Below are 144,179 nucleotides of genomic sequence, written 5' to 3'. Positions count from 1 at the left end.
GACTGTTCCTCGCCCCCGGCCCCGCGGCCGGCCTCCAGAGACTCTGTCTCCTCGCCCCCGGCCCCGCGGCCGGTCACCAAGGACTCTGTTTCATCTCCGGCCCCGCGGCCGGCCTCGAGAGCGCCTGCCACGCCTCCGGCCCCGCGGCCGGCCTCGAGAGTGCCTGCCACGCCTCCGGCCCCGCGGCCGGCCTCAAGAGCGCCTGCCACGCCTCCGGCCCCGCGGCCGGCCTCCAGAGACCCTTCCTCGCCTCCGGCCCCGCGGCCGGCCTCCAGAGACCCTTCCTCGCCTCCGGCCCCGCGGCCGGCCTCCAGAGACCCTTCCTCGCCTCCGGCCCCGCGGCCGGCCTCCAGAGACTCTTTGTTGCCCTCGCCCACCCTGGGGGGTTGTTCTTTTTTTTGGACTCTGTTTTGCTTTCATGCCCTCCTTCCTGGTTCCCCCTCCGCCCACCCTGGGTGGGTTGTTTTTGTTTCTGGACATTTTAGGGCGTCTGGGATCCGCCCTTAAGTGGGGGGTACTGTCACAGTCTTGGTTTTACTATGTTTATTTAGAGTATTCAGTCTTACTTTGCTCCTTGTTTTAGTGTCTAATTATTATTTTGTTTTTCTTGTTAGTTCCTGTCCTCCAGGTTTTCCATTTGTTGTCCTCTGCTGCCCTCTTGTGTCCTCTTTCCCTAGCTCTGTTTCCTGCTCTGTTCTCCCTTGCTGTTTTCTCTGTCCTACCAGCACCTGTTGCCAATTTCCTCGTCAGCTCTCTCTTTGTCTCTGTCCCCTTTAAAAACCCTCCCTCTTCAGTTCTTGTTTGCTGGATCCTCGTCTTACTTCTCATCAAACCTCTGGTCAGTTCTTTGTCGTTCCTTCCTTGTCTCTTCCTGGTTCTTAGTTTTGCTTTTTCCCTGATGACTCTTAGATTCTGGTTCTGTGGATATTTTGTTGGATTTTTTGACTCCTGTCTTGTGAGATATTTTTGTTGGATTTTTTTGACTCCTGCCTCAGAGCCTGTTTACCAATAAATCACTTTATTCATCTCAACCTACTCATCTCTGCATTTGGGTCCTCTAACCAACACCTCCAAATCTTGACACTCCTTAGGTAATTTGTAACAATTAACACTGACTGCGATTCATTTTCCTGCCCGGTGGGGTTAATTCCTCTGGAAATGAGTATAGCAATTAGAAAAGGCAAGTCACAAAATATCCATATTAGGAACTTTTAGAGGAGGTGGTTCAAAACAAACTACAGGGATTTGTTTATGCTTTGCATTTGAAGTTTCAACCTAAATCCAACAAAGCTACTACTTAGTATCCTGCATGCTTGAGGAAATGTCCTATAGGTAGTCAGTTTGTGTTGAACTGTGGGACGTAGCAAGAGAAACAAATAAAAATGGCCACACTTCTTTTTCATAGATCAATCAGCCCCATGCAACTTGCAAAACATCTTCTTATGTTCATTCAATGTATTAATCACATACTTTTGCAATAAACATTTTTGAGAAACAAACTATACAGTACAGTACAACACAGTACAGTAAGTTTTCCCTATTTACAAGTCGTTTTAGCTGATGGGTTTTCTAACCAATGCCTCTCCATTGCAGATAAGCTGGTGCTCCAACATAATGCACCATAAAATACGGTTAATGTCATCACAGAGCCAAAATAGAAAGGATGGATGATCAGCAGCTGGTGCAATATAAGGACGGAGCCTCCACCTGCTCGGGTTCAGATTGTTGTCTAACCCCAGTGGTAACTCTTTCAGGCCATTTATGTCTGCTCACCTCTAGTTTGACCCAGCCAAGTTTGACCCGCTTCTAACCTGCCTTGTCTGCCCCTTTGACCAGTTCATCTGCTTTCCTGAACCTCATCCGTCGTCTGCTACAGTGGACTCCCCGTTTACGACCGCCTCACACCTGATTACGAGGATGTACCCCCGCCTGCCTGACCGAGAACCTTCCAATAAACTCCATCTAACCTTGCCAACCGCTCCCTCTCTGAGTCTATTTGTGCCTGTAATGTGACAGGATAAGTCCACTAGTCAGGAGGAGCACATTATTGCTCTGTCCAAGGTGTGCCGAACAGAGATATTAAAGCAATCCAGTGTTTATTACCTTCAAAATTATTACATTAAATGAAACATTAATAGGTATCTGCTGAACATTTTATATAAAGTTAGTTTTGTTTTTATAAAAAAGAAATGAAAAAAATGCAACTAGAATATGTTATCTTCTAAGGTTTTATGTGAGTGCTTATGAACAGAGCTCTGTGCTCAGTGCTATGTATGCTAACGTCACCAGGTAAGAAGACGATGCCCTTTAACAGCTGCTTCACAAAGTAGACGTAGATCAGATGTTAGTACTGGAATTTCTACGCTAAGAGCTAAGCACACCTGGGTGGAAGATGGCAGACAACTACCAGCATCATGTTTTTATTAAGTGTAACAGCATTCTCTCAGATGAAAAAAAGAAGAAAATAGAATAATATTTACAAGTTTGGCGCACATCTAGAGGAGGAGAATATGGACCACTGACAGCTGTGGCTGATAACACCTACTGTGTATCTTTTAAAGATCAAAAAGGTACCTGTTCTAAATTCCTCCTTTAAATGGCTGGAATTGGCCTGCTTCCTGTTTGGACCTTTTCACTTCCTGTTTGGATTAACGGAGTGTGGAGCTGTTGCAGCTGTTCAGATGATCTCCATCTGAAGTTAAGTTATTTTCTCTGTGATATCTCTGTATCTAAGTAACTCTAACTGACTACTTTAAAACATAGCACCTTCTGCGGCACTTTTCTACTGAGCACTTGTCAGTTTCACACGGTTTTATTTCTGATAGCAAGGAGTAGCTAGCCTAGGCTAGCGCTAGCTTAGCATTGCTATGGCTTCTCTCTCTCCCTCCCTTGACTCTTTTCCAACTCTTCCTTCTTCCTCTCCTCTCTCCTGCTCTCTGTGTCAGATGTTCAGTTATTCCTCTGCCTCCTTTAGTGATAATGGGATGTGTAATAAGTGTAGTATTTTTGTAGCTTTGGAGGCGAGGGTGTCAGAGTTAGAATCCAGGCTTCAGGCTGTTGAACATCCAGGAGTTAAAGTAGGCCCCCCACGTAGCTGTCCTCCAAAAGTGCCTGAGCAGCCAGGCGATTGGGTAACTGTACGCAGAAAGCGTAGTCGTGGATCTCTGCCCACTGGTCACCACCAACCCGTTCACGTTTCTAACCGGTTTTCCCCACTCAGTGACACACCCACTGAGAAGCCCACTCTGGTGATTGGCAGCTCCATAGTCAGAAACGTGGCATTAGAGACACCAGGGACCATAGTCAAATGTTTGCCGGGGGCCAGAACGGGCGACATCAAATCCTACCTGAAACTACTGGCTAAGGATAAGGTTAAATACAGTAAGATTGTTATTCACGCTGGTGGTAATGACACCCGGTTACGCCGATCGGAGGTCACTAAAATTAGTGTTGCTTCGGTGTGTAAGTTTGCCAAAAAAATGTCGGACTCCGTAATTTTCTCTGGTCCCCTCCCTGATCTGACCAGTGATGACATGTTTAGCCGCATGTCGTCATTCAACCGCTGGTTGTCTAGGTGGTGTCCTGAAAACAACGTGGGCTACATTAATAATTGGCAATCCTTTTGGGGAAAGCCTGGTCTGATTCGGAGAGACGGCATCCATCCCACTTTGGATGGTGCAGCTCTTCTTTCTAGGAATCTGGCCACATTTATTAGTCCTCCAAAACCCTGACCACCCAGGGTGCAGACCAGGAAGCAGAGTTGTAGTTTAACACACATCTCTGCAGCTTCTCTACTGTTACCCACTCTTTACTCCATCCAGACAGTGTCTTGCCCACGACCAAAATCTAATAAATTAGCAAAGATTCCCAAAGGAGTAAATCATGATAATCTAATTAAAATCAAAATAACTTCAATTGGGGAAAAAGTTAAAACAATTAAATGCGGTCTGTTTAACATAAGATCGCTTTCCTCTAAAAGTCTGCTAGTTAATGACTTGATTTGTGATAATCACATTGACTTGTTTTGCCTTACAGAAACCTGGCTGCAGCAAGAGGATTATGTGAGCATAAATGAGGCAACTCCTTCAAGCTATTTAAATTTTCACATACCCAGAAGTTCTGGGCGAGGAGGAGGAGTAGCAACAATCTTCCAGTCTGACTTACTGATTACTCCCAAAACAGTTAATACCTACAACTCTTTTGAACATTTAACCCTTAATTTCCCTGATCCAAATTTCAAGGCAAGAAAACCTCTTCTTTTTGTAACTTTGTATCGTCCACCAGGTCCCTACTCTGAATTTTTAGATGAGTTTTCAGAGTTCCTTTCTGATTTGGTATTAAATACTGACAGGGTCATCATAGTGGGAGATTTTAACATCCATGCTGACATTGAAGGCGATAGCTTAAGAGCAGCCTTTAATGCTATCTTAGACACTATTGGCTTTGTTCAAAATGTGAATAGTCCCACACATTCTCATCTTCATACTTTGGATCTTGTGCTGACATACGGCATAGAATGTGAAGAAATAACAGTATTTCCTCACAACCCTGTCCTCTCTGACCACTTTCTAATAACCTTCAGGATTACTTTAACAGAGTTCTCCTCCCCCAAAAGAAGGTTCAATTTTAGTAGATCTTTATCAGATAGTGCAGTTATAAATTTTAAAGAATCTGCTTCACTTTCTCTCTCCTCTGTGTCACTGAGCAGTGCTGCAGAGTGCAAAAGCATAGCTTATTCCCCTTCACAGGTTGATGATTTTGTTGATGGGGTTGCTAGTTCTCTGCGTACTGCCTTAGACAACGCAGCTCCTTTGAAAATGAAAACCGTTAAAAATAGAAAGCTTGCTCCTTGGTTTAATGCAGAGCTGCGTACTTTGAAGCAAAATGCTAGGAAACTGGAGAGAAAATATCGCTCCACAGGCCTGCGGGAGTCCTTCCAAGTCTGGAAAAATGGTTTACTGCTGTATAAGAGGACCCTTTGTAAAGCAAGAGCAGCATACTTCTCCTCATTAATAGAGGAGAATAAGAATAATCCTAGATTTCTTTTTAATACAGTTGCCAAACTCACCCAGAGCCATAGCTCTGTTGAACCGTCCATTCCACCTGCTCTTAGCAGCAATGATTTTATGGGATTCTTTATAAATAAGATTGATCTTATTAAAAATAAGATCATAAGCACTCCTCTATCCGCGATTGTACCTGAGGTAGTCATGGAATCTGAACCGGGTTTAGACTGCTTTGATCCAGTTGAACTTTCTGAATTAGCAAAATTATTGTCTTCATCTAAGCCTTCAACTTGTATGTTAGATCCAGTTCCAACCAGGTTATTTAAGGAGGTATTCCCTTTGATCTCCTCCTCCATTTTAGATGTGATTAATCTATCTCTGTTACAGGGATATGTACCTAAAGCTTTTAAGGTTGCTGTAATTAAACCTCTGCTTAAGAAACCGTCTCTTGACCCAGATGACTTGGTTAATTATAGACCTATATCCAATCTTCCTTTCTTATCCAAAATTCTTGAGAAAGTAGTTGCCAAACAAGTTTGCGATCACTTACACCATAATGAACTTTTTGAAGAGTTTCAGTCTGGCTTTAGAGCTCATCATAGCACTGAAACAGCTCTGGTGAAAGTCACTAATGATATTCTCATGGCCTCAGATAATGGACTTGTATCTGTGCTCGTCCTGTTAGATCTTAGTGCTGCATTTGATACAGTTGACCATAATATTCTTTTAGAAAGACTTGAATATTTTGTTGGAATTAAAGGAACAGCACTAGACTGGTTTAAATCTTATCTATCTGATCGAATTCAGTTTGTTCATGTTAATGACAAATCTTCCACATGCTCACAGGTTACCTGTGGAGTACCACAGGGATCAGTGCTAGGACCAATTCTCTTTACTTTATACATGCTCCCAATTGGTAGAGTTATTAGACAGCATGGGATTAATTTCCACTGTTATGCTGATGATACCCAGCTATATCTGTCTATAAATCCAGATGAAGCTAACCCATTACATAGATTACAGGCATGTCTTGAAGACATAAAAACCTGGATGACTCTTAACTTTCTGCTTCTGAATGCAGACAAAACAGAAGTTATAGTCTTTGGACCAGAGTCTCTGAAAAAGAAGCTGATTAGCCAGTCACTTCATTTGGATGGGATTAAACTGATTTCAGATAATAAAGTAAAAAATCTTGGTGTTATTTTTGATCAGGACCTGTCATTTAAATCCCATATCAAAGAGGTTTCTAGAATATCCTTCTTTCATCTGAGGAACATTGCAAAAATTAGAAATATCCTGTCCAGGGGTGATGCTGAGAAACTAGTCCATGCATTTGTTACTTCAAGGCTGGACTATTGTAATTCTTTACTATCAGGAAGTCCACAAACTGTAGTTAAAAGCCTTCAGCTGATCCAAAATGCTGCAGCCAGAGTTCTAATGAAAATTAAAAAGAGAGATCATATCTCGCCTATCCTGGCTTCTCTTCATTGGCTTCCTGTTAAATCAAGAATAGAATTTAAAATCCTCCTTCTCACATATAAAGCCTTAAATGGCCAAGCTCCATCTTATATCAGAGATCTGATTGTTCCTTATGTTCCTAACAGAGCACTTCGCTCTCAATCTGCAGGTTTACTAGTGGTTCCTAGAATTTCTAAAAGTAGAATGGGAGGCAGATCTTTTAGTTATCAGGCTCCTCTCCTGTGGAACCAACTACCAGTTTTAGTCCGTGAGGCAGACACCCTGTCTACTTTTAAGGCTAGGCTTAAAACTTTCCTTTTTGATAAAGCTTATAGTTAGGGTGGCTCAGGTTATCCTGAGCTATCTCTATAGTTATGCTGCTATAGGCTTAGACTTTTGGAGGATATAGGGACCCCCATTTCATCATTCTGCTTCATTCTCTCTCTGTTCTCCTATTCTGCAGAATCTGTTAGTTCAATCTCTAACCTTCTGCTCTCTCTGCTTTTCCTCAGAGTAGCTTTGCCTCGTCTGTTCCTGTTTGGCTGTGACGTCATCCTGGAAAGAAACATCAGCTGTGCTGCTTCCATCAACACCCTTGTTTATAGATGTTGGAGATCGGCCTGTTTTCCAGTGTGGTCCTGTTTCTCTGACCGTGACTGAGTGGATGTGCTCTCTTCGTCCTCTGGAATGGGAGCTGGCTCGGAGCTCGTCTGCCTGGCTGTGTGTTTCCTGGATGGGGCCGCCTTTTACAGTTGCTTTTTGTGTCTCTGCTTCCGTCTCCTTGAACCCCAGTCGGCCTCGGCAGATGGCCGCTCACACTGAGCCTGGTTCTGCTGGAGGTTTCTTCCTGTTAAAAGGGAGTTTTTCCTCTCCACTGTCGCTACAAGCATGCTTAGTGTGAGGGATTGTATTTGAGTCAATGAGTCAATGCAATCAACTGGTTTTCCTTAGACAGAAAACTTTGTATCAATTTGACTGTATGATCTGGTTGAACTGTAAAGTGCCTTGAGATGACATGTGTTGTGAATTTGGCGCTATATAAATAAACTGAATTGAATTGAATTGAAATGTGCAATTGGTGCTTTTATTTTAAATATCCTATAAACAGAGATAACATGTAGATTTATACCACATTTATTATCCAAATTCTGTTTTGCTCACAACACATGTTTCATTGCAGGGAATCTGATTAGTGATCCACATGGGATCTGAGCACATATTTGTTCTTTTGATATTTGATTTTTAAATATTTTACTAGCCTAAGAATGCACACTGTGAAATAACAGGACACACACTTTGATCTATCCTTGCCTATAGTTGTTGTTGTACTGTTAAAGGTTTTACTCGATTCCAGATAATTATGATGCATTTTGTTCCATTACAATAAGAAGTTTTGGGAAGACGTGAGCACACAATAGAGCTTTCAGATGGTCTTTTGGTGTTTATTGTCACTGAGAGCCCACCAACTCCAAGCTCTCCTAGCGACTCTTTAACCACAGGTCCCACACAGGTCAGTAGAACATTGTATAGGTTTATTGTATATTATGTTTGATCTAATATAATATGTCTGTTAATGTTGTTTACAGAACAGCATTGTAAAACAGTATCTTCTTTCAATAATTTCTCAAACAATAAGAAAAGCTGTTTGAGTATTTGTTGGTATGATTACAGATATAATATATGACCAGTTAACCTGTACAGAATACAAGTTGATCTGTCTGTGTTCTTTGATTTACAACTTTAAAAGAGAAATTTAACACTATTTACTTCTAAAAAGCTAGGTAACTATTTTCACATAGATATCCTTAGTTAGTTTCACCCTATAAAACTTACTTTACTTATTAAGAAGAGTTGATTTAACAAACAAACTGAAGTAAATTTTACTAGCCACTTTCAACAAAAGATTTACTTTTCTTTTGCTAGTATTTTTGACATGGACAGGAACAGAGACATTCAACCATGTACACACAAGGAGAATCTAGAGAATCTAGAGCTGAATTATTTTTATAAACACAAATCATTCAGCTCCAAGTCAAACATATTTCAGTTTAACACTCTCAACTAAGACTAGTAAAACTCAACAAAACTGAACTAAACTACTATGTACAAAGAGGAAGGGGAACATGGTTGAAAAACATATTACAGTTTTAGATGGATTTTGTTTTTGAAACCAAAGTTTATCTGGAAGAATTTGGGATATGATCAAATTAGCTTTTCACTAATTTTAAAGAAATCGGAATGTTTCCAGACCAATTCACAATGCAAACCCATGAGGTGAATAAAACATTATTTGGCCAAATGTTTTATTTAATTATTTCCTTAATCAAGAACCAAAAAAAAGCTTTACCCTCTTTGAAATAGCTAGCAGCGAATAGACATCAGAATTCCGCTGAATGACTCTTGGTCATACTTGGTAATGGAAATGTAACGAGCATCTGAGGAACACATGAACACTAATGTTATATCAGTGTTTAAACCCTTAGTAAATAAAGCTTTTCTAAGCTTTAGCAACAGCTCAACCCATATTCCTGTAGCATAGCGTAGCATGCAGCCCATTCTTTAGCATCAATTAGCATTGTCTTTACTCAGCAGTAAACATGTGATATGATTAGCGTCATTAAAAGACATATTGTTTGTTCTGTCCCTAATAATGCCAGACCTGCAAACCTTTTTCCATGTCCAGTTGACAAGCTTGAGGCCCCGTCCACACGAAGTCAAAACGAATACGAAACGCTGATATTTTCCAAAACGTTTGCCGTAAAGACGGAGACGTAAAAGAAATGTGAGCGTCCACACGAATGCATGAAAACGCTGCAAAATGTATGCCAGGCCTGTAAGTGGCGCTGTGATGCCAAAGCAAGAATAGGCGACGAAATGTTGGGCATGCGCACTACAACAACCAAACCGGAAAACCCCTAGAAGAAGAACCGAATAGAAAAGATGGCGGCAAGTATGACTGGGCGAGCATGTACAAGTCTTGTTTGGACAGATGATGAAGTGGAACTGCTGCTTCGAGTTACACTTGATTATAAAGTCAAAAGACTACAAGAAAGTGTCGATTGGGAGACGTGTCATTCAAAATACAGCGATATAATGTCGGCTTTCCAGGAGCAATATCCACGTGACTGTACAGACCGTGACTTTCCTCATGACTCCACAGCAATTACAAAAGCACAACTGACCGCAAAGATCAAAAATATCAGGGGAAAATACAGAGCAGCGGTGGACAGTGGACGAAAGAGTGGCTTTGGGCGTGTGGTGCTCTTGTTTTTCGAACTCTGTGAGGAGATCTGGGGTGGATCGCCTGCTACGCGCTCGATTGAATCTGGAGTCGAGACGGCGGACCTGGACGAGACTTCCACGCAGATGTCCGAGACTTCGGATCAGCCCGCTGACTCGCCGCAATCTGCAGTCTCAGCCGAAAGTGTGCTGCCTTCTCCAGTAATCAAGCAGCGCAGACATATGCTGCAGGTAGGTTACATCAACGCCCTACATGTACTTATTAGAGTACCGTATTTTCATGACTACAAGGCGCATATAAACGTCTTTTTTTCCCCTCAAAATGTGCGGCGCGCCCTTAGGTGTGGTGCGCCCTACTAGAAATTTAATACAAAAGTAACCCAGAGAGTCAGATGTTAAGTGTTATTCCCAGATATAACCAAACTTTGACAAACGTATAGCAAAATAAGTAAAAACAAATAACAATAAAAAGTCATAAGTAAGAAGCAGCTACAGTGTAAAACCCCAGATGCCTTATTGTAAAATTCACCCACAGCCCTAAAAAATGGACTATAATACTTATACTGGGAAAAACAAACTGTGAACGCTTTATCAGAAGCAGTGCATAGTTCTTAATGGTTGCTATAGTTCACAAAGCAAAGTAAAATACCAAATAGACCTCTGTGAAAGAAAAAGAAAAGCTGAACGCTTTATCAGAAGCAGTGCATAGCTATTATTGATTGCTATAGTTCACAAAGCAAAGTAAAAGACTAAATAGACCTCTCTAAAAAAAAAAAAAAGAATCTTTTTTTTCTTTTACAGAGGTCTATTTGGTATTTAACTTTGCTTTGTGAACTATAGCAACCATTAAGAACTATGCACCGCTTCTGATAAAGCGTTCAGCTTTTTTTTTCTTTCACAGAGCTCTATTTGGTACTTTACTTTGCTTTGTGAACTACAGCAATCATTAATAACTATGCATACTATTTCTGTTGGAGGCGCTCAGACCCCCACATACCAGCTGCATAGTACAGTGCGCCTAATAGATGTAACTGACTTGAAATACCATGTAATGTTCCTTTTTAAATCAACAAACATATGCCAAACTGTTGCCCACTATATAATGTTCTTATTTCATTTCAGGCCAAGCTGAATAGCCACAGAGGAGACAGGCTGAAGAGGAGGACTCCTACAGAGACCGCAGAGGAAGATATTCAGATTAAAAGAAGAATGCTTGAGCTGATGGAGCAGACATCAAGGCGCAATCAGGAGAACATACAACAAATTAACACAAACATAGCCAACATCACCAACACCATACAAGATGGATTTTCGTTACTGAGGGAGCTGTTACTCCAGCCTCCACCTGCACGTCACTACAATAGCAACACTGCTTATGGACACTTCCAAGGACACCAACAGTCACACTTGTACCCAAATCCACCATCCAATTCAACAGCCCACTGTCACACACCAAGTCCAGCACTCCACTCAGGAAGATATACACCAACGACCCCACAATCACAGGAACCGTCACAACATAACACACCCTCATTTTCTTACACCCGATCACTTTTTCAAGATGAATAAGTTCATCTGTTGCACAGTTACAATGTAGCACATCATCACTCAGGTGAATTGTTTGGTTCGTTGAAAAGAACCAAGTTATTTTAGTTGTTTTGATTTTGCACAGCCTGGGTTATGTGACCCAGCTTTAACAACTGTTTCACTTTAATACAGTTATAATATAGCACAACATCACCCGGGTGAATTGTTCAGTTCTCGGAAAAGAACCAAGTTTTTTTGTACTTTTGATTTTGCACAGCCTGGGTTCTGTGACCCAGCTTTAACAACTGTTTCACTTTAATAAAAGCCATACTGGAGTGTGCATTTGTTTCTTTTATTGCATTTAAGCATAACATTTAATATATCTATATTTGTCAATATACAAGTCAAGTGGAACTTTAAGATCGCTCACAAATGTCTTGAACTTGGAAGTGGAATCTACAATTTGTTGTTATCAACCATTTTTTAATTTTTTTTTTTTACTCTAGCTAAAAATATCTGCACACAGGTAATATGAATGCAGGACTAGTAGTCATAGAAAATACTTATATACAAAGTCAATATCTTGAGCTTGGAAGTGGAATCAAAAAGTTGTAGTTATCAACCTTTTTTTATTTATTTATTTTTTTTTTACTCTAGCTAAAAATATCTGCACACAGGTAATATGAATGCAGGACTAGTAGTCATAGAAAATACTTATATACAAAGTCAATATCTTGAGCTTGGAAGTGGAATCAAAAAGTTGTAGTTATCAACCTTTTTTTATTTATTTATTTTTTTTACTCTAGCTAAAAATATCTGCACACAGGTAATATGAATACAGGACTAGTAGTCATAGAAAATACTTATATACAAAGTACATATCTTGAGCTTGGAAGTGGAATCAAAAAGTTGTAGTTATCAACCTTTTTTTATTTATTTCTTTTTTTTACTCTAGCTAGAAATATCTGCACACAGGTAAAATGAATACAGGACTAGTAGTCATAGAAAATACTTATATACAAAGTCAATATCTTGAGCTTGGAAGTGGAATCAACAAGTTGTAGTTATCAACCTTTTTTTATTTATTTCTTTTTTTTACTCTAGCTAGAAATATCTGCACACAGGTAAAATGAATACAGGACTAGTAGTCATAGAAAATACTTATATACAAAGTAAATATCTTGAGCTTGGAAGTGGAAATCAAAAAGTTGTAGTTATCAACCTTTTTTTATTTATTTCTTTTTTTTACTCTAGCTAAAAATATCTGCACACAGGTAATATGAATGCAGGACTAGTAGTCATAGAAAATACTTATATACAAAGTAAATATCTTGAGCTTGGAAATGGAATCAACAAGTTGTAGTTATCAACCTTTTTTTATTTATTTTTATTTTTTTACTCTAGCTAGAAATATCTGCACACAGGTAATATGAATGCAGGACTAGTAGTCATAGAAAATACTTATATACAAAGTAAATATCTTGAGCTTGGAAATGGAATCAACAAGTTGTAGTTATCAACCTTTTTTTATTTATTTTTATTTTTTTACTCTAGCTAGAAATATCTGCACACAGGTAATATGAATGCAGGACTAGTAGTCATAGAAAATACTTATATACAAAGTAAATATCTTGAGCTTGGAAGTGGAATCAAAAAGTTGTGGTTATCAACCTTTTTTTATTTATTTATTTTGTTTTACTCTAGCTAAAAATATCTGCACACAGGTAATATGAATGCAGGACTAGTAGTCATAGAAAATACTTATATACAAAGTAAATATCTTGAGCTTGGAAGTGGAATCAACAAGTTGTGGTTATCAACCTTTTTTTATTTATTTATTTATTTTTTTTGTTACTCAGGCCAAAAATAACTGCACACAGGTAATATGGAGGCAGGACTGGTAGTCATACAAATTGTTATATACAAAGTAAATATAGTAGCTGTTCAAAAGCTTGCAAATCTTTTCCCAAATGCAGATCTGCAAGTAAATGTCACAATGCAATACATATGCAATAGCATTTCCACTATCCTAGTTTTTAAGGATCAAGGTACTTCATGACAACTCTTCTCACTCTCTTTCCTTCCCCCTCATTGCAGTCAGTGACGTAGTTGTTGCTCTGTGTGGGAGGCTGAGAGTCCATCTCTCCTTGCATTGTTCCTAACACAGATACTTCGTCCATGGTCTCCTTGGCGGCCTCACAGAAATTATGAAGGACAAAGCAAGAATATATGATGTAAGGCAGGTCAGTCATATTTATGTCCATCGGCCTTCTGAGTGCAGCGAACCTAGCTTTCAGGCGGCCAAAAGCACACTCAATAACCATACGTGCCCTACATAAACAGAGCCCAAAGTACTGCTCTTGTGGCGATGATCCACCATTGGAAAACTCCTTCATCAGATAAGGCAGAAGCGGATATGCCGGATCTCCAAGGAGGAAGATTGGTATGGGATCTTCATCATCCACAATCTGCCGTTTGAGAGTAGGAATCTTTCCGGTTTTCATGAACTGATTTACCTCCGAGTTAGCAAACACGCGTGCGTCATGCACACTTCCAGGCCACTTTATAACAACGTCCATAAATCGGTACTTATAATCGCACACCGCCTGGACATTTAGGGTGTTTTACCTTTTCTATTTATATAGTCCGTGGAGTTGACCGATGGCTGTTTTATTTCAATATGTGTGCCATCAACTGCTCCCAGGCATTGGGGCATTCCATGAGCACGCTGAAAACCGTCGACCAGTTCCGTGGCGGCATCCTCTGAAAAGGGTAGTCTGATGTACCGGGGACCAAGGTGAATGGAGATGGCCCTGCAGGTCTGCCTGACTGTGACGGAAACAGCCTGCCGCGATACACCAAAGGCGTTAGCAGTCTTTCGGAGCCTGCCCTCGTCACTTAAATAATAAAGGGTCATTGCTACTTTTTTCAGCGGCTCCATAGGTGCTCTCATGTTCGTTTCTTGGCATTCAATGTATGGGCGTATTTCATCGGTGAGCGTGGCAACAGATTGTCGTGACATGCGAAAGTTTGCCTTCCATTCATCGTCCAGAACAACACCATTAACAAAGTTGTCCCACCAGCTACTGGTTCTGCCAGGCCTCACCCAAAACCTTCGCCTGGTCGCCCTGCGGGTCCATTTTGGTGGTTCAGTCAAATTCAGGTGCTGAACTATGTCGTCTATATTCCTCTGTTCTTCCTGGAGATATCCCAGAAGAAGAAGATTCTGCTGTAAGCCCGACAGCAGGGTGAGTAGCATGAGCAGCAACCATTCAACACAGTAAGGCGCCATTGTTGTTGTGATACTATCGTCGCGCTTGCGTGTTTAGAGGCGACGCTATGACGCATGCGTGTAAAAAAAAAAATGCGGTTAGGGTGTAAAGATGGAAACGCGAAGACGGCGTTTCAGAATCTTCCCACTCTGAAGGGTGAATAAAAAAATGATCGTTTACAGACCCCCGAAACGCCGGCTTCGTGTGGATGAGAGGCTGGTTTGGTGAAAAATTTGTGCGTTTAGGCCAGGGTTCGTCTTCGTGTGGACGGGGCCTGAGTTTCATCCATTTGCAGCTCTGCAGTCAGGGCACAGCAGGGGTTCTTTGTCTCAGTGGCACACAGCAGGGGTTCTTTGTCTCAGTGGCACACAGCAGGGGTTCTTTGTCTCAGTGGCACACAGCAGGGGTTCTTTGTCAGGGAAGTCCTTCTCTCATCCAGTCTGGCTCTATACGTTCTGAAACTCAAGAGAAATGTGTTGCAAAAGGTCTGTTTTGCAGTAGTTTGGTTCCGAAAGGTTCTGGCTTATCCTTGATGGATCTGGCGGTCTGGTTCCCCTGGGGCCTTGGAGAGCAATAGGGAGAAATGTTTTGCATGACTTCAGGAGAGTTTCAAACCCAGATTATTTCAGAAGATACCTTTGAATTTTTCCAAAAGATCTATATCAGATCTTATTAGACTTAGACAGATTTATTTGTCATTTTGTTTCCAAGTGTAAAACAAAAAGAAATTTCATTTGGAACAGCTCTCTGGACAATTAAATCTTTTTAAAAGTGCAGCCTTGAAAAATAGTAAAATATATACATATATATATATACAGCAATACAGACATATGACTGTACATTTACAGCTAACATTTTTTTCTAAAGGCATTTATATTTTATCTGATCACATACTTTCATTTTTTACAGCAGAACTCTACTTCAGAGGAAATGAGTTTTGTTCAGCTGAACAATGACAATGATTAATCTTATTCCACAGTTATACCTAATGGTAAGCAACCTTTACTAATTATTTCTGACTTCTCAAATTCCCTCCTTTAAAAAAAAGTACAAACATCTCTAACAAAAAGTATGTGTGTTGTTAAAAGGTCTTAACCTTCCTCTTGTGTTAGCTTTCTGCTGCCATCTGTAGTGTTAGCGGGTCATTTTGGACCCGAGTATTAAATCAGCCATAAAATACCCTAAAAACAATCTTTTATCATCCAATGTTTTTCTTAACTCTTGTTTAGCTGATTGGGCTCCCTTATCTATGAAAAGATTGGTTTTAATTTTTTTTTGTGGCCCCCTGGGCCTTTGTTTTAGCAGCATACCCCTCGTTTTCAATGTCTAAAAAGTGGTCAAATGAACCTTAAGAGAAGAAGGCAACAAAATAATCAGTTGTTTTGTTACCTGAGTGCAACTGAGATATATTAAAACACATTTCATAAATGTTCAACAAAAAAAAAGATTTTAATTTTAATATTATCAAATATAGTAACATCTATGGTGTTTCGGGTCATTTTGGACCCATATATATTTACTTCAAGAAAAGGGCAAAAACAAGTCTTTTTTCAATAGAACTTGAATACAATATTTATATTTGTGTATATTTACACTTTTGGTGTGTTATTTGCAGATATATTTGTTGCAGGTGAAGCACACTGTGTAGGTTTTTCTGTCCATATTGCTAGGGCAGACCTGACACCTCTTTCTTTTTGAGCGAGGTGGTCTCACTGGCATTGTGGCTGTGGATGGAGTGCTTGAGGCAGGGCTGGCTGCAGAGGGGGAAGGTGATGCTGATACTCTTCTTGTTGCTGTGGATGTGGATGGCGTGTTTGATGACCACTGCAGCTGTCTGACCAAGTCTGCAGTAGCTGGGTCTCGGGGCACCCGTTCCCGTTGCTCAATGTGCGGCTTGACAAGGGAATTCCCGAGCTCCTCAAAAAACATTCTCCGCTTAGTGTTTTGGGTTGAATTCCACCCTTGGTGAATATGGGTCCACAACACAAATGCATTGTATGCAGATACATTGAGGATGTTGTAAAACACAACCATTGCCCATCTCCTGGTCATTCGCTGGCAAGTGTAGGTGGCAGTCAGCTTTTCCAGATTGTCCACTCCTCCTGTCCTTCACCAGCCACATTTCAGCGGGCAGCTCAGGTTTATTTATTTTTTTTATGGTGCCCACCATGGTGAGTTTCCTCCTGAGAAGTTCTTGTCCAAGGTCATAGCATGTAAAAAAAATTGTCACAAGTGATGTTGTGACCCTGCAGTCCAGTAGTCAAATCGAGGACTACCCGTTTTCCTTGGTTTTTTTCAAGGATGCCGCTTGCAGATTTTCCTGTGTAAATCTGTAGGTTCCACGCATAGCTTGTTTTAGCATCACAGGCTGCCCAGATTTTTATGCCATATTTGCCTGGCTTGCTGGGCATGTATTGCCGGAACGGGCATTTTCCTCGAAAAGAGAGAAAACGTTCATCCACTGTCACCTCTGGCCCTGGGTTGAACATCAGTGGAAGGAGTTGCACCCATCTCTCCCAAACATTCCTGATGGGAGCAAGCTTGTCAGATTTTGCTCTGGTGTATCGATTGTCAAATCTGAGGACTCTTGAGATCATCTGCAAGGTCCAAAGCGACATTGTTGCCCGTTCTCAGAGGCCTGCTCATCTCCATCGCTAAAATCCTGCGTGTCCTCTGCCTCATTTGCAGCAAAGATGTGATCCAAAGCTTTATTTACAGTGAATCTTCTCCTTATTGTTGCATCCTGTGAATTGGTGATGTGTACTCTTCAAGTCACCACCTCTACACTCAAATGGCTTGACAATCCTGGACATGTCTCCCTTTGTTTGTTCTCACAAAAAGGCAAAGACAAAAGGCCCTAACTGAAGCTCAAGTGGTTGGAAGAAGAGGCTGTTGGTTGATTGTGTGTTCATGATTACATTTTAGGCATTTTATATTGTTTTATAATCAAAAATTTTAACCGGGTCACAAATGACCCAAACACCACAAAAGTCAGTTTTTTCACCAGAGCACTTTATAATTTAGTAAAAAAATAAAATTTGATTTTACTTTGTTTAAATGAAAGTCCTTGACAAAGTCAAAAAGTTTCAACGCAAAAAACAAATGTATGAAGTACTTTTATGCATGCTAAAACTCAAAACGGGTCCGTAGGGACCCTAACACCATAGGAAGGTTAAGCAGTAATGAGAAACTAGGCAGAGTTAAACAGGTGAATGGAATGAGTAACCAAGCTTGCCACCAGCGCCGGAATCATGACAGTACACAGCCCGACGGACATACACACAAACATAATCTCCTTGGTGGAGGTAATTAGTCTGTACATAATTTAAAAGTAAAAAGATCTGCCTGTCATCGACAAAGCAGTAAAACGAGTTGTTACAATGTGAATGAAAATGAACCCAAATGCAACATATGCAGTGTAAGCAAGTCTCATTATAAATTATAATTTTAACCACACAAGGGATGAACATCACTTCCATTGGACAGAAATGAATAGGGCAAGAGGGATCACAGACCCAGAACTGAAGAAATACTACTGTAAAAGTCCTTCATGCAGCACCCGTGTTTTGTTAATACAACCGAAAAATAACTGAGGTTCATGAGCAGCTCAGTCTGTGCAGATTTTGAAAATGCCCAATGTCTAATTTTGAAATGGAGGCAGAAATTCCCTCACAAAGGCTAAGGGGATCCATTGTATGCTTTAAGAAGTTTTGCTAAGCATGCTTTGAATACACACTCAAACTCTTAAAAGCACTTCATCAGTACCAAGATGCAATTTCAACTGAACAGAAACCTTGATCTAAATTAGGTCAAGTTAGGCCTGCAACTGTAAATGAACATACCACTTTCACTAAGAAATGTGAGACTGAAAATAGATATGTAATTAAAGTAGTCAGAATTGTTTGGTCAACGCTTTGCTTTTTAATCATGATTAAAGAGCTTGTATCTTTGAGTAAAGCCCACTAAAACTTTTTAGAAGACTGGAATACAATGTGCTGGGGAGTGACATTAATCTAAGTGGTTATGCATCTTAAATAATTCCCAAAAAAGACATATACTGTTCCAAGACAGCTGAGCATATAGGACATGTGTAAAAACAGACTCTAATGGGTGAAATTGAAAGTGACATTTTCAAATATTAAAAGAATCATCAAAGAGATGAATTTTTGGAATCCAGAAATACTGTCTATATACATTCATACCTTCATAAATAATTAATCAAACTATTGTTACCTTACAGACTTCATAAGAAGAATTGTGATTTTGTGAAAAACTGGATCCGGGAAAACCAGCCTTGGCAACACCTTGTTTGGAGAAAGTGTGTTTCAGCCACATCATTCTGCAGTATCTGGAACACTACAATGTCAAGCAGCATCAAGAACGGTCAATGGGAAAAGCATAAAACTCATTAAAACACCTGTTTTTTTTGACACAGCTAGAAGTGAAAAAGAGATACACACAGCAAGAGAAGGAGATCATTCATAAGATTACAAAATATTTCTCGGAAGATGTTGTAAAGTTCACCACAGTGCTTTTTACTCATGGTGAACAGCTGCCTGATGGAACAACAATTGAGGAGTTTGTCAGTAAAAGTAAAGCTTAGATTAACTTGCAAAAAAACCCACCCAAAGATGCTGGAGATATTAAACACAGATAAAGAGCAGGAGCGCTTAAGTATGGGGTCATACTGCTACATGTGACAGAGGACCAAGCACCTCTGGGAATTTGGAAAGGTGTTATATTAGCAGGTCCAGAATGTCAAACAAGATCAGCAGGAGAAATAGGTCAGTCCAGAGAGGAAGAAAGGCTTCAACAGAAAAAGTCCAGTAGAAGAAGCAGTTGGAGGAAAAAGGTGTAGTTGTGAATAAAGGGACCTTGATTTATATTCATCTGCTCAAGTTGCATGTGTAAGGAGGGCAAGGAGGGCAATTGAAAATAAAATGCTGCTGTTTCATTCAAATGTATTCTCATTTACTTGATTTTATTTATGGTAAAACTAGAAAGAGTGAGGGATATAACGCATGTTCTACTGTTCTTGTTCTAATGATCTGACTAAAGATTTTATTTATATCTTTTTTACACAGTTACTGTATAGATAGGTCAACTACTTGGCAACATTTTTTTTATGTGTTTTTAGTTTAACTGATATTGTTTTAATTAAATGATTCTAATCCTTTAAAATTTTAGGGATGTCTGCTGTACATATTTTCTTTTAGGGATTAGGATGAATTTAAATTACGTCCTGTCGAAAGTTTTATATAAACTGTTGATATAAATTGTTAAGTATTAAGCAACATTCCAGAGAAGTAAGATGAGTTTAATGGCTTCTTATCTTTGATTTTCTTAAATCTGTCATCATGTAAATGGAAATAAAAAATGATATAATTTACAATGAAATATCTCTTTCTTTAGGTGTCAGGATTTGGTTATGGGTTGAGGACCCAAAAGCAGAGGCAGGACGGAAGAGGTGAATTGTAAGTAAATTTAATGACGAATTTAAAGAACTGAAAACAGAGGAAGATTATCCAAAAATCCAAAATGTAAACCAAATTCCAAATTAACAGGAAACCAGGAGATCCAAAAATCAAAAAGAAAACAAAGTCCAAACAAAACAAGAAACCAGGAGTCTAAAAGTCAAAGATCTAAAAAAACAACAACAAGAAAAAGAAAGTAAAACGTTACCCAAAAAACCATTGAGTCATATGGGAAAGAACTGTAACCAGGAGGAAGGCTCAGAGAGAGGAGTTGAAGGAAGACAGACGAGGTCCCAGCAAAGGAGAACTGAAGAGGGAGAGCATTTAAAGGAGACTGAGACAAAGAGAAGACTCATGAGCAGATTGGGAACAGGTGAGCACAGGGCAGGAGAGGAAAAGAGCGAGGGAAAAAGGAGAACACAAGAGGGCAGCAGAGGGGAGCAAATAAAAAACCTAGAAGACTGGAAATAACGAAAAAACACAATGAAATAATAATTAAACCACAAAGAATATAGAACATGGAGCAAAATAAAACTGAAAACTCAAAATAAAAACATAACAGAGCCAAGACTGAAACAGTAACTAAGAATGACAAATAAAAATGAAACGGATACAGACATTTGAATTGAGAAAGCTTCCTGGAGGGGAAGCGAAACGTCTTCAAACCTTGGAAACCAAGTCCAGTGGATTGTTTTTTTTTACGGAACCAAAAGAAAAACATAACAGAAACAGAAACCTAACAGGAAGGCGTTGAGATTGCCTGGACAACTAGACAATCTCATAATACACTTAATAACAGAATTAGCTCTATGTATAAGAAAAGTTTAACCCATCACATCGACTTAATTTTTTTTAATCATCTCATATAATGGGCTTGACATTAAAAGATACACAGAAAACCTCCAAAACTTCCTTATACGGCAATAAAAATCCAGTTAACAGATTTAATCTCAAATCTTCAAATATTAAACAAAATTAAATATCAAATCAATATTTAACTATACAAGGAAACATTTACATCGTAATTGTATAGAATCCAATGTATAGAATAAGAGTGATTAACTGAATTATTATTTGACTGTATAGTACCTCTTGAATCCAACAAACATGTGAAAGGGGATAGGAAAGCCTCCAGTTAAGCAGGGTCAGCTTGTGCATCAGCAAAGTGGTCAATGCCAAGGTTTGTTTAAATGCTTCTGGTCGATCCAGTGTTGAGTAGACTCCAAAAATTGCAGACAGAAAATGTAGGATAATGGAACACTCATAAACCTTTCCTGATGTCAAAAATTGTTTGCTGTTAAGTTATATCTGATACAGGTGTCACTAACCGAGTGAAAAACTTGGCCAATTTAGCATTAGTATAGTGAGCCCTGAAACATGCCGCTGCGGTCACCTTTTGGCTGTCAAAATAAGGCTCATTTGGAAGAAATTATTCCTCATTGGGGAAATATCCAGTTATAATAGCACTTATTTTGTGAATAAAGCCCTAAATGAGTTACTGGGTTTTGAATAAATCATGATGAAGGCAGCAGGGTTCCTCCATTCCGTCTTTCCTAGTGCATGGATTTCTGTCAAGCATATCTGGTAGGAAACACTGGTCTTCAGTAATTGACTTGTACCATTTCAGGTGCTGCTGGTCACCTATTAGGATTGAACAGTGCAATTCTTGCATTCAAGCATCAATCTGCAGTAAGGGTCAACCACCTCCAGACAGCCAACCACAGGATACTCCTAAACTAAAACACTCACTCAGATCACAGGAGATCCAGGATCTTTTCCAAGTTTATAATTCTTTTAACTTTAAAAAGACAACAGCCAAACGAAAAGAGGAAGTGGAGCAGCTGGTGGGCCGTTGTATAGATAACAGCCTGATCCTGAATGTGGAGAAGACGAAGGAGACCATCATCGACTTCAGGAAGAACCGGCCTAACGACGCTCCACTGGTCATCAACAGCTCAGCAGTAGAGGTGGTCAGCAGCACCAAATGCCTGGGGGTTCACATCACAGACACCCTCACCCACTGCATGAAAAGTGGGATTTTCGTCAATATGCGGCACTGTAGATTGTCGTGGAACTTCAGGTTAGCGGCAGTTTACGGCAATTTGCAGGCTTCGCCGAAAACTCCCGTAAATTGTCAGAAATTGACGTGGACTTTCTTAGGCAGTGTTCCCCCCATGCCTCCCCCCCATGGAATTCTAGGGGAGGCTTTAACATGTAAATGAACATGCTGTGAGCTATACAAATGCAAATCAGGGTTGCAGGGGGGGGGTTTACTCCAAGTGACATTTTTCTAAAAGGTAAGAAAATCTCTGATACAAAGAGATCAGGCTCAGTATAGCCTCTTACATTTTAGCTTGAATTGATTTAATTAAAGTATAGAGACCAAAACAGAACTTTAGCTGACAGAGCAATACATTTAGAGCAGTAATTATAAAAAAAAAAATTGCATTTAAGATAAAAAATAAAATGTTGTCTGTCAATATGCTCAATTCACAATTACTTAAGTGGAAAAGTTTCAAGAAATGAGTCTGAGATGATTCACTTCATAACATGGCGCATTATCCTGTTGGAAGTAGCCATCAGAAGATTGGTACACTGTATCGCACCAAACAGGAAAAAGAACATCGACAAATTCCAGTTCGTCAAATTAAAATATAGCAGCAACAGATCGGTGACTAGAAATTATAGCACAATTCTTATATATATATATATAAAAAAAAAAAACTAACACCGTTTATTTAAATGATTGGATCCAAACTATTGGTTATTCACCAACCAGGAAGCAGATTTCTCATCTCCATCCAAATATTTATTTTATACCGAGGGACTTAAACTTTAATCAAATCCATTCAAAAGAAACTTCTTATTACAGGAATGAAAAGAGATGCTGAGTTTGGGAGTAGAGAACAAGTTCATTCAAAAAAAGCAGTTTTGAATTATCCTTATCCCAGTTACAAAAATCTACAAATATATATATATATATATATATATATATATATATATATATATTTGGACAGAAACTGAACATATGCTGGATAATGGTGGGATTTTTTTAATATGTCATATTAAATTAAGCGCTCACAGGGTTCATACAGGAATGAGTGACTCTAATTTAATGCTATTTTAATGCTATTAGAAATGATTTTAATGCCATCAACAAGAACCATGAACACAAGTTATTAGTGTACATGAAATATGAAGGAGCTGTAAGCACAGATCCATGACTCCTGTATGTATGTAAACACACACACACACACACACACACACACACACATATATATATACGTATATATATATATCCTCTAGCTTTTTCTCTGCCTGGAGCGATATAATATATCTGACGAAATTGTTTTTATAAGCATTTTTTATTAAAGAATTATAAATACTTCGATAAACATATTTAAATAATTTTAGTGCCAATTAAGGCCTTGATTTAAAAAAAAAGAATGAATTTTTAATTATTTTTATTGATCCGCGGAAACCCTGGTTCATCTCGCGCATGCTCTCTACGATCTCCAAGGAACTCAGAGCGGAGGGGTCTGCAGCGACAGCGGAGGATGTATGCTTTGCTTTGTGCAGGCGGTCTGGAGCGGAGTATGTGGGATTTCGGGGTAAAACTCCTCTTGGACGCGATGGAGACTCTGCATCGAACAAGACGAACTCAAAGAAGAGATGCTAGCGGTAAATATATGTTCGATTACTGCCTGCTAAGCTAAAAGCAGCCTAGCCTAAGCTACGGCTAATAGCAGCCTAGCCTAAAGCTACGGCTAATAGCAGCCTAGCCTAAAGCTACGGCTAATAAGAGCCTAGCCTAAAGCTACGGCTAATAGTAGCCTTGCAAGAACAAGCTTTATTAAAGTGTATTTTTTGTGATTCACAGGAAGCAGTACGCCGTCTTCACAACTCGGAGACTAATTGCAGGCGCTATGAACCGGAGCAAGGGTAAGATTTAAAGAATATGCTTTCATTCTGCGGTAAAAGGAAATGGATACGGATGGATACCGATCATAGCTGTACATTTTGTTTTCACAGACCTCCTATTTGCTCGGAGCCATATCAGCAAGTCCAGATTTGCACGATGTTGATAAAGACGACATTGTGTGTAAGTGACTTGTTTTAATGTTACTTCCTTGTTACTGTGACTTGCGTTTGATTTTCTATTCATACCACTCTCATTTAATTGTTTTCCAGCTGCCTGTAAGACGTATTTTGAGACAGTACGCAGGAGCTTCAGATATACGCAGCCTGAGAACACGTTGCGTGCGGAGGCTGCCAAGCAATCTCCTTGGAGTCGGGCTAGAAGAAAGAGGGTAAGACTTTATTTGGTGACTATTTTTCAGGTGCATTGATAGATGTGTTGTGTCCATACGCATTGCGCTGATTCATTGTTTTTTTTTCAGCTGCTGAAAGCGAGGCAGAGTGTGCTAGCAGATGAGGAAGTGGAACTCTGGAAGTCCGCCACCGTCGGCCTCATGTCCGACGAAGAAGATGGCGTCGTTGGCGGTGTCTCTGGATGGATTGTATGGTCGCCGCCATTTCGTAGGCCGGATCTCACTGAACTCTGTGTTAAGCTGCAGTCCCGGTTATATATGAATGAATAAATATATATATATGTAAATTTATATGTAAATATATATATATGCCAACCAATCACGAGCGACTTTACTCGTTTAAAAAGAAGTGGTTCCGTCCAATACTCAGTAAGAAAATTAAAGCCTGGTGTGGCCACGTGTGGTTTTGCTGCCAATCACGAGCGATTTCACTTGTTTGAGAATAGTGGTTTTAGCCAATACTGAGTAGGTTATTCAAGCCAGACCTGGCCAGCCGCGCGGGTTTGCTGCATTCATATGCGAATTAGGGCCATTAGTACAGCTGATCGCTCTCCACATACGTCAGAGTCCGTTTCCGACAATTTGTGGCACGACAAACGCGGACAAGCACGGGTTGCAAATTGTCGGAAACTGACGAAAATCAGGGAGATCTGCGGGAAAATCTCACTTTTCATGCAGTGACCTGGACTGCAAGAAACGCCTGACTGGTCAAAATGGCACAGAAGCGCATGTACTTCTTGCAGAGGATGAGGAGAGCCCACCTGCCCCCACCCATCATGACCTACAGAATTATCATAAAAAAGCGTTCTGACCAGCTGTCTCACTGTGTGGTGTGGAAGCTGCAGCGCCTGAGAACAGCAGAGAAGTTCATCGGGGCTCCTCTTCCCTCAATAAAAGACATTTCCTCCCAGAGTACCTAACATTATAAATGACCCCTCACACCCCACCATGGACTGTTCTCCCTGCTGCTCTCTGGGAAGAGGCTTCGGTGGATTCTGCAGCAGTTTCTTTCCCACTGCCATCAAACTGCTGAACTGATGAAAAAACTCTAAATCATGTCACAGGCTTCGTATCACACACTATAACCCCAAATCAAAATAGTGGATATTTGCACAATATATATAAATGCTCTGAACTTCCATGTCAGTGCCTTTTTTTGCACCATGTTTTTTCTCCCACACTGTTTACATTTGATCACTGCTACACTTTATGGAATGGAAATGTTCCTTTACTGTCTGAAAAGCTGTACCAAACAAAATGTCATTTTTGTATACAAATAAGTGATTGCCCTAACTGTTGACCTTTTATCACTAAGCTGCTTGGCAATTTCCCTGTAGCCTTTTCCAGCCTTTTTGAGGTGTGCATTATTGTATCTAGTGTCTTTGGACAGCTCTTTGGTCTAGGCCATGTTAGTAGATTGATTCCTACTGATTGTATGGGTTGGACAGGTGTCTTTATGCCGTTAACGACCTCAAACAGGTGCATCTAATTTAGGATAATAAATGGATTGGAGCTGGAAATTTTGAAGGCAGACTTAGAGTTCTTTAAAGGTCATAATTCTTTCCGATAGAAGTTGTTCAAATACTTATTTTCAGTTGTATCATTCGATAGTTAAAAATTTCTGGATTTCTGGATTTTTTTTTTTTTTTTACAATGTTATGAGTATTTCAGACCCCTCCATGATTTCTAAGTGGGAGAAATTGCAAAATAACAGGTTGATCAAATACTTATTTTACTCACTGTATTGACACTTTACCTTCATCTAAATTAAGGCTGAAAACTAATCTGTTGCATACCTCCACTGACTGATTCCACTCTTTTTACTCTCAACACAATACCTTTAATATATTCTACAGGGATTTTATTCCATACACCATCACAAAGTGTCAACTAATTGAAAAGTGAAAAGTAAACTATATATTGCTTGAAATTTTTTACATACATTTTTAGTAGCAATTAAATATAGCATAAAAAAAAACAAATGAGTTAACCTGTTACTGTAAGCAGATTTGACACTTTGGACACCAGGTGACACTAGACGGTGTGATTTGTGTTTTTTCCTTGAATGTTAGTAAGGTTAAATATTAAAGAGTGCCGGTTTTTCTTTCTTTCTGAATAGGGGTGATTAGTTACAGGCTTTGTTCTATTCTTTATGCTAAGATGTAGGGAAAGGAAGGAGGTTTGAAAAGGAGTTTCCTCCCTAGGTTAGATAAGGGGGAAACATAGATAAACAGGTCCTCATTGTGTTTAAGATCCTCACGTGCTGTCTCTGGTGTGAACGGAAAACAGTTGTCTGAAATGTTTATCTGAACGCATATTTATGTCTTTTGATGAAGTGTTTCTCTTGGAAAGACTCAATGTTCGTGTGTAAGGAGTCTTTATAATGCAAAGGTCGGGCAGGACCTAGTCAGAATCACACAGGGAGCTGTCCTTAGCTGTTCTGTGTCGTTCTCCTCTGCAGAGCAGTATAAAACTTTTGCTTCCTTAAAAATCATCTCCCGGTGCTCATTTTTACTCCACAATTTGGCGTCACGAACAGGATCCTTCACTGATCCGTCCGCTGGGTGGATTCTAGAAGAAGGGCTGATCACCAAAACCATACGGGTTTTTCCTCCACCTCAAATAGGCCATTTAGGAGAAGGAGGAATCTTCTGATGCTCCACCGAGTGGATTGATCTCGACAGGAGGACAATAACCTCAGGAGACTGGGAGAGGAAGAAAACAAAAAAAACTCCTTTAAAGGTAAAAAAGAGAAAAAAAACTAAAATGTTGTTATAAAGAAAAATTTGGCTTTAAATTGGCTGAGGGTAAGTCGTTTTTAGACCGAGGGTAAGTCTTTTTGAAAGACCGAGTTTTGAAATAGTAGGCCTTAAATTGGCTAAGGGTAAGTCTTTTTTAGACCGAGGGTAAGTCTTTTTGAAAGACCGAGTTTTGAAAAAGTAGACCTTAAATTGGCTGAGGGTAAGTCTTTTTTAGACCGAGGGTAGGTCTTTTTTTGAAAGACCGACTTTTGAAAAAGTAGGCCTTAAATAGGCTGAGAGTGAGTTTTTTTTTTTTTAAGAGAAAGTGTAGGTCTTACTAAGGAAAAGTAAACCAGGTGTTGCAACAAAATAAAAAGAGAAAGCAATGATCCGGAGTAATTGTGAGCGCTCAAAATAAGAAAAAGGAAAAAAAATAAAAATAAAAATATCTCTTAATAGAATATAACATATAATAGAATAGTTACAGGCTTTGTTCTATTCTTTATGCTGAGATGTAGGGAAAGGAAGGAGGTTTGAAAAGGAGTTTCCTCCCTAGGTTAGATAAGGGGGAAACATAGATAAACAGGTCCTCATTGTGTTTAAGATCCTCACGTGCTGTCTCTGGTGTGAACGGAAAACAGTTCTCTGAAATGTTTATCTGAATGCATATTTATGTCTTTTGATGAAGTGTTTCTCTTGGAAAGACTCAATGTTCGTGTGTAAGGAGTCTTTATAATGCAAAGGTGGGGCAGGACCTAGTCAGAATCACACAGGTAGCTGTCTTAAGCTGTTCTGTGTCGTTCTTCTCTGCAAAGTGGAATAAAACTTTTCCTTCCTTGCAAATCATCTCCCGGTGCTCATTTTTACTCCACAACGGTAAGTCTCAGGGTTTTTTCACTCCTTAGGTGTTGATTAGAGTGGATGTGAGCATAGCAATTAGAAAACAGTACTTACAGTATCCTGTAAGCTTAAGGAAATGTCCTATAGGTAGTCAGTTTGTGTTGCACTGTGGTGCTCAGCAAAAATAACTAATAAAAAATGCCCACACTTCTTTTCATAGAACAATCAGCCCCATGCAACTTTCAAAACATCTTCTTATATTCATTCATTCAGTTACTTTTGTGATAAATATTTTTGAGAAACAAGCTGTATTCAGAATCAGAATCAGAATCAGAAATACTTTAATTATCCCAGAGGGAAATTACTTTTGTTACACGCTCTAGTTACAGTTTTACATGATATATACACACATCCAACTATACAATATAATAAGATAAAAAATAAGAATAAAAAGAGATAAAATATATATACACATATAGCTCTTCTGTACATATATCTGTATGTATATCTATGTATATGTAAAAACTAAATCCAAATAAAGTGAAAAGTCCAATTAAAGTGAATAAATCCAAGTAAAGTGATATGTGGCGTGCAAAAATAGTGCATAAATGTCAATTACGGACGGGGGGGGGGCTGAATCACTTGAGGGAGGCGTTATATAGGTTGATGACCACAGGTAGGAATGATTTCCTGTGGCGCTCTGTGGTGCATCTGGGTAGGAGGAGTCTTCTGCTGAAGGAGCTCGTCTGTTGGACCAGTGTGTTGTGGAGAGGATGTGAGTCATTGTCTAAGATAGACTGAAACCTGGACAGCATCCTCCTCTCTGCCACGGTGGTCAGGGTGTCCAGCTGCTCCCCCACAACATCACCGGCCCTCCTGATCAGTTTATTCAGTCTGTTGTTGTCAGCGACCCTCAGCCCACTGCCCCAGCATGTGACAGCAAAGAAGAGCGTGCTAGCAACAACAGACTCATAAAACATCCTCAGCATGGTCCCACAGATGTTAAAGGACTTCAGCCTCCTCAGGAAGAATAGTCGGCTTTGGCCCTTTTTGTAGACCGCCTCGGTGTTTCTAGTCCAGTCCAACTTATTGTTAAAGTACACTCCCAGGTACTTGTACTCCTCCACAGTGTCAACAGGAACCCCCTGGATGGAAACAGGGGTCACAGGTGTTTTTGTCCTCCTCAGATCCACTATGAGCTCCTTAGTCTTTGTCACATTGAGCTGCAGGTGGTTCAGCTCACTCCAAGTGACAAAGTTGCCCACCACGGTCCTGTATTCACTCTCCTCACCCTTTTCAATGCAGCCAACAATTGCTGAGTCATCAGAAAACTTCTGAAGGTGGCAGGACTCAGAGCAATAGCTGAAGTCCGAGGTGAAAAGGGTGAAGAGGAAGGGGGAGAGGACAGTCCCCTGAGGCGCCCCAGTGTTGCTGACCACCCTGTCAGACACACAGTTCTGTAGGCGTACATACTGTGGTCTGCCCGTCAGGTAATCAACAATCCAGGACACGATGGGGGCCTCCACCTGCATCGCAGTCATCTTCTCACCTAGTAGAGCCGGGCGGATGGTGTTGAAGGCGCTGGAGAAGTCAAAGAACATGATTCTCACAGTGCTCGCCGGCTTGTCCAGGTGATTGTAGACTCTGTTCAGCAGGAAGATAATGCTGTCCTCCACTCCCAGGCGGGGCTGGTAGGCGAACTGTAGTGGATCAGTGAAGGGCCTGACCATGGGCCTTAGCTGCTCCAGGACAAGCCTCTCAAAGGTCTTCATGATGTGGGACGTCAGTGCTACCGGTCTGTAGTCCTGAGGGTTGCTAGGGCGCAAAGTCTTTGGCACCGGAACGAGGCAGGACGTCTTCCACAGCACGGGTACTCTCTGGAGGAGCATGCTCAGGCTGAAGACTAGGCTAAATAAATATTCCACACAGCTGGTTGGAACAAGCTTTGAGCACCCAGGATGGATATTATATATTCATATGTTTAAGTTTCCTACTATCCAATAACAGATCATCTGCTTTTTCTATTTACAAGTCATTGTAGGACACCCTGACATTGCTGATGGGTTTCCTAACCAAATCTCAGTAGCAGATTAGCTGAAGCTTCAACATAGTGCACATGTCATCACAGAGCCAAAATAGAAAAGGATGGATAAGGCCACTGTTCAGAAGGAGCACATTATTGCACTATTGCTCTTTTATTTAAAGGATAGCATCAGTTCCACCAGGATGGATCAAAATAACTGCTAATTTAGCCAATGTCCAAAGCAGACTGAGGGAGATATTGAAGAAATCCAGTGTTTATTACCTTTAAGGTGAGAATATAAATCGGTATCTACTGAACATTTTAAAATAAACTTATTTATTTGATAAAAAAGGAAATCAAAACAAAAAAAGTACTTTAATAAATTATAAGGTCTGAAGTGAGTGCTTATGAACAGACTACCTCTTCATCTTTAAAATATTCTAAAACTCTGCCCCAAAACTGGCCCAACCAGTTGATGTTAAAAGTGCTCTGTATGCTAACGTCACCATGTAAGAAGACGATGCCCTTTAACAGCTGCTTCATACGGTAGATATAGCTCAGACTTTAGTAGTGTTAGTTGTACTCTTAGAGCTGATGCACACCTGGGTGGATGATGGCAGACAACTACCAGTATCGTGTTTTCATTAAGAGTAACAGCATTCTCTCAGATGAAAAAAAGAAGAAAATAGAAAATTATTTACAAGTTCGGCGCAGATCTGGAGGAGGAGAATGTGGACCACTGACAGCTGTGGCTGATGACACCTACTGTGTAGCCTTTAAAGATCCAAAAGGTACCTGTACTAAATTCCTCTTTTAACTTGATTTATTGCAGATTTAGAGAATAACCTCAAAAGATCTCATGATGAGAGATAGTGTATAGATTTATACTACATACATTTTTAAAATTCTGTTCACAAAACATGTTTCATTGCAGAGAATCTAATTAATGATCCACACAGAATCTGAGCACATATTTGATATTTTTTTTAGATATATGCTTTAACCAAATTTTTAATTCTGACATTGTCTCTTTTTTACCTGACTATACAAACTGTGAAATAAATGAACACATTTTGATTTATTCCTGCCAATAGTGGTGCTTGTACTGTGGAGGTCCTGCTTGATTCTAAATAATTTTGTGGGGCATTTTTTTGCAGCACAACAAGAGGTACTGGAAAGACGTGAGCACACAGTAGAGCTTTCAGATGGTCCTCTGGTGTTTATTGTCAGCCCACCAACTCCAGGTCGGTGCAACATTAGATTTAAGCCAGGATATGGTAAATGTACATAGTATCTTAAATAAAAATATCTTTATTTGTGATGTTTATAAAAAAGTAGGGCAAAACAATATTTGCTTTTAATAATTTCTCAAAGCTGTAAGAAAAGCTTATATTTTTCATAATTTGTTGCCAGAAATACAGATATTATATAGAAACAGAACACAGCTGGATGTGTCTGCAGAGTTTTGATTTACAACAAGTAGAAATTATTTTGAGTTTTAAAATCAGCTTAATCTACATATATGTTGGAGATCAATATTTCAGACCACTGTATCATTTGAAAAAGATGCATAGATGTTGATAAAATTATCAAAGTCCTACAGGATTTTAGTTCTAAAGCAAAGTCTAAAGTTGTTTTGTTCATAATATAGTTGTGAAATTGTATAGGGGGAAACATGGAACATAGAATTATATTTTAATTGTTCTATATTCATAGGTAACCTATGAAGGAATATTGTAGTACTGACGGACAAGTCAACAAGGTCCCTTTGTTTTCCAGTTGCAGCCTCGCCTCTGTGAATTAATTGCTGAATGACTGAAGGGATTTGGAATCTTCTGACTTGGTGAAAACTATAGTAGTAAAGGCCATATAAAAAGACTCAAAATTGCCTGGAGGAATTAATGCTGTCTTTTTTAGCTGATATTTCATGACAATTAAGATTTAAAATGTTTATTTCAGTGCTTATACAGGCATTCTGCTCTATTAGTGAAAATTTACTTTTTCCAGGTTAACACCAGAATGTTTTGTTCTGAACTGGTTTGGTCGGCTGAACCTCTTTCTTGTTAGCATTAATGTGGAGTTTCCATCACTGTAAATCACGAACTTGTAGCACTGCAATCACTAACAAATATTTTTTGTTATAATTTGTGCTGTTGCACAGGACTCGGGTCATACCCAAGTTTTGATAACTTTCCACAATTTTTTTACATAAGTTGTCAACTTTCTTTTGAATTAATGCCTTCTTTCCCTCTGAGTAGACTTTCATCACATGTCAGTACAGTACTTGCTTCATTAAAGAGAATGACTCACTCTAAGCAGCTTCAGGCAGCATCATAATAAGATCTTTTGTTTGGGTTTTGGGTGTGTATGCACATTCCGGACCAAAGCATATTAATCTCTGCAACACAAAAATGTCTTTCTCTTACTGTTCATAGCAGTGTTTCGCATTGAATTTGAAATTTTAAGGAAATTTTTTAAAAGTTCAGAAACAAGGAAAAAAGAATTTGCGTTGTTTCAATTTGGTTTAAATGAAATAAGCAAGCAACACCAAGTGTATTGCAGTCCTATGTCATTGTCAACATAACTTCATTACACATGGTTATAATAAGCAGAAATAGAGTGAAATGTTAATTAATGCTTTGCTATCGGGAAGTTGTTCTTATGGTAACATGTCAGCTAGTAATGGCGATATTTCATGTGTCATGTTTACATGCATAATAGAAACATTCAAGAAGACGCCAATTGCAGAAACAGCTAATCAGTCATGTGAGGTGAAAGCTCACAATGCTAGAGATGATTCCATCTCCTGTCATTGAACATAGTTATTAACTTAAACAACATAAATTTAAATGAATGCATGTTATTAAGTAATCATCTATCTTAGACAATTCCAAAAACAGTCTCAAAATGTTCCAAGACAGCTGAGTTTTTGAGAAACAATGGGGTATAAGAATGTAGATATATAGGACCTAATGAGTGAAACTTGATGTAATGAGTGAAAATGCCAAAAAAGTCATTTAACATTCTTAGTAAAATTACAGTTGCCTTACCACATTAATTGTGTGATTTAATCGATTTAAAGATAACCTGAGGGTGTAACATAAAACCTATGGTTTTCTATGAACTTTCAGCATCAATGTATTCATGTCTAACAGTGAGCAAATGCATGTTTAAAAATAGCTTAGACCAAAATCACTTAAATGGTACAAATCAGTCCAAGAATTTTTAAATATTAACAGAATCATAAAAAAACAATCTTTGGATTCCAAAGTACTGTCTATATACATGCATAACATAAATAACTAATCAAGCTATTGTTACCTTACAGACTTCACAAGAAGAATCGTGATTTTGGGAAAAACTGGATCGGGAAAAAGCAGCCTTGCAAACACCTTGTTTGGGAAGGATGTGTGTAAACCAAATCATTCTGCAGTATCTGGAACACAAAAATGTGAAGCAGTAAAAGGAACAGTCAATGGGAAAAGCATAAAACTCATTGACACTCCTGGTTTTTTTGACACAGTTAGAAGTGACAGTGAGATGAAGAATGAAATCTTAAAATGTTTTATTGAGAGTATTCCTGGTCCTCATGTTTTCATAATTGTACTCAGAGTGAGTAAATACACACAGCAAGAGAAGGAGATCATTAAGAAGATGACTGATTATTTCTCGGAAGAGGCTCTAAAGTTCACCACAGTGCTTTTTACTCATGGTGACCAGCTGCCCGAAGGAACAACAATTGAGGAGTTTGTCTGTAAGAGCAAAGATTTAGATGAACTTGTAAAGACATGTGGAGGCCGCTGCAACGTCATTGATAATAGATACTGGAAGACGACTCAGGATGGCTACAGAAACAATCAGTTCCAGGTTAAAGAGCTTTTAAACACGGTAGACAGGGTTATTGAGGAGAACAGTGGTCAGCCCTACACCAAAGAGATGCTGCAGGACTTAAACACAGATATAGAAAAAGAGCAGGAACGCATTAAGGCAGAAAGTCCTCATCTTGCACAAAATGAGATTGAAGAAAAGGCTAAAGCTGTGGTCCAGCTGAACTGGGCCCAGAAATGTTTAAAGGCCACTACAGATGTCTTGCTTAAATCATTTCTGAGCGGTGGCTCCTACTACTACTGAGGACAGCGGAGCAAATACATCTGGGAGTAAGGACAGGTGTTAGATTAGCAGGTCCAATCAGTAAAACCGGATTAGTTGGAGAAATAGGTCAGTCTGGAAAGGAAGAAAAGCTTCAGCATAAAAAAGTAGCTGCAGTAGAAGAAGCAGTTGGAGGAGTTGGAAATTAAATTACCATAATCATCTCTTCATGGTGCATGTGGTTCGAGGGCTATTGAAAATAAAATCTTTCCGTTTGATTCAAGTATATTCTCATTTACCTGATTTTCTTTATAGTAAAAACTGGACAGATTAAAGAACGTCATGCATGTTTTACTCTTCTTTTTATAATGATTCAACAAATCACTTGTATCATTTTTATATTCTTACTGTACAGACAGATCAAATACTTAACTTGGTGAAATTGTATTAGATCATTTTTTTAGGTTAAATGACAATGTTTCAATCAAATTATTTCCATATCATTTGATTTTAGGAATGTTTTTTTTTTTTGTTCTTTTTCGTGATTAGGGTGAATTTAAATTGACTGTCACTTTATATTTCAAAAGAGTGATATAAACTTCTTCATTTTGTAAAACATTTTGTTGTTTTAGCTAGCATTTTGTGTTGAAATATTAATGAAATAAAACTAATAAAACTATTTTAATGGCTTCTCATGTTTTTTGCCTTCAAATTTGTAATTGTGTGAATGACAATAAATAATTTAAAATACAGTATTGCCTGGTGAAATACTTCTGTCTTCAGGGGGCATTCAGATGTGATGCCTGGACAACAAGACATTCTCTTGTTACACTTAATAAGCACAATAACGAGTATAAAAAATATAAATTTGCTAACAAATTCATGTGGTACAGAAGGAGGAAAACTACATTTTCCTCAATAAAAATAATAATAAAAAAGATGATCCCTGATTTGTTTCTGCTTTGCCAAGATAAGATACATTCAGTGAAACAGGTGTGGGTGATCATTTGTCTCAGTTTAGGGTCAGAAATAAACTGAATTGACCCCAGAATATTTTTAATCATGTGGGCCAGCAGGAGTCCATCCAAAAATCTAGTGGGTATTAAATTTCCTCTGTTGGTGTTTAATGTGTAGAGTATGGTGTTTGTTCAGCATTTTTTCAGTCTAATTCATCTCTTCAAGAGTTAGTTCCTTAAAGACTCTGTATCAATCTATGCAGTTGAATAAAAAAAAAAACTCTTTTTACTATTGATTTAAAAATAAATAGTTTCTTCCCAAATACCAACCTGTGTACTCTTATCTCTTAAAATACACACCCTGACAAAATCAGTTTACTTTGCAGTTAATGCATAGGAAGCAGAAGTCTGTCCTGTAGCTGGAGGGTGCCCTGTTTTAATCTCAGCTAAGTCATTGTGTCCTTCTGTATTGATTGATTGATTGATGTATTCACATTGTTGATCGTGTTCAGATGGCAGGTAGTACCTGTTTAAAACAATCTTGCCACTGTCTGCGTGCCCAGGTGCAGCTGTGGCTGCAATATATTAGATATAATGGGGGTTAATTCCAGCTGTTATGCTACTGATAGCTCACTGATTCTTGAGAATCGGGAGAAAACGTGAAGAAAGTTACATACAAAGAAATTTTTTCAGTTTTAAAAATTTATACATTTCTACATGATCTACGTAACTAAAACGTTATATCTAAAGGAGCATTGCAAACCAACATGATATTTAGCAAACTTTTCAAAGTATTTTGTGGGGAATATTTATGGCCTGTAGTTAAAATGGTCATTTAAATTGACGAATCGGCGAATCTCTGCAGAGATAGGAGATACAGGTCAGTGACTGGATGTAGAGCTGATCACGACTTGGAGGAAAGTCACTGACCTGATTCACAGTTCAGTCGGTTCAAAGAGAAAACAGCTGAATCCCAATGGGAGGTTAGTCCCCAGCTTGCGGCGGGTGCCGCCCCCAGAGTTCCTAGAGAGCGAGCGGAGCAGGCGCCAGCCAACGCCGAGCAGCGGCAGATTCCAAAGGGGAAATCCAAAGCCGGGGTCAGAAGACAGGTCCAGGTTGAGGAATCCGGTAGAATCCAGGAATCAATCCAAAACAGATGAGACAAACAGAACAGACAGGGGCAAGGCAAAACTCGGGATCCACAGGGCAGAAACAGGTCACAATCAGGAAAACATTTCAGAAGTCAATAAATTGACAATTGGAAGTCACACTTTAAATTTAGGGATGCTCAGTGGCACCTTAGGTGAGAGTGAATTGTTGTGTGTCTCTGTGTTGCCCTGTGATTGACTGGCGACCTATCCAGGGTGTACCCTGCCTCTCGCCCACTGATTGCTGGAGATATTCACCAGCACCCCCCGCGACCCCACTCGGGACAAGCGTGTCAGATAATGGATGGATGGATGGACTTTAAATTCAGAATATTTTTCATTGCTTTACTTTTATTGCAGGTAAGCATGGCTAGTCAAAAACTGTCTGTTCTGGAGCAAAGGAGAAGAAATAGAGAATATCAGCAAAAGAAGAAGAGGAAAAAAATAAAGACCTAGTGAGCAAACATGAGATGCAAGACACCGGCGTAACTTTTTGAAGGACTGGTATGGACAGTCCCCACCAATAATTTCCGCTTTTTTCCCCCTTTCCACTGATTTACTTTAATCAACAGTAACTGGGGTTGGGTGCAGCTAAGTGTGTTCAGCATGTTTTCAGTCCGTGTTTTTTCCTCACTCTCCGGCTGCTCTCGAGTCCCACCTCTTAAAATATCATGGGATCTGTCGCTTTGGGACATAATATTATTTGGGGTCACTATTCAGTGCATTCAGAGTTGCTATGTGGAGGAGGAGAGACACAGCAGCACTCAGTGAATTTTAACCGTCATATTATAATACGCATAGTTATAATAAAATAAAAGTTATTATAAAAGTTACAATAAAATTCAACATATCTTTTTGTATTTTGAGGTTAAACAAGACTTAGAAATAGCTGTGCCAGCCAACCCAGAGACAGCCAGACTCACACAGAAACCTACAAGAATTAAAGCACAAATAATAAAAATCAGGGTATTAATGATTTTTGAAATATAAGGTTCAATACATAGACTTTGGCTGTTAACCCATTTAGGCCGGGAAAGCATTACCGCATTTCTACCATTCAAGCCGGGGGTGCTGTTGCGTCATTCTACCATTGACGCCGGGAGAGCATATAAGTCAAGCAAGAAGAAAGAAGTTTTTTTCAAGCAAACATGGAGGAGTTTGACAGAGAAGAGTTGTCGGAAGGCAGTGATTTTGAGGAGTGTGTCAGCTTTGATGACGGTATAGATGAAAATGATGACTTTGAACGCGCTGAACCAATCGAACTACCACCGCAATGCACGGAGTGTTTTCAACCGCACACCTGGAGTGAAAGTTGATTTGCCTGCAGACGCCACACCGCTGCAGGCATTTGAGCATATTTTTAATGAAGAACTTTGGATGCATCTTGTTACCGAGACGAATAGGTACAGTGACCAAACAAACCAAACTCCAACAAGAGCAAAGATGGCAAAGTGGTCACCCGTGACTGTGACGGAGATGAAGACATTTATTGGGCTGTGTATGTAAGCCTCTCTTCAGGACGCAGTTCCCCCAAAATATGTCCCGGGACAGATTTGTGGCCATCTGGAGGTAAGTTGTATGCAATTTATGACACAGACATATGCATTATTATGCATAATAATACTGTTAATAAGTAATCATCAGATAGTTATTTATGTAATGTTTGTTCTTTATTTTGAAAACGTTTTATATTGCACATTCTCAATGAAGACATGATCACATATGGAAAAAATAAAAGGTTGAATTTTTTTTTTGATTACTGCTTTTCACTTTTTTTTTGGAAGAATTTCAAAGATAAAATATATTTTGAGTTCTATCTGCTACAGAAGCTGAGATATCAATAATTTACTAGGCGTTGACACAGTTGCTGAATTTACAGAAAAACTTCAGGTTTTAGGGGTATTTTTTAAAATCGGCCATAGGTTTTTAAGGTGTTTTTTCCAGGCGTTTTAGGCCTAAATGGGTTAATGACATATGGGACAAACTTCTAAATTTGATTTTGCTGCTTGTGAAGGAGGATAATCACTAATGCAGCTTTAAGGGAAGCCATGCATGGATGGATGGAATTGAAGTTGTGTCCATACTAGGGATGCATGATATATTGTGGTTGACATCAGTATCAGCTGTTAATCGTCATTTTCTATACATTAATACTTTTGAGCCCTTTATAAATAATGCATTTTGAAATATGGGTTTTCAAAATAGTGTTGAATCACAAAATTTATTTTTTATTTTTTTATTTTATGTCAGTGTAGATAAATGTTACTACATCATATTTCAGGATTTTGGTTAATATTGGAGAGAGAAAAAAAAGACGTTATTTTTATTGTGTCTGACAGAGTTGACAAAAATCAACTTCTAGAGTTGAATATTTTCATTTTCTTTTCATAACCTGTTCCTTTATATTGTTAAATAGCTTAGATAATTCTTTACACAAACATATAATTACAACAAACATAGTTTGCATTTGAAAAACAAATAAATCCTAATATGTTAAACAATTTCACTAGTTTGAAATGAATTACATGCTCATAGTGTTGAATTAAAACTAAGAGTCTAGTAACTGTTTAATTTATGTATTAATGTAAGTGTATTAGTATTTAACAACAAAAATCAGGAATATGTCTCCTAAAACTGGTAGTATTTTCTTTACATTAATAAAATGGATAAATCGATTGTGTTTTTTTTATAGGAAAAAAAAAAACACAAGGGTGGTTAGCAGGGCTTTCCGGTGTTGGGGCCTAAAGAGCTCTGCCCCTTGTGACACGAGGAAAAGAAAAACCAAAAAAGTAATTTGTTTTTAATTTGTGTTTTATTGTCATTACACTGTCACAAGTACAGAGCTATGAAAGGAACTCTGCATTTAACTCATCCCCTTGGCAGACATCCCAAGTCTCCCAGAAGTTCCTGGAGTCTCCCTGATATTGATAGTTGTTAATGGATTCCCGTGAGTCAGATAAATTATCTTGGATTTTAGACTTTGGGAGGTGGTGATTTTTTTTAATGCGAGTGAGAGCAGGCAGGCTATACAATTATTTATGCACCATGAGCGAATTAGAACTACTTCAATTGCACAGACAACAGGAGAGCATGCGGTGTATGGAGGAGGTTGCTGGTGAAACCTGTGCAGCGTATCTGTCCAAAGCGATGCTCTGTTCAACCAGCGTTCCAGGTGACTGGTTGTCAGAGAGCTGATTGGATCAGCCCAATAAATTTCTCTGGGTTACTCTCTGGCAGTTACCTAGTAACCACTCAAAGCTGTGCATCCTGTGAAACGGCAGAGGTTGAATCCTCGAGTAAAAAACAAAAATATAGAACTAATTTTGAAGCAGAATATACTAATAGTATATCTTCGTCTAGTGAAGGTGAGGAACAGTGGAGGATCTAGACCAAATGTACCAGGGGGCCAGGAGGGGGCCAGCAGGTTTTCATGGGGGCCCAGAAAAGCATGAAATGAAAAACAGGGCAAGGGATATATTAAGAGAGCTGCATGAAGTGACATTTCTTTTCAAAAGGTTCAATAGAAATTATATTTCTTATTAGGTCAATATACATTTATAATTTAAGTTAAAACTACCGTTTTCTATACCATTTGACAGGAAAACATATTATTATCTAATTTGATAAAATACTAAAAAAATAATATTTCTTTTTGGATAATATTTGGAGGTAGAAGCAAAAACAGCATAATAAATTACCATTAGATCATCTTTTACTCATCATTTTTAGATCATGCAGATCATGTCTGAGTTTTCCTGTCACTGACTCCTATTGTTCATCAGAAATATTATTATATCCAAACTGAGTGTTTGAAAAGCACTCCTAGGCCTGAAAGTCTATGCTCATAAATCACAAACATAAATCAGAAAAAACAACTTACAATAACTAACTTTGTTAAATATAAACTAACCAATCAGTTCTAAAACATCTTTTAATAAACTCTTGTTGAGCTCTGGACAATCTAAGTCTTTTTTACTCGTATCAACAGCAAACCATGGTCTTGTCTTACTTCTTTTTATTGAGTATTTTTTAAACTGGACATGAACATTTATCAGGGTATCAGCTCAATTCAAATAAAACTAATTGATTAACACACTCACCATAACGTAGGGCAGCTCCCCATCAGTGGTTTCTGGTTGTGATAATGAATTTCCACATTTACAATAGACCTCTTTGTCTATTGGTCAATAAGTGGTGCGCTCTTTTTCTTCTTTTTGTTTAAATGGAAGGTGAGATCGATAAGGATCATGACAGTCCAACAATCGGACCCCTATTTTTCTCATCTTTATGTTAACAGCAGAGCAAAATGCTACTGTAACACCTGTTTCTGCCCGCAGCATGCTCACATGCTTTTTTACCGCAATAACAGTCCACACGCAACATTTCCCGCTCATTCATAAAACAGTCAAATCAGTGACATTTCAGGGGACAGGTTTAGCCAGAGACAGGTAGCCCAAAACAGGGACTGTCCCCAGAAATCGAGAATATCTGGTCACCCTGGCGTAACTCATATGCTGTTTGGCTAGCGGTCCGCCATTACATAGAAGCACAAAGTACTGCTATGCTTGTTTGCTGCTGCAGCTTTTTTTTTAAACGATTTGTTTTCTGTCGTGTAAACTGGAGCACCAATGGCCAAAAAGAATCCTGACAAACCTAACCCAAAAAAAATGCCTTTTTTCAAAGCCAGGTTAATAAGCAAGACGGTTAGCATTAGCTGTAAGGAATCCAGTTTGTGTGGGTTGTGTGTTTTTTGTGTCTTCTCCCTCCACCACCAGGTGGCGCCCGGTTCTCATTGGCCCTGCCACACACCTGTGGATGGTTGGCTCATTATCTGAGGACTCTTAAGCAGCTGACTGCCACTACCGCGACGCCAGAGTGTTTGCCAGTTTTGGGTACTCTTGCTAAGCTGAGTTTAGCTGAGTCTAACTGAGTCTTTTGTTTCTCTGAGTCTAACATTGTTTTGCCTCTCGGCAGAAAGTCATCCTGCAAACTGGATGTTTTGGCCTTCTCCCCCTGGAAGGATTGTTTGAGCTTCACACTGAGCAGGGGATGCAAACTGGATGTTTGCATCAACTCCCCGTGAAAGGATTGTTTGAGCTTTACACTGAGCAGGGGATAAATCTCCACACGTGCCGTTAAAGTTCTCCATGAAAGTGCTCCTCAGGGAACCAACCTAACCTAAGTAAAACCTGTCCGCCCTCCAACGAGTCAATAATCCACACCGACTGGATTCTGGGAAGGACATGTTTTCTAGAAATGTAAGTCCTGTTCTAGTCTTTGCTTTTTGCAAGTCGTCCAAGTTTCCTACGGAACCTGAACTAAACTCTGAACTTCCCTTCTCACTTCCAGTTCCGGTTCACCGTTCTGAGTACCTCTGGATCCAATGCAGCGTGCTCTCAATAAACCTGTTAAACTTTTTCTCTGGTTCTCTGAGTGGTTTCCTGCATGTGGGTCAGATCCCTTAAAAAGAACATGATATTACCTATAAGCATCAAACTTTCCTCATGGTAAAAAACTGAATTTATGTCGCAATTTTTCATCGTAGAATATTTTTGTTATGATTGGATGGATTACTTTTTATCCATAGACGCTTACAGACAAATTGAATATAACAATCTAAGATCAGATTTAAAGTTAGGCCACAGGATCGCTTCAAAGGTAGGAAGTCAGAGGTTTATTTTAGAAATTCTGATTAAACATACTGCTATGTTTCTATTAATTGCACTTTAGTGCTAATGATGTCTATAAAATGAACTTGGTGGATAAATTGTTGATAATCTAGGTTTTCTTAGGATGTATAACATGTCTATATTGATATGGGTTTAACTGGAGTAATTTTCAGGCGTACTGCTGTAAATACACAAAATGGAGCGCTGGTGTTATGGCAAGCAGGTATTTCTCAAGCATTTATCTGTCCACCAAAACTCTCAATTTTAGGGTATCCATGTATAAGAAAAATGAAAACATTAAGAATATATTTAAAAGTTCACTTTTTGTTCAAATTTTAATCCGTTTTCTCATCTGAAAAACAAAACAGCCGTCGGATATACACTATATTGCCAAAAGTATTTGCTCACCCATCCAAATTATTGGAATCAGGTGTTCCAATCACTTCCATGGCCACAGGTGTATAAATTCAAGCACCTAGGCATGCAGACTGTTTTTACAAACATTTGTGAAAGAATGGGTCGCTCTCAGGAGCTCAGTGAATTCCAGCGTGGAACTGTGATAGGATGCCACCTGTGCAACAAATCCAGTCGTGAAATTTCCTCGCTCCTAAATATTCCACAGTCAACTGTCAGCTGTATTATAAGAAAATGGAAGTGTTTGGGAACGACAGCAACTCAGCCACGAAGTGGTAGGCCACGTAAACTGACGGAGCGGGGTCAGCGGATGCTGACGCGCATAGTGCGAAGAGGTCGCCAACTTTCTGCAGAGTCAATCACTACAGACCTCCAAACTTCATGTGGCCTTCAGATTAGCTCAAGAACAGTGCGCAGAGAGCTTCATGGAATGGGTTTCCATGGTCGAGCAGCTGCATCCAAGCCATACATCACCAAGTGCAATGCAAAGCGTCGGATGCGGTGGTGTAAAGCACGCCGCCACTGGACTCTAGAGCAGTGGAGACGCGTTCTCTGGAGTGACGAATCGCGCTTCTCCATCTGGCAATCTGATGGACGGGTCTGGGTTTGGCGGTTGCCAGGAGAACGGTACTTGTCTGACTGCATTGTGCCAAGTGTAAAGTTTGGTGGAGGGGGGATTATGGTGTGGGGTTGTTTTTCAGGAGCTGGGCTTGGCCCCTTAGTTCCAGTGAAAGGAACTCTGAATGCTTCAGCATACCAAGACATTTTGGACAATTCCATGCTCCCAACTTTGTGGGAACAGTTTGGAGCTGGCCCCTTCCTCTTCCAACATGACTGTGCACCAGTGCACAAAGCAAGGTCCATAAAGACATGGATGACAGAGTCTGGTGTGGATGAACTTGACTGGCCTGCACAGAGTCCTGACCTCAACCCGATAGAACACCTTTGGGATGAATTAGAGCGGAGACTGAGAGCCAGGCCTTCTCGTCCAACATCAGTGTGCGACCTCACAAATGCGCTTCTGGAAGAATGGTCAAAAATTCCCATAAACACACTCCTAAACCTTGTGGACAGCCTTCCCAGAAGAGTTGAAGCTGTTCTAGCTGCAAAGGGTGGACCGACGTCATATTGAACCCTATGGATTAGGAACGGGATGTCACTTAAGCTCATATGTGAGTCAAGGCAGGTGAGCAAATACTTTTGGCAATATAGTGTATCTTCCACCACAGAATCCTCTTTCATGGCTTTAATGGTTTAAAACTTTAAAACTAAGGGAGGTTATTTTAACATAATCTAGAGTCGATTAATATTGACATTTTAAAAGTGTTGAATTAATGTTCCTAGTAATTCAATTAGTACCCTAAAATTGTTTTTCATTCTTGGAATAGTGGTGAGAGTAGTTTTAAATTATTGCAGGTACTATATAAAAAAGTTAATTTACTCATATGTTGTTCTTCATCCTCACAGGTGTCAAGTAACAAAGTACAAATATTTCGTTACTGTACTTGAGTACACTTTTTAGGTATCTATACTTTACTCCATTACTTATTTTTCCTCCTACTTCTGACTTCTACTCATTACATTTTCACACAAGTATCTTTACTTTCTATTCCTTACATTTTTAAAACAAACGTTACTCTTTACTCTTGGCTTCAGTTTAAAGCACAGGTCAGGGATTAGCGGACTGCGATGTTATGAACAACATTAAATCCAATGATTTTGTCCGAGGTACGGCTGATTTATTTGTTGTAGTCTCTTGCTATTCATACACAACAATAAACAGCGATTAGCCGACGTGGGTTTTAAAACTGCAGAATCAAACGCGCATCTACACAGACCAGTGTGATGCATTCGTGAGCGTCAGACAGCTATGGTGCATTCAGGAGCATGGGACATTTCAGACTTACAAGGAAAGAGACAAAAACGGAACGTAACTCATACAATAATGTATTTATTCAGAAACAGTGTGGGCTTTCTTACAATACTGAATGCTCTATAATTGTGTTTCTATTATTTTTTGATCATGCACATCTACTAGCTTTTTATTCTAAAAAATCTATAATATTATAGCAGCAAATTATCAAAGTTTTTCAAAAGCCTGTTTAAAAGCTCCAAATGAGGCTTCGGATCGTACAGCGACAATTAAGCTGTCATTGTTTTACAGGGAAGAATTTGCATTTGCTGAATCTTGTCTTTTTAAGCTACAGTGTGTAATAATTACAGGAATATACAGTCAGAAATGTAATATATTATACATAACTATGTTATTTATCATCATCTACGAGCTCAGCCTCTTAACCTTAATATTTGCGTAGCCTTAGAAATCGTTATTTATAATTACATAGGAGCAGGTCTCGCAGCCATGGAGGCAGACATCTTTGCGCTACGGCAGCGCAGAGCCAACAAACTTCAGAGACAAACGTCACAACGATGTAGAAAAAATAACGGGTATATTTATTATCTTAAGTCTACATGAAATCTATACCCTACACAGACTAATGAAATACTATCTGTAAAATTATCTATGTAAACAAACCTCATCACTTGAGAAGGTAGGTGATGCGGACGTGGTGGAAGACATTTTGTCCTGTAACGCTCGCCGTACTGTTGGGGGGGAGAAGCGGTGGGGGGGAGATGTTCATGTTGCTGCGGTCTGCAGTCTGGACGCTAGATGTCACTGAAAATTACACACTGTAGCTTTAACTAGTGATGGATATACAGGAATACAGTCATACAAGTGTAAACTCCTCTTATATAGAACAGGATGCAATGTTTGGCAATTTCTATTTTTATTTTTTCATCTTTTTTTTTTAATTCAGTGTAACATGAATGCATAAATACGTCATTTTATTTCAGTGTTAAATTCTGTTTAAAGTAACAGATCATTAAAAATGTCTCCTGACATTTACTGGTTGATTTTCTTTATTCGGACCCCACTGATTTTTTATTAGTTACCCCTGGTTTAATGTTTCTAAATATATATTTCCCGTCATGTGCTCCATCCAATGCAGATCATTGGTGCCATTCACATCTAGTGAAAACTAGTGTAATTGGATAAGTCGTATAACGCAAACACTCATTGGTTAGCTAAAGGAAATCATCAGAAGCAGGCAGGTGTTCTTCAAACTGTAAACGAGAATTGTCTATGCCATGCTACAATGTAGGATTCAGAAAAACCTTTCTAAATGTCTGAAAGGTCGGACACAGGCGAGAGCATATCGGGAGATGGAGACGGAGACCAACAAGACCTCCCTCATCCTCGGCCCTATCTCAAATAATTTTTTGAAATAGTGGAAAAATTGTGCTTTCAATTAATATAGTGGCATCTGGCCTTTTTCTTGAAGGTTACTTTATACTTTTATACTTTAAGTAGTTTTTGGTGCACATACTTTTCCACTTTTACTTGAGAAAAGAGGTCAAGTTGATACTTCAACTTTTACCAGAGTGTTTTTAAACTGCAGTATCTATACTTCTACTTAAGTAACAAATGTGTGTACTTTTGACACCATTGTTCATCCTACATGCATTTTTAAAGATTAGATTTTTCCAGATATAGACTGATATAACCTACTTTTTATATTTATTTATATATATATATATATATATATATATATATATATATATATATATATATATATATATATATATATATTATACAAAACTTTACCATTCAATTGCATATGACACAATCACCATTTAATTACAGGTTCGACTTGTTCACCATCAGCAAACAAGTCAGACAGGTTAGATAAGAACAACGCAGCCAAGGCACGGCAGGTTAGGGCTAGAGACTGAGAGAAAATACAATCGAAGGAGACATTTGTTGTTTCTGGACTTCTATATTTGAGGAAAAATGGAAGGTAAATACTTTTTTTTATATATCTTGAATATTAAAGAATAACCTTCAGTCATACCATTAAAAGAAATATAAACAACTGCATAAACACTGTTTCTGTAATCTGATTCTTTTTAAATATGATTAAACAACACGCTAAACAAGGCATTTATACATAGTACTTTCCAAAGATCTGTTTTTTGTTTTTTTTTGTTTTAAGTTATATTTTTCTCAAGATCACTTGCCTAGTGATCATGTTTGACCCTCTGACACCTTAATGTTTAAGGAAAAAAATTATTGATTGTAATTATAATATTAATGTAAGCTTTTTGAAAATTAAATAACTCTTCAGAATTGTAAAAGATTAAAATCAATCCAGATGTAAACTTTGTGTTTTTGCTTTGCTCACTTAGCAATTTAACTGAAATATAAGTCAAAGGGGAAAGTTATCAGATGTTAACCGTCTACAATTTCACAAGACATTATTTTGGTGGGTTTGGTTTTGACTAACCCGACAATGTCTGTGTGTCTGGAATTATCAGATAATTCAGACATGAAAAATAGTCAGTTGTCTCTAGACAGGAATAAAATAAAGTTTCAGATATTGCACTCAAATGATGGCAAAGGTCTGACAACTATAGTGGCTGAGGGAAGAAACTGGAAATAGATAAATAGTATACTCTAACAAAAAATGAGAGAAGCAATCCTAAAAATAAGAGTAGCCGACACAAAAATTCAACACAAACCCAGATGCAAGGGAGAAGTCCTACAGCAGTGTTGGGCATGTTACTTTGAAAAAGTAATTAGTTACAGTTACTAATTACTTCTCCCAAAAAGAAACCGAGTTACTAACTGAGTTACTCCACAATAAAAGTAACTAGTTACTAGTAAAAGTAACTGTTGCATTACTTTTGCGTTTCTCGCCCCCGAAACCCTCACCACCCGGCCCCCACCTTCTCGCCATGTGTTTCAAAAGCCAGCTGAATAGAGTGGACGACAAAAACAAGAACCTGCAGAGAGTTTTGAATTTATTGCAACTCAACCTAAATGACATCAGGGGGGAACGCTATCTGACGGGCCTATAAACCCTGTCAGATAGTTTTTCCCTCTTCCTAACTTTGGGGGAACGGTATCTGATGCAGTGTAAAAATCATCAGCTGCATTACCTCTACTCATGTGTGTGAAGTTTTTTAACAGGGCGTTCAGATCTGGTGTGTGCATGAAATCAATAACTGGGGATGTCTAATTCTGAAATCCTGTGTGTTTGGGTTGTTATAGATACTGCAACATCCATCCATCTATCCATACAGCCAGCCAGCTAGTCAGCAAGCCAGCTATCTATATATCCATCTACCTATCTATTTATCTATCCATCCATCCTAACATTTGATCGTTCACGCTCTCCGTAGTTCCTCTGTGGCGCGAGCACAGGGCGACTGTTGCGCGCCTTTAGCGAGCATGCGCGTTTCCTGTCGCTTGCGTGGTGAATCGTGCCGCCTGCGCTGTGCGGAGATGCAGGGGAAACTGTATCTGATGGGGAAACGCAGCTCGATGTAACACCGGTATTTCCATCTGGAAAACACTGTTTTGCTGCTGGAGTCATCCTCACTCTCCATCTCTCTGTGTGTGCTGTTTGTTAACACCCACCTACCCAACTGATAGACGTAATCTCACTATACATCAGCCAATCTCATCCTCCCCTCTCTCATGACAAGGCGCGCAGCAGTCCTATCATGAAAAAAAGGTTAATTGTGCAACCTGTTTAACATGCAGTAACGGGGTGTCGGCAATGGTAACTGCGTTATAGTTACAGTCAAAGTAATTAGTTAGATTACTCATTAGTAAAAAAAGGTAACAGAGTTAGTAACGCCGTTACTTTCAACGGTGTTACTCCCATCACTGTCCTACAAGCAAAGAAAGTAGAGAGCAGAAAAGTGCAAATACCCTTCAAAGACACAACCTGTAAGAGCATGCTATAAAAGGAAATGTAGCAAGTTGCAACAATAACTCCAAGTTATTAAAATCTAGCTAGCACCAGAAAATAGAAGTGCTGCAGATCATTGGGGGAAGACGACCTTCAACACATATGATTCCAGACCATAGATTACAAATCTCAATAGATGAGATTCATGGTAAACCCCTATTTATCTGCATTACTTCTGTTCTGGCACTAGTTTGCACAATTTCTTTACTTTAATTAGTTTTACTACTTGCAGCCTTTTCTCTTTGCATCTGTTTTGTAGAAGATTTACTCTAGTCATATTTAGCTCCTGATCGGACTCTAATTTACACCTTTTCTTCACACTAGTAAAAAGTTATTTTCCTACCCCCGTGTAGAGTAAAGGATGGGGTTTCGAGATGGACTTTTAGCTGTCCTTTTGCAATCCATCTTCAGATATAGTAGTGATGTTTTCTTGCTAATGTGCAGCCGGGTCTAAACAAAGTAGCCAGGTGAATGGGGGCACACAGGATGTCACAATGACAAATATGCCCAGAGAGTAGTACCTTGATGTTTTTTTTGTAAATTGAATAAGGCCTATAGACTGCAGTAGATATAGAAAAACAATTTTAACATGCTGGGCAATTCTAAGAGTATGCATAGAAATTGTAAAAGTGTAAAATAATATTTAATCCTTTAAACACAAGAAAACTGTTTTGAAATAGAAGGGTTGGATAAGGCTCTGATTCAGCCATAGTTGTTCCTAATTAACAGTGTTTTTGTCTTCCAGTTCATAGGCAGAATTATTGTAATGATTTACTGTTGTTATGTCCATTTAGGTCCAGCCACATTAAGAATTCTCCTGCTGGGGGAAAGTCAAAATGGGAAGAGCAGCCTGGCCAACACCATTTTCGGAGAAGCCATATTTAAAGTAAAAGAGTTTAATGATGCAAAATCCTTTACCACTGAAGCAAAAACCAAATTTGTCAATGGAAGAAACTTTACTTTGATTGATACTCCTGGTTTGTTTGACTCAGGCAGGCCTCAGAAGACCGTGAAGTCTGAGTTAATGAGATGTATGATAGAGAGCGCCCCTGGGCCTCATATTTTTCTGATCATTCTAAAAGTGGAAAAATACACAGAGCAAGAGAAGGATGTCATCGCTAAAATACGTCGGCATTTCTCTGATGATGCTCTGAAATACGTTGCTTTGATCTTCACTCATGGTGACCAGCTCCCTGAAGGGATGAACATACAGCAATACGCTGCTCAAAGCGATGGCTTGTGGGAACTGGTGCAGAAGTGTGGAGGTCGCTGCCATGTTTTTGATAACAGATACTGGAGGAACACCGAGGAGGAAGAATATAGAAGCAACAAGTTCCAGCTGGCAGAGCTGTTCAAAACTATTGACAAGATATTAATCAAAAACAAAGGAGGGCACTTCAGTAATACAATACTGAATGAGATAGAGACAGAAATACAAAAGGAGATTGAACTTTTAAAGCTCTCATCAGAAAACATGTCAGAGGAGGAAATCAAACAGCAGGTAAAAAGTATTGTTCTAAAAAAGCAATCATCCAAAAAAGAAGAGCGTCTTTGGAAAATGGTTTCATTCGGTGTTGGAGTATTCTCTATGTTTATCATCTTCCGAAGGGCAATAAACACAGCAGAGGCACCCCCTCTTACCATCGATTTATTAAAGGACACTGTACAGCAAACAACTGAGGATGCAATACCAAACACATTTGAGGTAATTTCCAACTATTTTGCATTGTATGAAAAAACATACAGTCCTTTCTGTCCGTTTGAATGAAGAGTGAAGAGTGAAGTCTTCAAGAACCTTTCTAACATTCTTACTGATTTTACAAACAAGAAAGGATAAATTCATTTGCCACCTGTTTAAAATCTGTTTAAATTCATCCACTTATCTGTTTTGGAGTGAAGGAGGAAGAATAGGAGAACATAAAACTCCATGCAGAAAGAATCCAAGCTGGGATTTGATCAACATATCACACTTCAGCTATTTCATAATAGGATGAAAAAACTATGAAAATATATCAAACAATAATAAATGTTACAACAGTCTCAGTTTATCACTTAGTTTATATCTACAAAAATACACAATGAAAATCTTTCCCTTCTTTCCCCTTTCAGTTTAAAACGTAAATTTATTCAATTAATACAGTGTTGCTACACAGCAGCAGACATGTCAGTAGAATATCCTTTGAGTTGAAGGAATATAGAGCTAATATTTTAAGTTTTTTTTAAACCTATACACTGAATTGACAATGTAATAAAATAAAAACTCCAAAGCAATGTAAAAACTAAAACAAATTCACAAATATTCTAGCATTCTTATTCAGCCATTTCTAAATGAGATTCTTAACTATATTCAGGTGGTTTTATTGTTAATAATCTTTCCAGACATTGACTTTACCTAACTTTTTATTATTATTTGAAAAATATTCAGAGTAAATCTTCTGTAAGGTTGATCTATTGTTCAAACATTTTATATACTGTTTTGTTCTGTGCTGAAGAATTTGTTTCTTTTTATCCAAATGCACCAAATGTGACTAACATTCACAATAAAGAAAAGCTACATACTTCCCTAGGATTTCAATGTATTGTCACACACTTGTAATTAAAATATGTAAAATTCAAGAGATTTTCAAGAGATTTTTTTTGTTTTGCATGAATGCAATTATTTGTTGTTTTTACATACATTTAATTATTATAACCATTTGTAAGTACATAATAAACTATTAAAAATGTGTGTCATTATTCTTGTATATATGTTTGAATCTGTTTTTATCACAGAATAAAAATAAACTAATTATACCATGTGTTTTTTATGCTTCTAAATCAGTTTAATTAAAGTCAGAAACAGACATCATGTCAAAAGTACCAAAAATGTTTGATTATAATCTGCTGTTCTATGTTAACAAGACACGCTGCTCGATGAGCAAATAGCCTACAAATTCACAGTTTAATTACAGTGAAAACTAAAGTTAGAAGTTGCCTGTTCTTAACTGTCATGGTTGCTAGGCACTTAAATTGCAATACAGTTAAGAGGGACTGATGACAAAGGAGGAGCTAATAACAGAAAACAATGAGACCCAATGGAGAACAAGAACAGATACTGTAATCCACCAATGAGAAAACCGAAACCAGAAGCTTAAATGCTGTGAGAAACAAAGATCTGTACCAGGTGAGAACAATCAACAGGATGAAGGGCAGCTGGGAGGGAACAACATTCAGAATGAACATAACAGAATGATACATAATCAAAGATCCCTAAAACATCTGAAAATCCCAATAGATAGATAGATAGATAGATAGATAGATAGATAGATAGATAGATAGATAGATAGATAGATAGATAGATAGATAGATAGATAGATAGATAGATAGATAGATAGATAGATAGATAGATAGATAGATAGATAGATAGATAGATAGATAGATAGATAGATAGATAGATAGATAGATAGATAGATAGATAGATAGATAGATAGATAGATTTGGGGTTGTTGTTGTGTTTTAATGTATTTACTGACTCATATGCTTACACCCTTAGGGAGTAAAAGAAGTAGAAATAAATAAACACTGCTTTAACAAACCTGCTAAACTGGTGAAACTGGGTTCTGACCTTTTCAGCATAAGTGATGAATAAACAACAGGGATCCGAGCTGCATTATGCATGTGACAGTGTTTTAAGTTTGTTCCTGGTTAAACCAAGCCTCCAGTAACTTTCCTTTAATCACCATTTCACATGTCAAAGACAAAGACTACAATGTCACAAACTCAATTCCTTTAATTTATTTTCATAAATAGCTTAAGAATGAATGAAAAAGACGAAAATCAATAAATGCTGCCATAAATAATTCCCTATATGCACCAGGGAAACATAAGCAAACAGTCTCTGCAAGTCATTATAAAGCACCACCCAGCTCATGTTAAAACTTGCTGGAGAGGCTCCATTTTCTGGTAAATTTTTGCAGTAGAGATAAACGATGTGCTTACATTGCAGGTCTGGAATATAAACTTATATGCAAGGTACTTTTAAAAATGTAGAACTCACAGAACCTCTTTTATAGGTCATCTTAAGGCAGGCATACACTGAACGGGTTTTTGCCTTTGGGCTACATATTATTAGTTTTATATTTACAAAGAAGAAAATTTGTAAAATTTCACAGATCCTTGACGTTTTTGGGGAACAAGCTAATAGGTTTCCACTTTGAAAGTTCATCCAAAATTCTCAAGAGTGAACTTACATGAGTTGTTGTCAGCTTGGTTATTGGTCACGCCACAAAACATGTATTTTTTATGTGACTGCTTCAGACTGCTCATGAGAATGATCCAGATTTATAGATGTCTTTTAATTGTTGTAATTCATTCTGAATATAAAAAAAAAATAACGAAACTTTGTTAATATTGACACAGATCTTAATACCAGCTGCTGGAGGCTACCCAATGCGCCTCATCTGTCCAGAATATGGTATAAACAACGGGAGCCCATTTAATTTAATTGTTATCACTATTTAAAAAAAATTGGATTATATATATATATATATATATATATATATATATATATATATATATATATATATATATATATATATATATATATATATATATATATATATATATATATATATATATATATATATATATATATTAGACTTAGACTTGGAGACTTAGAGAGATTTTATTTAGTCATTTTGTATACACAAGTGTAAACATAGAGAAATTTAAGTGCAGCCTTGGTAAGGTAAGCAGCAGTGTTAAAAAACATTGTGATAAAAAACAGTAGTCTCTCAAACATCTAATCATATGACTGTATAGTTACAGTTCTAACATTCAGTTGTTTTATAAACCATTTTACACAACATTCAGCAGTCTAATGGCAGTGGGGAAGAAACTGTTGTGGAATCTGCTGGACCTGCATCCAATGCTTCGAAGTCTCTTCCCAGAGGGCAGCAGGGAGAAGAGTCCATGTTGGGGGTGTAAGGGGTCATTTATAATGTTACAGGCTCGGGGAAATGCAGTGCTTGGATGAAATGTTTTTTATGGAGGGAAGAGGAGCCCCAATGATCTTCTCTCCTGTTCTCACCACTCTTCTCACCTCCTTCCATTCTGAGGCGCTGCAGCCTTCACACCACACAGTGAGACAGCTGGTCAGAACGCTCTCTATAGTGCTTCTGTAGAAGGTGGTGAGGATGGGTGTGGGCAGGTGGGCTCTCTTCATCCTCCGCAAAAAGTACATGCGCTTCTGTGTCCTTTTGACCAGTAAGGTGGTCTTTGCATTTGGTTGAAGGTGTCTGTGATGTGCAGCCCCAGGAATTGGGTACTTTTGACCACCTCTACAGCTGAGCTGTTGATGACTAGTGGAGCGTGTTTAGGCCGGTTCTTCCTGAAGTCCAAGATGTTCTCCTTCGTCGTCTCCACGTTCAGGATCAGGCTGTTGTCTTTGCACGAGCCCACCTGCTGCTTGACCTCCTCTCTGTAGTCCAGGTCGTTGTCGTCTCTGATGAGGACCACCACCGTAGTGTCGTCTGCAAACTTCACAATGTGATTGGTGTTAAACCTGGGGACTCAGTCAAGTGTCCTCAGGGGTAACAGCAGGGGACTCAGGACGCAGCCCTCAGGGGAGCCTGTGTTTAAGATTGTGACGTCAGAGGTGTTCTGTCTGACCCGGACTAACTGCGGTCTGTTGGTGAGGACGTCTAGCAGCCAGTTGCAGAGGGGTGTATTGAATCCCAGCTGTTCCAGTTTGCCCATCAGATGCTGTGGGATGATGGTGTTGAAAGCTGAACTGAAGTCCAGGAACCATATCCACACGTCGGTGTTCTTTTCCTCCAGGTGTGCCATGCTCAGGTGGAGAGCAGCAGACGTCCTCAGTGGTGCGCTTTCATCAGTAGGCAAACTGGAACGGGTCGAATGTTGGCGGCAGACTGGAGATGAAGTGGTCTTTAACCAGCTTTTCGAAGCTCTTCATCATGATTGTAATCAGTGCGACAGGCCGGTAATCATTTAGTGAGGTGACCCGAGGCTTCTTTGGGACCGGAATAATGGTGGCAGACTTCAAGCATGCTGGCACTATGAAAATGTTCCAGTCAGAGCATTCAAAACAGATACCTTAGACCACACTCTGACCTCTTTAACTGTCTTGTTTAGCCCTGATCGACTGGGGCTTATATGCAAGGATAAGCATGACTTTGCCAGGAATCCAGTTTGTGTGGTATGTTTTTGTGTTTCCCTTCCTCCTCCACCAGGCGGTGCCCCGTCCTCATTGGGTCTCCCTGCACACCTGCAGCTCATTGCCTCATTACCTGTGGAGTGTTCTTAAGCTGCTGACTGCCACTACCTCGACGCCAGAGTGTTTGCCAATACAGGGTACTCTAGCCATGCTTAGTTTAGCAGAGTCTAACCTGAGTTTTGGTTTGCCAGTTTTGGATTCTCTAGTCAAGCTGAATTTTTTCTGAGTCAAACTGAGTTTTTGTCAATCTGAGTCTTAACTTTGTTTTTGTCTTTGCCTCTCAGCAGGAAGTCATCTTGGAAACTGGATTTGTTTGGTCCTTTTCTCTCAGGAAGGTTCAACTGAGCTTCTAACTGAGCTGGGGTTCCAAACAGGAAGTTTGAACCCATTTTCCCCAAGAGGTACTGAGCTTCTAACTGAACAGGAAGTTTGGATCCACTTTCCCCTAGAGGTTGTTTGAGCTTCACACCAAGCAAAGGTTTCTGCAGCACTACAGCCCGTTCAAGTACTGCAGGAAATCTGAGTGGCAGTAAGTTTCTCCATTCACCAAGGAACAACCTAAGTCTGAGTAACCCAGTCCACCTATCTCCAAGCAAGACACTCACTGGTACAATCCTCTCAGTCTGGATTCCATAAAGGACACCTTTCCCTGGAGAATCCCTGTTGAGCAGTGTTCAGAGCAACACTGGACTCACTCCCTAGTGCTCAGAGCAGCACTGGATTCATCACCTTTACTCTTAATAAACCTGTTAAACTTTTACTCTGTGTCTCTCTGTTTGGCTTTCTGCATCTTGGCATCAGAACTTAGATAACAATCATGACAGACTTCAAGTTAGCCTGGTTAAAATCCCCAGCAATGATGAAAACACCCTCTGCGTATGCAAACTGGAGCACAAAGAAAACTTGGTATAGAGTCTTCATGGTCTCTGCTGCATTAGCGCTGGGATACACATAAACAGCAGTAATGCTAACCCCACTGAACTGTCTGGGTAGATGGAGCAGTCGGCATTTTTAGGCCATCTCTCTGTGGGAGTGGGGAGTACCAATATGGCGGTCGGCATCTTCAATAGTTTCGGGCTATCAGCAATGAAGCGAATAAATAGAAATCATTGCCTTCATCATTTCGAAAGCTACTGGCACATTGTTTGATGCATGACAGTCCTAGGCCACATGATGCTTAGCTTTTTCATGTACTACTACCCACGATGCTTACATTCTCCAGATGCATGTTTTCCAAATAATTGTTATGAGCTCTTAAGTTTTCTGTGCAACAACATTAAATGTCAGAGAATTCTTGTTTATTTTACTTGCACCCTGCTCTGCATACTTATTAGCCAAATTGTTACGCTCTATTCCAATATGGGCAGAAAACCCACATATTTCAATATTTTTGATCTCTTTATTATTTGAGACAGTTTGAAAATCACCTCTAGTCTACAATTAGAAACTTATTTTTTTTTTACTTTTACATCCCTACTTCAATCTGAAGCAACTATGCTGCTCAAACAAATAAAGGAACACTCAAATAACAGATCCTAGATCTAAATGAATAAAATTTCCTCATTTAATAGTTTGTTCTGTACAAAGTTGAATGTGCTGACAACAAAATTACATAAGAATCATCAATTAAATCAAATTTAATAACCAAGGGTCCCTGGATTTGGAGTCACACATAAAATTAAAGTAGAAAAACACACTACAGGCTGATCCAGCTTTGATTTAATGTCCTTAAAATGGGTCAAAATGAGCATCAGTATTATTTGTGGCCTCCAAGTGCCTGTATTGCGTACCTACAATGTCTAGGCATGCTCCTGATGAGGTGGCGCATGGTCTCCTGACGGGTCTCCTCCTAGACCTGGACTAAAGCATCAGCCAACTCCTGGACAGTCTGGGGTGCGTCGTGACATTGGTGGATGGATCGAGACATGATTTCCGAGATGTGCTAATTCAGATTGAGGTCTGGGGAATGGGTGTTCCAGTTGATGACTTCAATGCCTTCCTCTTGCAGGAACTGTTGACACTGTTGACCACCCGGTCATAAAACTGTTTTAAGTGATCATACTGCTGTTTTGTCACCTCCACTGTCGCTTCCATGCTGCTGTGGCTTCCACGCTGCATTTTGTTTTGATGACGCACGCGGCTGTAGGCTACGACACTGGTAGCTGGTGTTGCCAGATTGGGTGTTTTTCCCGCTACATACTGTATTAAGGCTTGTTTATGATGTGATTTAGCCGCAGTTTCGCCTGGAGGACTCTATAGAAATTTGGCAACCTATTGAACAAAGTTGAACTGAGAGAGCGTGCCGTTCACAGACACCAGAATGAATGAGTTCACAATAACGTTAATCAGGCAGTAATACAGTACGTTCAGTTCACGTTCGCCGCAAAATATGAACGAGTTCATGAACTTTCGTTCAATGAACGCGTTCAGGCACAATACTGCCCACCTACAGAACCACTCTTTTATTGAGTGTGTCTTGGCCATATTTTCCACCTGTTGTCTATTCTATTTTGCACAACATGTGAAATTGATTGTCAATCAGTGTTGCTTCCTCGATGCACAGTTTGATTTCACAGACATTTGATTAAATTGAAGGTATATTGTGTTGTTTACATGGTCCCTTTATTTTTTTGTGAAGTGTAGTATTAGACTAAAGAACCAGCAGACTAAAGTACAGCTTTTTCCCAAGAGCTGTCTCTTTACTGAACTCTAACCTTCACGGATAGACTCTACTCTCCTTCCTCACACCCACCATTTTGCTATTCTGTTTTTTTTTTGCAACACTGTAATGTTCACCTGCACTCCTGACTGTTACTATTGTAACAAATGTTTACATGCATCTTGCACTACTCACCTTGACTGAATATTGATTTGCACTGCCGACTGTTTATATTTGTACTGCCGACTGTTTATTCACAGTACCAATTGTTTACATATACATTTGCAATAACATACTTTAACTGTAATATGCAATTACCTTCCACTGCACTTTAATTTAGAAAGCTTCTGTCTAAACTTTATTTATTCATTTTATAGTAAAACCCATCTGTATATATGCTATTGTATTGTAAAAACCCTTTTTATAGTAATATCCACCTGTGTATTATATTCGGTACATATCCAGCTGTGAATTTAGTTCATAACACTAGTTATCTATATATTATATTCATCTATTGAATATTCAGGGTAATACTTCCTAATATACATAGAAGCTACATTGCTTCTTTTCCAGTGACTTCAAATCAACATTGGGTTCTATAAACATCAGTACTGTGATATTTGAAAGGGCAACAGTAAGACTCCACTAAAGTATTTATTTCAAACTCTCTTGTAGCTTTTTCATTTACTTACCCAAAACTCTTCATCAACATGTTTTCCTGCTTATAATATGGCTCCAAGACCTTAAAAGCAGGGTCCTTAGAATGTGCTCACACAAATTCACCCAGCAGATCATTGCTAACTAGGTTCATTACTATCCTCTTACCTCCCTCCCTTTTTAAACTCTTGACTGCTCCATTTGCAAAACAGCAGGTCAAATTAATTCACAATCACTGTTCCCTCCTAGATTGACATTCTGATTTCACAGAAGTGTGAATTACTTGAAGCATGTTAGATCCAGTTCCAACCATGTTATTTAGGGAAGTATTCCCTATTATTTCCATCTCCATTTTAGATGTGATTAATCTATCCCTGTTACAGGTATATGTACCTCAGGTAGCAGTAATTAAACCTTTATTTAAGAAACCATCTCTTGACCCAGATGCCTTGGTCATTTATATTCCTATATCCAATCTTACTTTCTTATCTAAAAGAGTTGAGAAAGTAGATGGCAAACAATTGTGTGACCACTTGCACCATAATTAACTTTTTGAAGAGTTAAATCCCATATTAAAGAGATTTATAGAATTTCAAGCTTTTGTCTCTGGAATGTTACAAAAATTGGAAATATCCTATCCTGGGGTGATGCTGATGCTCGACAGATGGCAGCTCACATTCAGCCTGGTACTGCTGGAGGTTCCTTCTTTTTGAAAGGGAGTTTTTCTCTCAACTGTCACTACAAGCATGCTTATGTAAGGGATTGCTGTTAAGTCAATGCGTCAATTCAATCAACTGGTTTTCCTTAGAAAGAAAACTTTAAACCAATCTGAATCTTTAATTTGGTTGAACTGTCTCTGTAAAGTGCCTTGAGATGATATGTGTTGAATGAATTGAATTGAAATGGCAATGTGTTGGCATTGTGTTGTTTAGGCATGTCATTTTTTAATTATAAATTGATAATTTCATCAAGAAAATACGCAATGTAAAACATCAGTTCTTATGCCTAAACCTTTGCGCATTACTTTCACATTACCTGCTCCTTATCATATTGGAATTAAATGGTTAACTGTCCCATCCCTTCCGTGGGATGTTTATGGTGCCTCCAAAGTTGCAGGCCCATACTGCCACAATAAGGCTACTGTCCACTATTACGATGATATAATATTGCAGCTTATAACCTGTCAAGGTTGAAGAACAGCAGCTGATTTAAGTTATGCTTTTCAGGCTTTTAAAAATTATTTTCGGTTATTCTGCTGTGTCCAGTTAACAGATTAAATCTTCACCTATTTTATCAAAGGGACTACATTTCACTTGCAAAGTCACAAAGCATTGAAAACATCTTGCAGTTTTGTGTTTGGGCACACCTGAAATCCATTCAGGTTGCTATTCATTGTTTAAATAATTTCTTCCCATAAAGTAAAGTAACCATGATGCTATAAATAAATACATTTTAAATGTTGAACAAGTTGTTCTACTTCACACAAAGAAAATACATACCACTCATAAAGTACATGATTGGGTGGAGTCCTTTCCACAGTCTATTGTTAATGTTCTTTTTTTTTTTGGTTCGAATAAAACAACCACAAACTTCAGTACGTTTCATTAGGACTCTGTTTTTATTAGAAAAAATAACAGTTCCTTTTAAAGAGAAGAAAAAATATATAATTTTGAGCTTTTACTCTAAAAGCAGGAATAAACCAGGAGCAACCTAATGCTAGAGGTCACCTAAACAGTAGAGTCCACATTTGCAAAGGGCAGCTATGATAAACCGGCTGGACAAGGAGAAGACTATTAAGAAAACCAGCCCGTACAGTTCCTTGGTAACTCTGAAGGAGCTGCAGAGATTGACTTTGGTGTTTGGGAAATATGTAACCTGGACTGCTATTTCCCATGCAAACCCCCTCAAAATTCCTAAAACTAGGGGGAAAAAGTCATGTTGGGTATGAAACGCATGCAAGGTTTTTCCAGGTTACATGATATCAAAGGTGTATTTGAACTACATGCAAACTGCATTTGGGACAGTAACTTTACAATTACCTTAGTAAAACATGGTTGTAGTAGTGGAAGCATTTGGTGGGCATGCTCTCCTTTAGCAAGCACATGGAAGGTGGTAATAGTCGATGGAAAGATGGCGTAACACAGGATGAAGAATTATTCTGGTAGAAAACACCTGCATCTAGAGCATAAGTTTAATTAACAGCATTAGAACAACACTACATAAGAATCAAGTTATTGGTTGGATCAATAGTCCTGTCCATAGAGAATCAAATAGAGCTAGAGACTGGATTGAATCAAAGTGTACACCTGTTTAAGGCACAGGCAGATATGGGCCAGGCATTAATGCCTAGCAGAGACTGCGGCCATTTCTATAAGTAAGAAGGTCTTTGCCAGATATAAATGGTCAAAATACCAGTGGAAACATGACCTAATGTCTACTAAGAACAATTTTTGTCATACTGTTTTTAATCAAACTAATTCAAGAAAAGTATTAAGCAATCAGTTTTTCCTTGAAAGCTGTTTGGTTAAATAAATCTACAATAACTAGCTTTGTGAATATTTCTATGTATTTTATATTTTAATACATAAAGAATTAAATACAGTGACACATAATTATGTAAAATATGCTTATACAAAATGAAAAAGATAAAGATTCACAGACTAAAAATAAATAACACATTAAGTTAGCCGAATAATTGAAGAGATAAAAATATAACATTACAAAAAAAAACTTAATAGATTAAATGCATCATTGGAAGTTAATGATAAAGGGATTTTTAAAAAAAACAGCATCTTATACTGTCAGTGCAAGTATGACATCAATGATAAAGGAGGGAAGAGTGAAACAAACACAAAACCACACTGCTGCTTATTTGCAAAACAAAGAGGTGGAGAAAAGGTGGAACGAACTTTGATGGCCGACTCTGGTGAATTGATTGTTCAAGTAGCCCTGAGCGCTACACCACTCTGCTGATCCCCTTCACCTTAAAAATTTGGATCCATCTGGCTCTTCAATTATCTTATTGTGACATCTAGCAACTGTAAGTCAAAGAAAGATCTTAATACTGAAAACAGTTTCAAGGCATTGCATTTTTATACTGTAGATGTAACCTATGGTTTATTTTTCTCTTCATGAGTTGGGTAAATGTATGTTTGAGTCTATATAGTTCAGTCAAAACAAATGACAGATGTGTTTTTTGTGGTAGCAACAGTGACACAAGAACATCAAGTTAAACCAGCCTCAGCTGTTTACTTCTCTAACTGGGCTTTATTTATAATTTCAGTATTTATGTGAAGTAATGGTGATTTAAAAGAGCTGTAGGCAATAGCATAAACACTTTTATTAAAATATGCATCAAAAAGCTGGGCAAATATTGTTCTATTTTCACTCTCAGTTACCCTAGTTCTACTGCGCTGTCCAACATACAGTAAAACACTTCATATAAAGAACACATTTCCAGGACAAAATGGGATCAGCCCAGTCAAAAAGGAGATCTTCTAAATTCATTTCAAACGGTAAGTTGATTTCAGTCCTTTGCATTATTTGTTTTGTGTAATTAGACCTAATGAAATTGTTGCTTTTGTCATTGGATTGTTATTATTTTTAATTTGTTTAAAAAAATAATAATTTCTTATAAAGAACTGTACAACCAAGTAATATTTATTTTATCTAGTTGTACAGTGGCAACCTTTTGCTGAAGCCAGTACATTAGTTTTCCTAGTGTTCTTATTCTTAATTAAGTTTGATTTTGTATTTGTACATACATGTTGCTGAAGGGAGACAAAAAAAGGTCTTTTGTTGAATGTCTGGTAACTACAAACCAAGGATAAATAAGAAAAAATAGCTGCAGAGAATGAGAAAAGGAAACCAGTAAATATCTTGCTGGATGCAACAAATCGGAGCAAACAGCAATAACAGTAACTTGTGATAAAACACTTGGTTAAATTACAAATGGTTAAATTGTACTATTCTAATAAATTGGAAGCAAAAAACTGTTAAGTAACTTGTAAAACTTTGAGCATACTCTTCCTTTTATTTGTTAAACTGTATCTCAGTGAAGATGGGGTGGGTAATTGATCAACTGAATTTGAAGAGTCATAGAACAACCAAAGAAGATTGATTTATTCCCTTCATCTTATTTCAAATGTTAGCTACATCTAATAGGAGAAAAAACAAAAAAAACAAGTCTCTGTTTTCCTGAAAGTCCTGCTATGTGTAGCTCTTCAAGCTGACAGGTTATCCTCTTATCATAAATGCTCATGTATTACATCATCCTCTCAGGTTTCCTGACAAGGATTAACAGTTTTTTCATCATTGCATGTCAATCTTTATATAACCTGGAGATATTCTGAATATTAAATTGTAATTTTACTTCTCGCTACCTTGATCGCAGGAAGCTATTATGCAGGTAACATTTATTCTGAATATAAAATCAAAATATTATTCTAATATGAGCCTCAGATAAACAGGTACTGTTTACAAAGGAGGGGAAAGCTACAGTAACCAATAGGCTTTGAGTTTCAGTGTGAAACCTCTATATTTCTCTATATTTCCTCTCTACCATGGGATCATTGGATCAGGAGGACAAACTCATCTGGATTGTGATTTTCTAAAAACACTGAAAAGCAAGGTGGCACATACCTGCCGCATACCTCTCAGTGTGGCGCATAGGGTTTCAGTCCCCTCAGTTGGTCGCTCAGAGCATTGAGACACTGACAGCTGTCATCTGACCATATAAATAATGCTGTTGCAATGAAACAGTTTCTTGTGAAAAAAATATTTCTGACCAACACACTTTTCCCTTAAAGTAGTTTTTGTAAAATAGAGCTTTGATCAGAAATGTCCAGCAGACATCTGCATTCAATCCAGCATGAGCATCTTTGGAGTCAAACACTACTTAGACCAGATTTTATGTCACCATTAATGTATATAACAGACTTGATTTCTAAATTAAACTCTTGGTCTAGAAAGTTTCACTATATAAATAAAGGATTAACCTCTTAACATCCATCTCATTTTGGGTAATCCTCGCCTATTTTGCATACAAAATGGAAAAGCAAATATCTTAGGAACTGTAAGCCCAAATTACATGTGCAATACATTATTTGAAAGCTAACATCCTCTAGTTTCCTAAAATAAAATTTAAAATTGGCTGACTAGAACGCAGACCAACCTGCTTCAGTTCAAACAAGACTCAAAGTTGTTGTTTTTTTATTCTCGGAAATGATAGGTCTGTTTTGAACAGCAGTAATAAATATATTATTGAAAAAAAAGGCAGGTTTTATTGTATTATATTTGTTCTGCATCATGTCAACCACAAATGCAGACAATTTCAGACCTCTAGCTATAACAGTTCCAGAGCTGTGGGGTTTGGAACTTTTGGTGTCATCTTCGAGCTGCGCGCAATGGCTTCACCTGCTGATAAATATTTTACCAGTGGAATTTTATACATTCTGAATTATTACCCCCTCTAAAGGTTTTAAGAGGCTAATGATTAATAAACAACATTTTGAAATGTTTTCAATGGTTTTCATCTACTTTCCATTTGTTACTCCTGCTTGCATAGACTCCTCTGTAGGTAGCTCACCAGCTGTCCATGATATAAACTTTGGTATTTTTCTTTCTGATCAGTTAAGACATAGATGAGCTTGTCATTACTTTTTATATTATAAACAAAGGTAAAATAACAGATGCACCACCATTGTAGTGTGAAATGTGCCATTGGTATGAAGAAAATACAAACAAAATTCCATAAATACTTTTGTCATATACTCAACCTACCTGTTTTCAAAAACAACTTACACAATTGTTAATTTCTCTTGTGCAGCGTTCACCAGAAGAATTGTGGTGTTGGGAAAAACTGGAGCTGGGAAGAGCAGCCTCGCCAACACTATATTTGGAGAGAAATTATACGAAACAGATTCTTCAGCTAACTCTGGAACAAAGCAGTGTCAAGCAGTGGTGAGAGAAGTCAATGGAAAGAGCATAAAACTCATCGACACCCCTGGATTTTTTGACACAGGGAGGGACGAGAAAGAGATAAAAGATGAAATCTTGAAGTGTCTGATTGAGAGTGCTCCTGGGCCTCATGTTTTTGTGATTGTGCTTACATTGGATACACACACACAGCAGGAGGAAGAGATCATAGAAAAGATGACTGAATATTTCTCAGATGAAGCTTTTAAGTTCACCACAGTGCTTTTTACACATGGGGACCAGCTACCTGAAGGCAGAACAATTGAGGAGTTTGTATGTGACAGTAAATACTTAGATAATTTTATCAAAAAATGTGGCAACCGCTGCAACGTCATTGATAATAAATACTGGAAGAACTCTAAAAATGGTTACAGGAGCAATGAGTTCCATGTAAAAGAACTTTTAAACACAATAGACAACATTGTTTTGGAAAATGCTGGTGGGCACTCTACCAATGAGTACCTTGAGGAACTAGGCAGAGATTTAACGCAAGAGCAGGAGCACATAGAGCAAGAATCTCCAGATCTTTTACCAGATAATATCCAAGAAAAGGCCAAAGTTGTAGTCCAGGAAAATCGGTCACATTATCTCTTGAGAGTCAGCATAGGGTTCCTGTTAAAAACCTTCCTAAGCAACAACAGTCATTTGATTAGAGAAGAACTGTTACATGCTCTGGGAGTTGTGTTGACAAATTTATTTATAACTGCAGCACAAAGAGCAACTTTAGCAAAGTTCCTCTGCTGGACAACAGCTGCAGTAGAGGGAGCAACTGCAGCTTCAGAAGTTGCAGCAGGAGAAGCAGCACTAAAATAAAGAAAGTGACAACAGCATCCAATGCTATAATTGCCTCTGGGGGGTAAATATCTGTATATACACACATGATCTCATAATTTGTTAGCAAACTGTGTGTTGCCAAAAGGCACTTGGTTACAGCTAAAATCTTTGTTGCCTGATTTCTATTAACAAGATTTGTTGTGGTATAGAGGCGAGCAGGACATTGCATACCTAAAACATCTTATGATAACACATTTTTTAGTATTTAAGTGTAACAGTTTTAACTGACCCTGGTGTCTGTTAAATACATTGTTTAATAAATGGAAGGCCCTGCCACATAGTACTATGACTAAATTCAGAAGAAATTAATGGAAGAATGGATAGCAACAAGGTAAAGACACTCAGAACACATTAACAAGATATCAACTATATTAATGGGGTTTTATAGAGTTTATACTTGGAGTGCTGACCCCTTTTTATTGAACAAATCTTCTTTAACAAAATTAGATTTTCTCCTCTGTTCTCCAAGTAGATCATGTTTTTTCTTCTTACGGCGGAAAGAGCTTACAAGTTCATACCACCATCTAGTATAAATTGATGTTTAACATTTATAGATTCCACCTACTAAGATGTGGTTATTTTAGTTTGCCATTATGACGATTGATAAATAATGTTTTCCTAATTATACAGATTTACTTTGTTTGCTCCAGTATTCCCTCCACACTCCATTCCTACCCTGTCTTTAAATGGATGCACGCAGACTTTATATTCTGTACATCCCACACCAATCGTTTGCCCTCCTGATGATGTACAATATGTTTACATGGAAGTGACCTACCCTTGATCTCACCATTATTAGTTCTTCTCTTCTATTTGTCTCAATAAAACTCTTTGTTATTACTGATCTCTGTCAGAAGGTGTTGCACATATTTTTGACTTAGAAATAGCTTAATACAAACTAGTGTAATTACCCCCTTTTTACATTTGTAATGATGCCATGTTGAAGAAGTAAACTGTTGTTATGTAGATATGCTTACTGTCTTATATATATATATATATATATATATATATATATATATATATATATATATATATATATATATATATATATATATATATATATATATATATATATATATATATATTTTTGTATATATTTTTTAATGTTTATGTTTGTATGTTTTTTTTTTCCTTCTACAATGATTTCATTTAAGACTGGAATGCCAAGAGAATCAAGTCAAAGTATAAACAGATCAGCTAGTCTTCTTGGGTAAATGTAAAAAAATAAAATAAAATTACTGTTTAAATTTACTGTTTTTCATGGTGGGTTTTTCCTACCTGCTGTAGTTGGTGGAAAATCAAGTCTGATTTTGATAGTGTAAAATAACAACGATAATCTTTTTAAAGTTGCAAGAATAATTTTTAAGTTGCAGCATAAATTACTGATGATTTGTTGATGGATTTTTGAGTTTCATGTTTTGTTCTGATTTTAACCTGTATGCAGTTTGAAATAAAAAAAACAACAACATTTTTTTGTGCTTTTTTTCACTACGTACATTACTATATAAGAAAGTAAGCATAATTGCCATAGCGCCTTTCACAGTCAGAGTCACAAAGTGCTTAATGGTAATAAAAGCGTACAATAGAAAATAATATAGAACAGTACAAAATTGGCAACATTTTGTTAAAAAAATATTAAAGTGTTTTTTAATTGTTCATTACAGACATTTCAAACTGATCATCTAATCAACCACACAATTTTAGAACATTAAATACTCTGTTGATATTCAAATAGTTAGGGATGAGACACAACCTTAATATGATTAATGGATGGATTATACATAGGACTGGCAACAGGTCCAAGTTGTACCTGCATTTCGCCCATAGAATCAAAGAAAGAGACATCAGCCCCACTGTGAGTTTAAACGCCATTTAAAATTATCAATTTAAAAAGCTGATGAAATTAAAAAAACAATACTTTTGTTTACATCTAAGAAAGCTCATTGGCCCATAATCATAGCAAGTAGTTACTATTAAATACAAGCAGCAATTAAAGCTTTTTAGAAGTTTTAATTTGTATTAGCTTGGTTGTTGTGAAAGTGCTGTCGGAAAATTTTTATCTCTCTTCTATTATATATTAATTTATCCTATTTACTCATTATAAAAGTTTTCACTCAGTCTGTTTCACCTTGAAGACCACATAATTCTCTGCAGGATGGTTTTTGTAGACCAGACATAGCTTCTTCCCATAACAAACTAGATTCTTTCTCAAGGTTTATTCATAACATGTTACTGTTAACCAAAGTGTGTGTAATTTGTTATGACTGACTACTTTCCATTGTTGTAAAAAAGGGGGAACGAACGCTGTCCAGATCAGAACACAGCAGAATGCTGTGCCATAAGAGCTTCATGATGACTGTTCTTTCTTTGCAAAGATATGAATAAATGTGCTGACTGAGTGAAATCCATCGATCTCCGTTTATTTAACTAGGATGAATAGTTGAATACTTTTTTCCCACGACAAAAGACACCAACATGTATCTAATTCCTCAGGATCCATAAGATCCAAGGTAAATATATATGGAAGCTTCCACCTGTTTCTTTAGGAACTGTTTATGTCGTACATGAGACTGGATTGTTTTAAATGCAGAGGAACTGGCCTGAGTCATGTCCCTGGCAACTGATTCAGACTCAAGTTCAGTAAAAGTACAAAATACTCGTCTTGTCCTGACTTGAGTTGTTGAACAACTCTCAATAAATGATTACATAATTAGAGGTCGAACGAGAGCCATTGTTCCCACCCAGTCTGTAACCACTGAATAGAGGCAGGCAGAAGGCAGTCCAACAGAAACATGATGATGATGAGAATTATGTCTTCTGTGATTGAGTATAAAGCTCTTATTTCTCAAAGACAGCTTTCTATAGCAAGTAATACAAATAAATGTATAATAGACTAAATAAAGGATCCATAAAATCCTTAACATCTTAACAAGATGATTAAAAAAAAAATAAAAATAAAAACTTATCTGAAACTGATTCTTCAGCTAACTCTGGAACAAAGCAGTGTCAAGCAGAGTTGAGAGAAGTCAATGGAATGAGCATAAAACTCATCAACACCCCTGGATTTTTTGACACAGGGAGGGACGCGAAAGAGATAAAAGATGCTTTTTACACATGGGGACCAGCTACCTGACGGCAGAAAGATTGAGGAGTTTGTATGTGAAAGTAAATATTTAGATAATTTTATCAAAAAGTGTGGCAACCGCTGCAACGTCATTGATAATAAATACTGGAAGAACTCTAAAAATGATTACAGGAGCAACGAGTTCCATGTAACAGAACTTTTAAACACAATAGACAACATTATTTTGGAAAATGCTTATGGGTACTATATCCATGAGAACATGAAGAAACTAGACACAGATTTAAAGCAGGAGCACTTAAAGGAAGAATCTCCAGATCTTTTACCAGATAAGATCCAAGAAAAGGCCAAAGTTGTGGTCCAGGAAAAGCGGTCACGTTATCTCTTGAGAGTCAGCATAGGGTTCCTGTTAAAAGGCCAATCACAGAAGGCTAGGAATCAATTAACTAAAGGTGAAAGCCATATTTGCCAAACAATGTATCATTGTCCTCTTTGAGTTCCATTGTGAATTGGTTTGAGAACATAAAAATGTTCAAAAATAATATTTAACAGACCAAATAATATCTGATATGATAACATATTAACCACCCGTACTGGAGTGGGCAATATATACACAATATAATATAATATAAACACCAAGTAAAACTCCAAATTAGTCGTAGTAATGGCAGAATTTATTATAAAGTAATGCTTAAATTCAACAAACATTCTTTTTTATCCTCGTTTTTTTTTTTTTATTTAACATATGCAGCCAAACCCAATCATAGCTTGAACCTAAAGGGTAACATAAAAAAAGCTTAAAATCAAAAGTGATGATAAAGAGACCTTTAAGATTAAAAACTTTGAGGTTATCTCCTGAAATAGAGCTTCAAAACAAAAAAAAATTATAAAAAAATACAATTACAAGAAAGGTTTTATATGCAAAATAGGTTTAAAAAATTAGTGTATACAGATTAAACGGTCAGTTGTTTTTTTATGCAGTTGGTTTAGAAATGGTTGACTGGAATATAGATTACACCAGTGAAACGAAGTTCCACACCCTACCTTAATCATCTCATTCAACTGCTCCTGAGAAACGAGTCCGACAGGTAGAAAAAGAACAAAGCAGGAGGCAAAGCAGAGCAAGAGGAAAGGTTTGCAGTGAAGACGATTCTTCTACCCATGATTCTTTTTGAGACAACATGGAAGGTAGGTTGAAACTTTTCTGCTTGCTCAGGTAAAATGGAGGTGAACTTACTAACAGCATATATGATTGATATTTTTGAAAACTACTTTAACATAACTTTCAGTGGCAAGTTCATTGTTTAGGCTATAAATAAATAAATAAATTCACCTTTCATTTAATAATAATAATAATAATAATGCATTTTTTTATTGTCTAATTTTTCTAATTTAAAGAGACCCTAAGATATATCTGTTAAACATTTGAATATATATCAATGGTCCAAGAGTAAAGATTGAATTTTAGTGAAAACATACTTAAGTTTCGTATTTATTATTTAGGTTTTCTTTATTTTTTGTTTTTTTAATAAACATTTATTTAATTATGATGTATTTTATCTCTGCTAAGAGTATATAATACAATACAGTTATAAATTGAAATGACACTGTAGCTTAATTTCATATTTAAAATATTTAAAAAAAACGCTATTAATTTCTCTACATTTTTGGAGAATTAGAACTATGCCTCACATAAAGTCATGAGCACTTCAATAACTAGCACTATTATGGATGGATTGATGGATGGATGGATGGATGGATGGATGGATGGATGGATGGATGGATGGATGGATGGATGGATGGATGGATGGATGGATGGATGGATGGATGCTACTTTAAAAATACATCATACAACATTATATTAATTAATCTGTGTGCTCGCAAAGGGTTGAAAAATAAATCGAAATAAATCTTTATTATTTATTTTCTATAATATCTGTAAACAATGACGATGAGGCTCATAGAGGCATATTTATCCTTTGTTTTATGCCACACCTACTGCCTACCAAAATACCATCCATGTATATATATGTCCTGGTATCTATACACCAACTTATTTGTGTATATTGCACATAATTCTAAGGGTTTTATGGATATTATGTGACTTCAGTGTCCTTGGATGCACATTCTGTTGCTTTTCCCCGTGGATTAGAATAAAAAAAAAAATAGGCCTATGTGACATCTTATAGTAATTATACCCCAGAGTACAAGGATGATTAAAACTATAGTTCGTGAACACTTTGATTTGCTTTAGACAAAGTATATATATTACAAAATTTATTTTATGGTAGATTGTAAGAGTTGGTAGCAGCAGCCTGTGAACAAAAAACACAAAAACAATTGAGTTATTAAGGGAATGTTTTTCTTAACACTGAATAATTTTACTTAAATTAAATTACATTTTTGTATGCATATGACATTACAATTTTTATCAAATATTAATGTAAGTTAAACTATTTTATCTTAAAAATGTGGAGAGTTGTTTGAACCCAAACAAAAAAAAATGATTAAGTTGAGGCTTATTTTTAAAACCAGAGTGCATTTAAACAGAATGTCAACTGATGGATATACCCAGAACCATCGGCGTCGCCAGACCCCATTTACTGGGGCACGTGCCCCAGTATAAATGAGCTGTGCCCCAGTATAAATCTCATGAATATTTGCAACAGTGATACATTTTTTTAATGCATCAATTTAGATAATTCCAACGGGAGGAGACGTATATTTCTACTCAAATGCGCAGCAAGTGTGTTGGTAACTCCAAATTGAGGATGTATTAGCGCCCCCACGTCAGCGCATGTCACTGCATGAACTGCAGGTAAATTAACGCGCTGCTCTCAACGGAGTTGGATGGGACACTGTTCGGCCGCGACGCATTTTTAGTTCTGGTAACGTTTCTTACCTGTCAATTTTATTATTTTCCCAGTGAAACCACATGATTTATAGGCTACAAGCTGAAAATTATTGCATTGGTTTGTAGATGGATATCAGGAAATTCCTCAGACGAAGCAGAGACAGGGAAGCAGTAAAACAAGATGAGAGAGAGGGAGGGAAGGTCCCGTGATGAATTAGTGATTTAAGCTAAGCAGTTACATTAGGAACGTTATAAGCAATATGATTGATATTTACATAATTATAAATTTGCGTTTTTTAATGTTTGCTGTAGAGAATGAGAATGAAGGTGCTGGAGTAGGAAATGGAGGAGGAGGCGAGACTGACAGGCAAGAGACAGGTGAAGGACAGGAGAGACAGGACCATGAAGGTGATGAGGGAGCAACAACCAGCGTCCACAAACAAGAAGGGGACATTAGTGACTTAGGGGGAAAGCATGATGGTCCTAAACAAGTGAAGTTGTCCCACTATCCCCAGGACAAATTTGGAGTTAAAAAAAATCGTTAATTTAATTCAAAATGGTTTGAAAGCTTTTTATGGTTGAAAAAAAAAGCCTTGTCATCAAGGATATGCAGTGTGTTTTCAACTTGCTTGATAACATCATGTTCCCCACACTAACGCAGGTCATCCAGATCTCCCTCACAATCCCAGTCTACAGCTGTAGTTGTGAAAGGTCATTCAGTGTGTTGAGAAAGCTCCACACTTGGCTGAGGTGCACAATGGGACAAGACAGGCTCCATCATCTTGCTATTTTATCAGTTGAAAAGGAAGAACTTTCTACGCTGAGTCACAGTCAAGTGATTGACCGCTTTGCAAAAATTAAAAATAGGAGGTACACTTTAATGCTCATAAAATAAAAGAAAAACTTAGTTCAGGATGAGTTAAAATTTCCCCTGAACTAAAACTCTGAAACCTAGGAATTAATGATTACTTCAGAATGTGTATAAGGAAACTTTTTATTTTTAAAGTTGGTGATGTCTTATTTTTTATAGCTGCAATGTTGAAATTGTTTATGTTTGTTAAAACAAATATGCTCTTACACTTATTAATATCTCAACTGGTAATTTTGGTAGGAATTTATCAGGGTGGGGCAGTGTGCTTGTCTGTAGTTGTGTATGGAAGGAGGGGCATATGCGGTAGGGGGCCAGTGCCCCAGTAAAGCTTTGTGCCTAGCAACGCCCCTGCCCAGAACACCGCTTTCCTAGAATCGACCTACCTAGCTAAAGTCAGTAGTTGTAGGCAAGGCACTACACTCGTATTTATAAAGCATACTTGTGAGAACATTTAAGTAATGTGCATACAGTATTAGAAAAGATGCACAGAAATGTAAATTGCAAAGAAGATTATAAGAAAATTATCACAGTATACAAATGCATTTTTATTGTCAATTTTAGCAAGTTCCTGATATGCTTTGATAATACCATAACTATTTTGGTGCACCAAAACTGACAAAGGCAAGCTTAATATGTAATAATAACAAGAGGTTTGCAAACACACCCAATAAATGTTATGTTTCTCATCCAGGGACGACAGCATTGAGGATTGTCTTGGTGGGGAAAACTGGAAATGGCAAGAGCAGCCTGGCTAACACCATCTTTGGAAAAAACGTCTTCAAACTTGAAGACTTAAATGAGACAGAGATGCTTGAGTCTGGGGCAAAAACCCAACTCGTTAATGGAAAGAACCTCACTTTGATTGATACTCCTGGTTTGTTTTACTCGGGCAGGCCTCAGACAGCCGTGAAGCTTGGGTGGAAGAGATGCATGCTGGAGTGCGCTCCTGGGCCTCATGTCTTTCTGATTGTTCTGAAAGTGGAGAAGTACACAGAGAAGGAAAAAGCTGTTGTGAAAAAAATATGTGAATATTTCTCAGATGATGCTCTGAACTATGCAGTAGTGATCTTCACCCATGGTGACCAGCTCCCTGAAGAGATGAATATAGAAGAGTATGTAAATCAGAGTGTCGGACTGAGGGAACTGGTACAGAGGTGTGGAGGCCGTTGCCATGTTTTTGATAACAGATACTGGAACGATGATGAAGATTACCGAAGTAATAAATTCCAGGTGCAAGAGTTGCTAAACACCATTGACAAAATGCTGATTGAAAACAGTGGAGGGTATTATACCAATGCAGACCTCAATGAGACGGAGAGAAAAATACAAGAGGAGACACAGCTTATCAAAAGATCACCAGAAAACCTGTCAGATGATGAAATCAGACAACAGGCAATAAGGATCCTTTTACATAGGCAAATGTTTGGCACTTTCCAGTTTCAGATGGAAGGTTTGTTTACTTTAGCCCTCCCAATAATAATTACTTTACCGCTTTTTGGAGAGAGATTAACAAAAGGACCTCTTTCCTGTCCTGATATGATAAGTCCAGCTCTTGATGTGGCAGAGTTAGCAACACCACTTAGTAAAGCAGTTGAAGATATAACTGAGGCAGCCGTAAGCCTTTCCTTACCAGCCAGTGGCATAGTGCAGGTAATGGAAGAGGCAGTCCCAAATGCATTTGAGGAAATCTGTAATAGACTCACAGCTCTGTTTGAATGGACATATAACCCCTTTAGTCCATTTGAATAAAACACTAAGGAACAATCAAATGCATTTGCTTCATCTCTGTTGTCCATCTGGCTTGAAGCAGTCGGACTGTGTTTGTAAAATGTATATTTTGGTTCCATGTATATGTTAATTGAAGAGCAGATAATACATTTTATTTATATTATTGGGTGAAGTAGACAAAAAAGAGAAAGATTAATGGAAACACCTTTCTGTCTTACAGTTTCTTTAACTTTTTGTCAAAGAGAGGGGATGTTTTCTTTGCTGTTAGTGTTCCTTACAAATTTTTTGGAATTCAAGGTAAAACATTTTACATACCAATTTCATATTATACAGCTGTTTAACACCTTTGGTGTGTCTGTTTTATTTGCATGTAAACTTCATTAAGCAAAGGAAACAGATTTCTATGGATTGAAAGTCAAAAACACTCAATATCTCAATAATATATGTAACAATTAGTTTTAGCTTCCGCCTCCAAATTAGAATCTATCACGGTTTGCTGATCAATGGAGTCTTATAGTCAAACGTAAAAAGTTGAGAAACCTTACAGCTGCATTATTTTTTTATTAGAATGAAAATATCTAAGAGTGATAAAACTCAATGCTACATGTATTGCATTAACCTTAAACAATATTTTAAAGATAATAAAAATACATGGCAATGAATCCGAAAACAATCATCTTTTAATTTTAACAAATCTGAAACTTTTTTTTTTTGTTTGTTTAAAGGTGCTGTTTTATGGTGGTTAAACAAAAATAATATTTTAGGTCTTTAGCAGATAATACATTTTATTTATATTATTGGGTGAAGTAGACAAAAAAGAGAAAGATTAATAGAAACACCTTTCTGTCTTACAGTTTCTTTAACTTTTTGTCAAAGAGAGGGGATGTTTTCTTTGCTGTTAGTGTTCCTTACAAATTTTTTGGAATTCAAGGTAAAACATTTTACATACCAATTTCATATTATACAGCTGTTTAACACCTTTGGTGTGTCTGTTTTATTTGCATGTAATTTTTTTTTATATTATAGCTGAATAAAAGACAGTGTTGACATTGTTGTGTCTTTTTATCAACTTAAGCTTATATGCAGATTTATTTTTCTAAAATGAATCTGAAAAACCCAAAATATTTTTGATGAAATTATTATTAATTTATTATACTAGTTATGTTAACATCACACCTGACCTCTAAAAATCAGCGTTTTTAAAGATTTTATCAAAAGATAAAAAGGAAAGAGGCAAATTCTGATTTTATTGATTTTATCGCTAAAATAAATATTGACACAAAACTTGTTATACTTGGTTGGATAAACAGGTTTTACAAAATTAGTGTTTTCCCTCTACTAGTTTTGAAAGGTTTAGTATTTAAAGCCCATTGTGGGTATTACTGAGTAAATTCACTGTATGTCTATAGACAATACTTTCACAGCAGGAAACTGACCTTTTTACAGTTAGCTGTATTTTATGAAATACTTTTTTTTTTAAATCCTGTAAACTGATACATGGGTGAAAGATACAACATTTTATGTTTATACAAGACATAGAAACACCCATTCCTACAAGCGATGATAATACTTCAATAAATATTTATCAACGTTGTTTAACCTACATAGGCACCCTTCTACAGTCCATAATTAACTTTATATAATATCATATAAACCTTTATTCATCATGGTTAGTCTTTCTTTTCCTGCATTTACTGTCTATTTTCATACCCCTATGTGAGGAAGTTTGGATACATGTTTCTAAAGCTTCACTTATTTGATAATCTGAGGCTGAAATAATGCAGAAAACTAAATTTCCAAGTAAAAGGTATCTGCAAATTACTATTCACAAAAATTCTTAGATCCGTAAGAACCAGAGCATCAAAATCTATATGATTGTTAATTTTAGAGCTTACACCAACAGCAACCTGTTTACTAACTTTAGAGAAATGTTTATCTGTCTCTCTGTTTCTCTATAACATCAATTAATAAAGATGTTTATTAATTTATTTATACATATGAAAATTCCACATATTGATATTTTTGGTTAGGTGTTATGATAAGAGTTCTGACAGATTAAAACTTAACTGTTAAATGTTCAACTGAATTTTCTCAGACTAACTTTGAGTCCTTTTTGTTTCGGATATCCTTCTAATTTTTGAAGATCTGCCACCCTGTTGGCTACAGGAGGTTTCTGAGCAACTCAAAAAGTATCATCATTATCGGTTGCGTTCCTGTGGGTTGGAATTTGATTACACCTTGAACATAATTGTCTTATAAAGAATCAAAATTCGTTATTGTCATTTTGAGACCATATTTAAATTATCTTTAGATATTTGGCTTAGAGTACAACACATAGAAAATAGACGAAAACAAAAAAAAACACCTGTAAGGGGAGCAAATGGGCATTCTCAGAGGACCCTCTTAAAAAATGTTCCCCTACCCTTCAACCTATTACGGTAATTGAATATGTACATGATTTTGTTTGTTTGCATATCTGCAGAGCTTCATATTTATTTCTTTGAAGCTTGCCGTCTCTCTTGACAACGTGATCCTTTAATTTATGGCCTACATAGAAAAAAAAATCCACCCTACTTAGGTATGAAGAGATGTCCCTTTGTCCTCCTGTTCTCACGCAGGACGATTTTCAACAACAACATTGGGCTTATTGTTTTGTGGCTCACTTTGTACAGTTACCTCTTTGAGAAGATTATACACTCCTCTCATTTCATAATTCTTTTCACAAACCATGAAGACTGGCACCACCCTTAAAACTTATTAAAAGGTGGTGTTGTTATCCAATCATACAGGTGCAGCAGATTTTACTGGTAAGGTTAAGTCACATAGTTTAATAACAAGGCAAAACAAAAGTATTTTAATGATGAAAACATGAGAAAGGAAAACTTAATCCAGGTTAGAAAAACTGAACAATGGAAATTAATAGTTTCAAAAACAAAAAAAACAACCCAAAAGTTAATTGTGAAATGCAGCTCTAAACAAATAGGATTTTTGAGTTTGAGAAGCCAGTGGTGTACAAAATGGCATTTAAACTATGACAATTAATAAAATAATTGGTGGGTTAAAACAGTGCATAGATGTTCAGACAACTTAGGAAGTTTGTAAAGGAGATAAGAAATCACCCAAAAGCCACCATAGATTTATTTACTACCAACTGTATATCCTGATATTGATTGCAAAACTGCAGCCAAAAACCTTATACAATTATTGCCAAGAAGACAGACTGAACCGGCTGAACTGGTTAAGCCCCTCCAACATCAAACATGGAGGCTCTTTATAAAGTATGTCCTCACCCATTCTATAAAAAGTAAGATGCTCCGTGACAGAGTAGGACCCAATTCAGCTACACATAATTAAGTTTTTCATCCCTTTTAGAACCTTTATTGTGTTTCAGGCATATAACTCTGGATTTAAATGTAATTTAGATGACAGGTGTTTTGGCGTATCTGTGGTGAAACCTGCAGATTAGTGTTCACTACTGGCAGATGCAGAGAAAATGCAATTAGAAAGAAAACTTCATTAAGCAAAGGAAACAGATTTCTATGGATTGAAAGTCAAAAACACTCAATATCTCAATAATATATGTAACAATTAGTTTTAGCTTCCGCCTCCAAATTAGAATCTATCACGGTTTGCTAATCAATGGAGTCTTATAATCAAAGTTGAGAAACCTTACAGCTGCATTATTTTTTTATTAGAATGGAAATATCTAAGTGTGATGAAACTCAATGCTACATGTATTGCATTAATCTTAAACAATATTTTAAAGATAATAAAAATACATGGCAATGAATCCGAAAACAATCATCTTTTAATTTTAACAAATCTGAAACTTTTTTTTTTTTTTGTTTAAAGGTGCTGTTTTATGGTGGTTAAACAAAAATAATATTTTAGGTCTGCACTCCATCTTGCACGCATACTGTGTGACATTGTTTTGTTCCAAACAGCTTACCCAACCAGCCAAACCGGAATTCATTAAAACAGGAGTATGACAAGTGACAGGACAACAACCAGTCAACATACGGCACAGGCAAGACTAAGAACAGCTGAGAACTCTTCGACTGGATTTTGATCCCTTTTCAAACATGGACGGTCAGTTGTAAATATACTGTAAATATTATATGTCTGGGTAAAATCAGGGGACATTTTATTTAATTAAAAACAGATCTGTTTTTCTGGTTATTCGTTGTCTTTCTTGGTTGATGCTACATACATCTAAAACTGTCCAATTACATTTACGGGAATATAGTCCTATACCATGAAACATTTCAATATATTGTTTTGTCAGTCTTTTGTTTTTTTGACATAAAAGAAAAAGTTGTTAAGTCGATAATGTTTCTAACCGTTCACAAACTTAATCAGGTCAATTTGTTCATGGATAAGGACTGTGAATAGTAATTCAGTCTTTTGTGTGTTTGTGAGAAATTAAAACAGAATTGCATTTAAAAACTGGCAAACATGGGCTCAGTTGTAGATTTGTGCCCTGAAATATCTTGTAGTAGATGGGTTTATAGGGTTTTTGTATGTATATAAATTTATTTGCTCATTTAATGGAGTTAATAACTACTAACAATGACCATTTATTAGGTTTATAACATCCTAAGCAGCTGCAAACAGCCACTTGGTATTTAGTATGTAATAGAAGATAGAATTAACATGAGGAGGAACTAAAACAACATTGTTAGACTTCATCTTCACCTGCTGCAAGATGATTTTACCTAAATAGATAGATTCATCCACTACCACTCAAGAAAGAAATTTGTAATGTTATTGTGTTCACAACACCTATGGCAAGCTGGTTTGATATATATTAGTTTGACTGCATAGGTATACCTGCTATCTGAAATAAAAACTTTTTTCCTCGTCAAAATGACCATTTCAAACAAAATTACATGTTTAACATGAAGAATAAACATTCTGGATGACTAGAAATTAATTCCAGATCTCCATATCCCTATTGTTAACAATCAGCATTATTTGTTATTTTGACTATGAAGAAATGCTTTTCAGATATTATTAATATATATTCAGTCAAGCTGATAAATGTAAAAAAATGGCCACTTATAATTCTAAGTATATAAAAGAAATTCTTAAAATCAATTGCAGGTGCAAAAATGTCATTTATTAAATGTATTATTACAGTTCAGACTATGAGTGTGATTATTTTAGTGATCCACAAATGGGACAACAGAGAAGAAAGTGCTTTTGATAAATGCTAATACGGCCTGCTATAAACCCCTGATATAAACTTAGATTCACCTGAGCAGCAATCTTCTCCTTTGCCATCTTCCTCTCCTTTACAGCTGTAGCGCTGCTTCTCTGTCTTTAAAACACATTCACCATTTTTTTTTTTCTTTCATTTAAATCTCTAGTTCCAGTGGGGTGAAATATACACTTCCTGTTGCTTGTCTTTATGGTGACTGATCGAATCTGGGCTCCACTGATTATGGCTTTTCATACTATTTACGCACGTGTTCAACCCTTAGTGGACCTACTTAAAGTTGATTGAACTAATTCATAGTGGTCGTTGTGAAACTAAAAACTCAGAATGTCTGACCTTAGGCTAGATTAATTTAGTGTTGAGGATCTGAATCTGAGTTTATTTAACCTGCTTCTTGAAAGGGACCCCATGAGTTAAAAACAATGTAATGTTCTCCACCTTTTCGATTCTTGTCCTCTACAGTAGTTTCTGACTCGAAGAGGATTGTCCTATTGGGAAAAACTGGATCTGGCAAAAGCAGCTTGGCTAATACCATATTTGGAGAGGAGATCTTCAAGATAAGCCATTCGCCCACTTCTGAAACAAGTCTTTCTTGTGGAGAAACCAGGTCTGTTGATGGCAGGAACCTCACTCTGATTGACGCTCACAGTGTTTTTGACACATGTGGCTCTGAAGTCCTACTTAAGGAAGAGATAGTGAGATGCATCACTGAGTGTGCTCCTGGACCTCATGGTTTTCTCATTGTTCTTAAAGTTGAGAAATTCACACAGCAGGAGAAAGATGTAATAAAAGAAATATGTGAACAGTTCTCCAAAGATGCTCTGAAATTTGCTGCTGTAGTCTTCACCTTTGGAGACCAGCTCCCAGACGGATGGAGAATTGAGGACTTTGTCCAGCGCAATGAAGAACTAAGCACTCTGGTGAAAAACTGTGGAGGCAGGTGCCATGTTGTTGACAATAAATACTGGAAGCGTAACACAGGAGACAATTACAGAAACAATCAGATTCAAGTGGCAGAGATACTGAGAACAATAGACAAGATTAGTGAGGCAAATGGTGGAATGTACTACACTAATGAGATGCTGAAAGCAGTCAAAAAGCACATAGAGATAGAGGAGGAAAAAATTAGACAGTCAACCAATCAATCACCAAAGGCAACGAGAGACAGGGCTAAGAGTACTGTGCTTAATGAATTAATGATAAGGCTAGTGGCTACTGCAACAGGTGCGGTGTTAGGGGCCTTCCTTGGTATGGCCAAACATGTTAAAGCCCTCGCTGGTACTCTGGGTCTTTCTGATGTTCCACTGCCATCCTCAGATGCCCACGGCATGCAATCAGTTCCTAAAGCCGCTCTAAGTGGAGTTCTACAGGGAGGTTTGATGGGATACACTGCAGCTGCAAAAGCAAAAACTGTAGGGGATGCATTTCAGAAAGCCACAAAAGCTGTTTTGGATAAGAGTGCCATTTCGAGCTTGGGTGTAAAGAATGTAAAACAAGAGTAAAACTTCAAAAGTTAAGGGAACCCTGTGAAAAATGTATTATTTTCTATGTTGAAATATGCTGAACATTGAAAGCAGTGTAAAAGATTGAGATTTTAGCTCACATGAGATTCATCTGGCAATAGATTTGATCTGTATAGAACTTATTACAGAAACAACCTGTAAAAATGATAGGAAAGTCAGCATTCAGATGTACGGTAATTTACTTTTTGATTGCTTATTTTTGTTTGTTCTAAACACCACCCTGGAATACTTGTTGTAACATGAACACCTGAAGCCTTTAGGAGGAGCTAAAGGGTATATTAGGTTAGTAATGGAAAGCCCATATAGGAAGAAAAAACAAGTTGGCTAAGTTGTTCTCTTGTTTATGTGTTTAAGAGCTGCACATAAATAGCCAACACCTAAAGATAATTACACCCAAATATACTTAATGAGTATTTTGAGATACACAGGAAAATATATAGCTGTTTTTCAGCTGTAATTGTCCTATTTTTGTAGTAGAATTGCTTTTTGCAGTGTTTTGATAAAAAAAAAAAAAGATGTGTTTAAATGTGTTAATACTTTTGCTAACGTTCTTTATGGGAAAACATTTTTTAAGGCTTTAAATATTTTCTTCTTTTATTATGCTTTATAAAAAAATATGTCCCTTTATTTTGATTGTATCTTGAGTCACTGGTTCATTTAATCTCTTATTATGCTCCAATAATCAATGCCAGAATGAATATTGACTCAATGACATGACTCAATAACAGGGAATGAGAAAAAAAAGAGGCAAAAAAACCCTGAACCTCTACCTTTCAAACAAGTTATGGAGGCAACATGGAGAGGACCATTTAATTAGTTAAACAGTGAATCAATTCAACAAGAAATGTGTTTGTTTGTTATTTTTTCTTTTCTTCTTGCTGAAGACAAATGTACATAAAAATAATAAAAGGGAGTATCCATGCAAATGTTGCTATTTAGATTTTGTCAATACAAATCTCAGATGAAAAACAATATATAAGATTTTTGTTTCAAGTTTTAAACTAATGGATGCTATGTTCACATATGAGGATCTTTTTTCCCTGAAACTTCTTATGTCATTTGCTGTTAAATGTTTACAATGTTTTTATTCTTCAGTTGTTCTACAGTCCTGAATCTGTAAATCTTTATCATCTATATGCTTTATCATTGAAACACAGTGGTTTCTTTTTTCAAATAAAACATTTTTTCTATTTCATTTTTATATTTTGCATTTTTTAAGATTTTATTCATATGTAATGCATAAAATACACAAAATGTCTCGGAGATGCAAAGAAATTTTATTTTCACATTTCTACTCAGGCAACCAATTCTATGAGCATTTTTTATTGTTTCTGTAGGAGGCACTGTTTCTTCCACACATGTTGCTACAATGTGATGTTGTGATATTTTACCTGTAGATTACGAATATACGATTGACTAGAACTGGGAGTCGTAGTTAATTGACTGATCATTAAAAAACAATGGTAAAACCAATTGAATGTTCTTAGTTGATAATTATAACTGTAATCTGCTTACTCACCAGGATTTTTGGCCTCTCGCATTGCGAGTGGCCTTTTCCCCGGCTGTTAAAATCCAGTTATCCCAACCAAGTTAGTGACTTAGGCTAGGCTATCAGCATAGTTATTAATTATCAACCAAAAAAAAGTGTCTCTATTTATTTAAATGTCACCAAAAGGGGGGTCAGTCTGGCCAGAGTGATAACCAATCGCTGTACAAAAAACACAAACTACTGCAGGTTAAAATAATGATGTCTTTATTTCTAACAATCCTATAATCCTGATCTAACAATCAGGAATATAGGAAATTTAACATTTATGTAAACACTACACACTACTAGAAGATAAACATGAGGTAGATTACAGAAATAATTTGGGAAGAGGGGATAAAGGGGTCTAAGACTCCATGTAATCAGTTTCTGGGGAGTGTCCAAGGTAGGCCAAATGTCAATACAAATAATAAAATTATGATGTTCTTTCAAAAATAGCAGCAGCCATAATCAGCAATAATAGGTGCAGTTAAAAACAGTAGGAAGTAATTCAGCCTACATGGTTAATGTTCAATGAGTCATAAACAAAATGGCAAACCCATACCATGCGGTCAAAGGATGTGGAGCAACAACGCTGAAAAAACACTGGAGGTTGTGAGTCTCACAAGATGGTGGCTCTTGTTACGTGACCAAAAGGGGAGGGTTAGACCACAAATGTGGGCGTACCGTAGGTTATGAAACTCGTAAAATGGCTGCTCCAATCCTATGACAAAGAGGAGGGGTGGACTACAAATCTAAAGACAATGGGTTTTATATCTCAGAAAATGGTCACCCCTGGCATGTGGTTGCATAAGATTTGAAGGACTTACGAAACTCTTAGTTTGCTTTAATACACTAACCTCAGGACAAAGGAATCCAAGGAAACCAAGGTGGAAAAAATACACAAACTCACTCAAAGCCTGTGCCACCACATTCATTCACACCATGAATCCAGAGGTCAGTTTAGAACACTTTTAAATGAATCATCAGTTCGATAACGCCATTTGCAAGAACCTGATCTTAACTACAATCACCCAAGCTAAGAAGAAGAATGGAAAATGTGCCAAACTGGTGAACATTTAACTGCAGTTTAATATATTCCATTTTAAATGGTTATGGCGGGTAATGTTTGGTTTATTGAAATGTTTTGTCTGTCCCTGTGTAAATGGGTTTGGCTGACATTTAAGCACAGATTCCAATATCTCTGCATTGTGGAGACCATAGATTAATCTGATATTGGCGATAACGTAACTGCTGCTGAAGCTCCTTGAAAATGTTATTAGCCCTCAGAACAGTAGTGAGAAGTTTGGTATCCATTCTTTGCCTGCTTTGTGTGTCAACTCTCACAGTTGCTAGGCAACAGAGTGTATGGGTAATGGAAGTCTGAGAAGGCTGGACTTGTTTAAATCCATTGTCAAAACTCTTCCGGGCTTTTTTTTTTTCATGGACATCGAAGGACTCAGTCCAGATAGACCAGGTCCTTCAAGGATGCATCCTCTGAAATCGAACACACCCTGGGTCTACCTGGACTGGGTGCTTCAAGGTGTGTGAAAAAAGCAGACTGGAAAAGTTTGGCTATGGATCAAACAGAACAACCTTCTACAGCTGTTATCACCCCTCACTAGGTGTACACTCTGTCACCTAGCAACCATGACAGTTGGAACAGCAGTCAAAGAATGGATACCGAACTTCTCAATACTGTTCTGTATGCTAATTACATTTTTGATGAGTTTCAGCAGTTGTACTGTCATTGGGGATATCAGATTTATAGTCCTCACACTGCAGAGATATTCAAATCTTTCCTTTAATATCAGCCAAGCCTATTTGCACATGGACAGCCCTCTGAGCAACTATTGTTTGAAAATGCATTTAAAAGACATAATGATTTACATTAAAACATCTACATTTTGTTGTAAAGTAAAAGGTGAAAAGCCGAAATTTTCAGATATTAAACATGTTTTCAACAACTTTTCAATGTCTCTTTTTGAACTAAAGTGCAACTTAATTACATAGACCAAACAGCCCAAGTATTAATGAATGTTTCTGTTCAAACTGAAGACTATGACGGACCGACCAGATTTAGCCTAAAAACCAAGGTCTAAATGACGCCTGGTGTTTGGAAGGTATAATTTAACAATTTCATCTAAATTATAGATTCTATGAACTTGGATGTCGAGCTAAAAATTTATGATCAAATAAAGATCTGCCCTTTTTATAAAACATCTTAAAAAAAGACAAAAAAGAATGTTTAGTTTCAATCTAACATAAGTTACTGAGGATGATCTAACTTGTTAAGAGTCCATGGTGATGTGGTTTATGTCTTTGACTCGTATGCACCTTTCAATAAACCAAACATTACCTGCCACATATCAGACTAAATAACCATTTAAAATGGACTATTTTTATTCATTTAAGATGAAACTATTTGCATAATTGTATTATATTAAACTGCACTTACAATATTTACCACTGTTCGACACCATTTACCTTTTACCTCTGAGTTCGGAGCTGCAGGCTTGTTTGGACTCATAATGAATCATGGGATATGGAAGGCTACGCAGGATACAATGGACCTCTCCTTGCAAATGGGCAAAAGGCAGGAGCTGCATTTGTCACCCACAAAATGAGGAGTCTTCCAATCCAAACAGGCCACGATGTTGAGCTATGGCACAATCTGGCCTTTGGAGGAAGCAGGTGCTGAATTCAAATTCATTCATTTTAACATACAGCACAAATAGTAAACAGCATTTTGTTATCCAAAGAAATGACTAAAGACGTCCAGGGTTTTCATGAAGCCCTTCCTGAGAACTCTACACAAATATTAATAGATATATGTTGTCTAAATTAATTATTTATGTTTTTGCATAAAATACACAGTAAATGGGCTATTTCCATGTAGACAAGATGGCTGCAGAAAAACATAATTAAACGTGACATAATTTAACATCACATCCATTCTTCTCTCATGAAGCAAATTATAAACATAAAAAAGGAGCAATATTTCAGTATTTGTTATCTTTAAAGATAGTATATTGATATTAATAATTAATTGCAATATATGTCTTGTCCGTTTATGGATAACATATGAATTAAAGTGTCGGATTAATTTAGACATTCCACTTGAGAGTAGCACTGCTGCCACCCTCTGGTTTAGAGAGGAACTGTTTGTTCCAAAGGGGGAGAATTACATCATTGTTTTGTCCTCTATCATTTAGGTGTTTCCCTGTCTCCACACACCTGACCTGAATGGAAAGGTGATTAACAGGCTTTTGCATCATTTGATGGCTTCCGAGGAGGTAAAGCAATCATTTGAATCAGGTGTGCTTGAGTAGAGACAGATCAGTGGACCAGCTTGATGCCTGTTTTGCCTCCTATTTCCAGTCTCAGTATAATCTACTAAACTTGTCGAAAGTTTGAAAATGCAAGCAATTCTATTATCTAAGTGATGTTTAAACTATTTTTAATTTTTTTTACCAGCTCATAAAGTATTTTATTTCCCATCAAGCCTACTGTGTACATTTTCTGTATTTATATAAACCGTTTCATTTTATATGTTGTATTTTTCATTTCTGTTGTACAGTGTCACTTAAAGGTGTTTAAATATATATATATATATATATATATATATATATATATATATATATATATATATATATATATATATATATATATATATATATATATATATATATATACACGAGCCTCCTATTGGATAATTACTGCATGGGTGATTATCTTTCAGCTGGCAACAAGTTACTTAACCCCAACTGGTGCAATGACTTGCTTCTCATGTCCTAAACAACCATGTTGAAAGACACATCCCGTGGTCGTGGAAAAGATGTTAGACTGTTTGAGAAGGGTCAAATCATTGGTATGCATCAAGCAGAGAAAACCTCTAAAGAGATTGCAGAAACTACTAAAATTGGGTTAAGAACTGTCCAACGCATTATTAAAAACTGGAAGGATAGTGGGGACCCATCATCTTCAAGGAAGAAACTTGGCTAGAAAAAAATCCTGAATGATCGTGATCGGCGATCACTTAAACGTGTGGTGAGATCAAATCGAAGAAAAACAACAGTAGAACTCAGGACTATGTTTAATACTGAAAGTAAGAGCATTTCCACACGCACAATGCAAAGGGAACTCAAGGGATTGTGACTGAACAGCTGTGTAGCCGTAAGAAAACCACTAATCAGTGAGGCTTACCGGAAAAAAAGGCTTCAATTTGCTAGGGAGCATAAAGATTGGACTGTGGAGCAATGGAAGAAGTACATGTGGACTGATGAGTCCAGATTTACCCTGTTCCAGAGTGATGGGTGAATCAGGGTAAGAAGAGAGGCAGGTGAAGTGATGCACCCACCATGCCTACTGCCTACTGTACAAGCCTGTGGGGGCGGTGTTATGATCTGGGGTTGCTGCAGTTGGTCAGTTCTAGGTTCAGCAACAGTATGTGCTCAAAGAATGAGGTCAACTGATTACCTGAATATACTGAATGACCAGGTTATCCCATCAATGGACTTTTTCTTCCCTGATGGCACAGGCATATTCCAAGATGTCAATGCCAGGATTCATCAGGCTCAAATTGTGAAAGACTGGTTCAGGGAGCATGACACATCATTTTCACACATGGATTGGCCACCACAGTCCAGAGCTTAACCCCATTGAGAATCTTTGGGATGTGCTAGAGAGGACTTTGTGCAACGGTCAGACTCTGCCATCATCAATGTAAGATCTTGGTGAAAAATTAATGCAACACTGGATGGAAATAAATCTTTTGACATTGCAGAAGCTTATCGAAATAATGCCACAGTGAATGCGTGCCGTAATCAAAGCTAAAGGCTGTCCAACAAAGTATTAGAGTGAGTGACTTTTTTTTTATTCTGTTGACTTATTCCTGCCAATGCCACACATGAATTCCCCAAACATTGTGGGGCAGTAAATATATATTTTGTTATACTTCTACTGTATATATAACACATCTCAGCTTGATGTCTTTGTTCTCAGTCAGAGACAGACTAAAACTAGAGCTCCATGCTGCTTCACCTTCCTCTCTGCACATACAGTTCTGATTCTTGCTCAGGTTTTTGAGCAGTAACAGCTTATAAGTTTGTGGGTAAAGGGGGCGGGGCAGGTTATAGCATGGCTGCACCTGACCTGGCCTCGCATAATCAAAATGTAAAGCACCTGGCTGGTCGATCTCAGAGGACATTTTTGTTTTCAAGAAGAAACAGTGGAGCACGTCATATGGTTTTGTACTAAATATATAAATAAGAGAACAAAATTGATAAACAGTTTACAAGTCAGTAAATTAAAGGTACACTTAAAACACCTTTTAAACTTGGATTCTAAATCTAAGGGTTTTTCTTCATTATTAAAATTTCTTAAAAAGACATTTGTTTAAGAGGATTTAGTTTTTTTAGTTTAGTTCTTTAGTTTACTATTGTAGTAATAGAATATTGAATTAGTTCTTTCTCGATCCACACTCCTTTTCAGTTGGTGGCGGTAATGCACCAAAAAGTTGTTTGCCAACCGACATAAAACACAAGAAGAAGAAAAAGATTTTCTTTTTTTTTTTAACAAAACATTTATTGAACAATGATTTAACAACAAACAGTTAAAAAAACTCAGGTCAACAATACATTATTACAGCAGCTTGTTATATTTAAGTTCTTAATCAATAGAAATGGTGCACAAAACGCTATTAAAACCCCACAGTTGTAAAAAACCCTTCAAATCCCCAGTGGCTCTGTGGAAGCAAAACTCCAACCTCAACCTGGCCTTGATGTTACACTTCCACAGAGCCACCGCATCAAGCTGAGGTCCTTCCTGCATTTTCTCACTTCGAGTCAGGTAGATAGCCATTTTGGCTTCAGAGATTAAATAATTTAAAATCCAGGATTTGAAAGCAGTGGTTCGACTGTAATGCACACCGTTGATAAAAACAGAATGGTAACACCACACTAAGGCTAAAAACGCTTCTTTAAAAATTTTAAAAACCTGTCAGTCGTACACAATCCATAAAAACGTGAACACACACACTCTCAGGCAATCTGCAAACAGGACACTAATTTCAAACCCCAGGACTGATAACTGATAAAAACGAATTTGAAGCGGTGGCACCGTGAAGTAGCCTATCCTCCACTGAAGGTCACCAGTCTGTTTTTTCTTATAGGAGGCTCCACTGAGGTTTTTGTCCTCTGAATTTGCCAGGCCACACACTTATCACTCTATTGTGGAGAGTTCTCTTGTTTAGGATTTTGTACAACCTTTGTACAATGTTTATGGGTCCGTCTTGCACAAATCCATCCTTGGGATTTGTAGCAGAGGACCGCTGTCCTCCTCAAAGTCCGGATCCATAGACACGTCCGGGAATGGGTCATTTGGGTCAGGCGGGCGCTTTTCTGCGACATGCATATGTTGGAGCAGTCTCTATCCAGCTGTCATCCGCTCTTGTAGCTGTTCCAGAAAGGCGACCCGCACCAGATGCCGCAGGATCACCGCTCCCAACCTGGACAGCGTTTCAGGACGGCCCAGCACGGAGCTGTCGTGGAAGTCCAGCCTTGCTCCACACACCAGCGGTTCTTCTAAAAGCCAATCGAGAGAGTTATGCGTTTTGGATCTGTGCAACTTTAAAAAAGCACATGATTAAAAAAAAAAACACTTTGATAAAATTGAGGCAACCCTCTTATCTTTAAGAGACTTAAGTCTGTTAAAAACAGAGCAGATTCCATCCCCAGAAAGTTTACACGTCTGAGAATGCAGCTGGCCACATCCCTCCACACAGGGTTTCCTGTCAGGAACTTCTGAAGGAACTGTAAATGAAAAGTGGCTGTTCTAGCGGCCAGGTGGACAAGGCCCTGCCCCCCTCCTCTCTTGGTAAAAACAGGACAGACTATGGCACCCAATGTCGACCGCTCCAGAAGAAGTTTACCAACTCCGATTGTATTTTTATGTGTAAATTGGATGGTGGGTCTAAAACAGAGAACTTGTGCCACAGCTGTTATGCGGTTCGCTCAGTTGTTGCCCTGTGTCTGACAGCAAAGAGTGGATCAGCTTCCTCAGACCCTGCTCCCTCTCCAGGCTGAAAAAAAAGCTAGAGGGAGCATCCATCTCTGTGATGTTCTGGATCCGAGATCTGACCAATACGCCTTGGACTTTAGACTCCAGCAGGTTAGAGCTAGCCATTTAGTTTTGAGAGCTTCAATGTGCTCTCGATTTCCTTTGGATCCGCTGAGTTGTTCTAAATCCACGATGTTCATCTCCAGATCGCTGATAGATCTGGTAATGTCACGAGTGACGTTGAGAGTATGCTGTTGACTCAGCAGTTTTATCTGAACTTTTCCATCATCCTACCACTGTCTTAGACAGGTAAAATCTGACTTCCTCTGTCTAAAACCAGTCCCTGGTGTATATATATATATATATATATATATATATATATATATATATATATATATATATATATATATATATATATAAATATATATATATAAACCTTAGATTATTAACGGGCTCGATGCACAACCCAATTACTTCCTGAACCTAAAGCAGCTCTTTCGTTTCCTGTCCTTCGTTACAGGATGAAATGATTAATCCAGGTGTTAATCAGTTCATCCAGTAGAAAAAGACAGGAAACAAAAGAGAAGCCCTGTGTTCAAGAAGTAGTGGATTTGTGCATAGAGGCCATTACTTAAAAGTTCTAAGCTTTCTAAGAAGTAAAAGTCTGAATTTTTAGCTACCATGGGCAGATCAAAAGATCTGTTAGTTTTTACATTTCAAAACATCTTGTGTCAAACTGAGTGTATTTAAACCTAAAGAGAATCACACAGAGAAAAAGCAGCAATTAGAAAATTTTATTGACAAAATAAATGAATGATTTTTCCCTCAGAACTCGCCAGAAGACAGTAAGGCTGCATGCAATCGTACTGGTAGATCTAGGTTAGCAATGACTTTTTAACACTGGTGTTGGAACTGAGGTTGAGGAAAGAAGGAAGCCATTTGAAGGCTACTGGAATGAAGGGGAGGAAAGATCTTGCTTATCAATAAAGTAAGGATGGCCTGGACAGTGATTGGTTCATATGTAAGAAGAGGCTTATGATAAGGAGATTACAGGTAATGGCCTTTCAGCTTGAATTTGAGCCTAAGCTTCATGTGAATCTAAACTTGATTAAGACATTAGGAAAAAGTAAATATAGTTATTGTATATGGAGATTTCTAAGATGAGCCTTTTGAAAGAAATCCTAGCTCCTTTGCTTTCTGGTTGAGACTCCACAGCTTTCAAACACCATAGCAACCCCTGAATAACATCAAAATTTATGATTTGACACTTACTCCCTCAGTGATGTTTTACACACCGAGTACATAAACTTACATTCTGTTTAAGACTGGCACCACTATTACTATACCAAATTATTGTATTTAATGCAAAGATACATTAGCAACAGTTTAAAAGCTCCAAGTGCCCCTTTATAAGCAGGAACAGAGATTGTATTTTCTTATCTTTGATTTTATTTAACAGGAATCCTGCAAAACTTCAACTGTATGAAACATCAACTTATAAAATGTAAGATCACAAATTGTAACGTACTTTTTCGAAAGATTTTTAGCAATGTAGCTATAAATCAAAGATATAGATATAATATTTATCGTAAGAAGAAATATAAAATGCTTAATCATTATTAGATTTAACTTGCAGTCAGCTTCTGAGTTCCTTGACCTCCTTGACTGCTTACATCTCACACATGTCAAAGTACCCACACATCCACAAGGCCAAACTATTGATTTAGTGATAACTCTGCCCACATCACCCAAATTAAAGTCTATGACTTGTGCTTTTCTGACCATAAGGTTGTCTCCCTGGATCTGTTCCTTGCAGGTCCTATACCACAAGAGGAAACCTAAAATCTGTTTCAGTCTTAAGCTATGACTTACAGCAAGCATCACTGGTCACACAGTTTCTATCAGTTAATGGCTATGCTGACTAGGGCTGGGTATTGTTCAAAAATTTTCGGTTCCAGTACCAATACCGATACCTTCATTTCGATACCGGTTCCTGAACGATACTTTTTTCGATACCAGTTTTATAATATCAATTCGAAGAAAAAGAAAATTACACAACATAAAAAAGTACAAATCTTGAGTTTTATTTTAAGCTCAGATTTTTCCATTTACATTTTTCCTCTTACATAAAAAAAAAATTTCAGTGTCTAATATTCACTGTTACATTGTGAGGACCTTTTTACTTAGCAGTTTTCCTTTAGAAAAATTACCATGTCTGACAAACAAGTCCATTGAATGGGATCCTACTGACAGCGCACCGCTGGTATGTGGGGGTCTGAGCAGCTCCGACAGAAATATTGGAAGGCAGGATGAACTGACTGCACTGATTAAGTTTTCAGGTGGATTTTCCCACTTAAAAACATAATAAAACTACTTTATTCCCACTGATCACAGCAAATATAGCTGCAAGGCAAAGAAAGTATAGAGTAGCTCCGCCCAACGCGCGTCAGAGCCACTTTTCGACCGCGCAGCCAGAGCAGCAAAGCTTCTTCAGCCGCGTGTCAGAAGCTGGTACAAGCAGCAAAAATTAAAACAGCAGACGCGATTTTGCTGCTCCTGCTGCGTCCAGTTTGAAAGCAGCATGATTCACTCCGCTCTGGCTTTGCACCGCCCACGGGCTGCTGAGAGGAGGATGGTCGCGCCGGCTGCGGTCCGCTCTTCTTGCAGTCAAACACAGAGCAACTTTCTGCTCTTAAATTGTTTCCGTGCACGATGTATTGCATTGCGCACTATTAGCATCAGTCTTAATAAAGTGAAGCCGCACTTTTGACCTGGGGGGCATTTTAAAGGAGTTCCACGATGCTCGCAACCAGTTCACAACAGATACACATAAACCCTGGCTGTAGGCGTGACCACCTGTGTATTTTTCCTAGATGACGCAATCACGTTAAGTGTTACAGCCAATCACCGAAACTTGGTACCCGAAAGACGAGGCATGTTTCGATACTCTGTAGAAACGAGGCATTTCGGTCGGTACTATAAAAGAACCGAAGTTCGGTACCCAGCCCTAATGCTGACCACTATAATTCTAGTCTTCACAGGATCGCTGATTGAAATTTACCAACCACCAATCATACAACAAAGCACCCAACACAGCCAGGTCCCAATATTTTCTCATAACATCTCAAACTATCAGCAATTTAAAAACAGTTGTTCGTACCAATCAATTCACTTCTTAACCATCTACACATGCACATGCTGACACCAGTACAGATCAGTGCAATGGGTTCATGGAGTTTTTTACCAACCAGGGGTGGCTTCAGTCTGGTTCAACTTCACTGCCACTTCCTCTAAAATCAGTCACCACATTAAACACATTTTCTGTCTTCTAAAGCATCTCTTAGAGAGAGGTGGAGAAAATCATACAGTGCAGGAGACCATCCATATGCCTACAATATTAAGCATATAGTCAACTGATCACAGCAATCCTGAGCCAGTAACTCTAATCTGGTCAGGTTCCCCCAGCTCCTAAAAGAGCTGGGGGAACCTATTCCCCCCATTTGAAAAAGCCCTCATTCGACCACAAATTTTTGCTCATCACAGACCCCCCTCAAACCTGCCATTTCTGTTCGAAGTCCTACAAGAAGTTGTTGTAGGCCAACTCAAAAATCAGCATCACATTCTTAATATATACCAACAAAGTTCAGTCTGGTTTTCAAGCAGCAGAGAGCATGGATATAGCCCTCGTCCACATCATGAATGATCTACTTATGACTGCAGACCAGGGTTCACCATCTCTCCTCCTCCTACTAGATGTTGTGGATTACAACATCCAGCTCCAGCATCTCTAGTCTGGGTTTGGACTGCCTGGGATCTGTCACAGTCTTGGTTTGTTAGTTCCTGTTTTCTTGGTTTTCCATTTGTTGTCCTCTGCTGCCCCCTTGTGTCCTCTTTCCCTAGCTCTGTTTTCTGTTCTGCCCTCACCTGTTTTCAATCCCCTCATTAGCCCTCTCTTTGTTTCTGTCCCCTTTAAAAGCCTCCCTCTTCAGTTCCTGTTTGCTGGATCCTCGTCTAACGTCTGTCTGCTTTCCTCGTCTCTCCTTGGCTCCTAGAGATTTGGTTTTCCCCTGATGTCTCCTTGGTTCTGGTGCGTTCGTTATTTTCTGTTGGATTTTTGATTCCTGCCTCAGTTCCTGTGAACATCATTAAACCCACCTAAATTCACCTCTACCTACCTGCTTCTGCATTTGAGTCCTACAATCAAACACCAAATCCTGACAGGATCCCCCATTAGCCCCAATTACACTGTCCTTTTGAAACCATGCCAAGAATGGTCAGAGCATGTTAACCAAGATAAGTGTTGAGTGTAAATGGAATACAACTGAACTGGACGTTCCAGACACAAATGAACCTCTCTAAATCAAGCATTAGTGCAACAGTAGGACTCAGCACGGTTCAGTTTTGGCAGAACAAGTCATCTTGTATTTACAGACAGCTAACATATTGTTTAGGTCAGTGGGAATAAAGTAGTTTTAATATGTTTTAAGTGAGAAAGTCCACCTGAAAACTTAATCATTCAAGTCAGTTCATCCAGATTACCATCCTGCTTTCTAATATTAGTTCTGTCGGACCCACTCAGACCCCCACATAAGGATATGTACCTGTATATAAAACCCGCGCCCTATAATCTGGTGCGCCTTATGTGTGTGTTAAATACAGTAATGGCACACATAACTGAGACTGCGCCTTTTAGTACGGTGCGCCTTATGGTCGTGAAAATACGATAAAGTGAATTTTAAATAAAACTGATTATTTCTATAATACGTTTAATTATGACACAATCTATTAGCAAAGCTTAAAGCCTATTTGGCACCAGTGTTATTAATAGCTATTGCTGGTCATAGAACAAACAAGATCATCTGTTGATGGAGGACTCCAATAACCTGCAAAGAAAGAGCATACATTTAACAAACTAATTGAAAGATTTCCCTAATGATATTTGTCAAAGAAGACTAAGAAGTAACATTTTAAGACAAATCTCTAAATGTGAAAGGGACATTTTCACTGCAGAGATGAATCACACCACTGCGGGTGTGAGCAAAGGAAATGATTAACTGACCTTCATCTTGCTCTGTAATTCTCTGGGTTCACATTAGCGTAATCACTATTTTCCTCTGCATGATGAGGCCTCTCTGTGAAAACAGTGAAACAAATACATTGAAAACATAAATTAAACTCCTGAAAATGTATTTATTATCTAATAATTTTTAATTGTTTCCATTTCAGTTAAATTAAAGCTTAGGGTTTATCTGAATTTAAAATATTTTGGGATTTAATCTCAGCTACTTATAATCCATCTTCTTAATCAACTGCAGCTCGATATTAAAATATAGACTTTACCTCCTCCAGTGGCTCTGCGGGTTTGGATCGTCTCATAGACTGAAGTGGTCGCTAGAAAATAAGAAAATATATTTAAATTAAAGAAGCTCATGGTTATGATATAAATGTATTTTTTTATGTTGCACAGCATAACCAGAATATTCCTTGATCGATTATGACAGAATGATGAAATTCAGCACAGCAAAGATTTGACTGTTCTTTAAGATAATACCAGAGTCCTTTAACTCTGGTATTATCTGTTTTTTATAAGACATAAGCAATTCAGTTTATAATGTTTAAAGCTTAATATAAAATAATTTATTTCTGAAATAGTCAATATAAAGGAAGATTTGACTCAAGCTAATCATATTTAAGAATAATACTGATGTTATTCTGTGACCAACCGTGTTGCAAAGAGATGTAAATATGATTTTCCATCTGATTCATTTCATAATTGGTGCTGGAGCTCTGATTGCTGCTTCCTGACTGGAATAACCTGAAAATGTTAGTGTGAAATAAATTTGCAGATGAATAAAAAGATTAGGAGTAAAAGTTCAAGATGAGAAAAAAAAAAAAAAACTGACCTGATGCAGCATCGATCTGTGGAGGATAAAAAAAGAAACATTCACATTAACGTTACATTCATTTACATCAATTTCAAATTGAATACATCAATCGTTGGCTAAATAATAATGTATTTAAAAATAAGAAGCAATCTAACATGGAATGAGAAGAAAAATATCTCACCATTGGGGTGTCTAGAGCGCCACAGCAAGGCCAAAATGATAATTACAATGATTCCACTAACTGATCCCACAATCAGCAGCACAGGAAATAGAGGATTATAAGGGCTGGATGACGGTCCTGGAAATAAAACATTACGAAGAATTTAATGATTTTATCATCAGATCCAATTAAAATATTTAGATAAATTACTTTAAGCAGAAACATAGACATACATCTGCAGAACATCTACAAAAAATCCGGTATTAGGATCAATAAGTTAAAGTATAGACAATAACATATTAATAATGTTAGTTGTTAGTGACAAGGGAGCCAAACTCAGTTATTAAGTTTTGTGAAAATTTTTACCTAAAATCAGGTTGCCTGAAATAGATTTAATTCTTTAGATATTAAGCAATATACATCTGTTTTTTTTTTTGTTTTTTTTGTTTGTTTTTTTGTAATAAGTCCAGCCTAAGATATATGTACATATATGTACATAATCTTAGTTGTGTTTTTGCAAAAGCCCTTTTTTAAAGGTCAAATCTGTTACCTTGTCCAGTTGTCCAACCTCCCCCTTCAGCAAACAGCTGTTTAGGTTAGTTTGGCTTCAGCCTCTTAGATCAAAACAAACCTGACTTACCAGATACTGACAGGATGATTGATTCACTCCACTCTGTTGAAGAATACCAGTCATCTCTGCTTCTACACTGACATGTGTATTTTCCACTGCTGGACTCAGAAACATTAAAAGTCCAGTCTTTACTGGGTGTGCTGTGTATAACAGAACCAGATCTCCTCCATTCATACGTCCACTCAGTGCTTTCTCCTCCCTGGACCTCACATGTCAGAGTGATCGTCTCACCACTGAACATCTGAGAGCAGTTTGGTTTTTGAGTCACAACAACCTTGTTGGAAACTGTTTACATCAAATTTGAACAAAATTAGCCAAATTAGTTGAGAAGATTTGATTTAGTAGATTTAGTTGCTCATAGTTTTCTTTAACAAACTCACAGGTTATCACAACATTGATCCAAGAGCTTGGATGTGTGTTGAAGTCTGGGTTTCCTCTCACTCCATAACAACTGTAGATTCCTCCTTGTCTCACAGTGATTTCTCTGTTTTCCTCATTATTTGTTCCGACTTCAACTCCAGGGGTGTCTGAGGTCCTTCTGAACCATCTGTACATCCATCCAGCAGAGGGCTCTACATTACAGTTCATTGTCACACTTCCCCCTACTGGTATGGTTGATGGACCTGCTGTCAGTTTGGCTCTGGGTTTATGTGCTGATATGATAAACAGAAAAGAAGTTGATTTTATACAATAGACATATAAAATTCATACTGAAATATGAATTTCTTGTTATAAAAATATTAAAATTATACAATTATTATAATTTATTATTTTTCAAAATAGGTAACATGAATTAGTGAAGTAGTTTGTTATTGTTTTATTCATTATAAAAAGTACATTCTTAGTTGTCAGGGTTTGGTTGAGTTTGTAGGACCCAGATGCAGAGGCAGAGAGGCTGAGGACATTTTTTGCAGTTTAATGGGAAAAAACAGTAAACAAAGGCAGGAATCCAAAAAACCAACTAATAATGTAAACCCAACCAGAACCATGGAGACATAAGGGGAAAATAATCATGAGTAGCCAGGGAGAAACAAGGTAGGACAAAAACAGCCGCTCTGTTCGAAATCCTGGCCTGCATTCTCCAAGGAACCGGTCTACCTAGGCTCTTTTCGAACACCTAGGACGTGTCCTCCAAGGACGCGATCTACCTAGACTGGATCCTTCGAAGTCCTTGAAAATGAGGAGACCGGAAGAGTTTAGGCTGTGAATTCGACCAGGTCTACCCTTCGGCGGGTTTTACCGCCGTATGCTCTGTTGCTTAGCAACCGTAAACGTTGACACACAAAACAGGAAAAGAATGACTACAGAAGTTTTCAAAACTGTTTATTTATTTATTTTTTATTGTGAAGTGAACAAAGACTACACTCACAAGAATCCAGAATGGAATGTTGGGATATATTGCCAAAATGGAGCTAAATCAGTGGGGTGATCCATCTGAAACCATCCCTGCTTGTTAGCCACCTGGAACCCATCCCCCTTCTCTTCTCCACAAGGGAGAACAAAGGATTCCCTCCAAAACAAGAACAAAGAAGACCTGGCCCACTGCGGGAGGCGGCCACCTCAAATGGACCAATCAGCCGAATACTCCAACAGGAAGTTCCACCATGTCACTCATGGCACAGACAAATCAGCCGTTACTTCCACAGGAAGTGCTCCCGTGTCACACATGGTTTAAAAGCCGGCTCGAGAAGACTTTCTTCCTCTTTTTCCGTGGGTTTGCAGCCCGTCAGGAGAGGCCCCCTTTCACGTGAAATAAATGGTAAATGGTAAATGGCATGTACTTATATAGCGCCTTTATTCAAGTTAGGAGACCTGACCAAAGCGCTTTACACTACATTCATTCACCCATTCACACACACACTCACACACTGATAGTGGCAAGCTACATTGTAGCCACAGCTGCCCTGGGGCTCACTGACAGAAGCGAGGCTGCCGTACACTGGCGCCACCGGGCCCTCTGACCACCATCAGTAGACAATGCAGGTGAAGTGTCTTGCCCAAGGACACAACGACAATGAAAGTCGGAGTCGGGGCTTGAACCGTCAATCCTTCGATTACAGGGCAAACTCCTACATCCAACGCCACTGTCGCCCCATACAAGATATACAAGAAATACAAGAAGAAAGCTGACTGGAAGTAGCTTTCGTTTTCCTGCGTCAAAAGTCACGGATCGCAGTGTTCCATCGTGCATAGCGGCTGCGCTGACTGGGAGACAGAAGCCTTTGAGGCTGACCGCGGAGTTGCGTTCTCCCCTTCCTTGGACGAATCGGCTGAGAGGACGCTCTATAGCCGACCACCTCCTAAGATCACCTCCTAAAATCCCTCCTTTCCAACTCGTGAGCAGATCAACCCCTCTGCTGCGGCCCGAGCTGACTGAACTTTCCCGAGGGGCGGACCGGTGGCAGAGAACCTCTGCCCGACAGAAACCAATCTGCGGTTGCCATGGAAACGCCAACCTCCCTCGACGACGCATCTCACAGTAAAATCAATTTACTTTCCTTTTGATGCATCAGGATTGCTGTGCTCAGGCGAGAGAAAGGCAGTTTAGGGTTTTGAATTAATGCTGATGTTCTTTTTTTATCTGTGCTGATTAAGGATTTGTTTATTTGGTTAAAATAAGTGTGTGCTCCTTTACTTTCTTTCTTGGCTTTTCCTGTCCTCTTCGTTGTTTCTGCTTTGAGATAGAGATAAAGTTATCACATTCAGCCACGTGAGGTCCCCGTGGTCGCCGCCATCTTGATTACAGGTTGCCCCCGCCCATTTCTCTTTGTTCCCCTCACCGCGTGGAGAACAAAGGGGGGTGGTCCCCATTTAGCCACAACCATTCACACACATCACTACATTGCCAGGCAAAAAGGGTTTTTTGCTGAACGCTGCTATTGTTAATACATGTTCAATAATTTACCAATACTAAGCTGGATGTATTAATGTTCATGATCGATTGCACTGTAATCATTACACCTGCTGCTTTGTTAATGCATTTAATCAATTGCTGATTTTAAGTTGGATGTATTAGTTTACACTGATCAATTGCACTATACCTGCTGCTAGCGGACATTAGTGAATGTATTAATATCTGGCATATTTTGGACAATTTCAGACGCCAGTAATAGTTTTATTTCGTTGTTTCTATCTCGTTTAATTCTTTATTTTCGATTTTTCTTTTGAACTAGTCATTTAATCTACCTCGTGTTTATTTTTCTAGTAGTGTGTAGTGTTTGCATAGATGTTAGATTTCTGTAATCCTGAATTATTAGAATAAAGACATCATTGGTTAATCTGTAGTGGTTTTGGTCATTCATATAACGGAGGGTTTATCACTCAGCGCAAACCCAATCCCTTTTGGTAATAGTGCGAATAAACAGAGATAGAAGGTTCTTTATTGATAATTTAATAGCTTTGCTGATAACTTAACCGGGGCCACTAGACTGGTGGATACCTGGATTTTAACAGCCGGTCCCGGAACCCTCCAGTTGAGGATCAACAACCGGTAAGTAGATAATTCAGGGCTATAATTATCCACCTAAGAACACTAAATTGATTTTGCCTTCGATGTTGAATAGGATAATAATTAACTATAACTCCAGTTCTAGTTAACCATCTATTCATTATCTGCAGGACATTATTTTTGCACAACAGACTACAGAAGTTTTCAAAACTGTTTATTTATTTATTTTTTATTGTGAAGTGAACAAAGACTACACTCACAAGAATCCAGAGTGGAATAAATGTTCCAACAGCCGGGAGCAGGAACAAATAAAATCAAATGTAATGATAGAAACCTTAGTCAGTTAAATAACCTGCTGCTGTCATTTTGCACATCTCTGATGCTGCTGCTATTTTCAAATATCCATTACTGTAAAAATGTCCATAGCTGCATATTGGTTATTAATTCCCCAGTTTTACATTGTTAAAACACTTTACAGTATTTTATTGTTTATATTTGAACTCTTCCCTATTATGTTATTCTCATACATTTTTCTAAGGTCCACATTTGTGTGACCATTTTCAATAATCTTTCTGCTGCTGTAAATTTTCCCAATGTGGGAAAATAAAGGGATTTTCTATTCTATTCTATAAAAGGGATAGAAAGATATAAGTAAATCTAAACAATATATTTATAAAAAAATATATCTGCAAAATCTCTAATATTCAACAACAAAAAATACGAAGTTAAGCATATTGTGAAAAATAGCAATAAAAAGATAAAAATCCTATCAGATTTATAGTCCCCACCCTGCAGATATATTAGAATCTGTCCTTAAATTACAGCCAAACTCATTTACACAGTAACAGATAAAAACCTTTAGATAAACCAAACATTACCGCCACATATCTGACTCAGTAACCATTAAAACAACTATTTTCATTCATTTCAGACGGAACTATTCACAGAGTTGTATTATATTAAACTGAACTTCCAATTTTCACCACTGTTCGGCGCCAAGTAACCTTTCCTCTGATCACAGCTTGCTTGGTCTCGCAATGAATCCTGGGATATCCAAGAATACCGAGGATACATCAGACCCGTCCTTCAAATCGGGCAAAAAGAAGGACGCATTTTAAGGCCGCATAACGAGGACTCTTGGAATCCGACCAGACCTCGGCGCCGCGCTATGACGTAATCGGCCTTCGAATCCGGTCTTCTAAGGATGCGTCCTAGGTTTTCGAACAGAGCCAATATGTAGCTGACTGAGACAAAGGCAGGGCTAACGAGCTGGCAAGGAGCAGGTGTGAGAGGAGACAACGAGGAAGCCAAGGGGAAAGGAACACACACAAGAGGGAAAAATAGGACAACACAGAAAAACCTGAGAACTAACATAAATCTAGAAATTACAACAAAATAGGAATTACACCAATAAAACTAGAAAAGAAGGAGCAAAGTAAAGCACAACAGAACCAAGACCATGACATTAGTTCTTAATAATTCCTTTATTTCTCATGTTAAACTTGATTATATTCCTACAGATAACCAAGGGCCATTTCTTTTTTTTCTGTTATTTTTCTGAACTAATAATAATAATAATAATAATAATAATAATAATAATAATAATTATTATTATTATTATTATTATTATTATTATTATTATAAATTAAGTTGTGTTTTTAAATACTGGATCTTACCTGAAACAATCATGTAGATAGTATTACTCCACTTAGGTAGATGTGAGTTCCTTCTGTAACCACAACACTTATATTCACCACTGTAATCTGTATAGTCAAGATTAAATGTGTAGCTTTTTGAACTGTTGATGTTATGTTCTCCACCATTCCATATTATTCTGTAATCCCAGTCAGTTTCTTTTCCTTCATTCATGTCACAGATGAAAGTAACAGACTCTCCTCTATAAAATGTTGACCAGTTGGGCTGAATTGTCAGCACAGCATCTACAGTAGAACCAGCATTTAGTTCACATCTGTTCTGGTTTATAATGATATTAACACCTGAAATTAAAATCATGAAAAAAGAAAAAATACAGAGTATAGTTATGATAAAGATTTAAAGCTGAAGTCACCTTGAGTTAGTCCGCAGCAGAGGAGAGTGTTCAACACTGGAAAAGAGTTGAAAGTTAATAATAGTTTAAAATTTAAAGAGATTCAGTTTAGCAATATTATTTTTCCACCATGAAACCTATAAATTACTCTGTTGTAAGATTGATAAATACAAATATGCTAATAAAGTTAACATTGAAATATTTTTTTCTGATTAGAATCGGGTAGTCAGATGTTTTCATATCTGATAAGTTCAAACTCCACTTTATAAACTCCACTTCTGGACTCTGTGTCTGACTGTAGAAAATATAGAGACGTCCTCCACCGCTAGTAAATATTCACAGACGGACGGTGAGGCTGAGCCAAAAGGTACAGCTCCAGATTCAGAGATCAGTTTACTTTCCTACCCTGATCTATTGTCATGAAATCTGGATCATGACCAGCAGATCAAAATCCAGATCAAAGCAGCTGAAATGAGTTCTCTCCACATGGTGGCCAGGCCCTCCCTTAGAGATAAAGTGAGGAGCTCTGCAGCTATGGTGGCTTGGGCATCTGTTTCAGATGCCCTCTGGACGTCTCCCTCAGGAGGTGTTCCAGGCATGTTATACCAGGAGGAGACCCAGGACACCCTGGAGGGACGATGTTTCTTGATTGGCCCTGAAACGCCTCAGGTTTCCCTCAGAGGAGCTGAAGGTGTCTGATAGAGGGAAGTCTGCCCCACCACCAGGTCTCAGATAAGTGGAAGACACTGAGTACAAGAACACTTTCATTGCTCCACATTAGCGCTACTGGATCTAAAAATATGTGATAAAATCTAGTATTACTGAAATAAAGTATGACTATTAAATATTTAAAGCACAAAGGAGACGACCACAGCAGGAAAATCAGTGAAAGAGAAAAGTTCTTTAGATATTTCTTTAAACAACGTGGAGAAGTTAGAGCAAGTTTTAAAAAGGACAGCATGACCAAATAATGTTCTTCTTTTTTCAGAATTTTCTCTTCATTTAAATCCTTCATACAAAGAAAGGGATCTACTTACACATTAAGCACCGCAGACTGAATAAGGTGTTCTCCATCCTGATCTTAAGGCAAAATGATGGGTTGTTCTGCTTTGGTCAAATATTGTTCCTTTCACATCAAGCTGCAAATGCAGTCTGTAGGAAAATGCAGATGTCTGAAATAGGAGCAAAGTTTTTACCTCAGCTTGAGATCAGAATACATTTTTATAACACTGACATCACTGCACTGAGTTCCTGTTTTCATGTTTCTTGACAAAGGAAAAAAAAAAATTTTGTGCCTCTGTCACTGAGAATATTTTGGTGACAGATTAATAGCACACTTTGGTTCTATTTCAATATAGCAATATAGACTTAGATCAGAACATCTTTTTATAAAAACTGACATCACTGCATCAGGTTCCTGTTTTGATGTTTTTTATTAACTGGCAAAATGATCAGATAAGTAAAGTGACTTCTGTTTGCATTTCAATTTTCTAATAATTATACATCAACTAATAAATATATGCAGAGCAGTGCTGCAGGACCCAAACAAAGAAACTGATAGAAAATGACCACCTACCAGAGAAATGAAGAAAGAGGGATCTAACTGGGAAACAAAGGGTTAAACTTAACCAAAAGCTTCACAATAAGGTGAAAATACTGACAATCACACAGAACAGAACCTTGTATGGGACCCCGGTCAGAGACAGAGCTGTAAAAAAACAAAATTGAATTAGAAACAGAACCAAAGTGACCAACAGAAAAGTATTAAGCACATACCATAATAACCTAAAAGGTTGATGGGCAGCAATGATTGTTTGTCACTGAGGCAACTCACACTTTCAGCATCGGACCAGGAAACTTCAAAACCTCCTGCTTTCATAGCAAAGAGTCAATGTGCTGCTGGTAAGTTAATGAAGACATTTTTTTTCCATTCCTTCATGCAAACAGTAGCTTAAAGCAAGTTTAGTATATTAATAGAAATATTTACATTTTTTTTGCTCTACCTAGCAACTTCATGCCTTCATATTTGACATATACTGTAGGACATGTGTGAGAAGCTTCTGGCAAGCAGAGTTTAAAATTCCCCTTTTCATCTAAAAGAAACTAATGGGTGAGAATGATCTCATGTCTCAAATATAAATAAAGCCTTAGTGAGAAAAAGCAGGATATCATGTGTTAGTCGTTCAAGAGAACCGTAAAAAGGCTTAAATTGGAGACAACCAGACTTTCTCTCAGTTTTTTTTAAAGACGTTTCATTACCTATGAAGTGTTTAGTTTTCTTAAGAGAAGCATTAAAAATGCTCTTAAAAAGTGAAAGAAATGTGTCAGGCTGTGAGACAAAAAGAAGGAGAGAGGTTTTTTCATTTCAATTTTCTTGTGAATATTATGTCTCATACTTTTTAAATTCTACTTTATTGTATGTTCCAGTGCTGAATATTTGTCTTTCTCAGCATTGTTTCTGTTGATAAATTTGCTTGAGTGTGTGGTTTTCAACTTGGACCACTCTGTGATACCAAAGAAAGAAATAATGAGGTAAATAAAATAAAATAATCTGTAAATGTTTGGTTAAATCAGTTTACTTATAATCTCCCACAATCTGCCCTGCTACCAGAAAACACATTATTTCTGTTTCTCTTTGTTTAGTTTTTAAAGGGCCATCAAAGCTACTTCAGACAATGGAGGGATCAGAAAGACCTCTCAGTATTCAGAAATGTTACAGCCACATCCTTTATCCATCTTTTTCTAACATATATCAATACAATTAATGCGATTAAAAAGGGGGACCGGAGGGTGTACTCCAATTACAGAGATATTACACTCTTCAGCCTCCCCCGTAAGGCCTACTCCAGGGTGCTGGTGAGGAGGATTCGGCCTATAGTAGAACTTCGGATCCAGGAGAAACATGTGCAACAATGTGCATTTCGTCCGGCACACTGGACCCGCTCTATACCCTTCATTGGGTGCCCGAGGGTTTGTGGGTGTTCACCTTACCAGTCCAGATGTGTTTTGTGGATCTGGAGATGGCTTTCGACATGTCCCTCGAGGTGCCCTGTGGGGGGTGCAGCTCTGGGACCCAGGAGGGGTCCCAGAGCTGCACAGCTTGGGACCCAAAAAGGAGGTGGGGAATACCTGCTGAGGGGCCTTGGAGCTTTCTCTGTCTTGAAGCTCTTGCCCTGCTCTGTTTCATAACTTCATTTTATCCTGTGGCTCAGAGGTCTCTGGGCGACGCAGAGCATGCTCAAAAAGAGGTTCTGTCTGAGGAATTAGCACTAAGTAAATCTGTCCGAGGAGTGGAGGCAATAACGGGTTCTACCTGAGGAGTGGGGATGCTAATAGGATCCGAAAGTGGAGCTAGGACGATGGTTGGAGCTAGCTGAGTGGCTAGTAACTCGGGGACAGGACCAATTATGAGCTCTGGACCGCTAATAGGCTGTAGTTCGGGTGCTGGTATGCTAGGCGGTTCTGGCTCTGAAACTGGCCCGCTAAAGGGCTCTGGACCCCTAAAAGGCTCTAATTCTGGGAATGGCATGCTAAAGGGCTCTGGCTCATAACTGGCCTGCTAAAGGGCTCTGGCTCAAGAACTGGCCTGCTAAAGGGCACTTGCTCGGGGACTGGCCAGCTAATGGGCTCTGGCTCGGGATCTGGCTAGCTAATGGGCTCTGGCTCAGGATCTGGCCAGCTAATGGGCTCTGGCTTGGGAACTAGTAGCTGGCAGGGAGCTGATGGTGAAGGCAGGAAAGGGAAAAGGTCTTCCCTTTCCCCATAAAAGAAGTCAAATTACTGAAACTCCTCGAGATGTGGAGCTCTGACTGCGGGGTGTGTGTTTTTTGTGAGGCTAGCTGCTGGTCATAGAGGTGACATATGAGACTATAGGGAAAACTGACCTGTTTGGAGGTGAACTAAGGCTAGCAGCAGGCTGACCCATGGGAGTGGCTGTGTCAGGCTGACCCAGCAGAGAGGAGGTGGAGGTGTCAGGCTGATCCGCTGGAGAGGGAGTAGGAGCGTCAGGTTGACCTACCGCAGAGGGAGTTGCCTTCTTCCCCGAGCTGCGGTGCTTACGCCTGGAGGAAGCAGATGGCAGGGGAGGACCAACAGCTGGAGATGGTGGAGGAACAGGGTTGGAGGTGATTGGCTGCCGAGTTGGAACGTGACAGAGTGATGGTTTGGGTGGTGAAGGTCTATAGAGTGGCTGAGAAAAGGCATCCTTTATGTTCCACTCAGCTAAGGCTATGTAACCTGCATGAAGGAAGAAGGTTTGGAGTTCTACATTTGAAGTCTTTTCAGTACTTCTTCTGCAGTTCCCACTCACTGCATAGGTGGAGTGATAGTGGAAAGGTGGTCTATTGTTTCTATTAGGAGTTTTGAAAAAAATACTTTGGTGGCTCTGCTGGATCCATGTTGGCTGGTTCCTTCTGTCAGGGTTTGGTTGAAGTTTTGAGGACCCAAATGCTGAGAAAGGGAGGCAGAGGTGAGTTGTTTTAGTTTTAATGTAACATTCACAGGTAAGAGAATCAGGAATCAAAAATCCAACATGACAGTAAATCAGACCTGTTCCCAGTGCATGTTGGGCTGCCCTTTGTTCATTAAATTTACTTTTTATAATTATTATTATTTTGTTTAAGCGTTTTATTGTCATTACACTGTCACAAATACAGAGCATCGAAATTAACTCTACAAACCCAGGCTACCTGCTTTCAGGACGGGTGACTTACCACTTGATCTAGCCAGTCCAGGTATGCTGATCTGACAGGCACACTTAAAGCACCCTTTCCTTCCGCACGCTGCTGTCTGTGTTGTTGACACAGTCTGTTAATGAAAATAAACCAATCGTGTTTACCTCCTTACACGTTAGCCTCACTGCCTCTCTGATAGACATGCTGCTGCTGCAATAGCAGACTTAATAAAACATTTAAAAAAAAAAGAGAGAGAGAGAGAGAGAGAGAGAGAGAGAGAGAGAGAGAGAGAGAGAGAGAGAAAGAGAGAGAGAGAGAGAGAGAGAGAGAGAGAGAGATGCAGACCAGCAGGCCATCTCAGGCTGGCATTTTGGGAATACTCCCAGTTCCTGCTATGGCCAGTCCGGGTATGCCTAAAGGTATTGTGGAGATTTTCACACATTTTTAAAAGAACCACCCTCTGCACCTGCGAGAGCATGCACGAGCCCATTTCTCCTTGTGCATGGTCTTTTTAAAAGTTGCTGTTCTCATAGCTCATGCAATCACTATGAAAAGTGGGGGCTATACAGTGGACTTAGTAAACTCAGTTAACTGACCGTTCGGACAGATGGTCACTACTTTTTCCTTCTTAGGTCACATAACTCCTCCTCCACTGCAAAGTGCCAGTCTATCTTTGTTATTAATTGCCGCCGTTGAGTAGCAGCAGCTTATGGCGACAGCAGGCCTCTGTGACAGCAAATCCAATAATACCTTGAGAGGAGAGCTCTCTGCTTAAAGCATTCCAGGATACATCTGCCTCTTCTGAGGTCTTTGTTTTTTTCTCATACATTTCGTAGACACTTTTTCTATGAAATGTCCTTTCAAAGAATGCTGGTGAGAAAGGTGAGCTTCAGTGACTCTCTGAAACTGTAGCTCACCACGCATATACGCCTAAAAGTAGCATTTGCAAAAAAAAAAAAAATGGCTTATGGAATGAGCATAGGACAACCTTACGTAAACATATCACCAGAATGATTGACAACTAGGAGTACCACTTATTTAGATGATCCACCCGGAAATTAAAGATCATCCTCTATACCTTTAAGGCAGCTCTTTTTTTCCCCTGTCTTTCATTAATTAAGGTACAAATGCATTTAAACTGATTGCTGATTACCAGGCCTCTGCTCACCTTAAAGCCAGGATGACGACTATATTTGACCATTCTCAATCTTGGTAATAAGTTTTATAGTTTCACTGACATTTATTTATACCATTTAAAAAAGCCTCACATTCCTTTTTTTTTTTACTTTTCAAAAGGAGAAAGTAATATACTTACAGAAAATGTCCAGTGCACAGTGTCCGTCTTTCCCTTCCCCAATTTTACGCAAAATAATGTTGCTCTGCTTTGGCAAAATATCTTTCATTTCTTAAAGGACACAAGTTGCAGAAAAGCTAAAGTCTCTAAAGGCTTTGTGTCAGATTGGTGTCAAAGATTATTTATTTTTAACTCCACAGAGCCCACAACTATTAAAATACACTTAACAGGCTGACAGACTAAAGCTCCTTCCTCCCTGTTTCTAACGCTGCAGATGATGAGAATGATCTCATTTATCAGCTTCTGAAAATGACTTAGCTGCTAAACAGAGAGACAGCATCATCCTTTATTGAGGATATCTAAATCTAGAAGACTCACCTTGTAAGGCTCTCAAATGAAGCTTTACTAAATGTCATGTTTGTAAGGAATATAACTGTATGCCAGTAAAATAAATGATTTGGATAGCTGTTCTGCATTTAGCAGGATTCCAGATTTGCTCCTTGTAGGGGAGATTTGAGTAAGATTTTTGGAATCAGAATCCATGTTTTTTTACTTCATTTCTTTGGTTGATTTTCTATGCTGTATATTGCAGAAGGTAGGAACTGAACAGTTTGAAGGAGAGAACATTGAAAATGACAGCAGATGGAGAAACAAAGAGAGCAAAAAAACCAAAAACAGAATAAGAATATTGAATATTGAAAAAAATTGGTTTATCACATTTTTTTACATGGCTGATTTAGATGTTATAATTATATCTGTGATGTGCATTTTTTGAGTAGTGAATGGCAGTTATTACCATGACTTTTGATATATATCCCTGGTCAGGTTTTGGTATCTCCCACCATCAGCATTCACCATACAAGTAATTCTCTGAACTGCTCCCTCTCCCAAAAACATCTCAACTCTCTGCCAAGTGCGAAGCCCATTCCCCCGTCCTGCTCTCCCTCTGCTGGCTGGCGCCTGGGCTCGCCGGTGCACTGGTGGAGCTCGGGGTTTGGGGTGGATGCCCGGGTGGCTACTGGCTTTTCCCTGGCGAGTTCTCCGTGGGGCCTGGCCAGCTGGGGTCCAGCTCGTCCCTACGGCCCCCGGAGGCTCCGGTTTTGCATTGGATGGGGGACCTCCTCTGGGATGTCTCTCCTTCTCCCTTGGTGGGGTTCTGATTTCCTGGGCTGGCCCCTCCTTGGTGCCTTCAGTCTTGGGGTCCCTTTGGGCATCTGGGGCTTTGGGTCTCCCAGCACTGGACTCAGAGCATTTTTTCTTTGGATAAACTTTGCATGCATAAGTGTACTTTCACAAAACACTACAGGTGCTCAGATTCACTTAAACATAGAAAGCCCACATTCTTATTGTCAGGTAACACAGAATACATGTCAGATTAAATAATACTACTTATATTTCAGCGATAGGATCTAAGTGTTACTTTATTTTATATCTTGTACCATTTCTGTTAGTTATGTTGTTCTTTTTACATCTCTTTGCAGGTGATGAAGCAGACTGAAAATGTTCTATTGTTATCTCCCTTTTATCTCCTCTTTATTTCATCTTTTCTCCTTTTTTTTGTTTTTCCCTTCCTGTTCTACTTACATTGCAATGTCCATAAAATCTGTAAAGCTCCCTGCATAATTATAATAAAGTAATTTATATGCATAAAACAAGCAGAACACTATGGCGATGGCCGTACTGCTCCACTTGTGAAAGTAAAATCTGTTGGGCTCTTTTTGGCATCAAGACAATTATTCTTATTGCCACATCACCAGACAGGACACTGTCAAAAACAAAAAACAAAAAAACAAGTAATTTTCCCTCCTCTTGGTATCAGTAATTTCATAGTATTTCTCTTTTGTTATGTTTTTCATCCCTCATTATTTTAATATTCTAACTCTTTAATTAAAACCGAAGCCAGACCACCAGCAGGGTTCTTGCAACCTATAGCCTACCTTTGAAATGTAAAACCTGACTATCATCAATCTTTTATCCAAGGTCTCAAGTCTCATTAAGCTTCCCAGACTGTTTCTGGTCATCACCACCACTAATCCAATCTGACATATTTTCCACCTTCTATACTTTCTCCATTTGATGATGTCATGCTCCACCAGTCTCTCTAACAAGCCTAGAGGCTGCTCTTATCTTCCCTGACAGTCATAATCATATTCAGTTTTCACCCAAGAGTAAAAACAGAGAAAGTAAACAGGAGCTTAAAGCCACTTTAAGTTGCATTACTGCATCCAATCAGATAAACTACCGTTTTACCTAACAGCAAGTTGATTACGCACAATACCCACACTGCTGTTCCTAGAGGCTACTCTCCAATAAGCAGGCAGAAGGCTATTTACATCAGTTAATCAGAGGACATACTGCGTTTAACTCAAATCTAAACATCTCCTTGTTTTCTCATTTAGCCGCCTCACTTCTCTTCCCTCAGCCTCAGGAGTGATCAATCCCATCCAAACCCCGCCTGCATGTAATCTTATTTGTCGCCGACCCTCCAATAGATTTCTCTGCATCATACTCAATTCTTCCTTCTAAACCCCCTTAATCTTCAACCTTGCTTCAACCACTTCTTACCTTTGATCACCTCTTTCTTCCATCAGTTTTTCCATCTCCTGATGGCGCCGCAGACGGCAGCCACGGTGTGTTGGTGCGCACTTTTTAGTTTTTTTATACTACTTAACTCTGGTTTTTGCGATGCTACCCAGAGCTCTTTCACCAGAGAAGAGCTCATGAACATCAGGGCAACATCACCACAGGATTTATTCCCCACTTTTCTTCTCCCTACGCTGGAAATTTTGGACATTCTGATCAAAGGTGCGCTCAACTTTGCTCACCTTTGCTCACGCAGCGAAACACCAGAGGAGAGGAAAACACGCTGGGGCACTCCTGCGGCACCACAAGCACAGTCTTCGCTCAGCGCTACCAGGCATGATCCTGTCTAACGTGCGTTCCCTGCCCAACAAACTGCACAAACTTCAACTAATGCTGGGATATAACAGGTTCTTCTCCTCATCTGCTGTTTTGTGCTTCACGGAAACATTGCTGAGTGGATTAATCCCTCTAAGACTCTGCGCTGCAGCTGGCAGGCTTCAAACTCCACAGAGCGGACAGAGACGCACAGCTCTCCAGCAAAGCGAAAGGTGGAGGGATCTGTTTTTACATCAACAGCGGTGGGTGCAATGATGTGGCAGTGATACAGCAGCACTGTTCAACAGACCTGGTATATTTTATCATAAACTGTAAGCCTTTTTATTCATCCTGCGAGTTCGCTTCATTCATTCTGGTCGGTGTTTACATCGCGCTGCATGCAGGACACACAGTGCACGCTTGCAGACCAGATACTGAGTGTGGAGCGGAGCGACCCGAACTCCTTTGTTATTGTCCTTGGTGACTTTAATAAAGGTAACCTCAGTCATGATCTTCCTAAATACAGACAGTTTATTAAATGCCCAACCAGAGAGGATAACATTCTGGATCACTGTTACACCACCATCAGGGATGCTTATCACACTGTCCCCCGTGCTGCACTGGGCCGATCTGACCACGTCATGGTCCACCTGATTCCTGCTTACAGACAGAAACTAAAGCTCTGCAAACCTGTAGTGAGGAAATCAGAGAATTGGACCAGTGAGGCTGTGGAGGATCTTCAGGCAGGTTTGGGTTCAACTGACTGGGACTTCTTCAGGGCTGCTACCGACAGTCTGGATGAGTTCACAGAGGCTGTGACATCATACATCAGCTTCTGTGAGGACTGCTGTGTTCTATCACAAACCAGGGTGAGTTACAATAATGACAAACCCTGGTTCACTGGCAAACTCAGAAGACTAAGGTTGGACAAGGAAGAGGCCTTCAGGAGCGGAGATAAATGCAGATTCAAAGATGCAAAATATAAGTTTAGAAAGGCGGTGAAAGAGGCTGAACGACTGTATTCTGAGAAGCTGCAAAACCAATTTTCTGCCAACAACTCTGCTTCTGTCAGGAAAGGGTTTAGGCAGATAACAAATTACAAGGCTAAAGCCCCCCCACTCCATGAATGACCGACAGTTAGCCAACAACCTGAACAACTTCTACTGCAGTTTCGACAGACAAAGGGACAGTCATGCATCCACCCCCCACAACACCACCCAACACCTCCACCTCCTCCTCCTCCTCATCAGTGACAACTCTTTCCATAAAAGAGAGAGATGTAAACAAACTCTTCAAAAAACAAAACCCCCGGAAAGCTGCTGGACCAGATTCTGTCACTCCATCCACTTTGAAGCTCTGTGCTGACCAGCTGTCTGCAGTGTTCACAGACATTTTTAACACCTCACTGGCGACATGTCACGTGCCAGCCTGCTTTAAATCCTCCACCATCATCCCTGTCCCCAAGAAGCCAAGGACCAAGGGACTTAATGACTTTAGACCCTTCGCCCTGACCTCTGTGGTCATGAAGTCCTTTGAGCGCCTTGTGCTGTCACACCTGAAAGAAATCACGGACCCCCTTCTGGACCCCTTCCAGTTTGCCTACAGAGCCAACAGGTCTGTAGATCACGCTGTCAACCCGGCCCTTCACCACATTCTCCGGCACCTGGACTCCGCAGGAACCTACGCCAGGATCCTGTTTGTGGACTTCAGCTAGGCATTCAACACAATCATCCCAGCTCTGCTGAGAAAAATAAATCTGAGTGAACGTAAATGTTATGTAATCAAAATGTGTGATATTAACAATAAAATGTTACGTTTGTATCTTTACATAATATATTTAGTTTTGAATTCATCTGCGTTTGTTCAAAACACAAGACATTGTGCATTTTTTTACCTTACAAAATTAATCTAAGTAATCCCAGCCAATCTTTTTACGTACATACCCACAACAAACAATACCTTGTTTCATTTACTCAGTACAAAAAATTTCCCCTTCCCGGAATACCCTTCCTGTTTTGTTGGTCAGGAAACCCCTTAAATTTCAAATGAAGAGGCACATGTGGACTGAACCTAAGGTAAGAATGAAGTTAGTTAAATATTTAATGTACTTCAGTTTGTACATTCTTCATAGTTTTTAAATTGCTGTAGAAAAATGAGGCTTTTAATGTAATTTGAAGATTGCATTTGTTGTAACGGTATGTGGATTTTTTAGTGTTAGCGCTGGTATCGCTAACGTTATGTTGCTTACGTGTAGCCTAGCATTATTTGAAACTTTGCTAGTGGGGATAAAATAGTTTGTTATTTTGTAATTTAAAATTAACGCTAGAATTCAGCAATAAAATAAGGCATGTAGCGTAAGCATGTGGATTTTTAGAGCAGGACTGTAACATTGTTTAGCTGTATTGTATCCTTTAAAATTAATACATATATTTCTTTGTTTTTAAGTGATTGATGGGAACAACAATATTTCAAATCGGTTCAGCTTAGACCTTTTCAGTCTTCAGAGGTGAAACTATTAACGTTAGGCCCAGTCTTACATGGTCTACGTTATGGGCAATTGAGTAATTTAAATGAAACTGTCACTGATATGCTCATATCATTATTCTAAGTATCTGACAACATTATGGAAAGGGCCGAGGTCGACCTTTTGTTATAGAGTAAGATTTTTATATTTATCCCCCTTAAGTAGAAAGATCGCTGACAGCCCCAGCTTATTGTTTACAATTATTAACTGCCTAGAAAATTTTACTTAATTTAAAAACTGAGCTATCATATTAGAAAGATTTAAGACTCCAGCTTTTATATGTGGTCACTATTTATGTCAAAATTGACAGAGAAAGTCAGCTGCAGATAAAACTGCAGCAAAAAACTTTAAAAAAGCAAAGAAATCTGAGGTAAACTATCTCCCACCTCATCCTCAAGGTGAAACGGATGAATCCCTTGAAAAGGAGAGGGAACTTCTCTATGAGTACAAGAAGAGAGACAACAACAGAGTAATTCATGAGAAGATGGCAAACACCTTCTCACTGCGTCGTAAAGATGTGATCCAGAAACCACCTGTGGTTGACTTATATGCTCGATGGCCTGCCCTGTTTGAGTTTTCCCAGGTATTTAGAACATTTGAATACTTGTCTAATTACCTTGTAATACCAAGTACTTTGTCTGGCAAGGTTGTAGTAGTGTGGAATTTGTTGAAACTAAGCTCCTAACTTAACTAAACTCAAACCATGCACTTAAATTAACTCTCATAGGGTGCAGCATCCCTTTCCAAACATCAGACCACTTAAATGTCGTTCTAATTGTATTTCTAGAGTTATTAGAATACAATTATACTTGGTAACATTTCTACTTGGTATTGTTTCTCTTTCCCTGTGTTTCTAATTCTTTTCTAAAATATGTATTTTCTGAATTAATTTTGTGAAATCTTTCTGCATCTCTCCTTTTGTCTTTCTCAGATCGAGGAGGAATTCCGAATGATCACACTGAAGCCACTACAGTCAACATTCTTTGGGAAGCTGGACGAACACTCGGCTAAATTGTTGAGACTCTACAGTAGGAAGGGAGGAGCTGTTGGGAAGAAACTTGATGAGACTCTTGAAATCATGAATGAGGCATGTACTTTTAAATTTGTAGCAGTTATTTTAATGTTATAGCATTCTGATATCTGTACTTATATGGTCACACCAGAATGTAATATTTGTCCTTAATTTCTTACCCTCATGTGGTTCCAAAACCGTAAGACTATTAAGATCCTTAAGTTAATCTTCGGAACACAAATTAACATATTTGATGATATGTAAGAGCTTTCTGACCCCCCTTTTGACTGCAACACCATTGTGACTTTCAAGGTCTAGAAAGATGTGAAAGTCGTTGTTAAAATAGTCCATGTGACTCCAGCGTCTCAACGTTAATGCCATGAAGCAGCAATAATACTTTGTACACACAAAAAACCCACAAAAAGGAATAATCTTTTACATATCAGCTTCGCATTATGTTAACTTAATAAACACAGCTTTGCCTTTCCATGTTCTACTTCAAAATGCCAGCTCAGTATTGACCTCTGGTTGGCTACCTCCTGCGTCAGCTCCATTTGCATGCATCATTGTGCTTAAGTGTCGGCCAGTAGTGAGCCGGCGTTGAAGCTTAACTCTCTGTTTACTACATAAACAGCGTAGGAGACTGACACAGAAGTTGTTAAAAATAGTCGTTTTTATGCGTTTTTTTCATCACATTAAAGTTGAGCCACTGTAGTCACATTAACTATGTCTTTAATTTCTTTTTGGGCCTTGAAAGTGGTCATGACGTTGCTGTATGTAAAGGAGCGAGACAGCTCTCAGATTTCATTAAAAAAAATCTTAATTTGTGTTCTGAAGATGAACGGATGAACAAACCTTTTTACATGATCTCACATTTTATATTTTTGTAGGACAACAGCATCGAGTCCAGAAGAGAAACTGTGATCAGAGGACTAACGGGTAAAGAAATTATATTTCTGCATTTGTATTGATACTGAAAGATTTTCAAATGGATTTCTTGATTTATATAGAAAGTTTTACAGCACACTTATATATATGCATACATACTCATGAACTTGACTATGACCTACACAAAAATTGGGTTAAATCCCAGCACAGCTAAAACTACTACAGCAACCCACATATTCACACCCAAATATCAACAACACACAGCACATCCTACCAGTGCTGTTTGGGCACAAATTTTACACAAATATATGGATCAAAACTAGCAAAGAAACCACGTAATGCCACCCAGATTTCTGTTCATAGCAAATATATAGTAGATTAAATTCTCTTTGATATATTTCACAGGTTTGTGGTGACGACGATTCTGCAGCCATACAAGAAGCCATCACTACATTTGTCCTCAACATTTTTGTTGTCAGCAAAGCCAAAGATGGAGGTCTGGAGAAGCAAGCTGGAATTGCCATCGAGGGAGCAGAGGTCCTTTTTGGTATTTCCAGTGTAGCACATGCTTGCACCTACCTTATGGGCCTTATTTATGCCTTGGAACTTAGTTATCCGAAGAAACTGAAATACACATTTGAAGTATTTCAGAAGATCTTTCTGGAGCTGGAGGATGTTACCAAAAACATGTCCTCCAAAGTCCACGATCTAAAGATTAGCTTACTGGCCTGAAAGCGATATAAGCATTGTTGATGTCAGAGGGTTTGAGTAATATCCACTCTGAAAGTTTTGCAGTTAAATTTCTCCGGTTCTTCGAATTGACTTTCTAGTTGCACTCTTGCATTTTGTTATAGGGACAATGTTTGTGAGTTTGTTAATGAGCATTTGAAGGAAACAAAGCCTTCTGACAATATAGTTCCCAGCATGTAAACGGTTAGAAGATGCCTCTGTCTCATATGACCTTGTTGTTTGTACACACTGTGACTATACAAATCCCAACATATTTATAGGAAAATGTTGGTGTTATTTTTTCTCACTTATTGAGTACAGTATACTAACTGGAGCCATTTGCTCCTAGTCTTTGTGCTAAGCTAGGCTAGCAGTCAGTGCATCAGAGTTCCTTACACACGGAGATGAAAATAGTGTATGTAGGAATTTCTTTAACTTTGAGGGATACGTTGAATAACCTAAATTCCCAAAAAGCACCTTGTTCCTTAAAGTATTCGAGTGTGTTACTGTACAGGATTGTATAAACAGAATTGTGTAGAAAATATTATGTAAATGTTTGTGTAGTTATTGAAAAGTCCTTTTTGTAACCATAATTCTGACGACAATAAAGCCTGTCAAGTTTCACTTAATGAGCTTTCCTGTAGCACCACTAGCACAATTTTCTATTGTACAAAATCACTCAACATGTGTTGTGTATATACTGTATATTATTATACTCGTTAGTTTTTAATATCACTTGGCCAAACTTTCAGCTTTGTGTAATGTTATAACTACATTTCCATATTTGATCAGCACATTCTACGTGCATTCTGTTTGCCTGAAACTAGTAAATAGTGAAAAAAATAAAATATATTTGAATGTTTACTTTCAATAGAAATATTCAGTTGCTAATTAGAAAATTTGAGTACATGTTACTTTAAAATACACTAACAAATGTTTTAAAACAAAGTAGATCCCACTTATTATTTGTAATATGGAAATATAAAAATTAAGTTGGATTTAAACAAAAGTACACATTTGGAACTCTTAAAGTTATGTAGATTCCACACACACAAAAATGACTACAGCAATGCTTAAATTAAGTTAACTTTATGTGAAAATTTTATTTTGGCAAACAGGAAAAATAAGTAATTTCTACAAAGACTAGTGTTGTTGGATCTACATAATAAAATTATGCAAAAAAATTCATTATATTTTTTAAGTAAATCAAGCAGATTATTTATATCAGTGCAGGGGCAGCTCTCCCAGCTGAATGTGCCTGACTCCACCTGCAGGTGGATCACAGACTTCCTGTCGGACAGGAAGCAGCACGTAAAGCTGGGAACACAGTTCTCTGACTCACAGCTCATCAGCACTGGTTCCCCCCAGGGCTGTGTTCTTTCTCCTCTGCTCTTCTCCCTGTACACCAACAGCTGCAACTCCAGTCAGTCTGTCAAGCTCCTGAAGTTTGCGGACGACACCACTCTCATCGGACTGTTCTCTGATGGTGACGAGCCCGCCTATAGGTGGGAGGCTGACCATCTGGTGACCTGGTGCAGGGAGAACAACCTGCAGCTCAACGCTCTAAAAACAGTGGAGTTGATTGTGGAGTTCAGAAAGAGCGCAGCCCCAGCTACCCCCATCACCCTCTGTGACTCCACCATTGACACTGTGGAGTCTTTCCGGTTCCTGGGATCTATCATCTCACAGGACCTAAAGTGGGAGCTGAACATCGACTCCCTCACCAAAAAAGCCCAGCAGAGGATGTACTTCCTGTGGCAGCTGAAGAAATTCAACCTGCCCAGGACAATGATGGTCCAGTTCTACTCCTCCATCATTGAGTCCATCCTCACTTCCTCCATCACCATCTGGTATGCTGCTAAGGACAAGAGCAGAGTGCAGCGTGTCATCCGGTCTGCAGAGAAGGTGATTGGCTGCAATCTCTCCAGGAGCTGCACGCCTCCAGGACTCTGAGGCGTGGAGGGAAGATTGTGGCTGATCCCTCACGCCCCAGACACAGATTATTTCAGTCACTTCCCTCTGGCAGAAGGCTGCGGTCCATCAGGACCAGAACCTCCTGTCACAAAAACAGTTTTTTCCCATCTGCTACCAGCCTTATCAACAAGGCCAAGAGCCGCCCATGACACTGGACAATGTTTCTCTACCCCTCCATTTCTTAATTTCTTTATTCCTAATTCCTTTGACTCTGCAATCTGATTTCTGCATCTCTGCATTTCTTCAACTCTCCATCTCTTCATTCCTTTACCCCTTCATTTTTTCAGCCAGTTATTCCTTTGCCCCCTCCAGCTCCTCATTCCTTCAATCCCTTATCCGGGTGTTCCTTGCAACAGTTTCTAACTCTTCTTGGATATTTAAACCACAATATCTGAAATCCCGTCATTCCTCTGGGTAAAGCTTTCTTTTTCTGTCTCTTTTCAAAGCAGCCAGTGTCTCCTCTCTTCAGTTCAGTCATTCTTAATCATCCCTGCAAACAACAAATGCATCCGTGCATCATTTTCCATGCTCATGGTATAGTGATTAATTAATTGATTAATTATTTTGGACTTAATTGATCGCACACTGAAGAGAAATTTACCTCTGCATTTAACCCATCCCCTTGGGGAGCAGTGGGCTGCCACCGTGGGACGCCCGGGGAGCAATTGTGGGTTAAGGGTCTTGCTCAGAGACCCAGAGTGGTAGTCTGTAGGAGTGGGTTTCAAACTCATAACCTCAGGTTCCAAGCTATAGGCTCCACTAGGTCACTTCTCCTCCTTAAGTACCTCGCTCTATGACTACCTTCTCACACATCCCGATGATGTTCTACTCTACACAGATACTGCTCCCCCAATCTTTTGGTGGTTATTTCAGATTGAAGGGTTTGCAGAACAATGGGGCAAGACTTTAAGGTTCTCTTCAAATGAATCAATTTCTCTCTCATCAACTTTCTTCAAACTTTATTCCATCGTCTTTTGGGGCACAAACGATTCAGGCAGCCCATCATCCTTCATTCAGATAACATGGATCATAGTTGTGATAAATAAGGGAGATCTCGCTCAGCTGAAATTTCACAATCCATCCACAAATGAACGCTGGTCTCTGCTCAACATTTGTTCTAACACCAAGCAGCTCACTATTCAGCTATCCATATTAGCATTGTTTAGGTAAACTCTGGCTTTGCCTTCTAAAAATTCAGCCTCTTCGCTTCAGGATGAGAGCTGGATCCATCCCCAGTCTTTCCATTCCCCTCTTATTCTAACTCCCCTGATATCCTTCTTCCTTGGTCCGTCTCAAGAATCCATCCCTAGTAGTCCTGCTCCTCGCACCAGTTCTCCATTTTTTTCTAAACTGTTTCACATCCTTCACGCAGCCATAAACTGTCTTCACTCTCTTAATGTCTTATTCATTTTGTCTCTTCATTACCCATTCTCATCCAATTCTTAGAACACGTACCCCATATTCAGACCTACTTATCGAGTATCACGTTCAAGTATCATGCTTGGTGTGAGGGATTGCTTTTATGTTAATAAGTTGATGCAATATGGTGGTTTTCCTTAGGGTGGAAACTGTCAACCAAGTTGACTGTATGATCTGCTTGAATGAGCCTTGAGATGACAGGTGTTGTGAATTGGCGCTATATAAATAACCTAAATTCAATAATCTCTTCCTCTCCTTATCCCTCCTTCCTTCATCCTTTCATGCTTCCATACCCTCATTCCTTCATCCCTCATTCTGTTATCCCTTATCCTCCATTCAGCCAATAAACCTTTAAACTTGTATTAAGTATAGATGTGGTCTTTGCTAGTGAAATTGAGTAATATTCAAGTGGGAATGCTTATGCATTCCCACTTATTGTTGTTCACTTCAAATTTTTCTGACTCTAACTAGTCCCGCAGTTTTCAACCGATTTCAACAATTTTGGTATCAAAACGTTCAGCTCGTTCAGGAGAATTCTGCTATGTCTTTTGGTAAAGATATTTTTGGTAGTTTTCGCGTTATTCAGCTTTTTCTGCGTTTTTTTTGTCCCATTGAAATGCATGTAGAATTCTTAGATTTCAGCAAAATTCAGCTAAACCTTCATCATCTTTGACCTTTAACTACTTCAGCATACTTTCAGCTAGAAACACCATTCAACTTTTAAAATGTTTCCGTATCTTTCTGCTATTACTGTTTAACTCGGCTTTCTGCTAACTTTTACAGTTTTGCTTCAGTGAAGCTTCAAACTTTAAAAGAAATTTTTAAGATTTTCAGATTTATAATGGAAGTCTATGGACGGAATTCTTCAACTGCTAGAGTGCGTGCTCTAGCTTTTGAGCTGTTCTGGTTTTTCCGAACAAATTCTTCTCAGTCCCTCATTTTTAACTCAATTGAAATAAATTATACATCAAAACGTAGGGATTTTTGTCAGGATTCAGGAAATATAACCCTCGTTTGTGTGGCATTTACGGTTTTCCGACAGTTTGGCCCAGACCATGAAGAAGTCCACACTTCCCCAATAGAAATCCAATGAGAGATTTTCCAAAAATCACAGACAAAATCCAAAACGATACATATTTTCGTATCGCTCCCATTTATTAACTATTTGATGTACTAACATGAAACTTGGTATACAACATCTTCAGAACCTTCTAGCACTCACATTGAATGAATTTCTTCAATATCATTTATGGTTTAGCTTTTTAGCTGACTTGTTCGGGCATAGGAAAACGCTGATTCTGAGAAAAATCCTCAAACTCAGAAAATGCACATTTTTACATCGTCACCGTGGCCAAATAGTTTTTAGTAGAAACATGAAAGTTGGCACAGTCGAAGCCGAAGGATGGCTGACGCCAACGGTGAAAGAATTTTTTGACTACCTTTTACGGTTTTAGCTCACCACTCGTTTGTTCGCAGGGAAAGTTTTGCTTTTGAGCGTTCTGCTCTACCATGTTGCTGCATGTTATTTAATGAGACCAGCAGGATTTATAAACCTTTATATTTCTCCTTCCCATTAAGGCTGAGAATGAGCTACAGCCATGAAAGTTACCCCAATTGGAGGCAAAGGATAGCTGTCGCTTAGACTGAAAGAATTTTTTAGATACCATTTACGGTTTGTCTTCAGCAGTCTTTTGTTCGGAGCTGATATTCCCATTCAAAAAAGCCTGAGAGGAAAGGAACGAAAGTGAAGCGCGTTTCTCTCTGTCACTGACAGGCTCGTTAACGTTGTCAAGGTAACCGTGCTTCAAAGGATTTTACCTCCACCACTTTAAACAGCACATTTTAATCTAATGGAGGGAGACAACACTGATTTAACATTTGGAAATGGATACAATATGACTACTGGCCATGACCCTTCCCTTCACACGCAACCCTGATAGACTTTCAAAATAAGACTCCGGGGACCCTTCAAAATAAAAGCCCCTAAATTAAACTCATATTTTTTTCTCAGCATATGGCTCAACATTATGACCCAAACTCAACCACTTTTTGAAATATGAGACTCTAGGGGGTTTTCAAAACACACCCCATGGAAAATTTCAAAATAAAAGCCTCCCATTGCCACTTTATCTACTGCCCTAATAACAGGGGAAAAGAGTAATTTAACGATTGGAAAGTCATCAAGTATCACTGCTGGGTCTGACCCTTTTCTCAACACACAACCTTGCTAGACTTTCAAAATAAGACTCCAGTGACCCTACAAAATAAAAGCCTCTATATTATACTCGCCTATTAATTGATGCAGATGGCTCAGCATTATGACCCAAACTCTACCAGCTTGTTTCTATTAGACTCTAGGGACCTTTTCAAAACATACCCCAGAGCAAATTTCACAATAAAAGTCTCCCATTTACGCTCTAATACAGCATCTATTCACCCAATAACATGGAAAACCAGTGATTTCATATTTGGAAATGGATTCTATATCACTGCTGGGCATGACCCTTCCCTTGACACACATCCATGATAGACTTTCAAAATAAGACTAAAGGGAACCTACAAAATAAAAGCCTCTTCCTTACGCACACTCATTCATTGTGCCGTATGGCTTGTAGCTATGACCCAAACTCAACCAATTTCTTCAAATTACACTACCAAGGCCTGTGGACCACACACCTTAGTGCATATTTCTTAATCAGGTTCTAAGATTTACACTGTAATAAAGCATCTGCTAACCTCGTAACATGCAGCCTAAGCCTGCCAACGGTGCTTTCATTACCACAGCGGCTCGTAACATGCAGGTTCAATTTTTTTTATAAATTGAGCTCCTTAAGTGGTATTTGCTCTCTTTCTATAAGCTTCTCTCTCTGTCCTTCCTCTGCTTCTCATGGTCAGTCTTGCACATAGGTTTTTAGATTTTCAATCCTCTAAGGATGACACTGTTTTCTTTATGCTGATCAACCGACACATTTTAAATAATTTTCCAATTGTTTTGCCAAGTCTTGACATTTCCAGATATGATTTCAAAATGTTAATACTTATTCAATACCATCGTCCTCAACATTTTACTTCCCATCCTTAAGCTACTAATTTTTTCTTCAACCAGATAGGATTAAAGTTTTTCTTTGTAATTTCTTTTCTACTTCAGCTAATTTCATACTTTTCAGCCTATGTTGTGAACTTTGGCTTCATTCTGCTCTGTTTCTGGACAGGAATTAAGCTTTTCTGTTTGCTGCTAATTCATAACACGCCTGACATGTTTCTGGAAAGTAGGTAAACCCCCCTTCAAAATTTCTTTATACATTTTTCTAGAAACTTGGGAGACATTATATTAAGACCCTTCTAGTGCCCACATTCAAGACATTTTTTGATATTATGTATGGTTTGGCTGTGCAGCTTTTAAGATGAGTTTGTTTCTGCCATTTTACTGCCAAATGATTCTACCCTACAAAATCTTCAGATGATTCAATTGTTTTCTGCAGTTTGAAGTTTCTGATGACTTCCTGTCACATTTTCATATTTTCTGCAGTTAATTTCAGCTTTTTTCATTCAGCAAAAGCATTCCCACTTTGATGTTTCTCCGAAACAGCTTTTTCTAGTCAAGTGGGAATGCTTATGCATTCCCACTTATTGTTGTTCACTTTAAATTTTTCTGACTCTAACTAGTCCCGCAGTTTTTAACCGATTTCAACAATTTTGGTATCAAAACGTTCAGCTTGTTCAGGAGAATTGTGCTATGTCTTTTGGTAAAGATATTTTTTGTAGTTTTCGAGATATTCTGCTTTTTCTGCGTTTTTTTTGTCCCATTGAAATGCATGTAGAATTCTTAGATTTCAGCAAAATTCAGCTAAAACTTTATCATCTTCGACCTTTAACTACTTCAGCATACTTTCAGCTAGAAACACCATTCAACTTTTAAAATGTTTCCGTGTCTTTCTGCTATTACTGTTTAACTCAGCTTTTTGCTAACTTTTACAGTTTTGCTTCAGTGAAGCTTCAAACTTTAAAAGAAAATTTTAAGATTTTCAGATTTATAATGGAAGTCTATGGACGGAATTCTTCAACTGCTAGAGTGCGTGCTCTAGCTTTTCAGCTGTTCTGGTTTTTCCGAACAAATTCTTCTCAGTCCCTCATTTTTCACTCAATTGAAATAAATTATACATCAAAACGTAGGGATTTTTGTCAGGATTCAGGAAATATAACCCTCATTTGTGTGGCATTTACGGTTTTCCGACAGTTTGGCCCAGACCACGAAGAAGTCCACACTTCCCCAATAGAAATCCAATGAGAGATTTTCCAAAAATCACAGACAAAATCCAAAACGATACATATTTTCGTATCGCTCCCATTTATTAACTATTTGATGTACTAACATGAAACTTGGTATACAACATCTTCAGAACCTTCTAGCAATCACATTGAAGGAATTTCTTCAATATCATTTATGGTTTAGCTGTTTAGCTGACTTGTTGGGGCATAGGAAAACGCTGATTCTGAGAAAAATCCTCAAACTCAGAAAATGCAAATTTTTACATCGTCACCGTGGCCAAATAGTTTTTAGTAGAAACATGAAAGTTGGCACAGTTGAAGCCGAAGGATGGCTGACGCCAACGGTGAAAGAATTTTTTGAATACCTTTTATTTGGTATTTGGCTCAACACTCGTTTGTTCGGAGGGAAAGTTTTGCTTTTGACAGCTCAGCTCTACCATGGAACTCCATGTTATTTAATGAGACCAGCAGGATTTACAAACCTTTATATTTCTCCTTCCCATTAAGGCTGTGAATGAGCTACAGCCATGAAAGTTACCCCAATTGGAGACAAAGGATAGCTGTCGCTTAGACTGAAAGAATTTTTTAGATACCATTTACGGTTTGTCTTCAGCACTCGTTTGTTCGGAGCTGATATTCCCATTCAAAAAAGCCTGAGAGGAAAGGAACGAAAGTGAAGCGCATGTCTCTCTGTCACTGACAGGCTCGTTAAGCGTTGTCAAGGTAACCGAGCTTCAAACAGATTTTACCTCCACCACTTTAAACAGCACATTTTAATCTAATGGAGGGAGACAACACTGATTTAACATTAGGAAGTGGATACAATATGACTACTGGCCATGACCCTTCCCTTCACACGCAACCCTGATAGACTTTCAAAATAAGACTCCGGGGACCCTTCAAAATAAAAGCCCCTACATTAAACTCATATTTTTTTCCCAGCATATGGCTCAACATTATGACCCAAACTCAACCACTTTTTAAAAATTAGACTCTAGGGGGGTTTTCAAAACACACCCCACAGCAAATTTCAAAATAAAAGCCTCCCATTGCCACTTCATCTACTGCCCTAATAACAGGGGAAAAGAGTGATTTAACGATTGGAAAGTCATCAAGTATCACTGCTGGGTCTGACCCTTTTCCTCAACACACAACCCTGCTAGACTTTCAAAATAAGACTCCAGTGACCCTACAAAATAAAAGCCTCTATATTATACTTGTGTATTAATTGATGCAAATGGCTCAGCATTATGACCCAAACTCTACCAGCTTGTTTCTATTAGACTCTAGGGACCTTTTCAAAACATACCCTGGAGTGAATTTCACAATAAAAGTCTCCCATTTACGCTCTAATACAGCATCTATTCACCCAATAACATGGAAAACCAGTGATTTCATATTTAGAAATGGATTCTATATCACTGCTGGGCATGACCCTTCCCTTGACACACATCCATGATAGACTTTCAAAATAAGACTAAAGGGACTCTACAAAATAAAAGCCTCTTTCTTACATACACTCATTCATTGTGCCATATGGCTCGTAGCTATGACCCAAACTCAACCAATTTCTTCAAATTACACTACCAAGGCCTGTTGACCACACACCTCAGTGCACATTTCTTAATAAGGCTCTAAGATTTACACTGTAATAAAGCATCTGCTAACCTCGTAACATGCAGCCTAAGCCTGCCAACGGTGCTGTCATCAACACAGCGGCTCATAACATGCAGGTTAGATTTTTTGATAAATTCAGCTCCTTAAGTTTTATTAGCTCTCTTTCTATAAGCTTCTCTCTCTGTCCTTCCTGTGCTTCTCATGGTCAGTCTTGCACATAGGTTTGTAAATTTTCAAGATTCAAATGATGACACTGTTTTCTTTATGCTGATCAACTGACACATTTTAAATAATTTCAAATTGTTTTGCCAAGTCTTGACATTTCCACATATGATTTCAAAATTTTAATACTTATTCAATACCATCGTCCTCAACATTTTACTTCCCATCCTTAAGCTACTAATTTTTTCTTCAACCAGATAAGATTAAAGTTTTTCTTTGTAATTTCTTTTCTGATTCAGCTAATTTAATACTTTTCAGCCTATGCTGTGAACTTTGGCTTCATTCTGCTCTCTTTCTGGACAGGAATTAAGCTTTTCTGTTTGCTGCTAATTCATAACACGCCTGACATGTTTCTGGAAAGTAGGTAAACCCCCCTTCAAAATTTCTTTATAAATTTTTCTAGAAACTTGGGAGACATTATATTAAGACCCTTCTAGTGCCCACATTCAAGACATTTTTTGATATTATGTATGGTTTGGCTGTGCAGCTTTTAAGATGAGTTTGTTTCTGCCATTTTACTGCCAAATGATTCTACCCTACAAAATCTTCAGATGATTCAATTGTTTTCTGCAGTTTGAAGTTTCTGATGACTTCCTATCACATTTTCATATGTTCTTCAGGTAATTTCAGCTTTTTTCATTCAGCAAAAGCATTCCCACTTTGATGTTTCTCCGAAACAGCTTTTTCTAGTTTAATTTAAGTTAGGGAGCAGGGCCACACCCAAACCCCTCCTCTTATTACCCATTACTTTATACACCACTCACACCTTCGTCTCAGTCTTTAATGATTTGTCAACCCCACCCTCCCTTAACCTTTTTCCCTTTCTTCTCTTTATTAATCTCATTACCTCATCTTGTTCTTCACTCTTGCAGGGTCCATCTGGGGGTTCAGAGCAGGCTTGGAAAAATTTACAAGAACCGAATTCTCCTGGTTCTCCTACCCCACACACAAATCTTCATGACTTCTCTTTACTCCGTCGGTGACCCCCAACCTCCCTTACCCTTTCATCCCATATCCCTTTCATTCCTTCATCCCTCATCTCTTCCTATCCTCATCCTTCAAACACCCCTTCCTTCATCCCTCATCTGCTCATCCCTTCACCCGTTCATCCCTCGTCTCTCTCTCCCTTCGAAATTACAAATAAATTAAAACACTCCAAAAATCCAATGTGAAATTATACTTCATTTTGTTTAAGTGCTGAAGTCTGACTGAAAGGTTATTTTAATGCTTGTAAATGTAAATGATTGTAAATATTTTAATGTTTGTAAATTTTAATGAGGAGAGAATTATTAAAGAACTTCCTGCGACTTTAATTGAAGTTCTTAATTTCAGACAGTAAATAAATCAGAAAATAGAAAAACTTAGGAAGTTTGAAATACAGTAAACACTTGACTTTGATTGGAATACTCATCATTACTTTTAGGTGAGCACACTACACTTCATTTACCTTAATAACAAGTAAAGTCAATCAAAATACAGAATCCATTTGATATATTTTTTATTTTTAATCATTTTTAATAGCAATTCAGTAAATCTGAATATTTTATCAATTGAATGCAAAGGCATAAACACCTCCCAAAACACTTGTCATAATAAAAAGTTTTAAAAACATGCAAACAAGGGATGGGGGAGTCACAAAAACATTTCAGCATCTATATAGACAAGTTTCTCATTTAAAATATGACTAAGTGCAAATAATGTTTATCAACAAACTTCTACTTTTCATCAACTTTATCCTTACTTAAATATAATATACTTAATCAGATAAAAACTTCTAAGACTTTCAACTTAAGCTATTTAAACTTATCCTCAATATACCAGATAATCACCAACACTATAACACTATTACTACCAATATGTTAATAAAGCTAAAAAAGAAGGAAGATGATGAATGTTATGCATCTGCATGAGTTTAGAATAGAAATGAACAGAATATGAAATATTAAGGCACTATAGCCCTGCAGCCTTTAGATTAGCTTAAAGGTATGTACAAAACATCCAGTTTATTTTCATCACAAAATGTACCATCATGAAAAATGTTGTACGGAACTGTCTGATATTTATTCAACCAACTGCAGTTTCAGAGAATTTTTGTTTGTTTCACTAACAATCATCATTTAAAGACTTACAACCAAGGACAGCCTGCAGCCTACAGGCCAGTGTTGTCCAGAGCTGCTCCTGATCTGATCCCAGAGTAAACTGTCAGCTCTGCTGTTTCAGAGCTCTGCTTTCCTGACAATAAGAAGATGTTGATGCAATTTATTTATAATATCAAATCCTTTTAGAGGCATCAGAAATAATAATTATATTAGCCAGAAAACTATAGATCAATGCAGAATATATCTTTACCCTTCTTCTTCTTCTTCTTGGCTTTGGTTTGATGGTTTATCTCAGCATAAGTTGCAGTGAAATCTAAGAAAGAAAGCATCTGAGTTAGTCCTCAAATGCTTGGGATTGAGGACACATTTCTGGATTAAGTTGATCACTGAACATCAAATGATCGATTAAAAAATCCTGATTTTTATCAGTGTTGCACCGATGCAGATAAAACCCCCAGACCGAATATGAGCGGAGTGGTATATGCTGTTCAGTGCAGCGAGGAATGCTCTGATCTTTATATTGGCGAAACAAAACAACCTCTCCACAGACGCATGGCCCAACACAGAAGAGCGGCCGCCTCTGGACAAGACTCTGCAGTACACCTACACCTTGTGGACAAAGGACATTCTTTTGAGGACCAGAATGTCCACATTCTGGATAAAGAAAATAGGTGGTTTGAGAGGGGCGTGAAGGAAGCCATCTATGTTAAGAGAGAAAAACCAACTTTAAACAGAGGTGGTGGACTCAGATTCCAGCTTCCAAAAACATACAATTCAATCATAGACATGATCCCTTCCAGATATCACCAAACCCCCCACCCCATCACAGAGGAACGAGGGACCTACCCGCCCCAGCCGGTGAACAATACCTCCTTAACGACCAACCCTTAACAATCATAGACAGGTTTCAGGTATTACAGGAGACAATCCCCCCCTTAATGGCAATCCCCCCTTTAACGACCAACCCCTAGAATCATAGACAGGTTCAGATATTACAGGCTAAAGATGGAACTAACGACCCATTCATCGGTTACCATTGCATGTTTCCAAGCGATACAAGGCGTTGTCTATATAAGACTCAAACTCACTGCGGATCCAGACATTTGAATTGAGAAAGCTTCCTGGAGAGGTGGCGAAACGTCTTCAAATCTTGAAAACCAAGTCCAGTGGATATTTTTTGAATTTTTACGGGATGACTATGACCTAGATGACTGAGAACCTTCATCAGTACACTCCAGTTACTGATTAATTGATTATTTAGTCAACTGAAATTTTTTTCAATAATTGATTAATCACAATAATTCTGATTAAATGTTTCAGCCCAATACAGTTTATTTAATAGCACCAAGTCACAACACATGTCATCTCAAGAAACTTTACAGAGACAATTCAACCAGATCATACAGTTAGATTGGTTCAAAGTTTTTTTTTTTTTTTTTTTGTTATCTAAGGAAAACCAGTTGATTGCATCAACTCATTGAATCGAAAGCAATCCGTCAAACTAAGAATGCTTGTGGAGAAGAAAACTCCCTTTTGACAGGAAAAAAACGCCAGCAGAACCAGGCTTAGTGTGAGTGGCCATCTGCCGAGGCCGACTGGGGTTCAAGGAGACAAAAGCAAACATACAGAAAGAAGCAGAGATACAAAAGGCAACTGTCAACCAGCTCCACAGGCATTCAGGAAACATGTAGATGAGCTCCAAGCTTGTTCTTATGTCAGAGGATGAAGAGAGCCTATCCAAACAGTCACAGTCAGAGAAACAGGACTACACTGAAAAACAGGCAGATCTCAAACATCTATAAACAAAGGTGTTGATGGCAGCAACATAGCTGATATTTATCTCTATGTGTCACAGCCAAAAATGAACAGATCAGATGAAGCTACTATCAGAAAAAGAAGAGAGAGCATAAAGTCACAAATTGAACTAACAACTTCTGCAGAGTGGGAGAACAGATATAGAATGAAGCAGAATGATGAAAAAAGGGTCCCTATGTCCTCCAACAGTTAAAGCCTATAGCAGCATACATAGAATCTCAGATAGCTCAGGATAACCTGAGCCACTTTAACTATAAGCTTTTCAAAAAGGAAAGATTTAATTCTACTCTTAAAAGTAGACAGGGTGTTTACCTCACAGACTAAAACTGGCAGTTGGTTCAACAGGAGAGGAGCCTGATAACTAAAAGATCTGCCTCCCATTCTACTTTTATAGGAACCACTAGGAAGCCAGTGAAGAGGATTTAGCATCGGAGAGATATGATCTCTCTTTTTAATTTTCATCAGAACTCTGGCTGCAGCATTTTGGATCAGCTGAAGGCTTTTAACTACAGTTTGTGGACTTCCTGATAGTAAAGAATCACAATAGTCCAGCCTTGAAGTAACAAATGCATGGACTAGTTTCTCAGCATCACCCCTGGACAAGATATTTCTTTTTTTTTCTTTTTTTTTGCAATATTCCAGGCATTCCAGGCAAAGAACAAAATTCTAGAAACCACTTTGGATTAGAACTAAAAAGATAGGTCCTGATCAAAAATAAGATGATTTTATTTGTTGTGTGAGATCAACTGAATCCCATCCAAATTAAGTGAATGACTAATTAACTCTGGTCCAAAAACAAAAACTTTCATTGATTCAAAATGACACAGTTGATTCACCTCAAGCAGTTTATAAAGATATGTTATATGCAGAGATGGGAAGTAACGAAGTACAAATACTTCGTTACTGTACTCAAGTAGATTTTTCTGATATTTTTACGTTACTTTACTACTTATTTTTATGGCGACTTTTTACTTCTACTCCTTACATTTTTACACAAATATCTGTACTTTCTACTCCTTACATTTAAAAAAAATTGGCTCGTTACTTTAGTTTTGAATCATTTCAATGGAGTTACCGTTATTATTTTTCACGTCACTGTGAAAACGGAGCAGTTTCCCCCCTCTGTTCCCAAAGTGTAGCCGCCGTCTATCACGCACAGCGTCACATCCTTCACTACATTTCCCAGCATGCACCACAGACCGGCGGTCATGGCGGTGGCAGTTCCAAACAATTCACCCGGTAATTTACACTAGTTCCGAAATTACAACGTCACCTTTCATTCAACACTTTACTTACTCACCAGCGTAGCAAACTCTGAAGGTACCCACTGCGACAGCTTTAATATACATTCCGTAGTCGGCAATAAAACTTCCCAGTCAAATTACACATCCTCTTCCCTTAGTCCGTCAGCATACTGGTCCGTGTGGAAACACGTACCGCATCGGAGCCAGTCTCTTATCCATTGTCCCAGGGCATTGAAAAAGACTATTAGGGGGCAGGGGTGTTAAGTGGGATTTCAATGTATGTAATAATTGTTTGCGGTGCTGGCCGGGGTGCTTCTGCTCTGCGGGGCATCGGGGCGTGCCTCGTCTTCCGGTGCCGGGTTTCGGTGGTTGGCCGTGGCGCTTGCCGTGGTTGCGTCGTCCGGGGGGGGCGTGGGTGGTCGCGCCTGTGGCCGGGGTTCGTGTGTGTCTGTTGTGGGCTGGTTGCGGGCGTCGGGGGTCCCTTTGGAGTGCCCCCGGGTCGGGGTGTGGCTTCGCTCTGTTGGGGCGGGTGCCGGTGGCGCGTGGTGCGGTGCATCGTGCGCGGTTTGGGAGTGGAGGGTTGCTCGGTGTTTGGCGGCGGGGGGGGGACGGGCCGTGGCCGGCGTGGCCGTCCTCCTCTCGGCGGCCTGTGGGCGGTGCGGGGCCGGAGCGGGGTGGGTCGTGCTGCTTTCGCGCCGGGCGCGGCGGGGGTGGTGGGGTCGCGTCTGCTGCTTTCTTTTTGCTGCTTGTGCCGGCTTCTGGCGGCTGGGGCGGCCTTGCTGCTCTGGCTCTCTGGCGTGCGCCGGGTGGGGCTGCTCTGTCCTTTGCTTTGCCTTGCGGCTGTGTTTGCTGTGGTCGGTGGGGGCGGGGTGGTTTCGTTGTGTTTTTGGGTGGGGGAGTCCGCCTGGGGGCTTTGTTGGTGCCGTCGGTGCCGTCCGTGTCGGCCTTCCGGTGTTGTTTCTGTTGGGGCTGCTCGGGCCCCCGCATGCCGGCGGTGCGCTGCCGGGGGGATTCCTGTTCGGCGGGCTTGCCTGTCTCCTGGGAGGGCAGGCATGTTGACTTTTCTGGGGAGGAGCATCTGGGTGGAGGGGTCCTCGTGGTGTGGCGGTGGGTGTTGGGCACTGGCTTGTTTGCGGCCGTTCTTCTCCGGTGAGGGGGAGAATATTGTAATTTTTTTTTGTTTTTGTTTTTTTTTTTTTTGTGGGAGGGGGTGTGTGGGCGGGGGGATCTGGGCTTGGAGTGGGGCTCGGGATTTGCGCTTGGCTGTGTTGTGTGGCTTTCTTCTTCTTCGGATTGGTGCTGTGGGACCGGTGTCGGGGGGGAGTAGTTCGGGGGCCGGGGTCGGGGTGGGGGCGCTGGCGCTGGGGGTTTTTGGGCATTGCCCGGCCCTACTGCGGGGTGGGTCTGGGGTGGCTCCTGGGGTCTGGGATCCCTGGGGCGCATTGCCCTTGGGCGGGGTCCCCGGTGGGGGTTCGGGGGTTCGGGTTCTGTGGGGAGTGCTGCTTGGGTTCTGGGCCGGTGTACGCCCGGCTGTCTGTCCCTGCTGCCACGGCCTCTGGTGTGCCGGGGTGCCTCGGGGCCTGCTGGGCAGGGGGGGGGGGGGCATGGACATTAACACCTATGGCAAATGCTTACCCCCTCAAGGGTTTGCACTCTGTAAGTGGGGGAAGGGGAGGGAGGGGGAGTAGGTATGATCTCGGCCTGGATGTCTTCTGTCGCTTGTGTGGTGAGTAGCTTGATTGTTATTGTAGGGGAGGGATTACATCTCCGGAGGGGGGTGGGGGGTGGTGATAGAGGGAAGAAGATCTTTGAAGGGCTTTGGGTCTGGCTCCCTGTCTTGGTCCTGGTCCGTGCTGCCCCCTGGTGGGGCTTCGTCCGGGGTGGGGGCTCTGCGTGTTGCGCGTTGGCTGGCCGGCTGGGGTTGTCCCCCCCCTTATTCATTTATTTATTTATTATTATTATTTATCTTCCTTTTATATTTTTTTTTATATATTATTATTATTTTTTTATTTAATTTATTTATTTATTTATTTATTTTATTTTATTTATTTATCTACTTATTTATTTATTTTTTATTATTATTATTATTTTTTTTTTTTTGGATGGACAGGACGGGGAGAGGGTGGTGGTGTCGGCTCCGTAAACGGCTGGCTGGTGGGTCCTGCTGCCGGTCCTGTGCCCCCGGGCTATGGTGGTGAAACTGGTGGGGCCCCCTTCTCTGGGGGGGCTCTCGGGGAACGGGGGTGCCTATTGGAGTCAGCGGGGGAGCTGGCTCCCTGGGAGTGCAGCAAGCACCCCAGTCCTTTGCTCCCCATCCCCGAAATCCTCCCTCTGCCTGCTCCATCACTCGGCCACACATGTAGGTTTTTGGGGAGGGGGTCGTTACTAGAGGGCCACATCTTCTGATGACGTCCCCCACACCAATTTTATTTTGCATTTTAGACACTTCCATCTACATCATTTTCACAACACACATCTATGTAGGGCATTTTCGGGGGGTGGGGGTCAGGGCCACCGGGGGGGGGGCTTATTTTATGGGCCTCACCACGGTCGGCCTCCTCCATCCCCTCTCGCATCTAGACATTGAGGGTTGAGGGTTGTCGAAGGGGGGGGGGTGTGCTGGCACCGTCTATCTCCTGGAGGGGGGGTGGAGTGTGCCGGACACCCCCTCTTGGTACTCCCAGTTTTAATTGCATCTGAGAGCAACACGCAACAACACCACATTCGAGCGGGCGCAGTGAGGATCGGGGTCTTCTCACACCCCTGTTCTCCGGCTGCCGCCTGGAGTCTGGGGCCTGGAGGAAGAGCGGGCCACCTGGTCCGTGGTTTTGGCTGGGGCTGGCTGCGGGGCCTAGGTGGCCTGCTGGTGGCGGGGCTGTCACCTCTGCTCTCCCCAAAGAAGGTTGGATGGAGGGGCATGAAGTGCCTGGTTTAATTTTTTTTTTTTTTTTTTTTTTTTTTTTCTTTTCGGGGGGGGGGGGGGGGGGGGCGGTTCTGGTTGAGTGGCCGGCACGGGATGGGTGGGCCCCGGGGGGGGCTCTTGCTGGGGGTGGTCCGGTCCGTGTGCGGGGTGGGGGGCCGGGCTTGAAGCAGGAAAGAGATGGGTTGGTGTGGCGGTGTTGCCGCTCCCCTCCCCTCACATCCGGATTTTAGGTTCACTTATGGGGTCATCCGATAGTCCCGGGACCGACCACCGGTGTCACCGGGTTTTTGGTCCTGGTATTATTGGATGTGAGTGTTATGTGTGAATGTGTGTCCGCGTTGTTATTTTCTTTATTTATTATTATTATTATTTTATTCAATTTTTTTTTTTTTTTCCTGTGGTACGAGTGGGGGCACTAGGGAGGGAAGGCATGATTGAGATGGTGTGTTTTTTTTGTTTTTTTTCTTTCCCAGGTTGGGGTCTCAACCGCACCCTCTCCCAAATACATCTCAAGTCTCCGCTAAGTGCGGAGCCCATTCCCCCCGTCCTGCTCTCCCTCCGCTGGCTGGCGTCGGGGCTCACCGGTGCACTGGTGGAGCTGGGGGTGGATGCCCGGGGGACTGCTAGCTCATTCCTGGCGGCCTCTCCGCTGGCCCCGGCCTGCTTTGGCTTCGTCCGGTGGGGGTGCGGCGCGGTTCGCTCCGCTCTGGCTTCGTGCTGCCCCTCGGGCTGCTGGAGGGGGTGGTTGCGCCGGCTGCGGTCTGCTCTTCTTGCGGTTTTGCGCCGGGTGGCTTTTCTGCTCTCGGGCTGATTCTGTGCGCGGTGTGTTTCGTTGCGCGCTGTTGGCATCGGTCTTGGTGGGGTGGGGCTGCGCTTTTGGCCGGGGGGGCGTTTTGGGGGGGTCCCGCGGCGCTCGCGGCCGGTTCGCGGCGGATGTGCATGGGCCCCGGCCGGGGGCGGGGCCGCCTGAGTGTTTTCCTGGGTGGTGCGGTCGCGGTGGGTGTTGCGGCTGGTCGCCGGGGCTTGGTGCTGGGGGGCGGGGCGTGTTTCGGTGCTCTGTGGGGCTGGGGCGTTTCAGTCGGCGCCGTGGGGGGGCTGGTGTTCGGTGCCCGGCCCTACTTCGGGGTGGCCGGCTGCCGGCGGGGCCCGCGGACTCGTCCCCGCGGCTCCCCGGGGCGCCGGCATGGCGGTGGCTGGGGGGCTTCTTCGTGGCTGTCTCTCCTCCTGCCTTGGTGGGGTCTGGTTTCCGGGGCTGGCCCCGCCTTGGTGCCTTCGCTTCTGGGGTCCCCTTGGGCGCCTGGGGCTTTGGGTCTCCCGGCGCTGGACTCAGTGCTCTGGGGGGTGTGCCTCTCCGGCTCTCCACAACCACTATTGAGCATTTTTTCTATGGTTAAAACTTTACATGCACAAGTTCACCCTCTCAAACAACTACAGGTGCTAGGCTTCAGGTACTTAGAGATTCACTTCCAAACAGAAACCCCACATTCATATCTTCAGGTAACACAGAGTACATGTCAGACCTAATAATATTACTTTAGCGATAGTTTCAAGGTGTTTGCTTTATTGTATATCTCGTACCATGTTTTTTGGTTGTGCTGTTCTTTCTTTTTTTTTTTTTTCCATCTCATTACAGGTGTTGAAGCAGACTGAAAATGTTTTGTCATTGTCTGCTTCCTATCTCCTCTTTCTTTCATCTTTTGTCCTGTTTTTTTCTTTTTCTTTTTCCTTCTTCTTCTTCTGTTTTTCTGCTCTACTTACATTGCAGTGTCCATATGAACTGTAAAACTCCCTGCATAATTATAATAAAGCAATTTATATACATGTAACAAGTGGAGCAGTATGGCAATTGCGATACCGCTACACTTGTGAAAGTAAAATCTGTTGGGCTCCTTTTGGCATCAAGACAATTATTCTTATTGCCACCTTGCCAGACAGGACACTGTAAAGAAAAAAAATAATAATAATAAAATAAAATAATTGTTTGCATGGTAATAAGTAGGTGAAATTGTAATGTTAGTATGGTTAAATTATTTCATAAATATGTATGTTTTTGTATGAATGATGCTATTGTCTGTATTTATTTTTCTACAATGTTAACTGTGCTTTATTGGGGATTTGCCTTCCTGTTTAGTTGGGCTGTCCCAATTGGCTGATTATTGGTGGGTCTATTTAAGGGGCACACTCCCAATGGCTTAAGGGGCTGCTTGGAGAGACTGGTTGGAGAAACTGCTTTTGAAGGTCTGCTTAGAGAGACTATATCTAAAGTCAGCTTGCTGTGAGGCTGTCAGTGTTTTGTATTGCCTGCAATGGCCGGTTTTTTTTTCTTTATTTGAAAGTATTTTGTTTGTTTTTTTTTGTTTTTTTTTTTTGTCTTCACCGTTGAACCAGTAAATAAACCGCTACACGCTTTTGAACTAGAATTTTGTTGTCCGCTGGTTCTTACCACTTTTTGCAAGTCATCTGCTTACTCCACCTCTGACGTGAGATGGGAGCTGGCGAGCCGTTTTCTCACAAATACCAAATTCAATCTAATTGGATGGGAATCTACGTTGCATTTGACGCACCACTACAAGATGAATCGACAGATTCGGCGGTATTCATTCGCGGCAAATCATTGCAGCTTGGTGGCGGTGGCGTTAGCATAGTAGCATGGACGACGAGATGATTGAAAATGAACACAACGGAGATCTAGTCCTATTGGCAGACATCCATTTAAAATGTAGGCAACGGCATGAAAAAAGTGGTTTCTACTTTTACTATTATACTTTAAGTACATTTACAAGCCTGTACTTTGTTACTTTTACTTGAGTAAAGAAGTTTAATCAGTACTTCCACTTTTACCAGAGTATTTTTATCATTTTTATTTAAGTATCTGTACTTTTACTCAAGTACGGAAAGTGAATACTTTTGCCATCTCTGGTTATATGGTGATAGTAATTGTAGAGCTCTTCATATAGACATTCTGTGGGTGAAAATGTGGAGCAAGGAAACCAGGAATAAAAGCAGAATGCAAGGAAAATATATTTTAAATATAGATGTGTTTAGTTGGTTTTCTTTTATATCTGGCTTATTTTTCTTGCTAAGAAAACCATTATGGCATATTAGTAAAAAAAATATATATATGCAATTAGACAAAAAGTAATAGAAAATGACTAAAAAAAGTTGTATTCCAGACCTTCTAAGGGAGAGTTGTATTCACGAATCTCAATCTGACTGCTCCTCTCTGAGTGCCTTGATATAAAGAATAGAAAAATATGACATTAAATAAATTAAATGAAACATATAATAACAAAATATTTCTATTAATATAAAGAAATCAAAATATAAGGAACTGACCTGCAGCAGAATAAACCTGTGAAAAATACATTTGAGTTTCTTTGATTAAATGAAACTTTATTGAATAAACTAGCTGAATTAAAGGGGTTTGAATCTGATCCAGTGTGAACAGAAAAAGTTCTCACCTCTGGACTGACTGCAGCGCCACAACAGGAGGAGCAGAACAACAAGAACGATCCCAGAAACTGGTACAATGATCCACAAGATAGTAGAGCTGACTGGAAAACCGATTGGAAAACATAAAATTAAAATCAAGAGATTTTATTAATTTGAGCATTTTATCACATTATTCTCAATTTCAGAAAATTAGCGCTTTTATCCAGAAAAATAGAATCGTATCTTACCAGATACTGACAGGATAATCGATTCACTCCCCTCTGTTGAAGAATACCAGTCATCTCTGCTTCTACACTGACATGTGTATTTTCCACTGCTGGACTCAGAAACAATAAAAGTCCAGTCTTTACTGGGTGTGCTGTGTATAACAGAACCAGATCTCCTCCATTCATACGTCCACTCAGTGCTTTCTCCTCCCTGGACCTCACATGTCAGAGTGATCGTCTCACCACTGAACATCTGAGACCTGTTTGGTTTTTGAGTCACAGCAACCTTGTTGGAAACTGTTTCCAAAAGAAACAGAAAGATTAAATTTCTTGGGAAAAACATACTAAATACTGTAACACTGAGAACACAGTTTAAATTAATGTGGTTTTTTTTCACTTTAAGGACAATAACTAAACTCACAGGTAATGTTGATCGTTCCATCATTGCTTGAATGTGTGTAGAAGTCTGGGTTTCCTCTCACTCCTTCACACCTGTAGATTCCTCCTTGTCTCACAGTGATTTCTTTGCTTTCTTTCTTATTTCTTCCTATTTGAACTTCAGAGGTGTCTGAGGTTCGTCTGAACCATCTGTATTTCCAACCAGCAGAGGTCTGTACAGAGCAGCTCAGTATCACATGGCCTCCTAATGGTATGACTGTTGGACCTGCTGTCAGTGTGGCTCTGGGTTTATCTGTTAACAAAAACAATTGGTCAATTTTAAATTCAACATTTAAGCTTCTAATTATTTGTTAGAATTTTTGTTCTGGTAAAATATATCTAAAGAGTAAGAAGCAAAGAAATTAAAGTATATAGACTGATGAAATATTGAAAATAAACCAATAATGTAGATTCTGTTTATATGACTTATTGAGGGAGTGGTGCAGAGTATCAACCATAGAACAATCAGCCCAGCCTGCTGTTAAACTTTATAAAATGAAAGATTTAGTATTGAACTTTTGGGACATTAAATATATTTTAGCTCCTGATTTTCATTAAGGTTTTCTTAGTCGAGATCCAAGATATTCTAAAACAGACATTTTATTCACATAATTATAAAGTCCTAAATGATTGTTTCTCACCAGCTGATGATTAATCAAATAGTTCAATAACATTAAATGACATGATGTCAACTTGTTATTAAAATAAAAGCCTCTAAAGTATGAAAACAGACACAGAGCATTGTAAGTTGTAAGAATTCAGCACATCAACCATTCAGAGTAGTAATTATGTAACAGAGGGTTGAGTCTGAATAGTGTGTTGGGGGTGTGGTCCTATTGGGATCCTGTAGAAATGTGAATAAGAGGGGATCTGGACAGTTGATCTGTCTCAGAGACTGTGGACAGCAGCACCCCTTAATGCTGACAGCTCATTTTAATGGACTGAATCAGCTGCAGATTTCTGTTGGACACACCAGACTGTAACATGTCGTATGTTTGTGTCCTTTCAGCTGCTCCTTATTCAGGGGCTGCCACATCAAGTCATACAACTAGCTGACAGACATGGCAAAGTTTTTACACCAGATGGCCTTGATGACACAACCAGGATTTGATCTCAGGTCTACTGCATAAGACTCACAGACTTAAACCACATCACCATGGACTCTGAACAAGTCAGATATCCTTTATAAATATTAAAATATTTGTATCATTCAATGGAAGCAACCAGGATAATGTTCTCTATAGTTTGAAACTTTTATTCAAATTACATTTATCTTTTTATTTCAGCCTAGGATGTGTTTTTATCATATTATATACTGTATAAATATCAGATTTATTTTCTCTTCTACAGTTTATACTAAGATTCTTCTTTAAAGGTCAAATCTGTCCCATAGACCAGTTGTCCAACCTCCCCCTGCAGCAAACAGCTGTTTAGTTTAGTTTGGCTTCAGCCTCTTAGATCAAAACAAACCTGACTTACCAGATACTGACAGGATGATTGATTCACTCCACTCTGTTGAAGAATACCAGTCATCTCTGCTTCTACACTGACATGTGTATTTTCCACTGCTGGACTCAGAAACAATAAAAGTCCAGTCTTTACTGGGTGTGCTGTGTATAACAGAACCAGATCTCCTCCATTCATACGTCCACTCAGTGCTTTCTCCTCCCTGGACCTCACATGTCAGAGTGATCGTCTCACCACTGAACATCTGAGAGCTGTTTGGTTTTTGAGTCACAACAACCATGTTGGAAACTGTTTCCAGAAAGAAAAAGAAAAATAATAAATGCAGTGATACAGAGAACACAGTTAAATTAGAAAAATAGATTGTAATGATTACAGGTTATTGTGATTAAACTAAGAAAGATGAAAATATTTGATTTAGTAGATTTAGTTGCTCATAGTTTTCATCAACAAACTCACAGATTATCCCAACAGTGACCTCAGAGCTTGAAAGTGTGTAGATCTCTGGGTTTCCTCTCACTCCATAACAACTGTAGATTCCTCCTTGTCTCACAGTGATTTCTCTGTTTTCCTCATTATTTGTTCTGACTTTAACTTCAGAGGTGTCTGAGGTCCTTCTGAACCATCTGTACCTCCATCCAGCAGAGGGCTCCACAGTGCAGCTCATTGTCACACTGCCCCCTACTGGTATGGTTGATGGACCTGCTGTCAGTTTGGATGTGGGTTTATCTGCTTTTATGAAAAACAGAAAAGTAGTTGATTTCATAAAGACTTTAAACATTCAAAATAAAAAGTAATGTTCTTGTTAGGAAAGTGAAAATGGAAAAATAAATAAAAGTTTAATTTATCCTTATTTTTAAAATTTTTAATGTATTTTCTAAACAAAATAAATTAATGAATTAGTTCGTTTTTTGTCACATTAAAATTTTATTCTTATTTCTTAATAATTCCTGTATTTCTCATTTCTTACATGATTATATTTTTACAGGAAACTAGATTGAGATCCCTTTGATTTTTGTATTTCTTTTGTTATTTTTCTGACATACAAATTTGCATGATGTTATAGAGCTGATATTTATTATAAACTGAGTGATGTTTTTAAATTCTGGAGGCTTACCTGGAACAGTTATAGAGATAGTATCACTGCACTTGGGTTGATGTGTGCCGATTCTGGAACAACAGCACTGATATTCACCACTGTTACCCGTTTGGAGACGTAATGTGGAGCTTTTATCTATATTGTAGGGGACAAGTTCTCCTCCATTCCATAATATACTGTAATACCAGTCAGTTTCTTTTCCTTCATTCATGTCACAGATGAAAGTAACAGACTCTCCACTATAAAATGTCGACCAGTTGGGCTGAATTGTCAGCACAGGATCTACAGGAGAACCAGCATTTAGTTCACATCTGTTCTGGTTTATAATAGATATTAACAACTAACATTAAAATTACAAAAAAGAAAAATACAAATTATATAAAGGTTAAAAGCTGAAGTTACCTTGAGTTTGTCCACAGCAGAGGAGAGTGTTCAACACTGGAATAAAATGTGAAAGTTGATAAAAGTTTAATCATTAAATTAGATTATTTTACAATTATTTTCCCACCATATAACTCATCACCCACTATTGTTGTGTTTGATACATTCAAACAATGCTAAAAAAGATAACATTTAAATATTTTTTTCTGATCAGAATAGGATAAGCTTTAGTTAGATGTTTTAATGTCTGATAAGTTCAAACTCCACTTTAGAAACTCCACTTCTGGACTCTGTGTCTGACTGTAGAAAATGTAGAGACGTCCTCCACCGCTACTAAATATTCACAGACGGACGGTGAGGCTGAGCCAAAAGGTACAGCTCTAGATTCAGAGATCAGTTTACTTTCCTACCCTGATCTACTGTCATGAAATCTGGATCATGACCAGCAGAACAAAATCCAGATCAAAGCAGCTGAAATGAGTTCTCTCCACATGGTGGCAAGGCCCTCCCTTAGAGATAAAGTGAGGAGCTCTGCAGCTATGGTGGCTTGGACATCTGTTTCAGATGCCCTCTGGACGTCTCCCTCAGGAGGTGTTCCAGGCATGTTATACCAGGAGGAGACCCAGGACACCCTGGAGGGACAATGTTTCTTGATTGGCCCTGAAACGCCTCAGGTTTCCCTCAGAGGAGCTGAAGGTGTCTGATAGAGGGAAGTCTGCCCCACCACCAGGTCTCAGATAAGTGGAAGACGCTGAGTACAAGAACACTTTCATTGCTCCACATTAGCGCTACTGGATCTAAAAATATGTGATAAAATCTGGAAATACTGAAATAAAGTATGACTATTAAATATTTAAAGCACTAAGGAGACGACCACAGCACGAAAATAAATGAAAGAGAAAAGTTCTTTAGATCATTTTTTTTAAACAATGTTAAGAAGTTAGAGCAAGTTTTAAAAAGGACAACATGACCAAATCATGTTCTTCTTATTTCAGAATTTTCCCTTCATTTGAATCCTTCATACAAAGAAAGGGATCTACTTACACATTAAGCACCGCAGACTGAATAAGGTGTTCTCCATCCTGATCTTAAGGCAAAATGATGGGTTGTTCTGCTTTGGTCAAATATTGTTCCTTTCACATCAAGCTGCAAATGCAGTCTGTAGAAAAATGCAGATGTCTGAAATAGGAGCAAAGTTTTTATCTCAGCTTGAGATCAGAATACATTTTTATAACACTGACATCACTGCACTGAGTTCCTGTTTTCATGTTTCTTGACAACGGAAAACATTTTTTTTTGTGTGCCTCTGTCACTGAGAACATTTTGGTGACAGATTCAGAGCACACTTTGTTTCTATTTCAATATTCTAATAATCAGGGACTATTATTTCCTACTTAAACATTTAAATCAATAAATGCAAAGCAGGTCTAGGAAATGATCAGAGGAACAGATAGAAAATGACCACCTACCACAGAAATGAAGAAAGAGGGACCTAACTGGGAAACCAAAGGGTTAAACTGGACCAAAAGCTACACAATAAGGTGAAAAAAGAAATAATTTCACAAAGAGAAGAACATTGTGGAACCCTAACCTAAGAACTAAGAACCTCATCAGACTGATGGTGGTCAGAGGGCCCGGTGGTGTCAGTGTACAGCAGCCTTGCTTCTGTCAGTGAGCCCCAGGGCAGCTGTGGCTATAATGTAGTTTGTCACCATCAGTGTGTGAGTTTGAATGACTGAATGTAGTTTAAAGCGCTTTAGTTAAGTCCTCTGATTGAAAAAGCTTCAGATAAGTACAGGACATTTACCATTTACCATCAAATGGAGAGAACCATGAAATATATGATCAGAGTGACAGAAACTGAAAAAAAAAAAACTGAACCAAAGTGGACTACAAAAAAGTAAGACCATAACAACCTCCAAGGTCTTTCAACAGCAATGATTGCTCCTCTAAGCTGATTTATTAACATTTAAATCAGCTGAGAATGAGTTTACCACAAAATGCTGTTTGGTTTGTAGTGCGTGAGAAGCCTCTGCATAACAAGTATAAAATTCCCCTTTGCATCTAAAAGGAGCTGATGGGTGAGAATGATCTCATCTGTCAGAGATAGAAAAAGCCATAGCTGTGAGGAAATGATCATGTTAATATTAGAAATATCAGTTAGATCTAAGCCTGAAAGTTAACTTTATATTAGAGAGTTACTCATACTGTTTCATTTCTTCATTATTCTATATCTACATCTTGAATTATTGTCTTTCTCAACAATGTTGCTTTTATCAAAGCTAGAAATGTGCCTGAGCTTTTCAGCTTAGTCTTTTTTGTATTACCAAAGACAGAAACAATGAGGTCAAAGAGAAAAAATGTTTCTCTATGTCAGGTAGCACTGCATGAAAAGTGGGATTTTCGTCAATATACGGCACTGTAGATTGTCGTGGAACTTCAGGTTAGCGGCAGTTTACGACAATTTGCAGGCTTCGCCGAAAACTCCCGTAAATTGTCAGAAATTGACGTGGACTCTCTTAGGCAGTGTTCCCCCCATGCCTCCCCCCCATGGAATTCTAGGGGAGGCTTTAACATGTAAATGAACATGCTGTGAGCTATACAAATGCAAATCAGGGTTGCAGGGGGGGTTTTACTCCAAGTGACATTTTTCTAAAAGGTAAGAATACAAAGAGATCAGGCTCAGTATAGCCTCTTACATTTTAGCTTGAATTGATTTATTTAATTAAAGTATAGAGACCAAAACAGATCTTTAGCTGACAGAGCAATACATTTAGAGCAGTAATTATAAAAAAAAAAATTGCATTTAAGATAAAGAATAAAATGTTGTCTGTCAATATGCTCAATTCACAATTACTTAAGTGGAAAAGTTTCAAGAAATGAGTCTGAGATGATTCACTTTATAACATGGCGCATTATCCTGTTGGAAATAGCCATCAGAAGATTGGTACACTGTGGTCATAAGGTCCGGCCAGGTCAAGATCCGCAATTGCAATCGCACCAAACAGGAAAAAGAACATCGACAAATTCCGGTTCGTCAAATTAAAATATAGCAGCAACAGATCAGTGACTAGAAATTATAGCACAATTCTTATATATATATATATATATATATATATATATATATATATATATATATATATATATATATATATATATATATATATATATAAAATAAAAAAAACTAACACCGTTTATTTAAATGATTGGATCCAAACTATTGGTTATTCACCAACCAGGAAGCAGATTTCTCATCTCCATCAACATATTTATTTTATACCGAGGGACTTAAACTTTAATCAAATCCATTCAAAAGAAACTTCTTATTACAGGAATGAAAAGAGATGTTTGGGAGAAGAGAACAAGTTCATTCAAAAAAAGCAGTTTTGAATTATCCTTATCCCCGTTACAAAAATCTACAAAAATATATATATATATTTGGGCAGAAACTGAACATATGCTGGATGATGGTGGGATTTTTTTAATATGTCATATTAAATTAAGCGCTCACAGGGTTCATACAGGAATGAGTGACTCTAATTTAATGCTATTTGAAATGATTTTAATGCCATCAACAAGAACCATGTACACAAGTTATTAGTGTACATGAAATATGAAGGAGCTGTAAGCAGAGTTCCATGACTCCTGTATGTATGTAAACACACACACACACACACATATATACGTATATATATATATCCTCTAGCTTTTTCTCCGCCTGGAGCGATATAATATATCTGACGAAATTGTTTTTATAAGCATTTTTTATTAAAGAGTTATAAATACTTCGATAAACATATTTAAATAATTTTAGTGCCAATTAAGGCCTTGATTTAAAAAAAAAAAAAAGAAAGATTTTTTAATTATTTTTATTGATCCGCGGAAACTCTGGTTCATCTCGCGCATGCTCTGTACGATCTCCAAGAAACTCAGAGCGGCGCGGCTGGATCCACAGTGGAGGATGTATGCTTTGCTTTGTGCAGGCAGTCTGGAGCGGAGAATGGGGGATTTCGGGGTAAAACTCCTCTTGGACGCGATGGCGACTCTGCATCGAACAAGACGAACTCAAAGAAGAGATGCTAGCGGTAAACAGAGATGGGAAGTAACGAAGTACAAATACTTCGTTACTGTACTCAAGTAGATTTTTCTGATATTTTTACTTTACTTTACTACTTATTTTTATGGCGACTTTTTACTTCTACTCCTTACATTTTTACACAAATATCTGTACTTTCTACTCCTTACATTTTAAAAAATTGGCTCGTTACTTTAGTTTTGAATCATTTCAATGGAGTTACCGTTATTATTTTTCACGTCATCAATACCAAATTCAATCTAATTGGATGGGAATCTACGTTGCATTTGACGCACCTCTACAAGATGAATCGACAGATTCTGCGGTATTCATTGGCGGCAAATCATTGCAGCTTGGTGGCGGTGGCGTTAGCATAGTAGCATGGACGACGAGATGATTGAAAATGAACACAACGGAGATCTAATCCTATTGGCAGACATCCATTTAAAATGTAGGCAACGGCATGAAAAAAGTGGTTTCTACTTTTACTTTTATACTTTAAGTAAATCTACAAGCCTGTACTTTGTTACTTTTACTTGAGTAAAGAAGTTTAATCAGTACTTCCACTTTTACCAGAGTATTTTTTAACACAAGTATCTGTACTTTTACTCAAGTACGGAAAGTGAGTACTTTTGCCATCTCTGGCGGTAAATATATGTTCGATTACTGCCTGCTAAGCTAAAAGCAGCCTAGCCTAAGCTACGGCTAATAGCAGCCTAGCCTAAGCTCCGGCTAATAGCGGCTAATAGTAGCCTTGCAAGAACAAGCTTTATTAAAGTGTATTTTTTATGATTCACAGAAAGCAGTACGCTGTCTTCACAACTCGGAGACGGAGGAAGGGTAAGATTTAAAGAATATGCTTTCATTCTGCGGTAAAAGGAAATGGATACCGATCATAGTACATTTTGTTTTCACAGACCTCCTATTTGCTCGGAGTCATATCAGCAAGTCCAGATTTGCACGATGTTGATAAAGACGACATTGTGTGTAAGTGACTTGTTTTAATGTTTTCTCCTTCCTTGTTACTGTGACTTGCGTTTGATTTTTTATTTATACCACTCTCATTTAATTGTTTTCCAGCTGCC

The 144,179-nt window shown here is 38.7% G+C and overlaps 7 protein-coding genes and 1 long non-coding RNA gene across 10 annotated transcripts; 6 read left to right on the top strand and 2 right to left on the bottom strand.

The window, feature by feature from the left end:
- Positions 1-9,312: 9,312 nt before the first annotated feature.
- Positions 9,313-11,424, top strand: LOC119783587. The gene is made up of 2 exons (XM_038285185.1): positions 9,313-9,935; positions 10,827-11,424. Exons 1-2 carry the CDS (start codon positions 9,405-9,407, stop codon positions 11,271-11,273), a joined length of 978 nt encoding a protein of 325 aa, XP_038141113.1. The 5' UTR covers positions 9,313-9,404; the 3' UTR covers positions 11,274-11,424.
- A 19,046-nt stretch (positions 11,425-30,470) lies between these two features.
- On the top strand, positions 30,471-34,206 carry LOC119783575 (GTPase IMAP family member 7-like). Of its 2 annotated transcripts, none has more exons than XM_038285175.1 (3): positions 30,471-30,703; positions 31,070-31,146; positions 33,237-34,206. In XM_038285175.1, exons 1-3 carry the CDS (start codon positions 30,523-30,525, stop codon positions 34,041-34,043), a joined length of 1,065 nt encoding a protein of 354 aa, XP_038141103.1. In that variant the 5' UTR covers positions 30,471-30,522; the 3' UTR covers positions 34,044-34,206. The 2 variants fall into 2 exon arrangements, with proteins under 2 accessions (XP_038141103.1, XP_038141096.1); XM_038285168.1 differs by having other exon boundaries at positions 31,070-31,156; positions 33,241-34,206.
- An 11,730-nt stretch (positions 34,207-45,936) lies between these two features.
- On the top strand, positions 45,937-50,652 carry LOC119783567 (GTPase IMAP family member 7-like). Its single transcript, XM_038285158.1, has 2 exons — positions 45,937-46,048; positions 48,802-50,652. The coding sequence occupies exons 1-2, from the start codon at positions 46,042-46,044 to the stop codon at positions 49,773-49,775; spliced, it is 981 nt and encodes a 326-aa protein (XP_038141086.1). The 5' UTR covers positions 45,937-46,041; the 3' UTR covers positions 49,776-50,652.
- A 9,844-nt stretch (positions 50,653-60,496) lies between these two features.
- Positions 60,497-64,958, top strand: LOC119783595 (GTPase IMAP family member 7-like). The gene is made up of 3 exons (XM_038285194.1): positions 60,497-60,577; positions 60,932-61,052; positions 63,365-64,958. The coding sequence occupies exons 2-3, from the start codon at positions 61,004-61,006 to the stop codon at positions 64,324-64,326; spliced, it is 1,011 nt and encodes a 336-aa protein (XP_038141122.1). The 5' UTR covers positions 60,497-60,577; positions 60,932-61,003; the 3' UTR covers positions 64,327-64,958.
- A 3,540-nt stretch (positions 64,959-68,498) lies between these two features.
- On the top strand, positions 68,499-73,217 carry LOC119783557 (GTPase IMAP family member 9-like). Its single transcript, XM_038285146.1, has 2 exons — positions 68,499-68,617; positions 71,846-73,217. Exons 1-2 carry the CDS (start codon positions 68,611-68,613, stop codon positions 72,901-72,903), a joined length of 1,065 nt encoding a protein of 354 aa, XP_038141074.1. The 5' UTR covers positions 68,499-68,610; the 3' UTR covers positions 72,904-73,217.
- Positions 73,218-76,867: 3,650 nt separating this feature from the next.
- Positions 76,868-79,919, top strand: LOC119783624 (GTPase IMAP family member 7-like). Of its 2 annotated transcripts, none has more exons than XM_038285244.1 (2): positions 76,868-76,971; positions 78,563-79,919. In XM_038285244.1, the coding sequence occupies exons 1-2, from the start codon at positions 76,965-76,967 to the stop codon at positions 79,600-79,602; spliced, it is 1,047 nt and encodes a 348-aa protein (XP_038141172.1). In that variant the 5' UTR covers positions 76,868-76,964; the 3' UTR covers positions 79,603-79,919. The 2 variants fall into 2 exon arrangements, with proteins under 2 accessions (XP_038141172.1, XP_038141181.1); XM_038285253.1 differs by having other exon boundaries at positions 76,875-76,971; positions 78,566-79,919.
- A 13,660-nt stretch (positions 79,920-93,579) lies between these two features.
- On the bottom strand, positions 93,580-137,824 carry LOC119783604 (sialoadhesin-like). Its single transcript, XM_038285207.1, has 6 exons — positions 137,555-137,824; positions 136,059-136,328; positions 94,893-95,168; positions 94,274-94,390; positions 94,111-94,126; positions 93,580-93,598 (listed from the first exon to the last, which is right to left on the bottom strand). The coding sequence occupies exons 1-6, from the start codon at positions 137,820-137,822 to the stop codon at positions 93,580-93,582; spliced, it is 966 nt and encodes a 321-aa protein (XP_038141135.1). The 5' UTR covers positions 137,823-137,824.
- A 992-nt stretch (positions 137,825-138,816) lies between these two features.
- On the bottom strand, positions 138,817-140,489 carry LOC119783622. The gene is made up of 3 exons (XR_005280828.1): positions 140,064-140,489; positions 139,041-139,076; positions 138,817-138,920 (listed from the first exon to the last, which is right to left on the bottom strand). It is a non-coding gene; the product is annotated as an uncharacterized LOC119783622 (long non-coding RNA).
- Positions 140,490-144,179: the final 3,690 nt, after the last annotated feature.

This window comes from Cyprinodon tularosa, unplaced genomic scaffold, assembly GCF_016077235.1.
Source record: "Cyprinodon tularosa strain WSP-4 unplaced genomic scaffold, ASM1607723v1 ctg1050, whole genome shotgun sequence".
In the NCBI taxonomy this organism is placed as follows: Eukaryota; Metazoa; Chordata; class Actinopteri; order Cyprinodontiformes; family Cyprinodontidae; genus Cyprinodon; species Cyprinodon tularosa.
The sequence above is the reverse complement of the archived record's forward strand: the minus strand, read 5'-3'. Positions and strand labels throughout refer to the sequence as shown.

What these genes read in the sequence shown, in the direction of transcription:
- LOC119783587 (XM_038285185.1), top strand. Translation starts at nt 9,405, where the DNA reads ATGGCGGCAAGTATGACTGGGCGAGCATGTACAAGTCTTGTTTGGACA. An exon ending in AGCGCAGACATATGCTGCAG is followed by an intron (nt 9,936 to 10,826) that starts GTAGGTTACATC and finishes ATTTCATTTCAG; the next exon opens with GCCAAGCTGAATAGCCACAG.
- LOC119783604 (XM_038285207.1), bottom strand. Translation starts at nt 137,822, where the DNA reads ATGGTTGTTGTGACTCAAAAACCAAACAGCTCTCAGATGTTCAGTGGT. An exon ending in AATCATCCTGTCAGTATCTG is followed by an intron (nt 136,329 to 137,554) that starts GTAAGTCAGGTT and finishes TTTTGTTAACAG; the next exon opens with ATAAACCCAGAGCCACACTG. An exon ending in TGGAACGATCAACATTACCT is followed by an intron (nt 95,169 to 136,058) that starts GTGAGTTTAGTT and finishes TGATGTAAACAG; the next exon opens with TTTCCAACAAGGTTGTTGTG.
- LOC119783595 (XM_038285194.1), top strand. Translation starts at nt 61,004, where the DNA reads ATGGGATCAGCCCAGTCAAAAAGGAGATCTTCTAAATTCATTTCAAAC. An exon ending in TTCTAAATTCATTTCAAACG is followed by an intron (nt 61,053 to 63,364) that starts GTAAGTTGATTT and finishes TCTCTTGTGCAG; the next exon opens with CGTTCACCAGAAGAATTGTG.
- LOC119783575 (XM_038285168.1), top strand. Translation starts at nt 30,523, where the DNA reads ATGATGGCAGACAACTACCAGTATCGTGTTTTCATTAAGAGTAACAGC. An exon ending in AGCCTTTAAAGATCCAAAAG is followed by an intron (nt 30,704 to 31,069) that starts GTACCTGTACTA and finishes ATTTTTTTGCAG; the next exon opens with CACAACAAGAGGTACTGGAA. An exon ending in TGTCAGCCCACCAACTCCAG is followed by an intron (nt 31,157 to 33,240) that starts GTCGGTGCAACA and finishes GTTACCTTACAG; the next exon opens with ACTTCACAAGAAGAATCGTG.